At 46.3% G+C, this 144,179-nt stretch overlaps 3 protein-coding genes across 3 annotated transcripts in view; 2 read left to right on the forward strand and 1 right to left on the reverse strand.

The window, feature by feature from the left end:
- Positions 1 to 4,456: 4,456 nt before the first annotated feature.
- LOC148524034 (tubulin alpha-1A chain-like) lies at positions 4,457 to 17,611 on the forward strand. The gene is made up of 4 exons (XM_088472320.1): positions 4,457 to 4,747; positions 14,907 to 15,129; positions 15,242 to 15,390; positions 16,486 to 17,611. The coding sequence occupies exons 1-4, from the start codon at positions 4,745 to 4,747 to the stop codon at positions 17,464 to 17,466; spliced, it is 1,356 nt and encodes a 451-aa protein (XP_088328446.1). The 5' UTR covers positions 4,457 to 4,744; the 3' UTR covers positions 17,467 to 17,611.
- A 3,766-nt stretch (positions 17,612 to 21,377) lies between these two features.
- On the forward strand, positions 21,378 to 60,218 carry DNAJB2 (DnaJ heat shock protein family (Hsp40) member B2). Its single transcript, XM_088472321.1, has 10 exons — positions 21,378 to 21,479; positions 26,217 to 26,415; positions 31,074 to 31,160; positions 38,350 to 38,459; positions 49,732 to 49,785; positions 49,977 to 50,093; positions 54,694 to 54,783; positions 55,317 to 55,428; positions 56,152 to 56,222; positions 58,803 to 60,218. The coding sequence occupies exons 3-10, from the start codon at positions 31,096 to 31,098 to the stop codon at positions 59,300 to 59,302; spliced, it is 1,119 nt and encodes a 372-aa protein (XP_088328447.1). The 5' UTR covers positions 21,378 to 21,479; positions 26,217 to 26,415; positions 31,074 to 31,095; the 3' UTR covers positions 59,303 to 60,218.
- Positions 60,219 to 99,243: 39,025 nt separating this feature from the next.
- Positions 99,244 to 144,179, reverse strand: part of PTPRN (protein tyrosine phosphatase receptor type N) — a 157,695-nt gene continuing 112,759 nt past the window's right edge. Inside the window, exons 13-23 of the mRNA XM_088472322.1 lie at positions 134,287 to 134,499; positions 132,917 to 133,126; positions 129,492 to 129,639; positions 126,863 to 126,936; positions 125,190 to 125,267; positions 122,580 to 122,699; positions 117,923 to 118,089; positions 108,832 to 108,885; positions 101,188 to 101,252; positions 100,923 to 100,996; positions 99,244 to 100,543 (exon numbers count right to left, since the gene is read on the reverse strand). Of these exons, the coding sequence (XP_088328448.1) occupies positions 100,472 to 100,543; positions 100,923 to 100,996; positions 101,188 to 101,252; positions 108,832 to 108,885; positions 117,923 to 118,089; positions 122,580 to 122,699; positions 125,190 to 125,267; positions 126,863 to 126,936; positions 129,492 to 129,639; positions 132,917 to 133,126; positions 134,287 to 134,499 (1,275 nt within the window). The 3' untranslated portion in view covers positions 99,244 to 100,471. The remainder of the gene's footprint in view (positions 100,544 to 100,922; positions 100,997 to 101,187; positions 101,253 to 108,831; positions 108,886 to 117,922; positions 118,090 to 122,579; positions 122,700 to 125,189; positions 125,268 to 126,862; positions 126,937 to 129,491; positions 129,640 to 132,916; positions 133,127 to 134,286; positions 134,500 to 144,179) is intronic.

The raw sequence follows: 144,179 nt of genomic DNA on the forward strand, positions 1-144,179 counted from the left end.
GCTCACTATCCATGGACATTTCTAGGACGAAGAAAAAAAAAGGACATATAAATATTAGTGTCTATAGTTTTGTTACATTTTATGTTGTTATAGTTACATTTTTTAATGTTTTAATATTTTCTTTTTTACACGTTTTTAATGTTTGGTATGGTATTGTAATCGTGTTTTCTTTTACAGGAATGTCATGTGTTTATTTTTTGGTATTTTAATGTTTTTCTTTCTATTACAGCATGGGTCTTCAATCTTTGGCCCTCTGGCTTTTGTGGAACTACAGATCCCAGGATGCCCTGGCACAGTTTCAGCATGCTATTATTCCATACGGTGGCAGGGCATGCTGGCATGTGTAGTTCCACAGCACCTGGAGGGCCAAAGGTTGAAGATCCCTGTTTTATAAGGAATTATGGCCCTGATTCAGACCCACTCGCGAGCGGCTGTCCGCTCGCAAGTGGGTCGATGGTCTGCACTGAGCATGCGCACGACGGAGGGAGCTCCGTCGTGCGCATGCGCGAGACGCGACGAGCGAAGGACTTTCCTTCGCTCGTAGTGTCTGATCAAAGGGGGCGTGCTGTCGATGTTGATTGACAGCATGCCCCCTTTGGTGGGCGTGTCTGCCAGACGGAGGCGTTCCCATGGGAACGCCTACCGTCTGGGTCCGGCCCCACTAACATCACAAGTGATGTCAGTGAGAGTGATTTTGGCTCTGATAGAGCCAAAATCACTCCAGGGCTTGCGGCAGACGGGGCTTGCGGCAGAAGCCGGCCCCACTGACATCACTAGTGATGTCAGTGGGAGTGATTTTGGCTCTGATAGAGCCAAAATCACTCCTGGCCTTGCGGTTGAGAACCGCAAGGCTTCTGCTCGCAGTGGCGATGGTCGCGATGGTCAAGACCATCGCGACCATCATCCTGCACGCTCGTATATGCTGTGGGTGGTGACCCACAGCTATACGAGCGTCCGGGAGGACGCTCCATATTTATGGAGGTGGGCCCTGATTCAGAGCGAGCGCTCTGGTCAGAGCGTCCGGCTCTGAATCAGGGCCTATGTGTTTTTAAATGTAATGTATTGTTTTTTTTAAAACATGTTTTTGCAAATATTTTATGTTATTTAAATATGATTGTTAATCTTGTTGTAATGTATTTGTTTATCTTGTTGTAATGTATTTGTTTATCTTGTTGTAATATACTTGTTTGTTAATTTTTGCTAAATTTTTAAGTGTTTTCTAATTAATTATTAGGTGGCCCCATGACATTGGTGGGCAGTTAGTGGGTAGGTGGGTGGCACACATTGGTGGGCAGTGGGAGCTTAATGCATGACCCAGCCACCGTCCGCATCATTCCAGCGGGCGGTGGCTGGGTCATGCATTTCTACATGGGTGGCACACATTGGTGGGCAGTGGGAGCGACTGTGCTTCCTTCTTTTCCATACACGATGCTGCACAAGATGGCGGAGGGGCATGTCCAGGCTCCTGTCAGTAAAATTCCGCGTTATACGATGAATTGTACGATTCATCGTGAGTAAAAAAAAGCCCTCATGATCGGCACCCATCGTGTCCCGGATTGGCAAATCTGGCCTACAGCATGCCAGATCAGAAGATACGAGGTACGACGAGCGGGGACGCGCATCGGCATCGTGATCGTGAGTAGAAATGCACGATTTGGGCTTTTTTTTGCATGATTCATCTGCACGATTTGTCGAAATCAGTCAAATTGGGTGAAAAATTGCTATGTGTGTGGGCAGTTTAAGAGTGTTATCAGCAAGTGAAGGCAGTATATGGCAATCCCGACGGCCCGTTTCGGAATTCATATAACCTTTTCAAGGGTCAGCCACCATATAATATATATATATATATATATATATATATATATATATACACTTCGTTTTTCAGGACCTGTCTAGTTGCGATGGCACTACAAGTCCCAGCACATCCAGTTGACAAGGTGTGCTGGGACTTGTAGTCTCATCTCACCTGGACAGGCAGTCAGTGGCCTAGTAGTAGGACTCCCGGACTTCTTACCTCCATGTAAGGTCCAGGTGATTCTGGTTACAAGGGGAAGTCGTGAAGGGCATCTAGACACTACCCCAGGGGGAAGTCTCTGGGCATCTGTGTCAGTGGCCACACCCCCTTCCCGGCACCACCGCCGAAACGGGCTGGCCCTGCACGCCGCCACCGGTCAGAATCTCTCTGTGCCTGTGTGTGGCTCTGGACGCCGGCCGCGGTGACGTCATTACGCATGCGGCACGCCGGAGGGAGAAGAAGGAGGTGCGCGCCTGGACATGGTGAAGAGAGGTAAGTAGTATTGCACAGGGGAGGGGGCACAGCATAAGGGGCGTTACTGAGGGCGTTCTGGGGCCACTGTATAGGGGCACTACTGGGGGTACTGTATGGGGGCACAGTGTAAGGGCACTACTGTCTGGGGGCACTGCATAAGGGGAGCTTCTGGGGGTATTGTATTTGGGGCACTACTGGGGGCATTGCATAAGAGCACTACTGGGGGTACTGTATAAGGGCACTACAGGGGGCACTGCATAAGGGGAGCTCCTGGGGGTATTGTAAAAAGGGCACTGCATAAGAGCTCTACTGGGGGTACAGTATAAGGGCACTACTGTCTGGGGGCACTGCATAAGAGGAGCTCCTGGGGGTATTGTATAAGGAGCACTACTGGGGGCACTGCATAAGGGGCTTTAATACAAGAGGCATTGCATAAAGGGCTATAATACAGGGGTATTGCATAAAGGGGCACTACTAAAGGGGGAACTGCATAATGGGCACAGCTACAGGGGGCATTGCATAAGAGTCACTACTACAGGTGGCATTGAATAAGGGGCACTACTACTGTGGGCATAGTATAAGTGGCACTACTGTGGGCATTGTGTATAAGGGTCAATAATGTGGTCATTGTGTATAAGGGTCAATAATGTGGTCAGTGTAAAATGGGCACTACTGTGGGTCAGAACATAAATAAGGGACACTACTTTATGGCGTAATGTGATTCAGGGGCACTATGTGTGGTGTAATGTGGGTAAGATTGTGCTACTGTGTGGCGTAATTTGAATTTGGGATAGTATTGTATGACCATGCCCCTTTCTTTCAAGATCACGCCCCTTTTTTGCACCACACGCCTTTTATTGATAAATCGCAGAGGAAGAGGGGTCGTTCCACCAAGTCTCTAGGACCACTTTAAGTACTGCTACCCAGAATATCGGGCGTGGCATCATCACGCTCGCCGGGTACGCCTGGCATTCTGGGAGGAGCACAATGTGACTGCTAGACTGGGAAGGGGGAAGAGTTCGCTGTGGGGGGGGGTGTCACCGTGCATTACAGCACCGGGTGACACCAACCCTAGTGACGCCTCTGCGCCCTGCCCCCAGCTCTGGCAGCCGGGAGACATGCACAGGATGCTCCCCGGCTGCTTATTGCAAGGGCTTCAGTGTGGCAGACGGCCACGCTGATTATCTTTGCTACACAAACTGAGTGGCCGGGGAACATGCTCTGCATGTCTCCCAGGCGCCAGAAGTGTACATGTAAAAGCGCATAAGGCAACTGATGGCCCCATAACACTAAAATGATTACACCGGCCTGGGGGGCAGATGGCACCCTGCCCTCCGGCCCAGCCCGCCCCTGCCCTTAAACCTGGTACACACTACGATTTCTCAGACGATATACCCGATTCTGACAGATCGAAACGACATATCATCATCGTCTAGTGAGTACCCACTATGTCGGCTGTTGCATGCTCCCGTTTGGTCATCAGCCATATCGTCAGGTCGTCCCTACATGCAGCTCAACCTGACGATGTGACTGAGGACCCCATGCAGCGGGATGCGTGAGGGGCTGACATATTGGGCGGTCGGGCACCTACCGCATGGGGGGTCGCCCGTTCTATCGCTGGGTACGCATATGGAATAGTGTGTTCCCAGCTTTACACTTTGACCAGAGCCGCAGCAGCATTGCGGAACATGTGCTCTGCGGCACTAGTACATTGGTTAATAGCGACCAATCTGCTCTCCATCCTATAATTATTGTACTCTCATATAATTGCTGCAGTGCATAATTGTACCCTGATATAATGGAGGGTACATTCATGCAGCAATTATTTCAGTTTACCTTTATTCTATAACTACTAGCTTGTACCTGTACGTTATACCAGTAAGCCCCCTAAATTACTGGGACAGAATGGATGCAGAATGCCTGAGTGGTACTCACATATTTCATATGTGTGTATGTATGGCAGATATACACATACATATATGCTTCATAATTCCATTCTTTATCTCATTTTCCTCATTTGTTTCCCGCTTTGAATATTCCCTCCCTGTCTCCCTCCAGCTGCATATTTGTATTTCAGTTGTCACTCTTTACCCTCCTTTTTTCCCCCTGTTCCCTCGGTCACTATTTCCCTCTCTGTCTCCCTCCATTCTCTGTATGTCTGACAGCCCCCAGCCCTCGGCTCATCACACTGACTGAAGCCTTTGTTCCTGTAACACTCGGTAACCGTTGTGCAGAGCTTGGTGCAGCCACTCCCAGGCTGGGAGGTTGTGTTACACATATTGGGTGTCTTGGAGACCAGGGGGTGTCACCACCAGCCCAGAAAGGACTCAGGGAATTCCCCCTCATCCCTACTTTGTTACTAGGGACGCGGCAGCCGCTGGCTCTTATATATACAGAGGAGAAAGAGATTGGGCACTAACAGCTCCAAATCCGAGCACCTAACTCATCGGAACCAGGAGATCTACATCCAACAACATGGTGAGTATGCGACTGCACTGTCCTATATTATATACATTGTGTGACCATAATATGTACTATACTATAATATGCTATATGATCTGTGTGTGACTGCTGTAATATGCTATATATATATATATATATATATATATATGCTATATACTCTGTGTGTGACTGCACTGCCGTCTTATATACACTGGGTGTGACTACTCTGTTTGACTGCACTGTCCTATTTTATATACCGTGTGACACTACTGACCTGTATTATATACATTGTGTGACTATAATATGTACTATACTATAATATGCTATATGATCTGTGTGTGACTGCTGCTGTAATATGCTATATATATGCTATATACTCTGTGTGTAACTGTACTGCCGTCTTATATACACTGGGTGTGACTGTGCTCTGTGTGACTGCACTGTCCTATTTTATATACCGTGTGACACTGTACTGTCCTGTATTATATACATTGTGTGACTATAATATGTACTATACTATAATATGCTATATGATCTGTGTGTGACTGCTGCTGTAATATGCTATATATATGCTATATACTCTGTGTGTAACTGTACTGCCGTCTTATATACACTGGGTGTGACTGTGCTCTGTGTGACTGCACTGTCCTATTTTATATACCGTGTGACACTGTACTGTCCTGTATTATATACATTGTGTGACTATAATATGTACTATACTATAATATGCTAGATGATCTGTGTGTGACTGCAGCTGTAATATTCTATATATATGCTATATACTCTGTGTGTAACTGTACAGCCATCTTATATACACTGGGTGTGACTGTACTCTGTGTGACTGCACTGGCCTATTTTATATACCGTGTGTGACACTGTACTGTTCTGTCTGTATTATATACATTGTATGACTATAATATATACTATACTATAATATGCTATGTGATCTGTGTGTGACTGCTGTAATATGCTATATATATATATATATATATATATATATGCTATATACTCTGTGTGTGACTGCACTGCCGTCTTATATACACTGGGTGTGACTACTCTGTTTGACTGCACTGTCCTATTTTATATACCGTGTGACACTACTGTCCTGTATTATATACATTGTGTGACTATAATATGTACTATACTATAATATGCTATATGATCTGTGTGTGACTGCTGCTGTAATATGCTATATATATGCTATATACTGTGTGTGTGACTATACTGCCATCTTACAGTATATACAAAAAGAATAACAGATGCACAACTCCAACATTACTCATTATATATAGTAATACATATTGCAATAGAATTTTGCAAATAATAACATAGAGGTTTGGCATAATCATGGCCATGGTTATGGGCCCACCCACCACGCCCAGGTAACCTCTGAGGGTAGGTCTCTAACATACTGTGGTTGAAATCCAGAGCGCAGGACACCCCCAAATCAGCCCAGCTGAGCCACCCCAGGGCATCACTCTGAGGAAAGGTGTGTGACTGCACTGTCCTATTTTATATACCCTGTGTGACACTGTACTGTCTTGTCCTGTATTATATACACAGTGTGACACTGTACTGTCTTGTCCTGTATTATATACACAGTGTGACTGGACTGGACTATAGTGTTTTCCAGTATATAGTGTGCCTGTACTGTTATATCTTATTTACACTATTTATGATTGTACTGTAAATATATTGTACTCAGTCTCGTTTTTCTGTCCTATCAATGCTATATGTCACCATCAGTCTGTTCTGACCTATTTATTCTGTTTTTTTATTGTCCAATTGTTGTTGGTTTTTTTTAAGTCTATTCTGTCTTTTATGGTATGAATTTTGTATAACAGTATTCGTCAACGTGTACTGTCCTAATATTATGTGTTTGACATATTTTATTCTGTAATATACGTTATTAATTTTGCTTGCAACTCTGTTAATACACTCGAGTGCTTGCATAAGATGGAGAGAATATAAGAACCTGTTTTTTTATGGGAGCAAAACGGACGGTGATTAGTTGATGTGTTTTAGTTGGTGATTGGTTTGCTGGGTTGTCAGGGAGTAGGATAGCCAATAGACAGCTCTTGGTAGGCTGGGTGTTGTAAGTGGTATATATTCGCTAGTCGAGGAGTGATCTTCCTCTTTCCAGTTTGTGATTCCTCCCACCCACCCGGCGAAGTTTGGTATACGTTTTAATTTTCTTTCAATTGATTCGTTGGAATATAATTTATTTTCTCTTCCAACATGGGAGGAACAGCAGGCTGTGCTCCTCGGCAGCTCAATTTTTGCACAATAGGGCTTGACTAGCATTTCCCCTATGGGAACGGCGAGTCGGTCACTACCTTAAAGGGGGTGACCAGGTCACCATCTCATGGAGGGATCAGTACTGGGCCATGTAAGGGGAACTGGTTCTACCCAAGTCGGTTATGCGCAGGCATGAGAATTTCCGCCCCCAGCTGTTATTTAATAATTTAATCCTGGGGCTGTGGCCGAGGTGCACTGCCTTTTGCCAACATTGCTAATAGATCAATCAATAATTCAATTCAATTAATACATTTGGATGAGACCTCCCTTTTTGCAAACGTATTCAGTTGTCCGTGTCGTTTTGTTATCTGGGTTAGGTGAATAGTAAATAAAAAACATTTAGGTCTTGTCTGTGTCGTTATTTATTTAGTTAAGTAACTAAAGTGTTAATAATAAAACCTATAGGTGACTTACTATGTGTGAATATCTGCCAAGTCTGTATTGTTTTATCTAATAATAATAATAATAACAATATTATTATTAATAATAATAATATTCATTATTATTATCCTTTATTTATATAGAGCCACAAGGTGCTTATATGAAACCACAAGTTGTCTGCAGCACCTTACATCATACATAAACTGAAGCAGTGCAAACGATGTAAAAAAAAAGTGCAAAAGACTTAAGGGCTCATTTATCAATAAATATTTGTGGCTTATTCCCCGAAAACACCCATTTTTGAGAGGTAAACACAAATATTTAGTACCCCCCGAATGTATGACAGAGGGTCCGCAGCAGATATCTCTGATACCTGCTGCGATCCCTCCATTCCCGCCGGCAGCAGCAACCCCCATAGGTTTTTGATGCTGCCATATTTACCAACTTCCGGAATGCAATGCATTCTGAAGATTGGCCCCCCACAGCTACCGCCATCTGAAGATGACGGTAGACGGTAGCCCGTTGTAGCTTATGTGCTACACATTGCAAAAACTTCCATAGGAACCCTTCCCCCGGTAGAGGAGTGAAGAGACTGCTGACGTGGTCACTTTATTCCCAGCACATCGCAGCGACTGTCTCCTTTCGGAGCCCCTGTCCCCCTGCGGGTGCTTTTCCAGAAATCCAGGCAGTATGATCGCATCCTACAATGTGATCATGGGCGCTACTATCATGCCCAGATCGCTTTGCAAATACAATCATTGATAAATGGGCCCCTTACAGTTAAAAACATTGCAAAACAGGATAAAAGATATGTAACCATTGTTGCATATACAGTCATAATAACCATAAAAGTTGCGCAGCCTGAACCTAGAGGTTCGGAGCCGCTGATGAATAAGGGGTAGAGATGATGGTATAAGTGATGGAATGAAAAGTACTGTGTGTCAGTCCATACTACCCTGTTTATTCTGTTTTGATTGTACTGTCTGTTATATTTGTGTGTGATTTTACTATCCTGTGTGTGTGATGGTCATCTGTGCTGTCCAATCTGTTCTACAGTATGTGTGATGGTTATTCTGGTCTGTTCTATCTACTTTGAGGGCTCTGGGCCTGATTCAGAGCCGGACACTCTGACAGAGCACTCGCTCTGAATCAGGGCCGGGCATTTTTTTTTCAGAACGGCCTCCTGGCCGCTCGCATAGCTGTGGGTGACCACCCACAGCTATAGCGAGCGGCCATGATGATGGTCGCGATGGTCAAGACCATCGCGACCATAGGGCTTGCGACGAGACCCTTGTAGTAGGGTCTCGTTACCGCTAGCCCCAGAGACCTTTCGGCTCTAACAGAGCCGAAAGCTCTCCCACTGACATCACTTGTGATGTCAGTGGGGCTGGCCCCAGACGATAGGCGTTCCCATGGGAACGCCTCCGTCTGGGCAGCCACGCCCCCGGCCAGCCCACCAAAGGGGGCGTGCTGTCACTCAACATCGACAGCACGCCCCCTTTGGTACGAGACCCGGAGCGACGGAGTGCCTGTCGCTATCCGGGTCTCGCGCATGCGCACGACGGAGCCGACTCCGTCATGCGCACTGGCCTACCACCGACCCGTTTTGCGAGCGCACAGCGCTTGCGACCGGGTCTGAATCAGGCCCTCTATTCACTATGTTAATTATCGGACCCAGATAATTAACATTCGAATTCAACGCGAGCACCAGTGCAATTCATCAATGCTCCTGGCGGGGAGACAGCTGATCCGAAAATCAGCTGTCTCCCCGAGTCTTTTCACTGTTCCTTTCGGAGCAGTGAAACTAGTGTGCCTGCATGCTCTAGAGTTCACGCAGGTGCACAAAAGCCCCAGAGTCCGCCGGAAGGAGCCATACAGGGGTGGAGGGATCCGAGAGATGGCAAATGCTCCTGCAGTTAAGCTCCGAAAATATTGTATTTTCTACTTCAGGGTCCATAGGGTATCCACAGGATACCTTGGGGTATAGGTGTGACGTCAGTCATCGGGCACCATAGAGTTAAGCTTTCAGCCTCCCAGGATGCACTAGGGTCCCCCTCCTATACCCCGCCCCCGAGCCAAGGCACCTCAGTTTCGTTTGGTGCCCGACCGGAGTCGGGTGCACCTGTTGGAGTGGGGGCTAGAAGAGCCCCTGAAGCTTTTCTTCATGCAGCTGTGGCTGCACATCTGGATGAACAGCATGGACAGTCAGTCCTGACGTCCATGCTGTCTTCCCTACACCCCCGCCGGTACCAGAACGCCGGTACCGACCCGGGGATGCTGGTGAGCATCTGGGGTCACAGCTAGCGGTGACCCCAGATGTTCCGGACCATGGCCGGATTCAAGGGGGACAGCAAGGTAAGCAGCGAGGTCCCGCGGTGGGTCCCCGCTGTTACATGGTCCAGAGTCCCCAGGCAGGGGGCTCCCTGGGGACTGGCTGCAGCGTGGAGCCAGGTAAGAACCTGCGCTTCCACTACCCCCCTGGGACAGCGGACCGCAGCAGAGCGGTAGCGCTGCGGCGTCCCGGGGGTTAAATGCATGCCAGGGGAGCGCGCCTTCCCTGTCTCACAGCCGGCGCCTCTCCCGCTGCACACAGCCCTCTCTGCACACTGCCGACTGGTCCTGTAGCAGCGCTCCTCCCCCAGGCCAGCCTCCTCTCTGCTCCTCGGCGGCCATCTTTCCAGAACACATGGTGAACGCTGCTGGAAGCACTGGACGTGCTTATTTATTGATAAATGAGCCCTTAAGTCTTTTGCACTTTTTTTTTACATCGTTTGCACTGCTTCAGTTTATGTATGATGTAAGGTGCTGCAGACAACTTGTGGCTTCATATAAACACCTTGTGGCTCTATATAAATAAAGGATAATAATAATGAATATTATTATTAATAATAATATTGTTATTATTATTATTATTATTATTATTAGATAAAACAATACAGACTTGGCAGATATTCACACATAGTAAGTCACCTATAGGTTTTATTATTAACACTTTAGTTACTTAACTAAATAAATAACGACACAGACAAGACCTAAATGTTTTTTATTTACTATTCACCTAACACAGTCTTTCCTCTTTCGGGTCAGTTAATGGACCATTTAGAGGAGGCGTGGAAACAGCCTGGCAAACGTTACCAGCCGCAAAGGCGCCTGGCGGTGGCTTATCCGTTCGCGGATAATTATTTTGCAAAGTGGGAATCCCATCCACAGGTGGATTCTCACGTGACCCGTCTTGTCCGTAGTGCCACATTGCTGATGCCATCCATGTCCTCCCTTAAGGATGCTACGGACCGCAAGGTGGAGATCTGCCTGAAGTCCGCTTATTCCCTTGCGGGGGGGGGGCAGCACGGCCGGCTATGGCCATTTGCTGGGTTGCCAGAGCGATGCAGCGCTGGGCGGATTCATTAGAGGCGTCTTTTGATTCCGACTGTCCGGCCGATCAGGCGGAGTTGATTGGTAATCTCCGTGATTCGGCCACTTATATCAACGAGGCGGCCTTAGACATTAGTACCCTGGTGTCGAATTTCTTCAGCAGCGGTGGCCGCTCGTCGCACCTTGTGGTTGCGATCCTGGAAGGCGGCCGCTGATTCCAAAAAGGGTTTGGAGGCGTTGCCATTTACCGGAGAAGTTCTCTTCGGTCCGGATCTAGACAAGATTGTGGCCACGCTGGCGGCAGCCAAATCGGCATGTCTCCCGTCGGCCGCTGCTCCTTTTGGTTCTGGACCATCGTCCTTTCGGTCTTATAGGGCCCAGGGCAGGCCCAAACCATAGTCTTTTCCTCGACAGGCTGGTCCTAAGAAATCGGCCAAGCCCCGGAAGCAGGCATGGAGTACCAGACGTCCGGCCCCTAAGCCAGATGACAAGCCTGCGGCCTGACGGTCCGGGCCTCCCTTTGGGGGATCCCAAAGTGGGAGGCCGCCTGCTGCAGTTCGCCCGGTGTTGGTCGGTTACCACGACAGACACTTGGGTTCTCGAGGTGGTCTCCCAAGGGTACGCCCTCTCTTTCCGGCACAGACCCCCGGCACGATTCTTCACCACGGGTCTACCATCAGACCGGAACAAGGCCACGGAGCTGCGGAAGGTCTTGCACACTATGCTCCAGGCTGGAGTTATAGTGCCTGTTCCATTCTCCCAGAGGGGCCAGGGTTTCTATTCAAATCTTTTTTTGGTGCAGAAACCCAATGGGTCGTATCGTCCGATTCTAAACCTCAAAGCTCTCAACAAGTCTTTGCGGGTGCCGAAGTTTCAGATGGAGACCCTACGGTCCATCATTCTGGCGCTGGAACCTGGGGACTACATGGTGTCATTGGACATACAGGACGCTTACCTGCATGTCCCTATTCTTTCGCGCCATCAACAGTTCCTCAGGTTTGCAATCCGCAGCGACCACTTCCAGTTTCGGGCGTTACCTTTTGGCCTGGCAACAGCACCACATGTGTTCACCAAGGTGATGGCGGTCATGGCGGCTTCTCTGCGGCTGCAGGGAGTCCGTATGTTGCCGTACTTGGACGATCTTTTATTAGTGGCAGGATCTCCCGAGCTCCTTCTACGCCACTTGGACCTGACCATTGCACTACTGCAACGGCACGGTTGGTTAATCAACTGGCAGAAGTCCACTCTAATCCCGTCTCGGCGGATTCTGCACCTCGGAGCCTTATTGGACTCAGGACAGCAAAGGATCTTCGTGACGGGGGAAAAGATCTCTGCTTTACAGTCGAGGGTGCGCAGTTGTCTGCACAGCCGCCGGGTGTCTCTACACTCGGCGATGAGGTTACTGGGCTCCATGGTGTCGGTGTTCGACATGGTGGAATATGCCCAGTTTCACTCCAGACCTCTGCAGCACCTGATCCTGTCCAAGTGGAACGGGCTGCCTCAGTCTCTGAAGTCCCAGACGATTGTGCTCACCCCGGAGGTTCGCCTGTCCCTTGCCTGGTGGTTACAGACGACCCATCTCAGCAAGGGACGTCCGTTCTGGGTTCCAAATTGGGTCCTGTTGACAATGGACGCCAGTCTTCGGGGCTGGGGAGCAGTTTCGGGTCCACACTTATTCCAGGGCAGGTGGACCCCGACAGAAGCGGAGCTTCCAATCAATATCTTGGAACTCCGTGCGGTCTTCAATGCTCTCCGGCAGGCACATCGGGTTCTCCAGGGTCGTCCGGTACAGGTCCAGTCAGACAATGCTACCACCGTGGCCTACATAAACAGGCAAGGAGGAACCCGAAGTCGGGCGGCTCTCGTGGAGGTCTCTCGGATCCTGGTATGGGCGGAGCGCAATCTTCCGGCCATATCAGCGGTCTTCATCCCGGGAGTGCTAAATAGGGAGGCGGACTTTATAAGTCGCCAGGACGTTCATCTGGGGGAATGGTCCCTGCAACCGGACGTTTTTTAAATGCTGGTGGACAGATGGGGTCTTCCAGAGATCGACCTTATGGCGTCCCGGCACAACAACAAGTTGCCGGTGTACTGGTCTCGCACAAGAGACGAAGGGGTGTCTCTGGTGGATGCTCTGTCCGTCCGGTGGACGTTCCGGTTCGCATACCTGTTTCCTCCGATTTCCCTTCTTCCACGGGTAATCCGGAAATTCAAACAGGAAGGAGGGACGCTCCTGTTGATAGCTCCCGCGTGGCCCAGACGGCACTGGTTCTCAGACCTTCAAGGTCTGTCCGTGGACAGTCCTCTGCGGTTGCCGCTACGACCGGACCTTCTGTTGCAGCGTCCCTGTCTTCACCCGGACCTGACTCGGCTGTCTTTGATGGCGTGGCTGTTGAGACAGCCATGCTGAGGTCCAGGGGTTTTTCCAGCTCTGTGGTGCGTACCATGTTACGAGCTCGGAAGCCGTCTTCCGTGAGGATATACCATCGCGTGTGGCATACGTTCTTCCAGTGGTGTCGACCGAGAGGTTATGCACCGCGGGAATTTCGTCTGTCTCGGATACTCGCCTTCCTACAAGCGGGACTAGATCATGGGCTTCGCCTTGCTTCTTTGAAGGTACAGGTTTCGGCCCTGTCTGTCTGGTTTCACCGTAGGATTGCTACAATCCCGGATGTGCGCACCTTTATGCAAGGTGTTCTCCGCATTCAGCCGCCCTTTGTTCCACCTGTGGCGCCTTGGGATTTGGCTGTGGTCCTGAGGGCTCTCCAGGGACCGCCGTTTGAACCACTGGGCTCAGTGGATCTTAAATGGCTAACAGCTAAGACTGTTTTCCTTCTGGCCATAGCTTCGGCCAGACGTGTTTCTGATTTAGGGGCTCTCTCTTGTAGACCCCCTTTCTTGATTTTTCATGGGAACAGGGCAGTGCTCCGCACTCGACCTGAATTTCTTCCCAAAGTTGTTTCCCAGTTTCATGTTAACGAGGAAATAGTTGTTCCGGCCTTTAACTCACCTGGTCTTTCAGTGGGTGAGGCCACTTTGGATGTTGTGCAGGCCTTAAGGACTTATGTTGACCGCACTTCTTCCTTTAGGAAGTCGGACGCCTTGTTTGTCCTCTATGGCTTCCGTAAAAAGGGTTGGCCTGCTTCAAAACAAACTTTGGCAGCCTGGATCCGTATGGCTATTTCTGAAGCTTATCTACATGAAGGCCTGCCGGTTCCTCCTTCTGTGAAGGCTCATTCCACTAGGTCTGTGGGTCCTTCGTGGGCAGCTCGACGTGGTGCCTCTGCAGTCCAGATCTGCAAGGCTGCTACGTGGTCCTTTGTCCATACCTTCGTGTGGTATTACAGGTTTGACACCTTCGCCTCTCAGGATGCTTCCTTCGGGCGGCGGATTCTCCTTTCAGCACAGGAGCGTCCCCACCCTTAAAGGATACTGCTTTGGGACATCCCCAAGGTATCCTGTGGATACCCTGTGGACCCTGAAGTAGAAAATATGAGATATGGTAAGAACTTACCTTTGTTATCTCTATTTCTACGAAGTCCATAGGGTTCCACAGGACTCCCGCCCTGTCGCACCTGTGCTGCAGATGGGCTTTGCTCTGGTCACCGGTTTTTCCATCTCCCTCTGGTGAGAATGTGATTCTTGTGTGTGTCCTGATCTTTTTTCTCTCTCTTCCTTCTCCTCCTCCGGCCTATGGCTTGGTAACTAACTGAGGTGCCTCGGCTCGGGGGCGGGGTATAGGAGGGGGACCCTAGTGCATCCTGGGAGGCTGAAAGCTTAACTCTATGGTGCCCGATGACTGACGTCACACCTATACCCCAAGGTATCCTGTGGAACCCTATGGACTTCGTAGAAATAGAGATAACAAAGGTAAGTTCTTACCATATCTCATATTTTCGGAACTTGATGAATTTCTGTCCCCATACTAGTGTATGGGGACAGCCGGCCATTCCGGGAGAGAAAGGTGATATCTCCTGCATTACCTTTTTGATGAATGGCCCGAATACTTAATTGATAATGAATAGAGCCCTGAGTGATGGTCATTCTGTACTACTCCTGTCTGGTGAAGTTGTGATCTTGTGCCACTCTATCCTAACCTACAGTATCTAGTCTAACTGTGTATATCACTATTTAACCCACACAGAGGGAGTGCATCTCAGTCCACGTTGGCCAGGCCGGAGTGCAGATTGGCAATGCATGCTGGGAGCTGTATTGCCTGGAACATGGCATTCAGCCAGATGGACAGATGCCCAGTGACAAAACCATCGGTGGAGGAGACGATTCCTTCAACACCTTCTTCAGTGAGACTGGGGCTGGCAAACATGTCCCCCGTGCTGTGTTTGTGGACCTTGAGCCCACTGTGATTGGTGAGTAGATCAGCTGTTACGTGGGGGTAAAATATGTCAATAAGGTTCTAGGTGTCACAGAAAGTAGACTTCTGGATCTCAGATATTAACCTCTATTGTTTAACTCCTACAGATGAAGTCAGAACAGGAACCTATAGACAACTTTTCCATCCTGAACAACTCATCACTGGCAAGGAAGATGCGGCCAATAACTATGCTCGTGGTCATTACACCATCGGCAAGGAGATCATTGACCTGGTGCTGGATAGAATACGTAAACTGGTGAGTTCACCAAGATATTCCTGGTAAAGAAATACTGCAGGGAATGGGGGCTGTCTGGTCGGCGTCCAATAGTCCCTTACCCCTGCATTTTATCAAGTTATAATCAGGATTGTTGCTATACCCTCTTCCAGCACCGGAGATATTCCTCTTTTTCCATGCTATTCCTGTTCAATAAAGCAGGTTCTGCTTACTGATCTTAGCAATACAACCTTTGATCATTGCTATTCTTATATATTGTAGAGGTTTATGCCAGTCAAGAACTTTGCAATATTATTTTCAATCATACCGTTCATCTTGCAATTTACACCAACTTTTTTAGATGATAACTTCATGTTTACTTTTTTTGACATGTGCTTCCTCTTCTGAACAAAATGAAAACATTTAACACCTTAAATAGATTTTGTATGTAATAACTGAATAATAATATATTTGTTCAGGTCTGCCATAATTTTGATATAAAAATCAGATGTCCGTCTCCAGTGGACCCAAAATTGGTGCAAGCTACAAAATCCTCCTTTTCCTTCTTACTTTTAGGGTGCAAATAAGATAGCTTAGATCCAAGAATCTATTCCCACTTTTTCGATCATTTTGGGTTCATCAGAGGGTTACAATATAAGAAATTAAGTAAGCTTTTTTTTTAATGTTAGAAAAATGGGGACTATTCTGGGATAACTGGGACTCACGAGAGACATAAATGCTTATGCGGGACATACACTCTACAATTATTTGTCAGATATCTGTCCAATCTGGCTGGCTGGAATGAAAATTTGGTAATGTATGGGAGAAAATGACAATCGACCATATGGTCTTAAACACTGGAAAATGGACAAAAATTATTGTTCAAATTGGTTAAATTAATTTGATTTAACCAATTTGTCTGAATGAGAATTTTTGTCTGTTTTTCAGTGTTTGTGAGCAAATAGACGATTGTCATCTGCTCCCATACATTACCAGATTTTTATTGCAACCATCCAGATTGGACAGATGTCTGACAGATAATTGTATAGTGTATGCCCAAGTGTATACAGAAGTTAAAATAGTAGTAGGACATACATATATAATAAATCTAACTTTTCTTTTTATTCTATTTATCAGGCTGATCAGTGCACAGGTCTCCAGGGCTTCCTCATCTTCCACAGTTTTGGTGGTGGCACTGGTTCAGGTTTCACTTCCCTCTTGATGGAACGACTCTCAGTTGACTACGGAAAGAAATCCAAGCTGGAATTCTCCATCTATCCAGCTCCCCAGATTTCCACAGCTGTTGTTGAACCGTACAATGCCATCCTCACCACCCATACCACACTGGAGCACTCAGATTGTGCCTTCATGGTGGATAATGAAGCCATTTATGACATCTGCCGAAGAAACCTGGACATTGAACGCCCAACCTACACTAATCTAAACCGTCTGATTGGCCAGATCGTGTCTTCAATCACAGCCTCCCTCAGGTTTGATGGAGCTCTGAATGTAGACTTGACAGAATTCCAGACCAACCTGGTGCCCTACCCCCGTATTCACTTCCCCCTGGCCACCTATGCTCCTGTTATCTCTGCAGAGAAAGCTTACCATGAGCAGCTCTCTGTGTCTGAGATCACCAATGCTTGCTTTGAGCCAGCTAACCAGATGGTCAAATGTGACCCCAGGCATGGTAAATACATGGCTTGCTGTCTGCTGTACCGAGGTGATGTGGTGCCCAAGGATGTCAATGCTGCTATTGCCACCATTAAGACCAAGCGTACCATCCAATTTGTGGACTGGTGCCCCACAGGTTTTAAGGTTGGTATCAATTACCAACCACCAACTGTGGTTCCTGGTGGGGACCTGGCCAAGGTGCAGCGAGCTGTGTGCATGTTGAGTAACACCACCGCCATTGCCGAGGCCTGGGCTCGCCTGGACCACAAGTTTGACCTGATGTACGCCAAGCGTGCCTTTGTGCACTGGTATGTGGGGGAGGGTATGGAGGAGGGAGAGTTCTCTGAGGCCCGGGAGGACATGGCTGCCCTGGAGAAGGATTATGAAGAGGTCGGCACTGACAGTGTGGAAGGGGAGGGAGAAGAAGAGGGAGAAGAGTATTAAATGAATGCACAATAAACTTGACATAAAAATGTGTTTTTTATGACTAATACTTGCATCATATATGCCCCACAATTGGCTTTTACATCCTGTTAATTTGCACATTATACAATAAAAACAAGGAAATAAACGTTACCACTACAATATACCTTATTTGCCAAATTTTTGCTTTATTTTAAATACTACAAATTCATCCAAGAAGAAGTAAATTTACTTTAAACTATATTTACTTTTTTTTCTACCAAAGTAATGTTCAACTTTTAGCTATGAGTGGCCCTGAGTTATAGTCTCCCTGCTTCCAGTGCATCCTTATAGATAATGCAAGCCTGGTCATCTTGCTTAAAGTGATGTCACTATTTCATAGGGGATTGATAAGATCCAATGTAATGAATGTTTGCACTGTGCCTTTTAAATAATACAAGCTGATGAGATAAGTAAAATGGGCACCATATAGAATATGCCATGTCACACATGTAGACAGAAAAAACAATCTGACACAAGCATTTGTAACTATAGAGCTATATATTAAAGGGGCTTCGGACTATAGACAGACAGTAAGTAGTTAAACAATGTCTAGATAGACACCAGATGTTAGACAGTTAATAGACAAGGATAAAAGTTCGACACAGACAAAAGTGTCTAAAGTTAGACATGTAAAAAGTTCTACAGGTGCAAAAGATTGACAGGGTCAAAAGTTCAACATGAAAAATGGTCGACACATTTTTTTTTTTTTTAGGATTAGGGTTAGGCACTTACCCCCACGGTTAGGGTTAGGCACTTACCCAGAGGGTTAGGCACCAGGAGGGAGGGTTAGGCACCAAGGGGAGGGTTAGGGTGAAGATTAGGGCTAAAAAACAAAAAAATAATAATTTTCGACCATTTTTGTGTTGACCATTTTCATGACGAACTTTTGACCCTGTCGACCTTTTGTACCTGTCGAACGTTTTACATGTCTAACTCTAATGTGTCTGACTTTTGTTTATGTTTAACTTTTTTCCCTGTCTAACTATTGACTGTCTAACATCTGGTGTCTATCTAGACATTGTCTAACTAATTACTCTCTATCTCTTATACCACACCCAGTGCATCCATTACGTTTCCATAGAACATGCAATATATTCATTCGTAATAAGAAGTGCATGAAACCCTGATATTTGTGCATTTAAAATTCTGACACAATTCTGAAATTTAAATAACAATTTAAAGATGCAGTGGTTTGCAGGAGCAAAGTGATAACTTGTGATTTGCACTGCCCAGTTTTCATTGCTCTTATACATTACAATTGTGTGGAGCATGAGACAGCAGAAAGTCACTGGAAGAGGAAGGGTGGTGTCAGACAGGAGCTTTTTACTTCTGTTATTAAGGGGCCTATTCATCATCACTTCATTTTTACAAAAGCAGGTGAAAATGCACATTTTCACCTGCAATTGTAAAAATTAAGTTATCGGGCCATTCATCAAGCAGGTAAAGCAGTAGATATCACAGATATCTCGTACTTACCTTCCTCTTGCAGAATGGCCCGCTGTCCCCATACACTAGTATGGGGACAGAATTTATCAAGCTCCGAAAATATAATATGTTTGGAGCTTGAGTGCGGTAGCATTCGCCATCTTCAGGTGGCAAAATGCTCCTGCTCCAGGCTTGCAACCCGCTCCTTCCCTCCGCCCCTGTCTCCTTCCGGCAGATGTTGGGGCTCTTGTGCGCATACATGACCTGTAGGTCGCGCATGCGCACTCCCATCACTGCTCCGAAAAGGAGCAGTGAAGCCGTTCGCGGGACAGCTGATTTCACATCAGCTGTCACCGCGCCGGAGCAATGATGAATTGCTCCGGATTCCACAGCGAGTTAGAATGTTAATTATCGGGGTCCGTTCGGACCCCGATAATTAACATCATGAATAGGCCCCTAATAGAGCTCAAACTCTCCCTTGCTTAAACATTGCAGTGAATGGAGAAGGCAGCATTTTCAGAGCATAACTGCTGATTATAATTAATTTAGATTAAATGAATCATGGCAGTGAGAGAGCCAAGAAAGCAGGACATATTGGACCTGATTCAGAATTGGATACAATGCGATTGTTTGCGGAGTTGCAGTGGAGGTATGCAAATGCTAGTTTCAGCCTTCCCCTTGTGCACTAATGGTGTGCCAGGCAGTACGAGCCCCGGGACATCCACTTTCAATGCCCGGGGACAGTGCAAATCCACCAGTAGTTCCAAACACCACTGTACATACACCATTGTGTCCACCTTTGATACTTGCACCAGTCTATGGGTGGTGCAGTGTCTCCTTCTCAACTCTGGCTAAACAGGGCCTCTGTGGCTGCAGCCCCTCAGTTGGGTAAGTGGTGCGTTAACTGACTCCCCCCTTGACACTTTCATAACACGCCCATGAGAAGGCCTTCTTTTTGCTCACACTTCTGGCCACCTCCCAGACACACCCATGGTTTTGCCTCGCTGGTCCTAATGACAGCGTTTCTGTACACAACAGCGGACTCTGCGTACACTTGGGGTAACGCATGCGCCATTGGGATTTCAAGGACTTTTCACGCATTCGCAGTAACAAATAATCTCATAACTGCACAAACACTGGCTGTGTATCTACCTCAGAATCAGGCCCCTTGTGTTTGAAACTTTTAATAACATTACTTGGAGTACACCTAGAAATGTATCTCTCTGATCATGTGACAAAGGAAAATGCAGGGTGCGTCCTGCAAAAAGTATAGGATGGGACCCAAATAATGCCTGCTCAGAGCCGATGCAAGATACATTTCCCTTTGTGCAGCAAAAGTAGCTGTGTATCCTTCTGCATAGCAAGAACACAACCTTTTCCTAAGAATGCACCTTCTCCATCCACTTTTCTCAGTTCAGTAATCTCACTCCACCAACTCCTACTGTATGGAATGTTTGCTCCTGGTGCGCCTACTGTATTCTGCAAGGAATATGCACACTCTGGTCAACTGTTTCTTATCACCTGTGTAAAGCACTGCGCCATTGCCATCTTATTCTACACCCAGTGGCGTATCTATAGTGGGTCCAGAAAGGTCCACACTGCGCCCCTCCCTGAAGTATGTGCCTGTCTGGTGGACAGGCGCATGTTTCGGCATGTGTGTGTGGGGAGAGGATCTGCTCGGACACTGCACATGGGCCTCCTGCCTCATAAATGCCCATCTGTACCCATGCATCTTATGCATCTTTGTGTAAATCTATACACACTTGCACACATCTAAGCATATCGTGGGCCCTAATTTGAGTTTGCACTGCCCATCTACCATTTTGTGCTTCATAAATTACCTCTTCTGGTTGAAAAACAGTCAAGGGAACTATTCATGGCACAAGTCAAGTAGAATGATTGTAAACTTCTTTACAAAGGCATCTGCTGTTGGCTGCTTTAAGCTCCACTTCATGCACTGTGGATTATTTGGCGAATCTTGAGTATGGCGTAAATAAAATTTGGCTGCATTTTAGAATTAGTCCAATTTTTATGCCCAATTCTGTTCATAATAAAAGTATATTGAAATGGCAAAATGTACATTATGTAATATAGTACACGTATTACAAAATATTATACCTTACACAAATCTATTAAAATACAATACCCTTTAAAATACATTGCTTTTTATTAAAAATATAAAAAGACAGCACGATTAATAAGGCAATGCATATATAATACGGTTATTAATAGGAAATAATGCACACACGATAGGTATTAGTATATAATTTGCAGCCTGTAGCCGCCACACGGCACAGACCCATTCCCTGCTGCTTACGTCATGTGTCACAGAATTGTTAACCTTACAGCACATTCCCCGCCCACTCTCAGAAGCCGGACCAATAAAGGAACAGATATTGAGATAGTGGGGCTGGTGCAGAGTGCCGATTGGTCAGTGTGAGGAAAGACTCGACTGGTATTTTCTGGACGTTTCTTCTCAGCTGATAGTGACGTCACAGAGAAGCTAGTAACACATCAACAGGACCGTGGCTGGGAGACAGCAGGCAGCAGGAGCAGCAGGAGTAGAAGTGAGTATGACCAGAACACTATCTCCTAACAGGGGGAATGTGACACAGCATAGGGGACGATTCTGTTGGTGCTTTAGCGCCCCCAGTATATGCGTAGCTCGCAGTCATGTATATGCATGTTATTTATATATGAGCACCCTCAAGAATTTAAGTATTTTTAAAAGCTGGCTCCCATGTACACAGAGTGACACCAGGAGTGAGTGTGACACAGGGTTTCGTCAGGACTGAGTGCGACACTGGGTGACATCAGGAGTGAGTGCGACACAGGTTGACACTAGGAGTGAGGGCGACACAGGTTTACGCTAGGAATGAGTGTGACACAGATTAAAGCCAGGAGTGAGTGCGACACATCGAGATACCAAGAGTAAGTGTGACAGGGAGACGCCAGGAGTGAGTGCGACACAGAGAGACACCAGGAGTGAGTGCGACACAGAGAGACGCCATGAGTGAGTGGGACACGGAGACGCCAGGAGTGAGTGCGACACAGGGAGACGCCAGGAGTGAGTGCGACACAGGATGACGCCAGGAGTGAGTGTGACGCCAGGCGTGAATACGACACAGGCAGACGCCAAGAGTGAGTGCGACACAGGGAGAGGCCAGGAGTGAGTGCGACATAGGGAGACACCAGGAGTGAGTGCGACACAGGCAGACGCCAGGAGTGAGTGCGATACGGAGACGCCAGGAGTGAGTGCGACACAGGGTGACACCAGGAGTGAGTGCGACACCAGGAGTGAGTGCGACACAGGGAGACTCCAGGAGTGAGTGCAACACAGGGAGACGCCATGAGTGAGTGCAGCACAGGGGAGACACCAGGTGTGACCCTGGGTGACGACAGGAGTGAGTGCGACACAGGGTGACACCAGGAGTGAATGCAACAGAGGGAGACGCCAGGAGTGAGTGCGACAGAGGGAGACGCCAGGAGTGAGTGCCACACAGGGAGACGCCAGGAGTGAGTGCGACACAGGGAGACGCCAGGAGTGAGTGCGACACAGGGTGACACCAGGAGTGAGTGTGACGCCAGGCGTGAATGCGACACAGGGAGACGCCATGAGTGAGTGTGACACAGGGAGACGCCAGGAGTGAGTGCGACACAGGGTGACACCAGGAGTGAGTGTGACGCCAGGCGTGAATGCGACATAGGGAGACGCCAGGAGTGGGTGCGACACAGGGAGACGCCAGGAGTGAGTGCGACACGGTGACACCAGGAGTGAGTGTGACGCCAGGCGTGAATGCGACACAGGGAGACGCCAGGAGTGAGTGTGACACAGGGAGACGCCAGGAGTGAGTGCGACACAGGGTGACACCAGGAGTGAGTGTGACGCCAGGCGTGAATGCGACACAGGGAGAGGCCAGGAGTGAGTGCGACATAGGGAGACGCCAGGAGTGAGTGCGACACGGAGACGCCAGGCGTGAATGCGACACAGGGAGACGCCAGGCGTGAGTGTGACACAGGGAGACGCCAGGAGTGAGTGCGACACAGGGTGACACCAGGAGTGAGTGTGACGCCAGGCGTGAATGCGACACAAGGAGACGCCAGGAGTGAGTGCAGCACAGGGAGACGCCAGGAGTGAGTGCGACACAGGGAGACACCAGGAGTGAGTGCGACACAGAGAGACGCCATGAGTGAGTGGGACACGGAGACGCCAGGAGTGAGTGCGACACAGGGAGACGCCAGGAGTGAGCACGACACAGGGTGACACCAGGAGTGAGTGTAACGCCAGGTGTGAATGCGACACAGGGAGACGCCAGGAGTGAGTGCGACACAGGGAGACGCCAGGAGTGAGTGCGACACAGGGTGACACCAGGAGTGAGTGCGACACAGGGTGACACCAGGAGTGAGTGTGACGCCAGGCGTGAATGCGACACAGGGAGAGGCCAGGAGTGAGTGCGACACAGGGAGACGCCAGGCGTGAATGCGACACAGGGAGACGCCAGGCGTGAGTGTGACACAGGGAGACGCCAGGAGTGAGTGCGACACAGGGTGACACCAGGAGTGAGTGTGACGCCAGGCGTGAATGCGTCACAAGGAGACGCCAGGCGTGAATGCGACACAGGGAGACGCCAGGCGTGAGTGTGACACAGGGAGACGCCAGGAGTGAGTGCGACACAGGGTGACACCAGGAGTGAGTGTGACGCCAGGCGTGAATGCGACACAAGGAGACGCCAGGAGTGAGTGCAGCACAGGGAGGCGCCAGGAGTGGTGCGACACAGGGAGACACCAGGAGTGAGTGCGACACAGAGAGACGCCATGAGTGAGTGGGACACGGAGACGCCAGGAGTGAGTGCGACACAGGGAGACGCCAGGAGTGAGTGCGACACAGGGTGACGCCAGGAGTGAGTGTAACGCCAGGCGTGAATGCGACACAGGCAGACGCCAAGAGTGAGTGCGACACAGGGAGAGGCCAGGAGTGAGTGCGACATAGGGAGACGCCAGGAGTGAGTGTGACACGGAGACGCCAGGAGTGAGTGCGACACAGGGAGACGCCAGGAGTGAGCACGACACAGGGTGACACCAGGAGTGAGTGTAACGCCAGGTGTGAATGCGACACGGAGTTGCCAGAAATGAGTGTGACCCTGGGCGACGACAGGAGTGAGTGCTAGACAGGAGAAATACAGGGTGATAACAGGAGTGAGTATGATAGCAGTAAGGCTCTGGGGCAGATTCTGAGTGGTACACAAAGTGGCTGTAGTCGTGGGCAGCCATGTTAGCCTGATGCGAGTATCTGCGTGGGTTTGTGTGTGTGCAAGCAAAATCCAGTGTTGTCCACTGATTTTACGCCTGCCGCTGTAACCATCAACATTAGTGTCAATTAGCAGTAATGGATATATTATTACTAAGCGGAGTGAGAATGACACAGATTAGTGTATGAATGCATGTGCGTCCATGCAGATTTATAACATTTTGCCACTTAAACCTATCTCAGCAGCTTATGACCAAATGGGCGGATCAGGTCATATTGTCATAAGCCAAGTACAGTGAACAAGTAATCAGTAATGGGTCTGTTACACTTTGAAACATGGACACATTTTGAGCGTATTGGTCTATGACGTAATTCCTTTTGTAAAGACGCGCATACAGTATGCATCAGCTAGAAACACATCTTGTTCACAGCTGGGACACGGCAACTTTTTATGTGTGATTTTTGTAGGTCTAACTTACCATATTTATTACCTCACCCTATATCATCCTCTGTCCTCGTCACATTATTAGTTACACCTGTTTAGTATGGGTACTGTTTACGTGGCTGCCATATCATCCCTTTAATAAATGACAAATATGAATTTCACAGTTTCTTTGGCTGATTAAAACCTGGTGAAATGGACACTTGTAGTCAGCCAGCCACAGAATCTCTGTAATTCATATGTGTCCCTTAATAAAGGGATGATCTGGAAACCTTTGGGTAGTCTCACCCTTTGCCATTGGAACAGGCTGAAAACTTTATGACATCGTTTTAACTTGGTGCTGGAAATATTCCTTAGAGATTCTGGTTCATGTGGACATTATTGCATCACGCAGTTGCTGCAGATTCGCTCTTCATGCTATGACTCTCCTGTTCCTCCGTGTCCCAGATATTCTCATATTAGATTGAGATCTGCTGACTGTGGATACCATTGGAATATACTGAGCTCAGTGTTATGTTCATGGAACCAGCTTGATATGATGTGTGCTTGTGGAGATGGGTAGGCAGTTGCCATAAAGGGATACATCTGATCAGCAACAATACTCAGGTAGACTGTGGCATTTAAACTATGATTAACTGGTATTACGTTGCCTAATGTGTTCCAAAAAATCACTCTCCACACCTCTACACAACCAGCCTGAATAATTGATAGACATGGATTCATGTTTTCTATGCCAAATTCTGACCGTACAACCTGCATGCTTGCAGGAGAAATCAAGACGCATCAGACCAGGCAACGTTTTTCCAGTCTTCGACTACCCAGTTTTGGTGAACCTGTGTCCACTGTAACTTAAAGTTCCTGTCCTTGACAGGAGTTTAGCCCGGTCTTCTCTTGCTGAATCCAAGCCACAACTGTTGTAATATATGGTTATTTAAAGGACTTACACCTTCCTGCCAACTTGAACTGCTCTGGCCTTTATATTCTGACTTCAATCAATAACAAAGCATTTTCCCCACACAGGTGACGTTCACTGGACGTCTTGTGTTTTGTACACCATTTTCTGTAAGTCCTAGGGGTATATTTACTAAAGGTCAATTTTAATTGATGTTGATCGATTTAAAACTATTTAAAACAATAGATTAACATTGATGTTTTGTTCCAGGGGTAAATCACACATATACTAACAATTTTTTATTTTATTTTTATTTATTTTTTAAAGTATTAGTAAATGTGTGATTTAGCCCCAGAAACACAAAATTGATTTTTATATATTTTAAATTGATTAAAATCAACCTTTATTAAATATATCCCCTAGAGTCTTTTCTTCTTGAAAATTCCACTAGATCACATTTTCTGATATGCATTTGGGAGACCTTGCACCTAATAACTTTATTTTAGTGGTGAAAAATACACTACTTTACCAGCCAGGATTATCAGACTGTCACATAGGGATTGTCTACATAGCCCCTACCACGGGCAAACTGCCACAGGAGATATACTGTCTGGTTGAGTGGAGATAAAGCTGGGGTGTGGGTAAATATTGTAAATTGCCAGCATACAGTCAGCAGCTACCAATTGTCCTTCAATCTAACACTTCTCTTTATTAATGTTTAGGATCTAGGACGTGCTGTAGTTCAGTAAGAAGACATCACCCAGAAGAGCAGCTGCACTATGGCTTGATTCTGGTGTAGAGACCTATTCATCTTTCAGCCACTGGAAGGCGCTCTTATTACAGTGTCAGTTTTTTTCTCATCACAGTTGTTGAAATCCATCCAGGATATATCTTGTATTGTTGAGAGACCTTGACAAAAGGGTAAGTGTTTCCAAACTTCCTGTTCCTTTCCTACTACAATCTCTTCTTCCTAAAATACAAAAACTAATTCTATTGCTGAAATGCTAGGTCGTTTATTTATTTATTATATTGTAAAGGCTATGTGCCATTGGTAATCCAATTTGCCGCAATGCCACTAACTTCTTATAGAAGTGGTGCCCTGACTCTCTACCGTCACCCTAACATGTATTAAATGTACCTGGAATCAGGTCTTTCTGTCTATTTATTCTACTACAAACATTTTTTTTCTGTATTAGCACATCACAGTAAATAACAGAACAAAGGACCTCAGAAATATATTGACTAATTAAATGTTTCTCCTTCATCAGGAATGAAGGGAAACAGTTAATAGCCTGAAAGGCTATTAACTGTTTTCAGACCAAGCTCTAGATTGGAATATTATCTGTTAAGAGTTATTTATATAGTTCATATACATTCTCAAGCGCATTTACATTTGGCCATTCAGATTAATCCCTGCCCCAGTGGAGTTTACAATCTATATTTATACACATACACACTAGAGTTATTTTTTGTCAAGAGCCAATTAACCTACCAGTATATTTTTGGATTGTGGGAGAATATACAAACTCCACACAGTTTGATGCTGTGAGGCAGTAATGCTTACCATTACACCAACCGTGCTGCCCGATATAAAGTTGAGAATGCATGATTTTGTTTATTACAATGTTAATAATAATTGTTGTGTACAAGTTATGTGTTTGTTTTTTTTGTAAATATAACTGTTGGAAAATGTATCATTCTAATATTATTTTGTAAAGTGTTTAAAGAGTCTATTTAAGAACCAAGTCAGTTTTTCTCCTGTAAGTTTTATCTGTTGCTGCTGCTATAAGCAGCTAGAATAGATATATTTTCAAGGCAATTTAACGAGAACCTTTAGCTGGGGCAGTAGCTCTGGTATGCTAAACTTTTCAATGCTTGGTAAATTTTATCACATCACTATTCCAATAGAGGCCTAAGAGAACTGCTGTGTTGGGATGTAGTCAAAGGTCGACATGGTTAGAATGTCAACATGCCAAAATGTTGACTACCATTATATAGACATTACAAAAAACTTAGACAGGTTAAAATGTTGACATCTAAAATATAGACAGATATGTGACATCCAAAATATAGACAGAAAATTTTGGCGTGTCAATTTATTTATTTTTTTTCAACCTATTTAATAGCATAGTATACTCTTTACCGTCTATAGAAGTTAGATCACGGAAAAATGTACATTTAGAAAAATAAAAAAATACAGTAACGTTTTCTATTGACGATTGATTTTCATCTATCACTACTTTTTTAAAGTCTATCATTGTCGATAATCGATGTTATGAAACACAAAGCTAAACACAAAGAAAAGTCCTACAATAATCGACCATCAATAGTCTTATTTTAACAACGTAACAATTTTGATCGTAAATGTTTATCGATGATGGGCTATCAATGTTTAGTGGTGGGACTGCCGACATGCCAAAATATCTGTTGACATTATGACCTGTCTATATTCTGGATGGTAAAATTTTAACCTAAGTTTTGTAATGTGTATATTATGAATTTTGAAATGTCGACATTTTGACTGTCTGCCTTTTGTCCATGTCAATATTTTTAACTGTCTAAATATTTTATATTTATGTATTATATATATAATTATATAAATGTCTAACTTTTGACCCTGTCTAAGTTATGTTCCTGTCAATATTTTGACTGTCAATATATTTGACATAAGGACATATCAACCACCTCGACCTTTTGATTGTCAATGTTTTGGCCATGTTAATGTTTTGGTTTGGATGTTTGACTGTCTATGTTCTGACTGTCTGTTATGTACCCAACCTGATGTGTTCTTCTGATCCTTCATTAATGCTGGAGATACAGTACATGAGATATCTCCTGTGTTACTACTTTCATGCATACAGTTGATACAAAGTTCCCATAATCTTGTTTTAGTGTGATTTTTGGAACAAATCACAAAGATAAATAGGCCACTAATACTTTAGTACACAATAGTTTTGCAGGAGAACCCGCCCTCAACAGTATGGGGATCCATATTTTTGTCTGCTGTAGAAATACTTTTATCTAAATGCAGTATTTGTGAACCAGGTGGGAAATGCAGACAATCATGAAGTTGTGTCTATCTTTTGTGGATCGCTTTTATTACCATAGTTAATTCATTTATTTTATTATTAGGATCATATTTAATATACTTGTATTATGCAATCAAAAAGATATATTATTATAATAAATAAACTAATTGTAATTAGTATCTTCTGTTTGTGCACAGAATTATAATAAATAAGTGTAGTTGAAGGTTAAAACATATAACTGCCCAATGCTGTATATGTGATTCTACTGCATGTAATACATGACCCCCTTCCTTCCCTTTCCTTGCCTTTCCTTCCCTTATCTTGCCTATCTTGCTGCGTCTGTTCCAATTTCACTACCTTTATGGGTCCTATTAGAACTTTTTATTGGGTCCTATTAAATTTCTGTCTGGTGTCCAGTTGCCTCTTCCACCTTCAGTAAACATTACAATACAGTAATACAATACAATACGAATTTTTTGACATCTGCAAACGAGTTTGACAGACGAAATTACATTTGTACAAGACACACAGAAAAAGAACAATGAAGCAGCAGTCCATGGTAAAAATACAACAGAAAATAAATAAAATAAAAATATCACCATTAAATGCTCACTAAGAAGATACATTTCACAATATTCAACATGCGCACCGCAGATGGAAGAAAACTGTCACGCAAGCGTCCTGTGCGTGCCAACAGCGTTCTGAATCTCTTTTGAGACGGAAGTTTGTCTTGTTACTGTCTCCTATTGAGTTGTGCTCTGTGCTTTTAACCCTCTATTGTCTCTCGTAAAATAAAAAACAATAAAGGACAGGTACAATAGCATAGTTGATTGATAGAAAAATGTAGTTGAAAGCCACGTGTCCGAAACCTAGGTGAAACTTGTTTTGTGCCTCATGCCTCAATACCTCAGTCATGTAATAAGCTCCTTATGAAGTTATATGCTGTATATTTATAAATGATGCTTCAGCACAGAATAATTCCAATGAGTGTATGACCGATGGGTACATTTATACTGACAGCTGCATATTCTTCCTGTTTTTCAGCTAAGCTGTATATATAATCTTTGGTCTTATTGTATTTTTTATGTTCTCAATTTGCAGTTGTGTTTAACTACATCAGATTTGCATGTTCTAGGATTACTCGCAGCTTCCAGTTTCATGTATGAATACCTGTACAGTGGGCTCAGGCAGTTTGGTGTGAGCATGGTATAAAGGTACAGGACGAGGAGATACAGGTAGTGAAGGAGACTGGTATAAAGGTACCAGAAGTTTATAACCTAGGTGGTGGGTGAGAATTGTATCAGGGTACAGGAAGAGGAGGGATGCAGGCTGAGAAAGGCACAAAGGTAAGGTAAGTTGAAACAAAAATAGTGAGTGAGAATAGTATAAAGGTACAGGAAGAAGAGACAGGTGGCGAGTGAGACTATAAAGGTGCAGGAAGAGGAGACACAGGTGGCGAGTGAGACTATAAAGGTACAGGAAGAGGAGACACAGGTGGCGAGTGAGACTACAAAGGTACAGGAAGAGGAGACACAGGTGGCGAGTGAGACTATAAAGGTGCAGGAAGAGGAGACACAGGTGGCGAGTGAGACTATAAAGGTGCAGGAAGAGGAGACACAGGTGGCGAGTGAGACTATAAAGGTACAGGAAGAGGAGACACAGGTGGCGAGTGAGACTATAAAGGTACAGGAAGAGGAGACACAGGTGGCGAGTGAGACTGTAAAGGTAACAGGAAGAGGAGACCCAAGCGGCGAGTGAGACTATAAAGGTACAGGAAGAGGAGACACAGGCGGCGAGAGAGACTATAAAGGTACAGGAAGAGGAGACAAGCGGCGAGTGAGACTATAAAGGTGCAGGAATATATATACACATACATACATACAATCTCTTTCAATGCACCTCTACAGTAGGTGCATTATAGATTTCACTAAATGGGAGGTAATCACAGTTAAGTATAGCATGTAGATCAAAGCATTACTGGGAGCTCCTAATAGGGACTAACTGCTGACCTTCAAAGTAAAGAAGAACTACACAAAGGTGACTGGAGCTTGATCAAGAATATCCTTGTGCGTTTATCTGATAATTGCAACAGTGGTTTCATCAGAGGAGCTCCCACTAGTGCACCATGACCTCAACTATTTATCTTTTGCCCTTTTGTATATTATACAATTGCACATGGCTTTAATTTTATTGTTTTAATATTTTTGTTGTTAGTAAACTGATTATTGATAGTTATGGCCTATGTATAAGGATTATTATAGTAAATTGTCTAATAAGGAGAACATTCTTGCCTGTGACTAATACCCAAAAATATCAATGAGTTATAAGTAAATTATTTCTTCGTGTTGTTCAGTTTCTGTTTCTCAAAATAATATGGGTACAGGGTGGGTACTAGGAGCAATAGGGGAATCCGGGAGGCATTGGTTTGGATGCTGCTGTAATCTTCTATTCCTGTACATGTGTCAGCACTGGACAGTTATATATGCTGCACCCTGGTGCCAGACTGGTCACAAAGTAATGTGATAAAATAATCATTATTCTCTTTCCCAGAGAATTTCCAGCACACAAAACCATGGGGGACTACTACGATATACTCGGAGTTTCTCGTAATGCTACACAGGATGACATCAAACGAGCGTAAGTAAACCTCCATTTATTGGAAGGATATATTATACACGGAATAAGCTGCCCCTTAATTGGCATCTAGAACAATACAAAGAGCAGATCCCATAAACATCTATAAGTAGCTAGGATCCCTGACCATCTACACCTGGAACGTCCAAACTTTTTTCTTGATGGCTATATGAAGAAGCTGAATAAAGCGCCACAATTGTTTTCCTTACAGTTACTTTCCCAGCAATTAGGTAAGGGTTCTTTGCTAAGTAAATCTTATTCTAAGAAACACTAAAACTCCTAACATATCATGAAGTAAACATATTTTTTATGGTTTTAGATTGCCACATTGTGTTGACCCCAGTTCACATTATACCCTCAGTTGAAAATAACGATCAGATAACTCCTAGTTGGATAGTACAGTGGGCATTAGGGACAGGAGAGTTGGCAGTATGGATAGGATAGGAGAGTGAGGTGTGGGCTGTGGGGACAGATACCTGGCGCCACACTGATCTCTGTCTCGGGCTGAAAGGTTTTTAGTCCTGTAAGTACAGTAGCTGTAAAATGACAGGCTGTCTGTCTGTCTGTCACCCATGTGGGCCATGGTAGCATCCCCTGCCAGATGCTCACCTATTGGCAGACAGGCCACTCTGATTTCCAAACTATGGCCCAGTCAGTGGGCATTTGGACACCTCTTGTCTACACCTCACTTAAAATAACACTTTTATCATTATCTCATATGGTTTAAACTAAAGATGACTGTTCTCCTTATAGTAAATCCTGGCTTGTATTGTTCTGGATATAAAGCAAAATGATAACTATGATGGCACAAAAAACCACCACAAGCAACTAAACAGCTATTGGGAACTGGTGGGGCTGAGCAGGTCCTTTTACCAGTTTGTGTGTGTATATCTATCTTTCTACTTCAGGGTCCATAGGGTATCCACAGGATACCTTGGGGTATAGGTGTGACGTCAGTCGCCGGGCACCATAGAGTTAAGCTTTTCAGCCTCCCAGGATGCACTAGGGTCCCCCTCCTATACCCCGCCCCCGAGCCAAGGCACCTCAGTTTAGTTTGGTGCCCGGCCGGAGTCGGGTGCACCTGTCGGAGTGAGGGCTAGAAGAGCCCCTGAAGCTTTCTTCTTTGCAGCTGTGGCTGCACATCTGGATGTACAGCATGGACAGTCAGTCCTGACGTCCATGCTGTCTTCCCTACACCCCCGCCGGTACCAGAACGCTGGTACCGATCCGGGGATGCTGGTGAGCATCTGGGGTCACAGCTAGTCACATGGTCCTAAGTCCCCAGGCAGGGGGCTCCCTGGGGACTGGCTGCAGCGTGGAGCCAGGCGACCAACCTGCGCTTCCACTACCCCCTGGGACAGCGGACCGCAGCAGAGCGGTAGCGCTGCGGCGTCCCAGGGGTTAAATGCATGCCAGGGGAGCGCGCCTTCCCTGTCTCACAGCCGGCGCCTCCCCCGCTGCACACAGCCCTCTCTGCATGCTGCCGACTGGCCCTGTGGCAGCGCTCCTCCCCCAGGCCAGCCTCCTCTCTGCTCCTCGGCGACCATCTTCTTCCGAACGCATGGTGAACGCTGCTGGAAGCCTGGAAGGAAGCATCGTGGTCTGGGTCCCCCTGCATACCTCTCCTCCGCTGTGGTCAGGTCTGTGTATGCAGCGCTGTGTCCTACCAGGCCCTGTGTCTGCGTAGTTGAGTGATCAGCGCTGTTAGTGCAGGAATTGATTTTCTTTGCATTGTATGTGACTGTGGTAGCGCTGCTGCCTGTAACTTTTCTTCTAAAACTGTCAGCTTTATTCTGTCCCTGTTCTTTCTGCTAAGCTCTTGCGGTGCGGTGCTGCAGGGTGGTCTCTCGCCTATTTACTATATAATTGGTGAAAGGGGTCACATACCTGGTGCCATCATGTCTGAAAGTGATTTTCCTCTCCGGCTACAGTGTACTACGTGTAAAGTACCGTTAGCGGAGGGGGAGGGTAGCGCGGAGGGCCTTTGCCGGCAGTGTTTGTCCCTGGCGCGGCCGCTTACTGTTACAGCACCGGTACAGGAGCCGCCCTGGGCTTGTTTCGCTCAGGCGCTTACAGCCTTAGTGGGCCAGTTAGCTCCGCAGCCCGCGTTTACACCGATGGGTTTGTCCCAGCAGTCAGTGGTGTCGTCACCCATGCAGGGTTTCCCACGACAATTGGTGGTACCCCACAGTCTCCCTATTTCCCCGCTCCCGGTTTCTCAGGAGCCAGCGTGGGTTAACTCCCTGACGAGTTCTGTACAGCACTTGTCGGATGTGTTGCAAGGGGAGTCTGTGATGTGGCCGCATAAACGGCCGGTGGCGTCTCTGTCGGCTCCTTATGAGGATGACGAGGGGACGTCTGATGATGGGGAGATTCTGGATCCTTACGATCAGGAACCTCTCCACACTAAGGACGCTGATGCTACGTCCAAAGTATATATTCCTGGACTTATTCGGGCAGTCCGCACAGCCTTGGTGATTGAGGACGAAGTTCCCCCAGTGGCTAAATCTAAGTATGCCTTTTTCAAAGATGTGAAGGGCGATGCCACAGTCTTTCCTCTTTCGGGTCAGTTAGTGGATCATTTAGAGGAGGCGTGGAAACAGCCTGGCAAAAGATACCAGCCGCAGAGACGCCTTTCGGTGGCTTATCCGCTCGCGGATAATTATTTTGCAAAGTGGGAATCCCCTCCACAGGTGGATTCTCACGTGACCCGTCTTGTCTGTAGTGCCACATTGCCGATGCCATCCATGTCCTCCCTTAAGGATGCTACGGACCGCAAGGTGGAGATCTGCCTGAAGTCCGCTTATTCCCTTGCAGGGGGGCAGCACGGCCGGCTATGGCCATTTGCTGGGTTGCCAGAGAGATGGAGCGCTGGGCGGATTCATTAGAGGCTTCTTTTGATTCCGACTGTCCAGCCGAACAGGCGGAGTTGATTGATAATCTCCGTGATTCAGCCACTTATATCAACGAGGCGGCCTTAGACATTAGTACTCTGGTGTCTAGAATTTCTTCAGCAGTGGTGGCTGCTCGTCGCACCTTGTGGCTGCGATCCTGGAAGGCGGACGCAGATTCCAAAAAGGGTCTGGAGGCGTTGCCGTTTACCGGAGAAGTTCTCTTCGGTCCGGATCTGGATAAGATTGTGGCCACGCTGGCGGCAGCCAAATCGGCTTGTCTCCCGTCGGCCGCTGCTCCTTCTGGTTCTGGACCATCGTCCTTTCGGTCATCTAGGGCCCAGGGCAGGCCCAAACCACAGTCGTTTCCTCGACAGGCTGGCCCTAAGAAATCGGCCAAGCCCCGGAAGCAGGCATGGAGTACCAGACGTCCGGCCCCCGAGCCAGATGACAAACCTGCGGCCTGACGGTCTGGGCCTCCCTTTGGGGGATCCCAGGGTGGGAGGCCGCCTGCTGCAGTTCACCCAGTGTTGGTCGGCCACTACGACAGACACTTGGGTTCTCAAGGTGGTCTCCCACGGGTACGCCCTTCCTTCCGGCACAGACCCCCGGCTCGATTCTTCACCACGGGTCTACCATCAGACCGGAACAAGGCTACGGAGCTGCGGAAGGTATTGCACACTATGCTCCAGGCTGGAGTTATAGTGCCTGTTCCATTCTCCCAGAGGGGCCAGGGTTTCTATTCAAATCTTTTTTTGGTACAGAAACCCAATGGGTCGTATCGTCCGATTCTCAACCTCAAAGCACTCAACAAGTCTTTGCGGGTTCCGAAGTTTCGGATGGAGACCCTACGGTCCATCATTCTGGCGCTGGAACCTGGGGACTACATGGTGTCATTGGACATACAGGACGCTTACCTGCATGTCCCTATTCTTTTGCGCCATCAACAGTTCCTCAGGTTTGCAATCCGCAGCGACCACTTCCAGTTTCGGGCGTTACCTTTTGGCCTGGCAACAGCACCACGTGTTTTCACCAAGGTGATGGCGGTCATGGCGGCTTCTCTGCGGCTGCAGGGAGTCCGCATGTTGCCGTACTTGGACGACCTGTTATTGGTGGCAGGATCTCCAGAGCTCCTGTTACGCCACTTGGACCTGACCATAGCACTGCTGCAACGGCACGGCTGGCTAATCAACTGGCAGAAGTCTACTCTAATCCCGTCTCGGAGGATTCTGCATCTTGGAGCCTTATTGGACTCTGGACAGCAAAGGATCTTCGTGACGGAGGACAAGATCTCTGCTTTACAGTCAAGGGTGCGCAGTTGTCTGCACAGCCGCCGGGTGTCCCTACACTCGGCGATGAGGTTACTGGGCTCCATGGTGTCGGTGTTCGACATGGTGGAATATGCCCAGTTTCACTCCAGACCTCTGCAGCACCTGATCCTGTCCAAGTGGAACGGGCTGCCTCAGTCTCTGAAGTCCCAGACGATTGTGATCACCCCGGAGGTTCGCCTGTCCCTTGCTTGGTGGTTACAGACGACCCACCTCAACAAGGGACGTCCGTTCTGGGTTCCAAATTGGGTCCTGTTGACAACGGACGCCACTCTTCGGGGCTGGGGAGCAGTTTCGGGTCCACACTTGTTCCAGGGCAGGTGGATGCCGACAGAAGCGGAGCTTCCAATAAATATCTTGGAACTCCGTGCGGTCTTCAATGCTCTCCAGCAGGCGCATCGGTTTCTCCAGGGTCACCCGGTGCAGGTCCAGTCGGACAACGCTAACACCGTGGCCTACATAAACAGGCAAGGAGGAACTCGCAGTCGGGCGGCTCCCGTAGAGGTCTCTCGGATCCTGGTTTGGGCGGAGCGCAATCTTCCAGCCATATCAGCGGTCTTCATCCCGGGAGTGCTAAATTGGGAGGCGGACTTTCTAAGTCGCCAGAACGTTCATCCGGGGGAATGGTCCCTGCACCCGGACGTTTTTCAACTGCTGGTGGACAGGTGGGGTCTTCCAGAGATCGACCTCATGGCGTCCCGGCACAACAACAAGTTGCCGGTGTATGGGTCTCGCACAAGAGACAAAGGGGCGTCTCTGGTGGATGCTCTGTCCGTCCGGTGGACATTCCGGTTCGAATACCTGTTCCCTCCGGTCTCCCTTCTCCCATGGGTAATCCAGAAATTCAAACAGGAAGGAGGGACGCTCCTGTTGATAGCTCCCGCGTGGCCCAGACGGCACTGGTTCTCAGACCTTCAGGGTCTGTCCGTGGACAGTCCTCTGCGGTTGCCGCCACGACTGGACCTTCTGTCTCAGGGTCCTTGCCTTCACCCGGACCTGACTCGGCTGTCTTTGACGGCGTGGCTGTTGAGACGGCCATGCTGAGGTCCCGGGGGTTTTCCAGCTCTGTGGTGCGTACCATGTTGCGAGCTCGGAAACCGTCTTCCGCGAGGATATACCATCGCGTGTGGCATACGTTCTTCCAGTGGTGTCGACCGAGAGGTTATGCACCGCGGGAATTTCGTCTGTCTCGGATTCTCGCCTTCCTGCAAGCGGGACTAGGTCATGGGCTTCGCCTTGCTTCTTTGAAGGTACAGGTTTCGGCCCTATCTGTCTGGTTTCACCGTAGGATTGCTACAATCCCGGATGTGCGCACCTTTATGCAAGGTGTTCTCCGCATTCAGCCGCCCTTTGTTCCACCTGTGGCGCCTTGGGATTTGGCTGTGGTCCTGAGGGCTCTCCAAGGACCGCCGTTTGAACCACTGGGCTCAGTGGATCTTAAATGGCTAACAGCTAAGACTGTTTTCCTTCTGGCTATTGCTTCGGCCAGACGTGTTTCTGATTTAGGGGCTCTTTCTTGTAGACCCCCTTTCTTGGTTTTTCATGGGAACAGGGCAGTGCTCCGCACTCGGCCCGAGTTTCTTCCCAAAGTTGTTTCCCAGTTTCATGTTAACGAGGAAATCGTAGTTCCGGCCTTTAACTCACCGGGTCTTTCCGTGGGTGAGGCCTCTTTGGATGTTGTGCGGGCCTTAAGGACTTATGTTGACCGCACTTCTTCGTTTAGGAAGTCGGACGCTTTGTTTGTCCTCTATGGCTTCCGTAAAAAGGGTTGGCCTGCTTCAAAGCAAACTTTGGCAGCCTGGATCCGTATGGCTATTTCTGAAGCTTATCTTCATGAAGGCCTACCGGTTCCTCCTTCTCTGAAGGCTCATTCCACTAGGTCTGTGGGTCCTTCGTGGGCAGCTCGACGTGGTGCCTCTGCAGTCCAGATCTGCAAGGCTGCTACGTGGTCTTCTGTCCATACCTTCGTGAGGTATTACAGGTTTGACACCTTCGCCTCTCAGGATGCTTCCTTCGGGCGGCGGATTCTCCTTTCTGCACAGGAGCGTCCCCACCCTTAAAGGATACTGCTTTGGGACATCCCCAAGGTATCCTGTGGATACCCTATGGACCCTGAAGTAGAAAATATGAGATATGGTAAGAACTTACCCTTGTTATCTCTATTTCTACGAAGTCCATAGGGTTCCACAGGACTCCCGCCCTGTCGCACCTGTGCTGCAGATGGGCTTTGCTCTGGTCACCGGTTTTCCGTCTCCCTCTGGTGAGAATGTGATTCTTGTATGTGTCCAGATCTTTTTTCTCTCTCTTCCTTCTCCTCCTCCGGCCTATGGCTTGATAACTAACTGAGGTGCCTTGGCTCGGGGGCGGGGTATAGGAGGGGGACCCTAGTGCATCCTGGGAGGCTGAAAAGATTAACTCTATGGTGCCCGGCGACTGACGTCACACCTATACCCCAAGGTATCCTATGGAACCCTATGGACTTCGTAGAAATAGAGATAACAAGGGTAAGTTCTTACCATATCTCATATTATCTATCTATCTATCCACACAATTGTATATATATTTGTGTATATATTTCTGCAAGTGACAAACACCCATCGCACTACCCTAATTATGTCCCTGGCAAATGCATCCAACATAACCATTGGCGGTGATATAACAATTAATTGCATATTATATAGTATTGCACAGATTACACCCATGAAAACAATGTTCGTTCAATATATAAGACACAAACAAAGAATCCAAAGGTACACTGATAATGTCAAATTTAACCTTATTCAGATTGTATCCACAGGTTTATTGATACAAAAGTAACCAGTATTCTATTTAAAAATTGTCCATGGATGTTAGGTGCTGAAGATCTATTCAGACCAGACATGTATAATTACAAGTACTATTACATTTGAGAATCATCACTGTAAATCAGTTTCTCCTGTGAGGACTATATAGTGTCTGCTTCTGGCCCTACAGGTATCGGAAACAGGCTCTCAAGTGGCATCCAGACAAGAACCCAGACAATAAGGAGTTTGCAGAGAAGAAGTTTAAAGACATTGCGGAAGCTTATGAGGTGTTATCAGACGGTAACAAATTTCCTTTGTTTTCCTCTGATATTAAATGCACACTTTTACCAAGATGCACAGTAGCTTTACAGTCACTCGATTCCTTACGCTGTATATTCACATTTATTCACCGAAGATCCTATTTGTTGCAGCAAATCTTTTCTGCAAGAATTATAGCAAGAACCTGGCAAATAAGCTGCTTAGTTCTCTGCACTACATAGGGATCCACTGGGATTTTTCAGGCTTAACTTCAGTAACACATACATGGACATGCAGATTGAATTTACTTTCTATGGGCCTGATTTAGAGATGGACACAGGGCACACTGTCACAGGGGCTGTGCGATAATATGATAATGGCACAGGAGGCGTCTGTGTAAATAAACACACTTTTTTCTATGCATGTAATGCAGCCACACTGGCTATCGATGAACATGCAACTATGAATCAGCTCCATTATGTGTAAGCCTGACATTTGGCTTATCCAATAAGTAGCCATCAGTAATGTTCTAACAGTGTTACAGATAGGAACGTGACACGTCTCTGAAGACTGAGTAAAGAAAAAGAAGACTCTTTGCTGGGGGCACGCTTATCAGAAGGTGAAAGATTCAAAATATATTAAAATTTTACTTTTATTCATATACTGGTAAAAAAGGGGGGGTCACAAAACACATAACATACACACAAACAATATATAAAATGCATAAGTGAGTATGCAGACTTATGAACTGTACATATGTGGGAAAATTCACATGTCAATAAGAATTTTTTTTTCTAAGCTAGTCATTAGAGGGAAAAATTCCCCCTATGTATGTGAGCAAAAATTATTTTGTTGATTAAGTCTCAGCGAATTATTTAGAAAAAAAAAAATAGGATTTTTGGGTACTTATTAATTGAGTGTTATTTATTACATTTTTAAAATTTTACACACAACACATACATACAAAATCCTAATAAGGTGCAGCACTTACAATAGTATAAAATAACATAATATAAAAAAAAAAATATTAGAATAGCAATAAACAGTGATGTTGTCAACATTCATTGAAATGACATGCTACCCAATGTTGGGAGATCTCATGGCTAATACATAGACCAACATGCATCTTGCCAAAAATAATAACATACCAGAATTGAATCCAATAATATAAAATATAAAACAATAATAGTAAAAATATATTTGAAAAAGTGTGCAAGCATGCATGACCCATGGCACTTACAAAGCAGAGAATTAGAAGTAATAAGGCGAGGGCCCGAAGGCGCCATTCTAGCCCACACCACTTAACCTGCGTCCAGGATACATCCAAAAATACTAGTAGCACACAGGAGGGTCACATCAGAACTAGAAATTATACCCCAAAGTACCTTCAGAAACATGTGGGAAAAGTCTAATAATCCACCCCAAGAAGGGAAACAATATTTAAAACAAACCTGCAACCTCAGGGTACACTACATACAGTATACCAACCTAAAACTATACACACCCACTATAAATGCTGTGCCATAAACAAAAAAATATATAAATAAAAAAAATAAAGTCGAATTTAGAAAAAAAATATACATAACAACCGAACTAAATCCACCGCCCACCCTGTATACCTATACTTAACTGTAGCATACCTTAGAATCCCTAAACAGCCATCTTCTCTCCTCTACCTTGGCATATCCATCCCCCACCCCCTTCTCACCCCCCTCTAACAACTATAACATATACACACAGACATGTAAATAACAAAATATAACTAAAAGAAAAAAAAACACATATATACACACATATTCAGACACAAATTAAAGAAAAAGAAGTAAAAAATACACACACACAGTGGGGGGGGGGGGGGAAATTACCTGTAAAACAAGTCAATAGAAATACAGGATATCACAAACCGGCCAATAAACAAGAAGCTCCCCAGCCACCACAAGGCAAGGCAGTGGTCATACAAAATAAGTTGCCAAACTAGCCCAAGGGCATAGCATATAGAACAGTGGTCAGGGAACGGGTAAATTACCCCACATGGGGTAAAAATGAAATTACTGGGGATAATGGACGGACAGCCGGGCATGCATATGAATCATTCTATAATATAGAATGATTCATATGCATGCCCGGCTGTGTCGCAGGGAGGCTCTAAGCCGGACGCCCGCTGAGATGTTATTACCAGCAGGCGCCCGGCTCCTCTCCTGTAGCGCCGCGTTAGCCAGAGGCTGGAGTTCTCTTCTGAACTCCAGCTTCCGGCTCTCTCCATGCGCACTATGGGAGAGACGTCATGATGTCTCTCCCATAGTTCAGAGGAGCAGCCGGGCGGACAGGATGGCGGCGGATGTAGGAGCAGGGCTTAAGGTAAGTGGGTTTTTTTTGTACAAGCGGCACTACAGGGGCATTATATAGCGGCACTACTACAGGGGCACTATATGGTGGCACTACTACAGGGGCATTATATGGGGGCACTACTACAGAGGCATAACTATGGGGGCACTACTACAGGGGCATTATATGGGGGCACTACTACAGGGGCATTATATGGGGGTACTACTACAGTGGCATTATATGGGGCACTACTACAGGGGCATAACTATTGGGGCACTACTATATGATTTCCTTTCTTTCAAATCAAGGGGGTAACGTCGGCGTATCTAAATATATTTTGGGGTCAAAGGTAATAAAGTTCCCTGACCCCTGATATAGAATAACATAATGGCATAGATGTCCAGAATGTAAGATAACCCTAAAAAAAGAAATATATACAAATGACACATTGCTATGCTTTTTCACAGTTTTTGGGCCCACAAACACATTTAAATCAGTACCCACATTACACATAGTAAAGGTATATTACATAGTAAAGAAAGAAAAAAACAATTTGGAAAAGGGCAATACTATTAATGTGCAAGGCATTAACACATTATCAGAAAAATAATAAACAGAAGAAGACGAAAACCATCAGGTGTTCAACTGTATACGACAAGGTCCGCTGTGGTCCAGTCACAGTGCAGCCTGGCTAGATGATACATTAAGCAGTCCCGCCATCAGCCATCATCGGTCCCAGCATAAGGCAGTTGCAACTCTCCCAGACGCCACCTTATAGGAATGAAGTGCACACGACCCTTTCGTACTACATAAGTATAATCAGGAAATTCGAAAATGTTCTGATTGTGTCTATCAATGGGGTCCTTAGGAAAAGGGCATCTCTCACCTGGTAGTGAGGCAATTTTGCAGTATACTTTTGGGAGGGACCCCCAGGAGGGCAGACAGGGACCTTGTGGACATATGTAATCACAGAATGTGCACTGGAGTCATTTCTTCCATAGGCATTGATTGACCAGTGTTCAAAAAAGACCTTGGGAGTGACGTCCTCTTCCATTATTTGCAGCTCAATGAAATGCACAATATTACCAAGTAACCGGCCACCGATATAAGGCAATTGACTCTGCATTGCGGCCCTATGAGTCACTAAGTTGTCAAACTGGAACGGCATCAGGGATTGGGTCTCTCCCAGAATACAGATATTGGTCTCCACATCCCCAAAATGCTCCACCACCTGGCACAAATCGTGTGATAATAAAGACACCTCCACCTGCGCCCCGTCCAGCATAGCAGTAACTCGTTTTTCATATGTTCCCACAGCCTCCAAAATTTGTTGCAGCGATACCTCCAAATTAGTAGCCATGGTCACAGCAACTGTGGATGAGGTAACTTGCCCAGGTAATCTCGGAGGGTCAGAGTTCAGCGTATTATGGGCATAACAATCAAGTGTGCTAGAGGCACTTTCCTGACACCGTGGTGCTAAGAATACAGAAGAGATCAGTCAGAGACAGGCAATTGTATATCAAGGGTATAATAAACGGTCCAAGTTCAGTGACAAGCAAATTAGGGAATCCGACAGGCAAGCACAGGTTGAATTGCACAAGGTCAGGATATAATATCTCCCAGGAGTAGTACCCAGGTACCTGAGTCCAAGGAATGGAGTAGCGAGTCACCAGAGGATCCGGGGAGGTCAGGAGCACTAATGGCGTTCACCCACCAGGAAGCAAGATGGCGTCCAGAAGAACCGCGAGAACAGGAGAAATTTCGTGCAGGCACCCTCACCGAGAGGAAGCGGGAGCTGTAGAAGCTGCCAGACAGGAGAGCACCGTAACCACCGCAAGCCGTAGAGAGGAGACCACAGAAAGTCAGGATCCAAGAGGCAGCACTGCAAGACCTCCACTCAAGACGTCAGGGACAGGATGCATGAGAAGCCAGCAGGCCGTATCCCAGCCGCTGATGCCCTGAACCAGCAGGAAATCACCTGCAGTACATACACCAACCTCTCCAAAAAGGGGAAGTAGCCACCCGACTTCAATGGCTAGCCTCAGGATTTCCAAAACGGCTATTAGGGTCGGAGAGCTTGCAGACCTGCTTGCTACTCCATGCCTGGCTTGGCCACGCCCCTGGATTTTTGGGTACCTACCATTGAATCCTTTTCTCTGAGTCAGGCTGGGGGACACTGGACCATGGGTTGTAGGTGGGAAGGCATGGATTTGGCACTGAAATCTATAACTCCTCCCTTCTGCAACCCCTGACTTCAGTACAACTTCAAAAATGCCTGGTACGGAGAAGCAATAGTCAACTGAAATTGACGGTCATTACGACCCAAAATCATAGCTCATACTCAATACCGCTGAACGTGAGGGAGGGAACGCAGTGTCCCCCAGCCTGACTCAGAGAAAAGGATTCAATGGTAAGTACCCAAAAATCCTATTTTCTCTTTCGCCTGGGCTGGGATGTTCAAAGGCCGCCCCTATGGGAGGGAACGCTCAGATTGTCCGACCGGAGAACTGTACGCCCAAAATGGGCACCCCGGAGACAAAAACAGTAAACCTCTAGAACCACACAAACGTGTGGACAGAGGACCAGGTAGCTGTGCGACAAACCTGTTCAGCCGAGGCCCCGTGATGCGCCGCCCAGGAGGCCGCCACGGCCCTAATGGAATGAACCAACACCCTAGCTGGTGGCGGGCACCCCGCCTCTGAGTAAGCCCTTGAAATCACTGAGCTGAGCCATTTTGCAATGGTCTGCTTTGTGGCTGGCCAGCCCAATTTGTGGGCATCGTAGAGAACCAATAGAGAGTCCGTCTTACATAAGATCGAAGTTCTGTCTAAAGAAATGCGTAGGGCCCGCACAACATCCAACAGTGATAGATCGTCCTGGTCCCTTGAGCACTCTGAAGATGAGAAAACAGGAAAAACAATCTCCTGGTTTAAGTGGAAAGATGAAACCACTTTCGGTTGAAAAGAAGGAACCATCCTGAGCACAGCCCTATCGTCATGGAAAGCAAGAAAAGGTGGTTTGCAGGACAAGGCCCCCCAACTCAGAGACCCACTGAGCCGAGGCAATGGCCATCAGAAAACCACTTTCCATTTTACGAACCGAAGGTCCACGGATTCCAAAGATTGAAGCTGCAGACATGCTAAAAACCTTGGCAGGCGGAACTGGGCAGTATGTACTGCCCGCTGTTCACACCACACAATATAGGTTTTCCAAACCCTGTGGTAGATCTGCGCGGAAACCTGCTTCTGTGCACGGAGCACAGTCCTGATGACTGAAGGCCATTAAAGCCAACTGAGGTAGGCCCTCGTGACAGAATGGCCCCTGTAGCAGAAGATCTGGACGCAGAGGCAGACTCCAACCCGGCCCTGCGGCTAGCCTGAGAACTGTGGAGAACCACGACCGGCGCGGTCAGTTTGGAGCCACTAGGATGACTGAAATCTGCTGCTCCCTGACTCGACGGAGTACTCTTGGTAACATGGGAATTGGAGGAAAAATGAACGCCAGACAGAAGTTCCAGAGAACTGTCATGGCATCCACTGCAAATGCCAAAGAATCTCTGTACCTGGCACTAAATCGAGGGACCTTAAAGGTGTGGCGAGACGGCATCAGGTCCACCTCCGGCAGCCCCCATCTCTGGACCAGCTGCTGGAAAACCTCCGTAGTCCTGCTGAGGTAGTCTGCCTTCCAATTCTCCACCCCCAGTATGAAGACTGCTGAAATTGCCCGGAGGAACGTCTCTGCCCAAGAGAGAATGAGACTTGCCTCTGCCATGGCAAGTGCGCTTTGGTTCTGCCCTGTTGGTTTACATGTGCCACTGCCGTGGCGTTGTCTGATTGGATCCTCACTGGTTGGCCCGCCAAGAGGGCCTGAGCCCCGCACAGTGGGCCTGATTCAGACCCGGTCGCAAGCGCTGTGCGCTCCCAACCGGGTCAATGGTGGGCCAGTGCGCATGAGCACGACGGAGCCGGCTCCGTCGTGCGCATGCGCGAGACCCAGATAGCGACAGGCACTCCGTCGCTCCGGGTCTCGCACCAAAGGGGGCTGGCTGTCGATGTTGAGTGACAGCTCGCCCCCTTTGGTGGGCTGGCCGTGGGGGGTGGCTGCCCAAACGGAGGCATTCCCATGAGAACACCTGTCATTTGGGGGCGGCCCCACTGACCTCTCAAGTGATGTCAGTGGAGAGCTTCCGGCTCTGTTAGAGCTGAAAGCTCTCTGGGCTTGCGGCCACGAGACCCTACCACAAGGGTCTCGTCGCAAGCCCGATGGTCACAATGGTCTTGACCATCGCGACCATCATCATGGCCGCTCGCTATAGCTGTGGGTGGTCACCCACAACTATTAAAGCAGCCAGGAGGCCGTCCGGCTCTGAATCAGGGCCAGTACCCGATAAATGACCCAGAGCTCCAGCATATTTATTGGGAAACCTATCTCTGATGACGACCAGGTCCCCTGGAGACAATAATCCAGTTGGGAGTCACCAGGGACCGACCCTGGAGAAGGTGATCGGTAATCAGCCACCAGCGAAGTGACTGATGAGTGCCGTCTGACAGAACCAGCAACTGAGAAGAAAGGTCATCTGAGCGGCCCATCCAATTCCGGAGAATCTCCCACTGGAGAATCCGTGAATGGAAGCGGCCGTACTGGATGGTCTCGAAGGTAGAGACCATCGTGCCTAGTAACCTCATGCCCAGCCAAACGGATGGCCGATGGGCAGACAGCACTGACTAAGTCCTGAAGGGCCCGGGCTTTGGGCACGGGCAAGAAACCCCTTTCCAGTGCTGTATCGAAGATCATCCCCAAAAACGTCAGACGTTGGCACGGCCTGAGGTGACTCTTCTCGCGATTCAGTATGCACCCATGATGCTGTAACACCTGCACCATGTGATCCAAGTGGAGCTGAAGTTGGCCAGCGGAATCCGCCTTTACTAGCAAATTGTCCAAATAGAGAATCACTGTTATCCCCTCGGAATGCAGTAAGCTTGCCATTGCTGCCATGATCTTTGTGAAGACCCGCGTAGCTGTAGCCAAACCGAACGGCAGAGCCTGGAACTGGTAATGAGCTCTTCCGACCACGAACCTGAGTAGAGAGTACCCAAATCGGTATGTGGAGATATGCATCTCTGATATCGATAGACGCCAGAAACCCGTTTGCCGATATACCCTGGATCACTGATCGGAGCGACTCCATGCAAAACCGATCCACCCACAGGCTGGCATTCAAGGCTCATAGATTCAAAATCAGCCGATAAGTGCCTTTGGGTTTCTGAACTAGGAACAAGTTGGAGTAAAACCCCTGTTTCTGTTGATACTGTAGAACAGAAACTATAACCCCTTCTGAACAGAGGGAACCGGCTCCATGGGTAATGCTGTAGTGAAGAAACGTTGTGGCGGCTGCCCCCTTAGGTCGATCACATAACCTCGGGAAACAATGCCCCTTACTCAGGCATCTACTCCGGATGCTACCCACCTGTCTCGGAAAAGAAGGACACGGCCCCCTACCTTCCCTGAGACCGGATGGGCTGAGATCCTGTCAGGTACTCGGCTTCTCAGATGCCCTAGCACCCGGGCGCCTGAATGTGCCAGGGGGAGGGAGGCAGAACCCCTACTGGGAAAAGAGCGTCCTCGAGCCCCCTGACCTCTAATCGTTCCCCCTCCTCGAAAGGAAGAACGGAAGACTTGGAAAAGTGAGCCGTTTAGCTTCTGGGGCACCACAGTCAGAAAAGTGCTCTTTGCACCTGTCGCCGGGGATATAATAGTATCAGGCTCAGATCCGAACAGGATGCCTCCACAAAAACGCAGAGACTCTAAAGTGCGTTTAGATTCGGTGTCCGCCTCCCAGGCGCGAAGCCAGAGTGCTCTGCATGCTGTGACTGCCGTGGCTGAGACTCTAGAGGTAATCTGCACTCCATCTTGTGCGGCTTCAGACACATAGTCTGCAGCCGCGCGTATCTGTTCTGCCAGTACCAGTAAGTCCTCTCTGGATGAGTCACCGGCAAGGCCTCCCACTAATTTGTCAGCCCACTTCTCCATGGCTCGAAAGACCCATGCAGCGCCCATAAAAATACTCCTAAGGCATCCCTTCAATTTTTTGTCCAGCGGATCCTTAAAGGAGGCTGCCCCTTGGACCGGCAGAGCCGTGTGCTTTGCTAAACGAGCCACAGCTGCATCCACTCTTGGAGGCAGCTCCCACTTAGCGACCTGCTCCTGTGGAAAGGGATAAAGGGCTGCAAAATTACGAGGAGTAGCATACTTTTTATCTGGGGTCTTCCAGGCTTCCTCTACCAGATCTGAAAGATCCTGAGACACTGGGAAACAAACGACCCTCTTATGCCTCCGATTAATGGCCCTTCTGCCCTAGCTGAGGTGTCAAGGTCCAGACAGTCCAAAGACTGTCATACTGCCATAATAAGGTCCTCTACGCCCTGACTTGACACAGAGTCTGAACCTTCCTCATCGGGCAGAACCTCCTCTTGGAGTTCCCTCTCCTCCTCTTCTTCCTCCCCTTTGGGATCTGACTCCAACAAGACACTGGATGGAGGAGGACGCTTATGCATAGTGCGTAGTTTAAACTCCTCAAAGAAGCGTTCCATAAAGGGCGATACTTTCTCGACCCCTATCGCCGAGCGCTCCATGGTACGGCCCCAAGGAGGATCAGGACCCTGGTAACCGCCCCCTGCAACAGTAGGCGGTGAGGGCAAAACAAGCGCTGGCGCTACTTGGGCTAATTCCTCTCTATGGCGGATCAGCGTCACCAGGTCAGAGAGTGAACGGCTCATAGCCTGAGCCCATGCCGGCTCCTCCGTAAGCGGAGTGGCTCCCCCAGCTGGCTGCGCACACATGGGCCCCAGCTGACAGTCCATACACAAAGCCCCTGCATCCAGTTGTCCACACAGCAATTTAGCCTGACACTGGGCACATGTAAAAAAAAATGTAGCCATTGTGGACTTTTTGACCGTCATTAGAGCACCCCCCTTCCTGCGCTGCCCTGCCGCAACAGTCAGCCAGGAAAAGCTTTTTTTTTTTATTTTTATTTTTTTAAACATATAAAAAATATAACAAGTGGCAATGAATATGCAAACACTCCAAGCAGGCACAAGAGCAGATTACAGTAATACTGAAAACTACTTAGCTGTATGCTGCAGAGGGAAAGGAGCTTGCTCTGTCCTCCCTCCATGCTGTTCAGGTTTGTGTCCTTTAAAAAGCTGTGATCAGACTTCCTGGGAGCCTGCATTTTGCCACTGGAGAGCGGGGGGAACCAGCAGCCATGGCTCCTCTCCCCTTCATACTGAAGCGAGCCTCACTGCTCCTTCCTTCAAGTGTTACTCCCCTTAGTGGGGAAAGCACTTGGACTGACCCGCATTTACCTACAGCACCTGGTATTCCCAGATGGTCTCCCATCCAAGCACAAACCAGGCCCAACTCTGCATAGTTTCCAAGAACAGCATGTCCAGTGTGGTGTTGCTGTAGGTCTCACCTGTGGTCAGAGCTCTCCCCACAGGAGCTGGCGAGACGGCGCTCGGCATTCAGTACCATGCTGACTGCCTGCACCTCTACCAGGTAAGAGCAGTGCGCTATCCCCGGGCCCAGACGGTCTCTACAGAGACTGGAGTATGTGGAATGGGGGAAGTGCTCAGCGCCATCCCCCCCTTAGATGCGGCTCTCACCGACGCTTAACACTCCAGCTGTGTGCTGCTATAAGCAGTGCACAGTAGCTATAGTAAAAAATAAACATAACATTACAAATAAAGGAAAAAATCCCTAAGCTAAACAGAGGTCTGCAGAGCAGCCCTGAAAAAACGTGCCTCTCTCCAAAAGCACTAAACTTACACTGAAGTCAGGAGTTGCAGAGGGGAGGAGATATAGATTTGAGTGTTAGTGCCAAATCCACGCCTTCCCACCTAAAACCCACAGTCCAGTGTCCCCCAGCCCAGATGAAAAAGTAATAAAATAATAAAACAGCCCGTATAAAATAACTCTTTTAGATGTGGAGACAATATTCACAAAGATTAGTTATTTTAACTGTTAGGCATCACTAATACTAGACCATCCACACAGTATCATATCTTTTATGAAGTATCAGAACAGGGTCCTGTCTAAGTCCAAGAGTGTTTAAATCAGTTTGGGATGTACTGTACACATTCAACATTGCATAAAAAAATCTTTCACCTTCTGATAAGAGTGCCCCCAGCAAAGAGTCTTCTTTTTCTTACTCAATTTTGCACTTTTTCTGACTCTGGGGAGCACCACCAACCTGCTAAATGTACGCAATATTTTGCGTCAACACCTGACTAAGGCCCTCATTCAGAGCCGTATGCTCTGAGCAGAGAGCACGCTCTGAATGAGGGCCGCCCTCCGTAATTCTGGAGCGTCCTCCTGGACGCTCGTATAGCTGTGGGTCGCCACCCACAGCCTATACGAGCGTGCAGTTTGATGGCCGCGATGGTCGTGACCATCGAAACTGCGAGCCGGAGCCTGCGGTTGAGTTTTTCAACCGCAAGGCCCGGAGTAATTTTGGCTCTATCAGAGCCAAAATTACTCCCACTGACATCACTTGTGACTAGTGACATCACTAGTGACATCACGGCTTCTGACGGTAGGCGTTCCCTTGGGAACGCCCCGTCAGGGAGGCACGCCCACCAAAGGGGGCGTGCTGTCAATCAACATCGACAGCACGCCCCCTTTGATCAGACACAACGAGCGAAGGACTTTCCTTCGCTCGTCGCGTCTGGTGCATGCGCACGACGGAGCTCCCTCCGTCGTGCGCATGCTCAGTGCAGACCATCGACCCACTTGCGAGCGGACAGCCGCTTGCGAGTGGGTCTGAATCAGGGCCTAAGTTGGTCTCTGATCATTTCCACCATCCCCATTCCAGTCATTGCAGACAACTCAGGGATGGTATACCGTCTGTTTATCCTGTGCGAGCTCTAAAACCCTGTGCTTTCTATGTCTGTGAAGACGCAAGTTACTATCTAATTTCTTTCCCCCACAGTGAATAAGCGGCAAACTTATGATCGTTATGGTAAATCTGGATTCTCAGGACCTGGTAAGTTTATTTTTATCTATCTCTATTACTTACTGTGTATCCCTGTGGACTATATTCTAGAGTCAGATTTACATAACATGTAAAATTGTTTCCCAACATAATTCTAAATCATACTAATATTGATATTTAGTTGATCTCACATTCTCTTCCTCACCACTTAAATTTCATTTTCCATTTTCCCACTCGCACAGAACCTGCCAGACCCAACGCAGGCTCCAGATATAATGGTTTTGCCTACACATTCCGGACCCCTGAAGAAGTATTCCGGGAATTTTTTGGTGGCAGAGACCCCTTCTCTGATTTTTTCGGTAAGCTAAAAAAAAAAATCAGTGACATAACAATCCATAGGAAGTGTATGTGTCCTATTTAAACAGACAAGAGGACCTTATGACCTGGCAAGGAAGTAGTGTTGTGAACAATTAACCATTCTAATGATGATTAATTACATAATTGCAAAGCGAATAAAAGCAGGATACAAAAAAATAAAATCAGAACAACTGGATTATCTCCTTAGATTGAACCTAGAGACCTTTAGTAATATTATTATTATCATTTATTTATATGGCGCCACAAGTGTTCCGCAGCACCTTACAAAGTACACTCTATATATTGAGCAAGTTGTACGGGAGCAATTTCATCTCGCCACAGGCCCCTGCATCTCATAACAACCCATGCCATGTCACCACAGTCCCCTGCTTCTCACTACTGCCCCCTTCATCTCACCAGTGTCACCACAACCCCCACTGCTGCTGGCTGGGGCCCGGTCACTGGCATGTGCTGGAAAGGACAGGAGGATAATGGATGAGAGATTTGTATTGCAGCTACCGTAAGCATTATCAGCAGCATGTCACCGGGCCAGGGACACCTGGGCATATTTATGCAGCCTCCATGCGAATCCCCCTCAAGCTGCCAAACATGGTGATGAGTAATGTCCTCTTTGCTCATGTACCCTGTATTTCCTGTGCTTCCTGTTGAGCTTCCTCGCTGTGGTCCCCCTGTCTAAGGACAGCGCTGACTTCCATGGGAGGTGCCTCCTGTTCTCTGAGGGCGTGTGGCTGAGCGGGAACATCATGCTGGAGAGGAAGTACTTCACGATGGAGGAGTGGTGGCCTTTGGGCCTGATTCAGTAAGGATCGCTGTTGCGTATACAGCTGCGAATTAGTATGGGGAACGCAGCTGCGAAAGTATGCTAATGCGGCATAGAGACGCTCACTGGTGCTTTCTCACATCCATACTACCTCGCACTCGCAACATTTACACCTGGTCTGACCAGCCACAGAAACTGCAAGTCTCGTCGCATGCAGTGAGTACTCAGGCTATGTATGCAGTTGCAGTGGATAATTTATACACACCCATGAAATATCGTTCAAACAGACAGGCATGCGTTTTTTCAGTCACTCCCCCATCACCACCCCCAAACGCTCACAGCCTGTCACTCACTTTGTGATGGATTCCTCAGTGGGTCTGTGAGTGCAGTGCGGTGCACACACAGTGGTTAACATTCGCTCAACCTGTGTACGTAATTGCAATTGCGTAAGCTGCTGAATCAGGCCCAGAGTCCTTCTGTAGGTTCAACGTAGGGATGGAGATCAGAATCCGATCATGGTCACTAACCATCAATGTTTTTGTTCCGAAGGTAGTGTTTTACCAATTTATGGTGGTGGTCCGATGTTTGGCACCATTGAATGGAAATCATTCAATGGTGTTCTGTTTTTTGGGTTTTTTTTTCATTCATGTTAGCTATGCCTCCCCTGGCTCTGTCATGGCTACCGTGTCTGCATCAGGGCATCATGAGTTCGTTGAAGGCTGTCTCTCACTCTCTGTCTATCTCAGCCGTGACCCTGCTCAGTCTCTGACTCCTTCCCCTCTCTAGGCTGCTGCTGAGCAACAGGGCACATTGCTATATGATTGGCTCTCTGAGACAGTGAGAGCCAATCAGAACACAGCCCTCAACCCTGCAGCAGCAGTGACTCACACAGCACAACCGTTTTTTCTGTGACTTGCTTCATTCCAAGCCTCAGGTTCAGATGCTCTCTTGTTTTTTTCAGCACCCTGGCCGACTCCTATACAGCAGCTTGGTGCAAGATTTTTTCCTGTGACTTGCTTCACTAAAATCGTCATTGCTCTGCTTCCTTTTGTCACAGATGAATGGTTCATATACCTAAACCTTTCTCAATCAATTCTATATACAGATGCACCTGGTTACATGTGGTTGATCGCACCACAAACGTGCGCATGCATCGCGCCCTGCGATTCCCTGTGCCTGCATACACTATGGTACACTTTGGCGCGGACTTCGATTGCACCATGCATTCCTATGGAGGCATGTACGCAGTGCGCATATTCGCTCACGGGCGCACGTCCCGCGCTATGCGTGGTGTGATTTGCCGCGCTGGCGGCAAGAATATAGCTGGGAATATCTGTAGAATACTGAAAACCCCATCAATATCCGTACAGTGGTTCAAGAGATTAGCCCAAATGAACAGTCAGACCCTTAAACGTTATTTATATATATAAATAGAGAGAGAGAGAGAGAGAGAGAGAGAGAGAGATTATAATATGAAAATAATACATCATGTGATTATGTGGATGAATTTTCATTTCTACAGCCACTCAAAACACAACTTAAAAAGTGCTAATGCTGTGGTACTCTTCCACTGTATACTTTATGTCTAGCACCGTACACTAACTACTGCCCAATGTGACTTTGTTGCTGTATCCATTGGTTGCACTTTCCTGTACCTTACCTCCAGACATGCTCATCCGTCACCCCTAGTTCTTTTACTGCCTTTTATATGTTACATGCTCCCCCCCCCACCACGGATCCCATGAATCCCATCCATCACTATCTTGCTATCAACCTTCCCCCTCTGTCCCCATCTACTACTGTACCTGTTGCCATTTAATCTTGCTGTCCTCTTGCATTGCCCTCTGTTTCATAGCCTATCATGTGTTTTTTTATCTTCTCTACACTGTATTCACTACTCACCCCTGCCGCGTCCTCACAACAAATTCCCTGCCTTTCTCTGGGACTTTGCCACCCCACTTGATTACTATGCCATCATGCCCTCTCATTCACTTCTTTCTCTGCCATCCCATCCTTGCCCCTTCTACACTACTCAAGCATTTTGGTTCTTCTCTCCTTACTCTACTTTATTCTCCCCTCCCCACTACCCCCAGAACTATACCCCTTTCTGCTCTAACTCCTCCTCCATCCCATTCTCCCCTGTCCACTCCCCTTGCATCCCATCTCCTTCCATCACTTCCTCAGACCCCTAACCACCTCCCTGTCCCCTCTGCTTCTCACATTAAGTCTTGTGCTATCTCCACTCTCTTCCTCTCCTGCTCACCTTGCCCCTTCCCTGACTCTCCTCCATTTACTTGTAACCCATCTTTCATCTTCAGTCTTTCCCTCTCTCTTGTGTCTCGTGAAATTCCAGCTCTGTGTGTTACAAACTGGCCACTGATTATGATCACTTTATCTCCAAGTCCCTTTAAACTCATCTCTATTACTGAGACTTGGACCTTCCACTTCTGCTGCTGCTTTGACCCTGCAATTGGCAGGGTCAAAGCGTGGGTATCATCCAGTGCACCTATTGAGTCATTCCCACTAAGCCCTCTTTTTCCTTCTCCTCTTTTGAATTATACTCTTTCCATTTCTCTTCCGTCCTGTTAACCTTCTGGTTGTGGTCATCTGCCATCTACCTGGTCCCTCCACTATCTTCCTTGATAATTTTGCTGCCTGGCTTCTACACTTTCTCTCTTTTGATCTCCCCTTTCATTTTACTGGTAACTTTATTATCTCCAATGATAATACTGCAGATTCTGCTGCTTCTAAATATTTCTCCCTCAACCCCTAATCAGAGGACCTCTGCCCCTTCTAACTCCAATGGTGACATTCTTGGACACATCTTTTCCCACCCCTGTGACATACATGATTTCACTAACTTCCCCATTCATCACCTTTTTCCCACGTTCCACAACCACCTCTCCCAAGACTACCTACACTTAGTGCAACCTTGATGCTCTGGATCTTGACTTTTTCCTCCTCCTTGGACTTGCTTCTTTCCTCAATCTCATCCATTTCCTGCACTGACATGACTGCTTCCCTTTATGACTCCACACTTCTGCCTCCTCATCACCAGCATTTGAAATGGAATTGGGTATAACTCGAGCTAAGAACAGTAAAGTAGGGCCTCATTAGTGGTATGGACCATCTCGAGGATGGAATTGTGGGCTTAGGGCTTGATTCAGACCCGCTCGCGAGCGCTGAACGCTCGCAAGCGGGTCGATGTTGCCCAAGTGCACATGCGCACGACGGAGGCGCCTCCGTCGTGCGCATGCGCTAGACCCGAATAACGATGGCCAAGCCGTCGTTATGGGTCTTGCACCAAAGGGGGCGTGCTGTCGATGGTGATTGACAGCACTCCCCCTTTGCTGGGCATGCCGGGGCCGTGGCTGCCCAGACGGAGGCGTTCCCATGGGAACGCCTACCGTCTGGGGCCGGCCCCACTGACATCACTAGTGATGTCAGTGGGAGTGCTTTTGGCTCTGATAGAGCCAAAAGCAATCCAGGGCTTGCGGCAGCGAGACCCTACCGCAGGGATCGTCACAAGCCCGATGGTCGCGATGGTCTTGACCATCGCGACCATCATTTTGGCCGCACGCTATAGCTGTGGGTGGTCACCCACAGCTATGCGAATGGCCAGGAGGCCGCTCCAAAAAGGAGAAGGGACGGCCCTGATTCAGAGCGAGCGCTCTGTCAGAGCGTCCGGCTCTGAATCAGGGCCTTAGTGTGGTGTAACACAAAAACAAGACGACGTAACAGCCAGCAGCTAGGTTTAAAGTTAACCATCCTTGGAGTGCTGTATTCAAGACCGTCCATTACAACTTTGTCTTTCTATTAAGGTGAAGACATTTTGTTCCCTGGGATGGGCAGTGAAGAAAGGAATCACACACACACTGCACCCTTGTCAGATTTTTTTCCCAGTAGCAGAGGTAAGCCTTTTGACTATTGTCTCTCGTCCTTCCTGTGTTATTTGTATACATATATGTAGTCAAGAAATGCTATAATCAAATGTAAAAAAAATAAATAAAACTCCTCTACAGACATTTACTAACTTCAACACAGTAATACTCCAAATTAACTGCAGATTAAAAGGGCCCATACATCAGAAGTGTATCGAGTCAATTCGCTGTTCTCCCAATACCTGGGTCGGAGGATCGGCAAAATCCAACATGTTGAAAATCCTCAATTAGCCGATTCTGATCCAAAAATTATCGGGATCAGCGAGTCAGGGATTTTTAACATGCTGGATTTTACCGATCGGCATCAGTGACTCGCTCATAGATGTATGGCCCACCTAAGTCTTACTGGTTTGTGTAGTTGCAATAATTGTGAGTAAATAATTCAAATTTTTTAAAACTGCTGGTTGATGTGCTGTGACTTTCCTTATTTTTTACATTTTAATTCTTGTCCCCGTTTGAATCCTGCCATGTTAATAATCACTTTGGTGAATTTCTCTTTACAGTTTTCTCATCCTTTTCTTCTTTTGGAAGTGACGGATTTGGGATGCCTGGAAGTGTTGCCTCGATGTCCACCACAACCACAATTGTTAATGGGAAAAGAATAACAACCAGACGGTGAGTTCAGTATCAGTTCGTTTGGCATCATCTTATATGTAGACGCCTGTACAGATGTGTCCTCATACACTATTGCTGCAGTTGCGCCAAACAGACCCTCTCGGCACGCCAGATCCCATGCGACTCTCCAAGCGCTGAGCGTTTCTTTTGTGTCCTTTTTTGCACAGATTGCATTTTAGTTGCAATGTGATACGACTAAAACACTCCACGAGACTCCACTGATTAATTATTTATATGACACTTGTATATCTGTATGTGACTGAGCCTGAATCTGTATCCGATGCGCTACAATGCAGTGGCCGCAGCTTTTTTTGACTAGCGTTCAGTCCTGCAGGTCGCTGGGTGCGGTGCCCGTGAATTTCATTCAGTGCAGGATCCCGACCTCCGATCGTCGTCAGGTTGACCAGCATGTTCCATAGATAGTCGGGGTGGGCAAGGACCCAACTTGCATGCGCATCGCTGGTCCTTGCCGGCTATCCATTAGATGACATTATGAACAATGCGATCAAAACCTCCTGGTTTTGGTCGGATCGTTCAAACACTCGTGTAATTGATAGGCCCCTTTAGTAGCACAATAGTTCTAGTGAATGAATAGACTGTATTGACATCAGTATTGGCTTGTCACATAAAAATGTCCATCTCCACTATGTGTACTAACTTGGCCTTATAAGGGAGAGAAGACACTTTTTTTGCCTGTACTAACCCCTGTGGTCTCCCTTATAGGAGAGTAGAGAATGGGGTGGAGCGAGTGGAGGTGGAAGAGGATGGCCAGCTGACGTCCATCCGGGTGAACGGTAAGGACATCTTTAAACAGCATAATTCACTTGTGCAGTGAATATGAAGAGCAGAAGAGGTAGCAGTCACAGGAATGGACTGGAATTATATGTGACTAATAAAAAATATGTGGCTGAATAAATATTTGGCTGTGTACATTTATATATAGCTATGAGTGACACAGTCTCTGTTTCATATTATTGTGTGTGTCGCATGCATAGCAACAGTTCTAGAGCATCTAATCAGATTACCGGGTTTTCTTTATAAATAAACACACTCACTCATTTGGAGATAGTAATTAGCATAAGTAAGATGAATTATAAAGCAAAGGGGCTTCCTTGAGCTTTGTGCACTCATTTTGATACACTACATATTGTATAGTGATAGAAATATTAGCATTTATTTTTCAGCAGTGACATGAATACTTTATGAATGTTTTAGGGCCTGATTCAGCAGAGGACGGAATTGCGATTCCGTCCTGCAAAAATGCAACGCAGCAGGAGGTGACTGACACCTACTTGCTGCATCTGCGATCCCAGCGCTGCAACCAAGGTCGCAGCCTGTTATCACCGATGGTTGCCCCTTTGGTCAGGCTGCGGTAATGAAGCTTACTACAGCCTGACCACGTCCTGTCAGCCTTGCGAAGCCAGGATGTCTACATCCATGGACACAGATCCTGGCCTTGCCACTCCCGGAAACGGGGCGACAAGTTCCTGTTTTCGGGAACACAGGTAGTCCCCGCCCCCACACTGCCCCGCAAACGTGATCAATCAGGCAGCACATACGGGACCCTGCATGCAATTTTGCAGGACCTGATCTGCACGTGCGCAGATTCCCGAGAAGTAGGCCCCTAGTCCCATGCTTGCTCTACACTTGTAGAGATGTAGCTTTGTTTGCAGATGGAGCAGAGCTCAATGAAACTAATGGCACTACCCAGCACATAACTGCTTGTGATGCAGAGTCGCACACAAGTTCTGTTTTGCAGACATAATTTGTGTATGTCTGCACTGGGCATGCTTCAGAGCCGAGAATATGGAACTGCAGATGTTTATGAATTGTATGCAACATAGTTCCATCTTCACTTGCGGGTGAAGGGATGTAACTGAGTGGTAATTGGGCGTTCTTATGTTGTCAAAGCAACCAACAAAATTGCAGGCACAGTTTTTGTGGCCGATTAAAGCCAGGTGAAATTAGTTAATGTTTCATATAACAATCTATACTATGCATTGTAATCATCAGGAATAAAATAAATACCGCCATTTCAGACAGACAGAGTAGTTAATAGAAATATGTTAACGTATTGGTAGGTTCATTTTAAAGATAATTTTATTAACATAAATAGCAAAATGGTCAGTAAATGGATCTAGAAATTATATATAAATAGTGTACTAATAAAAATGCTGGTCACTCTATACGATTCAAGCCAATTGCATTTAAAATTGTACCTGTAGAGGCAGCCATTTAGTGGGCTGAACTAGTGTTCTGGAGGTTGCAGACAATCGGTTCACCAAGAAGCAGCAACATCACTAAGGTGCATTCATTTTAGCTTTATTTACCTATTTGCTGTGTATGTAACGCTCTCTGTATAAGGTGGCACTGCTGTTATTGTCTCCAAGTATTATACTCACATTATAACGTTTCTTAATAGAATTGCTTATGTTTTAGTTAATTCTCTAGAATGTCAACTAGAGGTGACAAGATGGGGTGAGTTCTCTAGCCTCCCTGCGGGTCCTGGTGCTGGCGACGATAGCTGGGGTAATACACTTAGGTGGTATTTTGAGCAGGGGAACAATAGATTACTATTGGTCTACATTGTTACATCCCTCCTAAGCTATGTGCACAACACCATTTTTTTTTTACAAAACTGTCTTCACAGCCTACATAGTGGGGGCCAGAAAGGCTGCACCAGCACCCAGGAAAGCTCTTGGTGGCTTTGGCAACAAACAGACAGTGAGTTCAGTATGAACATGTCCCCTCTTTATCATGCTGTAATTTCCTGTCTAATGCCAGCGACTACAGAGTGAGAATTTAAAGGAAGAAGACACCAGTCAATAGGTAAAACTTTCATTGAATTTCAAAGACAGGCGGACAGAGACCAAAATATAAACTAATAACAGTGATATAGGTACACATACCTATCCTTATTCAGTCTGTACCCCAGTGTAATATTACACAATAAAATTCAGCTAGCCAAAGATTTGCTAGATACAGAGCACTCAGGATATCCAGGAGGTCAGCACATGGCAGATATAGGAAATGAGAAGATCCATGACTCAGCGAGGTACATCTGTGAACATAGACGGAGCATTTCAGCGCAGGTTTACAGCGGAAGTTTCTACAGTACTACAAACATAGAACAGCTTATAAATTGAGTCACCTGTGCTCTTACAGAAAACATGCCTGGTAGGTGAATATAATAGGGGATGATGGCAGCGCTGAATCCCATTTTAAGTAACGTATACCTTTCTCTACAGCTATTTTTTATGTTCAGAAATGCACCCTTCCAATAGATTTTAATTTAACCTGTTAGGCAACAAGGAATTTATTGCTTTATGTGCTGTTACCAGACATTTTTCATATTCCTGTTGTCTGTTTTACAGGGGTAGAGGATGAACTTGCCATGGCACTCGAAATGAGCAAAAGGGATCAGAGAGATGCGCCATCCACCAACACCCGGCTCAGAGAGTCCCCATACAACGTACAGCGCTCTCAGAGTTCCCCCACGGCCTATGTGGTGTTGGACAGCGATGATGAAGATGAGGATCTGCAGCTGGCTATGGCTTACAGTCTGTCTGAGATGGAGGCCGCAGGGCAGCAGCAAGCAGGTGTGAGAATTAAGCAGAGAAAAGGGAAAGGACAGCCACAGGAGGCAGTGGGACAGCAGAGAGGGCAGAGACAGGGGGATCAGCCGAGGCACCAGCAGGTGTCAGATAAGCCAAAGCATCAGCAGGCAGAACATCTGCCAAGACACCAGGAGACATTGCATCAGCAAAGGCAAAAGGAGGAAACTAAAGGAAGGAAGAGCAGGGGGGAGCAGGAGAACTTAAATACTGAAGGCAAAGATGACAAAAAGAGTAAGAGTAGATGTTACATCTGTTAGTGACTCTGGGCCTTGACAAAACCCTACAGCTTTTGCAAAGATTTGATGTGAGATTTATTTATTTTTTTAATCTGTAAACCATCCAGACCTCTGCATTGCATTGCTTGTTCCTCAGGCAACTAAAAGTCTAAAGCAGTGGATTACACAGAGTTGACAAGCTTGCCTTTTCTAAAGGCTCTTTATGTATTATAGTGACCTCCTTTCACCTGCCCTATAGTCTTGCTGAGCGCTGTCTCATCTTTCCGGATCTTTGCTTGGCACTTACTGGGGAATGCTTCCTGAAGAGCGCAGTTTCTGGCTATCTGCATGTTGCTTCCACTCTATTACTGTTACTGTACGGTTTTTCAATTCTGGTCAGGGATAAAGTTCCTGGTCAACTAGTAAGTGACTTGGAAAGTTAAAATGTAAATTAGGCATAAATCTTAACTGTACTTAATGGGACAGTGGAACATTGATTTCATCTTGTGACATAATAAAGTGCCAAATAGCTTAGGCAAGTCCTTTCCTGAATGTCAAAAAATCTTGACAATGTTCCTTTTTTCCTTATGTTTAGTTGAGAATAACAATATTTGCAATTTATTATTAATAATATTTCTGCTCACTGGTAGTAGGAAAAATAAGCATTTATCAAAGCTATCTAATTGTGAGCTGGAGATTTCAGATACTATTGTTAATCTAGTTTGAAAATATTGTATTCTGAGCTCTTACATCCTCCTCCTATCCCTATTGATTAGAATACAACTTGACAACTACTGTTCATTTTTTAACATGTTACATCTGTATTTCAGTCTCTGCAGAATAGTTAAGTTGTTACAGCACAGCAGAAAATTTTGATTTTCAACAAAACAGGAGGAAAATGATACTCAGCATTACACGGTCCCATTAACTATTTGCCTACTGAATGTTTTGCTTTTTTTACTAGGTGTGTTCTGAGAATGGAGTCACACAGTACTGTTATCATCGCTGGCTGGGTGGGTGCGAGGGGAGCACAAACAGGCTTTCCTCCAACACAAATCACCTTTCCTCTGCGCAGGTTTGGAATGTGGGCTCTACAATCCTGATGGATTCAGGGGACCCCTGTCTCATATTCTGCTCTGGACTGGAATAAGACTTTTTCTTCTTTTGGAAACTGGGGGAGGGGCTTAAGACTTGGTGGATTTTGAAAGGGCTGGACCTATAGGTTTATATGTGCAGGACTGTGTGGGGAAAAAAGCATGACTGTGTGTGTGCATATATAGTATTATATATACAGTATATATATATATATATAATATGTGGAATGTAATTTGTATACATAGTTCCAATTACAATTGCTTTCAGATATGCTTGAGAACTGTTGTTGAGAAACACTCAATGGACTGAATTCCTGTGACTTGGGAATAAGGTTGTATCACATTAATAAAATATATCTATCGAGAGGGGATGAATGTGTGTATAATGAAAAACATCTTTACTAAAATAAACCAGACTACTTTTAATAAACGTCTTCTCATTGTACTCTTATAATAAAATGCTAATGTATTCATGTACATAACATCAGCCATAATACTAAAGCCAGCTGCCTAAAGTTGTGCAGGTCCCCTCGTGCCACTAAAACAGCTCTGACTTGTCGAGGCATGGACTCCATAAAACCTTTAAAGGTGTCCTGCGATATCTGGCACCAAGATGTTCGCAGCAGATCCTTTAAGTCCTGTAAATTGTGAGGTGGTGCCTCCGTGGCTCGGACTTGTTTTTCTAGCACATCCCACTGATGCTCATTCGGATTGAAATCTGGGAATTTGGAGGCCCTTAATCTCTTTGTCAAGTTCCTGAAAACCATTCCTGAACAATGTTTGCAGTGTGGCAGGGAGCATTAATACTGCTGAAAGAGACCACTGCCATCAGGGAATACTGCTGCCATGGTGTACTTGGTCTGCAAAATGTTTAGGTAGGTGGTACGTGTTAACGTAACATCCACATGAATGCCAGGACCCAAGGTTTCCCAGCAGAACATTGCCAAGAGCATCACACTGCATCTGCTGGCTTGCTTCTTCTCATCTTGGTACCATCTCTTTCCAAGGTCAGTGATGCACATGCACTTGGCAGTCCACATGATATAAAAGAAAACATGATTCATCAGACCTGGCCACCTTCTTCCATTGCTCCATGGTCCAGTTCTGATGCTCACATGCCCATTGTAGGCGCTTTCGGCAGTGGACAATAGTCAGCATGGCACTCTGACCGGTCTGTGGCTACGCAGCCCCATGCACTGTGTATTCTGACACCCTTCTATCATAGCCAGCATTCACTTTTTCAGTAATTTGTAGGTGTTCAGACCCAGTTGTTTAGCCATCACAATTTGCCCCTTGTCAAAGTCACTCAGATCCTTACGTTGCCCATTTTTCCTGCTATCTAGACATCAACTTCAAGAACTAAGTGTTCATTTGCTGCCTTGACAGGTGAGGCGTGGTACCATATGTCGACATGGTCATAATGTAATCTGCCCGGTCTGACATAAGACGCATCAGGCGGGCCATCACATGTGCATTGGGGAAGCAAGGCGCATTTCTGGGTACTGCGCTGGGACAGACCTTTAGCGCAAGGTCTGTCCCAGAATGAAATATCATTAGAAATGCGCTTTCATTGTTTTGAAATATCCCGTGACAACATGCCGTATACTACAAATTATTACTGCATTTCTAACAAAATAGACCCATGAGCTGTCTGTCTAGATCGTGTCTAAGGGGCATATTTATTATTGATCGTGGATGTGCCACGATTTTTTTCAGTGTACATCACAGCAGATATCATTTTTGACATAATTATTCCTGCTATATACTAAGTGTAACACACAGGTAGTAATACCCGCTGTCCCTGCAAGTTACATCCCAGGGTTATCGGATTAGTCTTTCTTCCACCTGAAACAGACACTGCTCATTCGCAAAGTGCCAGTTTTCCTCCAAATATGCCTCCATAGGCATAGAGAGGTTTATGCCATCTGAGGATGGTGTAAACTAATGGGATCAAACTCTGACCAAACTTTGCTTTTCAGGGTTCTATTCATCATTACTTAATTTCTACAAAAGCAGATGAAAATTAACATTTTCACTTCCTTATCACTTTTCACTCTATCTCCTAACACTGCTTAGTAAATAGACCCCTAAGTGTCAGGGTCATTCATGAAACAAGTAACGCACTGATATCTCCTGGTTGCAATTCTCCTCCTTTAGTGTGGGCATGTAGAAATTATGTAATTCATCAAGTTCCGAAAAAGCATTTTTTGGGGGAACTTGGCAGCATATTACTGTATGCCATCCTGAGATGGCATACAGCACCCAATATTCTTCAGGGCTGCGGGGACACTGACACGCAGTACGGGGAAGAGGGCTGTTGGCAGACCTGAAAGCCGCTGCAGGGGGAGCTGACAGTGGTTGCAGGGGGAGGGAGGGCTGCGGGGTTGGCTACTGGAAGTAGAGGGGAGCGGGCTGCAGGCAGAGCTGACAGTAGCTGCAAAGGGAGGGAGGGCTGCAGGGTTGGCTACTGGAAGTACAGGGGAGCGGGCTGAGGGAAGAGCTGACAGCAGCTGTTAGGGTTAGAGAGGGCTGCAGGGTTGTTGGAAGTACAGGGGAGCGAGCGGGAGTGACACTGGCCAGCGGAATCTGACAGGGAGTAGGCACTACAGAGAGGCTGCGTGCAGGGAACGGGCATTGGGCAGATGCTGTGAAGGAGCGGGCACGATACATTGATAAGTAAACTACTAATTTAAGGAGCACTGCAGGGGGAAATTACCCACTCCTTTTGCATAGACAGTTTTTCGGATTATATGAAATTAATGATGAATTACGTTTTTTTAAACAAATAAAACTTGGCGATTTTAAAACGAAATTACCAATGATCATATTCCCCTAATGAATAGACCCCTCAGTCCCCTAAGACCTTAGCCTTTTGCAGGATATTTATGTGAAATCCCCTGCATTAGGCTGTTGATACATAGCGGTGATGCATACAAATTATACAGCAACTGCAGGTTCTCGATAATTTTATGAAAAACTGGCTTTACCTTTCTGTTGCAGTTTCAGTTGAGATAACTGGTCTGTCAGTAGGTGGCGATACAGCAACTTCAGTGATCGAGAACAAATTGATGTATAGTTTACATATTTTCTGTTGAGACTTGTAAATTTAGATTAAAAACAAGCACTTTCATTCAAGTGGCTTTCTTTAGCCCCTTCACTGCTGAGGCTTTTCTCACTCCTGCACTGAGTTTATTTTGGCATCTTTTGGGGACACTGTGGTATAATGTGTGGTGAGAAGAACCTGTACACTTTCAAATCTGCTTTATACCCTCCTTGGTTGCCTCATAATCCATTGGCCTGTGAGTGCCCTATGGAGTCGGGTGCTCTCTTCAGGGGCTTCAAGGGCAGACTTTGTAGTTTTTAGGCATTTGTACTGTATTTGTACTTTCTCTTCTTGGCACCCCTCATCCGTTGCTGGTGGCATCCAGAGAGGGCTGATAAACTGCCCTGCTCCTACACCGACAGCCCACTCCCACCATGGGCAGAGCCTGATTAAGGGTTCCGTACATCCTACCCTAATACACTTGTAGCGATCCCTGTAATGTTGCTAGACACAGACCACAGAGCTCAGGAATCCGCCATTCATACTGTAGGTGTGCAGGTAATGAAGGTTCTTCAACTGACATGTTTGATCTGGCATGTAATGATGTTTGTGCAGTGTAAAGTAGACTTTGGCTTCTGGAGAATGCAAGGAAGACTCTAAAGATAACCAGATGCAGCTCTCCTGGGGTACCCAGATTGCACTGTTGTACACTGTACTAAAGTAAAGGTTTTAGCAGTGAATTACATGGTTGCATAGGCACAGCCATCTGGTAATCAAACTTTCCCCACAACACCACCTGTGTATGGCTGGTTAATAAGCTTATTCAAATAAAGGCCCCCGTACATCAGTAATTGATTGCAGCAATCGTGCAATTTGCAATCGATTGATAAAGGGAAAGATTTCTATACACAATCGATTGTGGCAATTCTGCAATCGATTGAAAAACTGAAAGATTCTTATACACAATCGATTGCAAATTGCACGATTGCTGCAATCAATTGCTGATCTATGGGGGCCTTAAGCTCTTCGCGGTCACTCAGGCTAAGAAACAACCAAGTGACATGGTCAATGACGCTGCTTTGTTAATTATGCACACCCTTAAAATGCCCGTTTTGACCGTTTGGCACGCCTGCGTTCGGATCTCCACTCCCCGTTTTCAAGCACCTTCCCCTGTTACCACCCACAAACGCCTCATCCTGTCACTCAAATTAGCAGGCACTCGCTATTTTGCGAGCGCTCGATTTCCGATCGCACTGACTGGTTGACGCATGCGCATTACGACCCATACGCATGCGCAGATGTGCGAACATCGCTCGGAGCGAACGAGCGGCCATTTACGAGCGGCTCTGAATCAGGCCCTGTGTGTGCACTACAGGTGGCATAATGTGTGGGGTCTTGTGGCATAATGTGTGGGCAATACAGGTGGCATAATGTGTGGCCACTACAGGTGGCACAATGTGTGGGGACTACAGTGTAGCATAATGTGTGGGCACTAGAGGTGGCATAATGTATGGGGACTACATTGTAGCATAATGTGTGGGCACTAGAGGTGGCATAATGTGTGGGGACTACAGTGTGGCATAATGTGTGGGGACTACAGTGTGACACAATGTGGGGGCACTACAGTGTAGCATAATGTGGGCACACTGCAGGTGGCATAATGTGTGGAGACTATAGTGTGGCATAATGTGTGGGGCACTACAGTGTGGTATAATGTGTTGGGCACCCACTGCATCTCCCTGTCACCTCTTCCTATAACCCTCTCCCTGTCACCCACAGCCTCTCCCCTCTCCCTGTCACACACTGCCAGTCACTCTTTCCCTATCACCCACTGTATGACACCCTTCCCTATTACCCTCTCCCTGTCACCCACTGCATGTCACTCTCTCCCTCTCTGTCACCCACTGCTTCTCCCTGTCACCCACTGCCTTTTCCCTCTCTGTCACCTCTCCCTGTCACCCACTGCTTCTCCCTGTCACTTCTCCCTATCACCCTCTCCCTGTCACCCACTGCCTCTACCCTCTATGGATACCTAATTAAAACCTCTATGCAATCCTGTCTATACCGTCTAAAATCCTGCCTATACCTTCTAAAATTGTCGGTATTTAGCGTAACGAGTCGCACAGTAAATAAATGCTTTCAGACTTTGAATGTGGTTCCAAAGCACAAAAAGTTATTATTCAATATAAAAACAGATGGTTACATTCTGTGATCTAAAGACAATTAGCGCATATAATCATACAGATCCAAGGTACAGTTGTTATATACGCATGCGCTTTGGGCCCAGATACCGGCATCAGCATTAGAAACCTCCGTCAACAGCACAGCAAGAAGACTCAAGACTGGGGTCAGAGGCCCTAATTCAGAGCCGGATGCTCTGAAAGAGCGCTCGCTCTGAATCAGGGCATTTTTTTTTTTTGTGTGGCCTCCTGGCCACTTGCATAGCTGTGGGTGACCACCCACAGCTATAGCGAGAGGCCAGGTTGATGGTCACGATGGTCAAGACCATCGCGACCATTGGGCTTGCGACGAGACCCTTGTGGTAGGGTCTCTTGGCCGCAAGCCCCAGAGAGATTTCGGCTCTAACAGAGCCGGAATCTCTCTACTAACATCACTCGTGATGTCAGTGGGGCCGCCCCCAAATGGCAGGTGTTCACATGGCAACGCCTCCGTTTGGGCAGCCACCCCCTGGCCCGCCCACCAAAGGGGGCGAGCGGTCACTCAACATTGACAGCTCGCCCCCTTTGTTGCGAGACCCGGAGCGACGGAGTGCTCATCGCTATCTGGGTCTCGCGCAAGCGCACGACGGAGCCGGCTCCATCGCGCGCATGCGCTCTGGGCCACTCAGCGCTTGCGACCGGGTCTGAATCAGGCCCAGAGAGCGCACATATATACTCTTACAGGGATAAGCAATACAATAGACAAGTTTGACATGATTCCATTGGTTCTTCTTAAAGGTGCTTCTGTTACAAGATAGTTCATAGGTCAATTTGAATGGACACAAACAGCCTCTAAAAACCCTTTGTGTCCTTTTTCCCGCTGCATGCTAATCTAAGCTGCTAACATTACAGAGTACATTTTAATGTTTTAACTCTCTATAGTCCATAGTTTGCAGACGCATGTTGCAATCTTCTCACCGATGATACCGGAAATCTGTGGAGACACAGTGGATCAGTACAACACCAAACACGGTCTGCTTACCATGTACTAAACCTTAGATATCAAATAACCTTTATTACACAACATTAATAATTACTGCATAAACCTTGGATATTACACTTTAATGCTAGGGAACCTTTTATGTAAGTGTGCAGTGTGTAAGTATTAGGGAATTGGGAAAAGATGCTAGTTGGCGCGACTATGTGTGTTGTGGAGTACACCATGGTACGTGTTTTGCATGGATAATCATTTTATATGTTATAATGACTGTCTGTATTTGTATGGTGAGGACCTTTTAACTTCTTTCTATTGCGTGGGAATCGCACGATGCTAAATAATAGCATCGCCATATGTACTTATAATGGCGAGTTCCACTAAAATGGCGCTGGGCGGCCAGTCGCAAAATGGCGTCTCATTGCCATTCGCAAAATGGCGTCGCCCTGATCTAATTTTACACCGTTCGTGTCTCAGCCAATTATCCGGCTTCGACAGTCCACCCTTTGATAGCAAACATGCTATCATACTCTGATTTTAAAATTAATTTAGGCTTACATTATGACATATTATTTAATGTTATATTATAGGATGGCACAAGGTGGTTCTTACACCGTCAATAATGTGTCTCTAGGAGGGGACATAAAACTACCCCTATACACACACTGCAGATCTTGGGAGATCATGGGAAAGATGTGGGGATGCACCAATCCTATAAAGGAAGTCTTGAGGGGGAATAGGGACTTATATTATTTAAGATGTTTTAAAATAACATTTTAATAACACATTTTATGCATGGCTAAATCTTATACATTATACGATGGTACCTTCTAGTTCAGGGTTGTAATGCAGTTCTACATTTACCTCAGTATTCATATTGTTACTACTGACCACCATCATAATTTCATTCTTCCGGTTTACGTTATCTTTACATTTTCCACATTTCAACACAGTAGGAACACACTTGACACATAAGCCAATTACTATGATGACAACCAGTATGAGGATCAGGAGTTTACCTATGCTCGCAATCATTTCCTGGACCCACTATCCTAGACTTGAGAACCATTTCACTGGGTTCAACCATGAAACCCATTCCTCTACCTTCTCCTCTACTTCAGCCACTAAAGCATTATGGTTCTTTCAAAATTCCCATTTTAGCTGCAGAATTTCATCCATCTTCCGGTCTATTACCTCCTTGGGATCGCTGGCATCATTTGTAATGTAAGTGCAACACTTTACTCCAAATTGGGTGGCCAAAGTTACGCAATACCCTCCAGTGACAGCTGTTAAATAATTTAACACTAGTCTGTGTTGCACCAGTTCTTTCTTGTATGCTTGCAACTCCCTACCTGTATACCTGAATGTGTCATCATACATCTCGGTGATATTATCTATTAATTTAGCAAGCTCTGGGATATATCTAAAATTTAGTGTACCCCGAGCGATCTTGGTGGGATCCAATGCTACCAAAACTTGAAAGCCAGTTGTTTCACTAATTAACTGTGTGGCTTCATGCACATCACCAGGTATCATATTTATTTTGCCTCTGTGTTCATACTGTGTGTTAAGATATGGTGATGGTGTGTTTTTATGAATACCAAGCATTTCACCATGTGTGAGGGTCATAACCTCTGGGACTACTCTTCCCAGGTAACACAAACCTTGGGAACTCGGGGAGAGCCACTTATACACTTTCCTTCCACATATAAAATATACATCATCGGGGAGAACATAAGGAATAGTATGCATCATGATTATCAAACACATTTCCCTCACAAATGATCCTATCTCAGGTTCTCCCAACTGGCAAAAACATGTTTCTGGTTGTATAACCTTAGCACAGTACCCTTCTGGTATTCTGCCAACCATTTCTTTAGTGTTACTCAGTGTATATTTATACTGGAAGTGTCTTCCTCCTGATCTAATTTTGCATAACAGTTCATACTTCATAGGCTCACGATCAGCTCTTTGTGAGAAGGTCATCGTCTGATTATTCCCAGTCACCTCCCAACCTCCTGGTTCATTGGAGTTGGTGATGTTTAAACATAAAAGTGTTTTATCTGCTTGGTACTGTTGGAGTTTAAAATGGGGTGGTTTGGTATTAAGAAATTTTCTGTCCAGTGTCTTCTCTTTTTGCAATTCTAAAATTTCAGACATATTTAATGGGAATGTCACTAATCCTACATTGTGCTGTCCTTGGGGCACATGAGAGTACACCCAACAGTCGGTTTGATTGAAAATTTTTCCCACCATGGTGTGATAATCCTTTAAAGGATACCCACCCCAATACTGATTATACTTGGGTTGACACCGTTGGAACCATCTCTCAACAATTACGGACCCACAGAACTCGCACATACAATAATCCTCAGATGATAGACCTTCACACTGTCTCAGAGTATCCAAAATAGCAGATCTCTTAACAATTACTGTACTAAGATTGGTCAAACACTCCCCTGATTGGCATAGCACTCCTCATTTCGACTCCACTCTATCAATACTGCCATCAGCTCCCATCTCCTCTATCAGTCCCCCGACACAGAAACCAGAAATCCCCGAACAAATCAGGATGATGGAAACTCTGGAAGAGAATATATAAATGAACACAGCAGACCAGTCCATTGCCGCAGCAATGACCTGCAAATTTTTTTAGCTCAGATATCTCACTGCAACCTTTTAACCCTCCTGGAACAAGCTCGCGATCGACAGGTCCATGTTATCAGCCTCGTCTCCGCCTTGTTTCTCCACCGGTTGGTTGACCTTCTTGCAGTGAGTGGAATGGACCCAAATATCTCTCTCGGCCACCTTCAAAGATGTGGTACTCGTCAGCAACACCTGATACGGACCTTCCCAATGATCAGTCAAACAACCTGAATGCAAGAAATTTCTGATCATAACATATTCTCCAGGTTCAACATCATGACAGTTTGTTTCAGGCATATCATGGGACAACAATTTCAGTTTCTGCTGTTGCTGTTTTAACTGTTAACTCATTGTTATAAGATACCTTACAGTTACCTTGTTGTTACCTTTCAAATCTTCCTACGGACTTATAATCAAATGGGGTTGTCTACCAAACAGTATTTCAAAGGGGGACAGATTTAGAGGGGGTCTAGGAGTGGTCCTTATGCTATGTAGGACCAACGGTTATGCTTCTGGCCATCCTAGTCTAGTCTCTGCCATGATCTTGCTTAATTTATTTTTAATAGTACCGTTCATCCTCTCCACCTTGGCACTGGCTTGCGATCGGTAGGGGGTATGAAGTCGACTACTAATACCCATCAGTTTACACATATTTTGAAAAACATCACCTGTGAAATAAGTACGCCTATCATTCTCGATAATTTTAGGGATAATGTATCTGCACACAAACTCCTGAACAATTTTCTTGGCAGTAAACGCAGCACTATTAGTGGCAGCTGGGTATGCCTCAACCCAATTGGAAAACACATCAGTGCACACTAATACATACTTGAGATTCCTGCGGGGTGGTAATTGGATGAAATCAATTTGTATTACCTGGAAAGGTCGGTCAATCTGAGGAATGTGGGATGGTTCAGTAGGGATCATTTTCCCAATGTTTTTCCTCAAGCAGGTCACACAGGACATTGCTCTCTTTTCTGCTTGAGAAGAAAAACCCGGTGCGCACCAGTATGCTCTCACCAATTTACACATACCTTGCTTTCCCAGATGAGTCAGACCATGCGCTGCCTCAGCCAGGCTTGGGTAGTATGCCTTGGGAGCCACTGGCTTACCTTGTCCATCTCTCCAGAGTCCAGAGGACTCTTGTCCACATCCCTTGGACCTCCAGACTGACTTTTCCTGGATAGAACACAAATTTTGCATCTCAATTAATTTCAGCATATCAATTGTTTGAAAAGTCATGATTTGTTCAGTTGGTACATTCATTTTTAACCCTGCTGCCCATACTGCAGCTTCATCTGCCCTGTTGTTGCCTAGTGACACTGGATCATCCTCACATGTATGGGATTTACACTTAATTACTGCCACTGCCTTTGGCAATTGGATTGCTGTTAGTAGCCCTTTTATATGTTTGGAATGTGCAATTGGTGTGCCTGCTGCTGTTAGAAATTTTCTCAGACGCCATAAGGCACCGAAATCGTGTACTACCCCAAAGGCGTACCTAGAGTCAGTGTAGATATTAGCAGATTTACCTTCCGCTAATTCACATGCTCTCTTTAGTGCCACCAGTTCCGCCATTTGGGCCGAGTGTGGTGGGCCTAAAGGTTCGGCTTCTATAACGTCCTCGTCATTTACGACAGCATAACCTGTACATAACTCTCCAGTGTTAGTTTGTCTATGACAACTCCCATCGGTGTAAAATGTCACATCTACATTTTCTAAAGGTGTGTCCCGTATGTCAGGTCTTGCAGTAAAGGTTTGATTCGGATATTCCATACAATCATGTGCATCAATATTCCTGCAGAACTCACCTGTTGCCAGCGGCTCACCTCTCTCCACCCTTTGTGCATCATGTTGCACATATGGTAAATACGTAGCTGGATTTAATGTACTGCACCTTTTGATGGTGATGTTTGCAGGTGCTATTAAGGCTAGTTCCCATTTTGTGAACCTAGCTGAGGAGACATGTCTGGTTTGGACCAAGTTTAGCAAAGCAGATACAGCATGGGGAGTATAGACAATCATATCATGGCCTAGTACCACATCTTCACTCTTACTGACCAATAGAGCAGTTGCTGCTACACTTCTTAAACACGTTGGGAGTGATCTTGCCACAGTGTCCAATTGTGCACTGTAGTATGCTATGGGCCTACTGGCATCACCATGTTTTTGTGTGAAGACACCTGCTGCACAACCATCGGCTTCCGTACAATACAAATCGAAAGGTTTTTCATAGTCAGGTATTCCCAATGCAGGTTCTTTTGTCAGACTATCCTTAAGATTAAGAATAGCCTGCTCTGATTCCTCTGTGTGCATGACACGATCGGGCTTTGAGGAAGATACTAAGGGCCTGATTTAGAGCTGCTCGTAAGCGGCCGCTCGTTCGCTCCGAGTGATGTTCGCACATCTGCGCATGCGTATGGGTCGTAATGCGCATGGTCCAACCAGTCATTGCGGTCAGAAATCGAGCGCTCGCAAAATAGCGAGTGCCTGCTAATTTGAGTGACAGGATGAGGCGTTTGTGGGTGGTAACGGGAAGGTGCTTGAAAACGGGGAGTGGTGATCCGAACGTAGGCGTGCCAAACGGTCAAAACGGGCGTTTTAAGAGTGTGCATAATTAACAAAGCAGCGTCATCGACCACGTCACTTGGTTGTTTCTTAGCCTGAACTGTTCGCATGATTGCCGTAGGAAAATCCAACCACAAGCACTGCGAGCAGTTCAGATGCCTTTCGATGTACTCGATTAATCAAATAAATAGCGGAGATGACGTAGGATGCGAGCGGCCAGGGGGCGTCTTTACAAAATAGCGAGCACCTGTTTCGTTCGCTTGCTCAGACATAGAGGCGTCAACAGACCGCAAAGAGCGAGCGCTCAATTTAAATAGCCGGCCCCTTTTTCTGAACGAGTGAGCGCAAATAGCGTCCGGCTCTGAATCATGCCCTAAGTCCTGTAATGGCAAGGCCAAAATAGAAAAACCTGGGATCCACATTCTGCAGTATCCACACATTCCCAAGAAGGTACGAATTTGCTGTTGGTTCTGCGGCAGTGTCATGTTCTGTATGGCCTGGATTCTGTCGTTCGTGAGATGTCAAAACCCCTGAGTTAGGCAGTGTCCCAAATATTTAACCCTGGACTGGCATGGCTGTAGTTTGTCCTTAGCAACCTTGTGTCCTGTTTGCGAGAGATGAAGCAACAAAAGTTTAGTATCATTTAAACATGACATAAACGAATCAGAACATAACAATAAATAACAATAAATTGTCCACATATTGTATTAGAACAGATCCATTGGCAGGTTGAAAAGATTGTAAACAGTCGTGTAAGGCCTAGGAGAAGATACTGGGGCTGTCTATGAAAACCTGGGGCAATCGTGTCCATGTGTATTGTACACCCCTGTATGTAAAGGCGAATAGGTACTGACAGTCAGGATGAAGAGGTACAGAGAAGAAAGCAGAACAGATGTCAATGACAGTGAAATGGGTTGCATTTGGTGGGATCTGCATGAGGATGACAGCTGGATTTGGCACTATGGGAAATTGGCTCTCTACCACCTTATTAACCCCTCTATAACCCCACCAACCACTCTTCTTTACAGGAAAGATGGGAATGTTGGCTACACTATTTGTACGAACTAAAATTCCCTGCTTTAACAATCGCTCAATTATGGGATAAACCCCTAATTCTACCTCCTGTTTTAATGGGTACTGGGGAATTTTAGGAGCTTACCTACCACTTTTTAGATTTACCATTACAGGACTTACGTTTGCCATTACTCCAGTGTCCTGTCCATCCTTGGTCCACAGTGAATCTGGAATTTGGGATATCATTTGATCTACCTGAGATGAATTTTTACTTAAACCAGTAGAGTGATACATTACCCTTTGGGGAGTGTCCAACATATCCCTCACCTAATGCGCAACTCTCTCTGGGATATCTAGAAATATACCATCAGGGGTACATTATATGACACATCCCATCTTACATAACAAATCCCTTCCCAGTAGGTTAGTAGGAGCCGCTGGTGCCAGGAGGAAAGAATGCCTAGTATGCAATGGCCCGATAGTGACCTCTGTGGATTTTGTTAAAGGATAATATTGCACTTTACCCGTTACACCCATTGCTGGTACCGTCTCGCTGGTTACCTGTATGTTAGCGGGAAATTTTATCACTGACCTGGTCGCCCCTGTGTCTACAAGAAAAGGATATTTAGTACCTGCTACATCAACCATCATCGCCGGTTCTTCCCTAGTACTTGTCATTAACCTGACTATCTGTAGACTACAGGTATGACCTGACCCCTAGCGTTGACTCTCACTCTCCAATACAGCATTTACGGCCACAATTGGAGCTGGTGACTGTTGTGGGTTTCGTGTACTCTGTGTATATCCCGTATGGGGATAGCCAGGTACTCCCTGGTTAGGGGTTACTACCTTCTTCACCTTGCAGTTCCTACTTACATGTCCCACTTGGTTGCAGTTAAAGCACCTTCGTGAGTGGGGTGGGTGAGCGGAAGGGAAAGATGGTGAGTGTGGATAAGGCTATTGAGGGACATATGATGGTTGTGGATAGTATGGGCTTTGTGGCTGTGTGTGATAAGTGGGGTAGGGTTGTGTTTGAGGTGGTGCAGGATTGGTGAGGACGTGTAGCTGTGCAGGTGCATGTGTGTCTGTTGGCTGTGATGTTATAATCATTCCTTTCATTCCTTCTAGAGCTTGAATACTAACAGCCATTAGCTTCTCGCTCTGGGTCTCTCTCTTTTTAAGGATGTTCTTATCGTGTTCAATAGCGGATTCTATGAGGGTGTATACAGTGACTCCCCTCCAGCCAGGTTGTGAGGTCTGCACTCGGGTCTTTAGGTTCTCTTTTAGACCATCCATAAGTACAGTGATGATCATTCCCCTGTGATGAGTGCTATCTTTAATATCCTCTAACCCAGTGTACTGGGTGATAGCCTACAGAGCTCGGTTACAATAATCCTCTGCAGATTCACTCTCTTTTTGTTTTATGGTGAAAATTTTGCTCCATTAACTACTACTGGAAAATATACACCCAATAGAGTTATAATGCGGGAAATGTTACCTTGGTTAATTTTGTCTGTTAAGGGAACATCTCCATCCAATACACAATCTGTGATAAACTTTGTCACGTCGGTATTGCGTGAAAGACAAGCCCTTAACACCACTCGCCAATCTTTATTGGTTGGCTCATGAGCACTACCCAAATTTTTCAAAAATGTTTGGTATTTGGCTAATTCCTTTTTGGGATCGGGGAAATCATTCATTATGGAATTTAGCTCCGCTCTTGTCCAAGTACAATGCATTGCTACCTCCCTTGTGGGCACTACATTGTTCGCATCCGCATTCCCATTCGGAACAGTTATTGTCCGGATGGGATGCAGACCGGCCGCACTGCTACTTTTGACCTTGTTACCTGGCTGGGGATTTAGGGCCTGATTCAGAGCCGGACGCTATTTGCGCTCGCTCGTTCAGAAAAAGGGGCCAGATATTTAAATAGAGCGCTCGCTCTTTGCGGTCTGTTGACGCCTCTATTTCTGAGCGAGCGAACGAAATATGCGCTCGCTATTTTGTAAAAACGCTCCCTGGCCGTTCGGATCATACCTCATCTCCACTATTTATTAGATTAATCGAGTACATCGAAAGGCATCTGAACTGCTCGCAGTGCTTGTGGTTGGATTTTCCTACCGCAATCATGCGAACAGTTCAGGCTAAAAGACAACCAAGTGACGTGATCGTTGACACTGCTTTGTTAATTATGCACACCCTTAAAACGCCCGTTTTGACCGTTTGGCATGCCTGCGTTCGGATCTCCACTCCCCGTTTTCAAGCACCTTCCCCTGTTACCACCCACAAACGCCTCATCCTGTCACTCAAATTAGCAGGCACTCGCTATTTTGCGAACACACGATTTCCGACCACAATGACTGGTTGGAGCATGCGCATTACGACCCATACGCATGCGCAGATGTGCAAACATCGCTCAGAGCGAACGAGCGGCCACTTACGAGCGGCTCTGAATCAGGCCCTTAGTCTATTACTGCTACGTATACGGTTAACAACTTCCTCTATGAGTGCAGTGGATGTTAACACTTCCTGTACTATCACTGATGAAGATGGCGGCACCACTTGTGCTTGTTGTGGTGGAGCATCTAACATGTGTACAGCATGGGAAATGGCAGACATAACAATAGGCTCATCATCCGCATCATAAACATTTTCTTTATGATTACTTAAGAGAGGGTACAAGTTACTTGTTAAATTTTTATGGCTTCTTTCAACAACTGTACCTGCACCCCCATCAGGGCCGGACTGGGACTAAAAATAGGCCCTGGCATTTAAAGCACACAGGCCCACCTCGGCATCTGCATCTGGCCCCAGGTGTAGACTCCTCCCCTTACTATTCCTGACTCCTCCTACTTCTTAGTCTATACTCTTACACATATAAGTAATAACATCATTAATAATTAATTACTAACATACAAGTGTACATAATTTTATGTATTAAAATGCACACAATGGAGCTCATCCTGCAGGGGATTCCTCACACTACCTGCCTCACTCTCACCCCCTGTGCCTCACTCTCACCCCCTGCACCTCACGCTACCTGCCTCACTCTCACTACCTGCTTCCCTCCCCAACCCCTGAACCTCACATTACCTGCTTCCCTCTCACCCCATGCGCCTCAAACTACCTGCTTCTCTCCGCCATCCCCTATGCCTCATACTACCTGCCTCCCTCCCCTACCCCCTGCGCCTCACTACCTGCTTCTCTCCCCCACCCCAAACACCTCACATTACCTGTTTCTCCCCCTCATACCCTGCACCTCACACTACCTGCCTCCATCCCCCACCCCCTGCGCCTCACTACCTGCTGCTCTGCCCATCCCCTGCGCCTCACACTACCTGCCTCCCTCACACCCTGCACCTCACACTACCTACCTCCCTCTAACCCAGGGGTTCCCAAACACGGTCCTCAAGGCACACTAACAGTCCAGGTTTTAAGGATAGCCATACTTGAGCATGGTGTCCCAATTAGTACCTCAGTTCTTTTGATTTAACCATCTCTGCTTAAGCATGGATATCACAAAAACCTGGACTGTTAGTGTGCCTTGAGGAGCGGGGTTGGGAAATGCTGCTCTAACCCCCTGCACCTCACATTACCTGCTTCCCTTTCACCCCCTGCACCTCACATTGCCTGCTTCCCTCGCACCCCCTGCACCTCACACTACCTGCTTCCCTGCCAAACCCCTGCGCCTCACACTACCTGCTTCCCTCTCCCCTACCCCCTGCACCTCACACTACCTGCTTCCCTCTCACCTACCCCCTGCGCCTCACACTACCTGCTTCCCTCCCAAACCCCTGCGCCTCACACTACCTGCTTCCCTCTCACCTACCCCTTGCGCCTCACACTACCTGCTTCTCTCACCTACCCCCTGCACCTCACACTACCTGCTTCCCTCCCAAACCCCTGCGCCTCACACTACCTGCTTCCCTCTCACCTACCCCCTGCGCCTCACACTACCTGCTTCCCTCTCACCTACCCCCTGCACCTCACACTACCTGCTTCTCTCACCTACCCCCTGCACCTCACACTACCTGCTTCCCTCTCACCTACCCCCTGCGCCTCACACTACCTGCTTCTCTCTCACCTACCCCCTGCACCTCACACTACCTGCTTCCCTCTCACCTACCCCCTGCACCTCACACTACCTGCTTCTCTCACCTACCCCCTGCACCTCACACTACCTGCTTCTCTCACCTACCCCCTGCACCTCACACTACCTGCTTCTCTCACCTACCCCCTGCACCTCACACTACCTGCTTCTCTCACCTACTCCCTGCACCTCACACTACCTGCTTCCCTCTCACCTACCCCCTGCGCCTCACACTACCTGCTTCTCTCACCTACCCCCTGCACCTCACACTACCTGCTTCTCTCACCTACCCCCTGCACCTCACACTACCTGCTTCCCTCTCCTACTCCCTGCACCTCACAGTGCTCACACTACTTTGCCTACTGTAAGTACCTTTCAGTTCACCAGCGCTGACTGGATGCATCATCTCCTCCCCATCCCCCCGCTCTCCGCGGGCAGCTCAGCACGAAGCAAGGCACTCCTTTGATCAGCACTGCCTGTGACTGGTTAGGTTACTTCTCCTCCTCCCCATCTCCTGGCAGGCGGTGGGCACTCCTCGGCGGCCCAGCACCCAGCAGGGACACACACACATCTTTGATCGGCGCTGGGATAGAGAATTGGGTCCCCAGCACCAGGGCATGAGGGCAGAATGCAGTGGCAGTTTAAAGTTTGAGTCGGCTGTGAACTCAACTAATCACGGCGTATACCGGCAGCCGCTTCTGTTTGGCTATAGGACCTGCAGACAGAGGAAAGACTGCCTCAGCGTTCCCCCCTCCCCGCGCGTGCACACACACACACTGTTTCAGCAGGGAGGCGGAGCTGAGGAGAGCATCAGAAGGAGGCAGGGCTGAGAAGACTGTCGGGTGGAAGGCAGTGCTGAGCACAGCGTCGCAAGGAGGCGGAGCTGCGGACAGTTTGCCGGGAGGGAGGCGGTGCTGCTCGGACTGTGCTGCGGAATCCAAAACGGCCCATCTGGCCATCGGCCCTTCTGGCAAATGCCAGAAGTGCCAGATGGCCAGTCCGGCCCTGACCCCCATCCGCATAGGGCGGCGGTGGTGCGCGTGAACCACTGGCAATACCTTCCGCAATGCTACCCTGCTGCACGTGCTCCAGGGGTATGGGAATGAGCCCCAGGCTTCAGCGTAAGCCTGTGGTGCTCAGGAGAGGGGGGACCCTTCTTCGGGGGGTCCTCGACTCCCCCGAGATCACCAGCTTGCGCTGATCGACTTGGGGTGCTAATGATTTGGACCTGGAGCCCCGGTGATTGGGTCTCCAGGCTGTGGCATTACACCCTGGTCGGTTGGGTCTGGTGCTGATCTTAAATATAGGGGGTACCCCACGTCTTTTTTGCCCCCAATAATTAAAAGCAGCACTAGTCCCTGCAGCCTGGTGTTAGTTTCTAAAATACGGTGGAACCCTATACATTTTGTTCCCCGTATTTTTAGAAACCACCACTGGCTGGCAAACCTGGGGCTGCTTTGGCTTTTGGGGGGGGACCTTATGTCTTTTTTTTTGTAAATTTTTACTACTTTTTTTTACAGGTTAAAAAAAATGGGAATTTTCGGGAAATATTCTAGGGACCCCCCTAAAGATGTGTAGACATGGGGGATCACTATGGGTACCCCCATTTTTAACTACTGAAGGAAGTCGGCGTTTCTAATAGCCGCGGCAGGTGCATAAATGCGACTTGGAATAAGGTGATGCAGTAGAGCATTTAGAAGTGTTTTGGGGGCAAAACAACTATGGGCATCAAATTTGGGGTACTTGAAAATGGGGTTCAGCATATTTTAAAGTTGCTAAAGTGACTAAAAGTTGCTAAAAAAATTGTGAAAAACCCACATGCCACAAACACCTGCAATCAAAAAAACACTTGGGGCATACCTGGGGACCCCCCCCCCCAGAGTAAAGTTCGCTATTTTTTAAGTTTGTACCCCAACTTTTTTTTTTTACTCCTTTTTTCAAAGTCAATTTTTGGGGTGCCCTCAATTTTTTTTATTTATTTTTTACACAGATTACCTTGGGGGGACTGTCTGAAGGCTGCACGGGGGTTCCCAAAATGTTGCACCCCAAAACCCCAATTCTGCACTTTTTAATGCCTGCCATTCATAGGCGATACTTTACCGCCTATTACATTGCATAGGCGGAAAGTCTTTCAAATTGAATACGGAGGAAAACTAAAACAGGCGATAATGACATCATCGGCGGTAAATTACCATGAATCCGGACTTTACACCTCAAATTGAGTACGGCCCTAAGTGTTTTGTGGAGTACACCATGGTACGTGTTTTGCAGGGATAATCATTTTATATGTTTTAATGACTGTCTGTATTTGTATGGTGAGGACCTTTAACTTCTTTCTATTGCGTGGGAATTGCACTATGCTAAATAATAGCATCGCCGTATGTACTTACAATGGCGAGTTCCACTAAAATGGCGCTGGGCGGCCAGTCGTAAAATGGCGTCTCATTGGCATTTCACAAAATGGCGTCGCCCCAATCTAATTTTACACCGATCCTGTCTCAGCCAATTATCCGGCTTCGACACTTCACCGTCACACACTGCCTGTTTTCTCTCCCTGTCACCCACTGCTTCTCCCTGTCACCCTCTCCTTGTCACCTTCTTGCCTCTCCCTGTCACCCTCTATCTTTCACTCACTGCACTTTGAACTTGGAGTAGGGCAGAGGAGGGGGGCCCAAAGCAAATTTTTGCACATGGGCCCACCACTGGCGGCGGCATAGCGATCGCAATGAATTAGCATACTATTGCTGTTGAACTGCGTGCATAATCACAGCTGCGATCGCAATAGCAATCCTTGATGAATCAGGCCAGAGTCTCTAATGTAATTGCATACATTAGAGGCCATACTCTGACAGAGATTCTGCATCTAGAATTAGACTGGTGCAAGTCCCGATGGTGTTTCTGATGGTTGTGACTGCAGCTGCTTAAAGTGGGCATCATAGCCCTTCAGCATTCAGAAGCATGGCCGTACACCAGGCCCAGGACTGATACTAGCATCAGCATAAAGTTGCAGACGGGACTACGGCAACAGACAATAAAGTGGTTGCAGCAGTGTGTGACTCATAACCAGCCTCTTTATCTACTTTTCCCTTGTATTTGGCTGGCGTTTAACTTGTATCTGAATTCTAGCCATGGACGGTTTTGGGGCCACATGGGCCTGGGGCTGAAAATTATCAAGGGTCTATAGTAAGAAGTGGAGGGGTGTGGTCAGTGCTCCTAGTGCCTCTAATACACATAATGCCCACAGCAGTAGTGCCCCTTACACATAATACCCACAGCAGTAGTGTCTTTTATGCAATGCCCATTGTAGTGGTGCCCCTTATGCAGTGCCCCCAGTTGTGCTAGAACCGTCTATGCAGTGCCCTCAGTAGTGGTGCCCATTATGCTGTGCCCCCAGTAGTGGTAGTGTCCCTTATGCAGTGCCCAGTGGTAGTGCCCCTTATGCAGTGGCTACAGTGGTAGTGTCCCTTATGCAGTGCCCACAGTGATAGTGCCTCTTATTCAGTGCCCCCAATAGTGGTGCCCCTTATACAGTGCCCCTAGTAGTGGTAGTGCCCCTTATGCAGTGGACACAGTGGTAGTGTCCCTTATGCAGTGCCCACAGTGATAGTGCCTCTTATTCAGTGCCCCCAGTAGTGGTGCTCCTTATTCAGTGCCCCAGTAGTGGTGCCCCTTTTCCAGTGCCCCCAGTAGTGGTGCCCCTTATGCAGAGCTCACAGTAGTGGTAGTGCCCCTTATGCAGTGCCCCCAGGAGTGTTGCACCTTATGCAGTGCCCCCAGTAGTGTTAGTGCCCCCAGTAGTGTTGCCCCTTATGCAGTTTCCCCAGGAGTGGTGCCCCCTGTAGAAGTAATACCCCCAGTAGTAGTGCCCCCTGTAGTAGTGTCCCCAATAGTAATGCCCCCAGTAGTACCAATAGAAATGCCCCGAGTAATGCCCCTAGTAGTAGTGCCCCCTATAGTGAAGCTGCCTACATAAACCCCCCCAAAAAACATTAATTACCTTAAGCCTGGCTCCTGCGTCCGCTGCCTCCGGTCCACCTGGCTGCTCCTATGAACTATGGGAGAGATGTTATGTGGTCTCTCCCATGGTGCACTGCGGGAGCCGGAAGCCGGAGTTCAGGAGTGAGCTCCTGCCTCCGGCTGCCACTGGCGCTGTGGGGAGGGAGCCGGGCATCCGCTAGTAACAAAATCTCAGTGGGTGCCCGGCAAATGGAGCAGTTCCGCCCCGTTCCGTCCCACTTCAACCCCTGCTTTGGGGTCATTATACCTGTCCGAGTAGACAGGAATATATTCTATTCCAATCTCTTTCTGGTTCAGAAGTCAGATGAGTCATTCAGGCCCATTTTCAACCTAAAAACCATGAATGTAAACCTTCATGTGGACTCAAAATGGATTAATTGAGGACTGTAATCAACAACATTGAGCAGGAGTCTGACATCTTCAGGACCCTAACTGGGAGAGGCATAAGTCCCTCCTCAGATGTACTGTGCAGTTTCAGCATTTTCAGTTCAGTGATCTTCCCTTCAGTCTGTCCACATGGCTGTTCTTCTCAGGTCCAGGGGAGTGGCAATCATCTCTTAATTGGAAACCTCACGATCAAGGCAACTTTCCCAGCCTTGTTGTTAAACTATGTAAGGGAGAAAGAGGGGGGTTAGGAATTGCACGAGTAGATCATAAATTATCTCCAATCCAACTTCATTTGAGTCTAAATGAAGCACTTTCTGGGGATGCTGTTTGGCACTAAGCAATAAAGGGTGGTCCTCCCATAGGGCTAGATCCTTTCCTTACAGAGTCTGGGCAGGTATTTCATGACAATAAGACTGGTGTTGGTGCATTTCTGCATAAGGGTGTTTGGCAAATTGGTTTTCAAAATTTGAGGCAGTTCAGTTTGCCCAGTTCAACCAGTGGGAGTTCTAGATCAAGTGCCTTTCAAAGTTGCACATGTCCCATCTACGACTTTCTTCACTACACATCATGCTGCCATGCAGTGTTTGTTCCTTCTTTGATGTTTCTGGAGCAACATCAAGAGGGGTCATCCCATTTGTGAGTGGACTCTGGAAACCACAGTCATCAGTCTCAAGGATTGGGGTGATCATCTTCTGAACCAGATTTCAAGGCCTGTGAAAACCACAGGATTACCGCCTGAAAATGGATTAGAACTCTTAGCTGTATACAGTACACTGACCACAGCTCAAACCCTCCCAAGCATTGATAACTGATAGAACTGATAATTCATAAGACAAGATCTTTATCCCAGTGAGCCGTCTTTTCTTCCTGAGGTCTTCCAAGAAGCTAGTGGATAGGTGGCTTCAGTCAGATGTCAGTATGATGGCATCGCTGTTGAAACACAAGGTGGAGAACTACTGATCTAGTATCAGATATCATGGGGGGATTGTGTTTGACGCTATGGCAGTTCTCTGGCACTTTGGTCATATTTATCTGTTCCTTCCTATAGCAATGCTACCAAGGCTAGTCAATTAGGTAATAGAGCCTGTATCATCATGTTAGCCTCCTCAGGATTGGGATGCCTTTCCTGCCTATCACCTTTCCTGATTTTCCAGGGTATGACTGTCCTGGGGACTAAATAGTCAATTTAGCCAAATATGGTTTTCAGATTCCATTTGTATCAGGAAATAGTTTTTCTGACTATATGCTGGGATCATCCCCAACAAAGAAGGAGAAAAATAAGAGATATGGTAAGAACTTCCCCTTGTTATCTCTATTTCTACAAAGTCCATAGGGTTCCACAGGATACCTTGGGGTATTGGTGATGACGTCAGGCATTGGACACCACAGAGTTAAATTTTCATCCTCCCTGGGGTCCCTCTCCTATACCCCGCCCTCGAGCCAAGGCATCTCAGTTTCGTAACAAGCCATAGGCCGGAGGAGTGAAACTGGGCAAACTCCACCATGTCGAACATCGACACCATGGAACACAGTAACCTCATCGCCGAGTGAATAGACACCCGGCGACTCTGCAGGCAACTGCATACTTTTGCCTGTAATGCAGAGATCTTTTCCTCCGTCACAAAGATCCTCTGATGTTGGGAGTCCAACAGGGCTCTGAGATGGAGCATCCTCTGTGATGGCACCAGGGATGACTTCTTCCTTTATCAGCCAGCCTTGAGCCTGCAACACAGAGACTGTCAATTGCAGATAGCGCTGAAGGATCTCTAGAGACCGTGCCAACAGCAGAAGGTCGTCCAGATAGGCTAACAAGCGGACCCCTGCATCCACAGGTGGGCTGCCATGACTGCCATGACTTTGGTAAACACTCGAGGCGCTGTGGCCAGACCAAAGGGCAGTGTCTGAAATTGGAAGTGTTGGTCTCCTACTGCAAACCTAAAGAAACGCTGGTGTGCTGAGACAATAGGAATATACAGGTAAGCATACTGAATATCTAGCAACACCATAAAATCCCCCAGCTCCATCGCCAAAATGATGGAACGCAGAGTATCCATCCTGAACCGAGGAACCCTCAAGAATTTGTTGAGTGATTTGAGGTTGAGGATGGGCCTGTAAGACCCATTGGGTTTCTGTACCAGAAAAAGATTGGAGTAATACCCCGATCCTCTCTGGGACAATGAGACTGGCACTATAACTCCAGCCTGGAGCATAGAGTGGATCACTTTCTGGAATTCCCGGGCCTTGTCTTGGTCTGGCTGAAGGCCCTTGGGGAAAAACCATCTGGGAGGCCTCCGCCGGAAGGAGAGTGCGTACCCCTGAGAGACCACTTCTCTTGCCCAAGTGTCTACGGTTATGAGACACCAGCACTGGGCGAACTGAAGAAGCCAGCCTCCCACTTTGGGGTCCCCCCGAGGAGGCCTGTCCCAACAGGCTGAGGGCTTATCGTCTGACTTGGGAGTTGGACGTCTTGTACTCCAAGCCTGCTTCTTTGGCTTGGCAGATTTCTTGGCCCCTGCCTGTCTATGAAAGGACTGCACTTTGAACTTACCCTGGGCCCTATAGGGCCAAAAGGACGAAGTACCAGACCCTGATGGGACTGTCACTGATGGCAGACACGCAGACTTAGCTGCTGCCAGAGTGGCCACAACTTTGTCCAGATCAGGGCCAAACAGGACCTGTCCATTAAAGGGCAAGCATTCCAATCTCTTTTTGGAATCTGCGTCTGCTTTCCAAGAATGCAACCAGAGGGTGCGGCGCGCAGCCACTGCTGCTGAGGAGATTCTGGAAGTGAGGAGCCCTATATCTAAGGTTGTCTCATTAAGGTACGTAGCTGAGTCTCTGAGGTTACACACTAACGCCACCTGCTCAGGTGATGAGTCAGTGTCTAGAGACATCTCCAAGCTATCAGCCCAACGCTCCATGGCTCTGGCAACCCAGCACACGACCATTGCCGGTCTGGGCAGTCAGAAGTGAAAGTACAGGCAGACAGCACTAGCATTAAGTCACATACGATGCAGAAATAAATCCCTGCACTATCAGCACTGAGATCAACTACGCAGACACAGAGCCTGGTAGGAAACAGTGCAGCATACTCTGACCTTACTCTGGAGGAAAGGTATGTGGGGGGACCCGGACCGCGATGCCACCTGTATCAGCTACCGACAGCGTTTGCACACTTCATTAGAAAATGGCAGCTGAGGAGCAGAGAGGAGGCGGGCCCAGGGGAGAAGCACTGACACAGCCCGCTGTGGAGAGGCACTGTGCAGGGGGAATGCGTCAGACAGGGAAGGCGCGCTCCCCTGGCATGCTATTAACCCCTGGGATGCCGCGCTGTACTGCACATGCTGCGGCCCGCTGTCCCTGGTGGTCAAGTGGAAGTGCAGGTTAATACCTGGCTCCATATGCAGCCTGTCCCCAGAGAGCCCCTGCCTGGAGACCTACAGGACTGTTACCGGCGGGTACCCTCCACGGGACCCCGCCGCTTACCTGACCCCTTGAATCCGGCCACAGTCCAGGTAATCTGGGGTCACCGCTAGCTATGACCCCAGATACCTACCAGCATTCCCGGATCAGTACCGGCATTCTGGTCCGACGGGGTGTAGGAGCGACAGCATGGACATCAGTACTGACTGTCCATGCTGTACACTCATTTGTGCAGCCACAGCTGCTTGTAGAAAACTTCAGGGGCCATTATAGCCCCACTCTGCTTGCAAGTGATCCAACTCCTGGCCGGACACCAACGAACTGAGATGCCTTGGCTCGGGGGCGGGGTATAGGAGAGGGACCCCAGTGCATCCTGGGAGGATGAAAATAAAACTGTGGTGTCGGATGCCTGACATCATCACCAATACCCCCAAGGTATCCTGTGGATACCCTGTGGACCCTAATGTAGAAATTAGATTTTTGTACTTACGTTAAATCCTTTTAGCCATTTGGAGACACCTCCCTCATCCTTTGTTTCTATTATGTTCTGGGGCCTGTTTTTTTTTAAATATGTTTTTATTGAAAGATTGTCGTATACAATACAATAAAACATAGTTGCAAAAAAAATCCAGTGAACAGAAAGCAGTATTACACAAATTGTCCGGGGAGAGCAGAAATAACAAAACTGTCCAAAGACATAATGGATAATAAAATATTATATATCCCACTGCTCCATGAACAGTTGAGGTATCACAATATCTCATATATCTATAAAACAAGAAAGGGAGGTGCCCATTATTTAAAAAAAATGGTATTCCATGAGTGAGAACTTCCATGTTATACCAAGAGAACAGTTGAAGGCACTTTTTCAGGGAATCTTTAATTTACATGGAAAGAGTATGGATATATGACAACCATGTAGAAAAAAATATATTTAAGGATCTTTTTAGGATGTTTCTGTCCAATCAATTGTAAAATAAGGAAGGACAATGCATTCGGTATGATTTACCGCCGGCTGCGGCAGCGGCAGCCCAACAGAGGAGGCAATCCCGATCGTCCTAAAGGTAAGTATAAACAACCTAATTTTACGCCCTAACCTTGACCCTCCTTTAGGGTGCCTAAGCCTAACCTCCCCCTCACGTGCCTAACCCTAATCCCCACTTTAAGTGCCTAACCCTAACCCCCCCTTCCCTGCCGCCTAAACCTAAGTCCCCCGGGGGGGTGCCTAACCCTAACTTCCCCCCGGGGGTGCCTAACCCCCCCTTCCTCTAGCCTGACCCTAACCTCCCAGGGGGGTGCCTAACCCTAAGTCCCCCGCGGGAGCCCTAAACCTAACCCCCCCGCGCAGCTGACCGCGGATGGCACTCGGCATCCCTTTGATCGGGATGCCGGGCGCCGGTCTCCCGGAATCGGTAAAATAACAGGCGTCTAGATTTAGATGCCTGTCATTTAACCCTTGCCGGGATTAAGTAGTCTGGAAGCCAGCGGTCGGCATTGCGTCCGCCGGCTTCCTGAACGTATACCAAGACCATGTAGGAAAGTGTTGAAAGAGGAGTGCACTACCACGCAGACTCGAGCCTTCCTTTCCCTCCAGGGAGGCTTCATGCACTGTCCCAACATGACTGACGAGCTCACTACTGAGCATGTACAGGGGCCATCTTGTTTTTACAGTGATAGAGTGACATGGTGGGAAACCTAAGTCTCCTACTTCTAATCCTAAAGAGAACCTGGTTAATACCTGCATTTAGCACTGTTCCAACATCCTCAACCACTACACTTTTGCAGCATACAGTCACCGGATGGTGAGCTGTAGAAGCCCACTCCGTCCAATCTCTGCTCCACCACCAGTGTGCATGCAACAGTGAGTACTGCTGAATGGGATGTAGTCACAATCGCAGCAATTAGAATTTCGTCACCTGTCAGAATCCCTGCGTCGGTATCCCGAAAGTAAGTAATGGGAGCTTACAGTTATGGTTAGGCACTAGGGGGGAGGTTAGGTTCAGGGTGGAGGGAGGGAGGGTTAGGGTTACAGGTAGGGGAAGGGTTAGGATACCTACCGACGGTACCCTAACCCTGTTGGGATGCCTGTATCGGGATTTTGACCGCCGAAATCCAGAGCGCCCGCATCGCATACCCAACCCCTGCTGTACCTACTATCTATCAATAAACCAACACCACCGGTTAAGTAACCGGGCTGTTCATAGCTTGAGTCATCCACTGGTGTGTGCCTGAATAACACTGCACTATCAACACTTGCACACAAATATCCAACTTGGACTGTCATGTTGTGCTTTATACAATATCTACTGTTATAGATAAGAGCTGTATCAATCAATTAACTGGCTAATATTTTTTCCAAAAAACACTCAGAAATGTTATTATTGAATTAGGTCAAGAACATCGATTTAAAACCAACACGATTTTATTTAAAAAAAAATATTTTTGAAACACGTAATATTGATATTTTTAAAAATATCGTCCGGCGCTGTTTCAAAATATCGATCATCGGAACATTGCAACTTTAAATTTTTACATGGGGGAGTTGAGGGCTGTTTATTTACATTACCCTGCACCCAGCTGCTCCTCTCTGCAACCGCTGGGTGTAGGGTACTGCTGGGCTGCCTGATCAGCAGCACGGCAGACACTGGGGGATGGTGCAGGGTTGCAGAAGGGTCCCTCTGCCATTGGCGGCTCCTTGAAGATTATCTTTTGGCAGCCGCCCAATGGGAGTTTCTGACTGGTCGCAGGCTAGTGGTTAAGGCTTTGGGGAGCCTGGGACACTTAAAACTGGGAAATCCCAAAGCATCATTTGGGACAATGGGATTGGGTTCTCGTGTGCAAGTCTTTGGCGTGCTCATGAAAATGGGGCAGGGCCACACATCATGTCCCCATTTCATGTCAAACTGGCGGGGAGAATGGTAAATTGCTTCCCCAGACTCGCACAGCAGGTGAGAGATTTCCCTCTCTACCTTTTTCCTTGAAATGCATGACTGTCTCGGGGGGTATGCATACATACAGTACAGTCACACACATATATACATATAGTCACCCACATGTACACATACATATATAGTCACACATACAGTATACTATATACACATACATGGACACATACAGTCAAGTGCCAAAAGCCAAGGGATAAATGCCTAGTATTGTGTAGGATGCCCTCTAACCCGGCAAAGTGCAGCAACTCGATGGGGCATCGATTTCACAAGTGGACGGAGACCTCAGGAGAGATGTTGACTCATGCCATCTGGATAGCTTCCCACAGCTCCCTGATATTTGTAGGCAGGGGTGTAGCGAGGGTTGTTCCAGTGGAGCATGAGCTCCGGGCGCCAAAATTGACAGTGGGTGCCATTCAGGTTTCCGGAATTCATGGGGCGCTGTATGTAACAGTATGACAGCCGCCTGTTAGTTTTTATCTTGGTTTGTTTGTTTGCTCTATATCCTAAATAAGTTACGGATCTGAGATCCATTTCTATATTTCATGTACCCTCAAGCTGCCCAGATTGCCTCTCCTCCGGCACTCTCTCCTCTGTCATCATCTTCTGTCACCTCCCCTTTCCTGTCAGATTACATTCACTTCTCACCTCTTTAATTCCCTCCCCTATCTACCATGGGATTGGCTCTTTGCCCGTCCACTCCTTTCTTATTGGCTTTTGTCACCACCCCTCTCTGATCAACTCTTTGTCCCTCCCCTCTCCTTTCTTATTGGCTTCTGTCACCACCTCTCTCCTCTCCTTTTCTTATTGGCAGGTATGAGTAAAAAAAAAGTCACTGCTTTTCTTTTTCAAGTAGCGTTTCTAGGCATGACCACAAGGTGTTATTTGAAAGGTCTTTTAAAAAATACTGTATTAGGAGACCTGAAATAACGGTGGTAGACAGAACATGATTAGTAGTACTCACATTAATGTAGGTGCAATGTATATTTGTGAAGTAGGAGCATAACTGAGAAGGGAGCTTCCCATAGGTGTTCCCACTCCAGTGACAGCTGCTCGGGGCATTAATAGCAGTAACAAGCTGTGCACCCTGTGGAATCTCACTCTAGTTCATGTATTCTGTCAATTTAAGTTAAATGATAAGAATATAAAATACAATCTGCTCTATTGATTAATAACAATGCTTCAAATGAGATAACAGTCAGATCCTAGGTGCTATACATAAATAAAGCAGTGCCCAAGGAGCTACCCCTTAATGTCAGATAGTGCATCACCGAAGCATTCTATTCCCCCAATGGAACCTCAATGCCCAGCGTGATACTGCCCGTTTGCTGTTTTTCTCTTCATTTCAGTATTCCCCCGCAGGCTGGCCATACCCCACTGTCACAGTTGAGTGCAGGGAGGGGCGCTATGACATGCACTTTCTCCGGGCACCATGGTTCCACGCTACTCCTCTGTTCGTAGGTGCAGGATCTTGGGTGCAAATGGACCTCTCCACCACGTCCCATAAATGCTTAATTGGGTTCATGTCGGGTGAACATGGTAATCTCCAGAATGCTCCTCGAACCAATTCTGGACAACTTGGGACCAATGACATTATCCTGCTGTACCGGGGGTACATGAAATCCAGGAAGGGCTGCAAATGGTCATCAAGCAATGCAATGTAGCAGTTACCGGTCAGTGTCGTGTTCAGGTGGATCAGCAAAACCAATCCATGCCCCGTACACACTATGCTAATTCACCTTGCCATGAGCAACCTAGCCGGTGTTCAAACTGACTTGCGAGCTATCAGATTACAACTGATACAGGTCTGGGCATTTCCAAGACGTCACAGTATGGTTACGCCACCTACCTTTACCTTTATATACTGCTATCCCATGACTTTTGGCACTTCAGTGTATATACAGTCACACACTGACACACATACATACATACATACATATTCACACACTTATACACACACAGTCGAACATACAGTATATACAATCACACTTCTATACACACACATACATAGTCACACACTTATACACACGTAGCAGGCGATTCAATTGTTTTATTGCTCCCTATCTCCCGTCTAAAGTGACAGGAGTTTGGGGGGCGATATTTAATTGCTTTTGGGCACCCATGCTTTATCGCGCATTTCGTACCCAAATGTTACGGAATCCTGCACAGTTGTGTAAGACCTCTACAGCCAGGGAGAGGATCTTCCACCAATAACAGCCACTTGCTGTTCCCTTAGTGATAGATGTTTACACCGGTACTTAAGTGGACGCCTGGACTTAAGCCTCCAGCAGTAGAGGCTTACACAACTGACGAGAGACTGTGGGACTGCTGGCTGGAGACAAGGTAAAGCTGAGAAGTGGCAGTCCTATCACTACAGGAGCTAACTGGAGTGAAGCTGCAGGCAGAATGTAACTTGCACAGGAACGATGGAAAAGGTACACTAACAGCGGCAAGTGGTGATGGTCTCAGGTGCATCAAGGGACTATGGTGCTTCTGGGTCACCAGGCATGAAGCGACTAAACACCAGATGAATCGTCGCTAGCTATGGAGCAGGACTGACAAGGACTGTGGTACTGCAGGGTCTCAGGCTATGACAGGCTGTAGAGCGGTTGGATCGTGATCTGTAGTGACCAGGCCGCAGGCTGCAGGATGGCTAGGCCGAGAACTATGATGCGGCTATGCCGGGCTTGAGCAACTAGTCAGAGAACGCTGATGCAGCCTATGCGGAACAACAGGAGTAAGCACAATAATAAAAGTTGCAGGCTAAGGTCCAAGGTGTGAATGAAGGCATGATGCAGCATCCCAGTAGCCTAATACGGACGGGACCTGCCACCAAGATGATCTGCTGCCACGGATCATAACACCAAATAGACGTCTAATGTACTGGTTAGGAACCTTTGCATATTTCTGCTCGCCACCTCAGGAGAGTGCAAGCAGATATGCTCCAAATTGAATTGCTCCGTCAGGGGCCCACAAGGCCGGAAAACATTTGAATTCCCTTCATAAAGTCACATAAAGTCACACACTGTAAAATATAGTTGTCGTCCCAATCCTACCTTACATGCTGGATAATCCTTCATTCCTCTGGGCAGACTGTAGCAGCTCCTCCCCTCCTCTATCCCATGCTGCTCTGGCACTGTCTGTGCAGTGGCATGTAGCCCTGCCCCTGCTTTAACTCCACCTCACTTTTAGTCTCCATTTTCCACAATTGGAAGCTTCACAGTGCAGTCCTCCTCTGCACTAGGGATGGCCATTGTTGGAGTGTCCATTGACGGTTACCATCAATGGCACAAAAACCATCTATGATTAACCATCGACGGTTTGCACCCCTCGATGGCCCCACTGCTGGGGCATGCATCAAAAAACAGCAGCCGCCAGGGTGGGGCTATCTCCAGCCTGACAAGAAAAAAGAAAATAACCTTCGGCTCCCACTCATCTATCGATGGCGGAGAACCATTGGCACTCTGCCATCGATGGCAAAACAATTGACCATCAACAGTTAACCATCGATGATTGCTACCTATCGATGGTTATCCCTACTGCCTTCTTACTAATGTGAATAGAATGCTAAATATTTGTAGTAAAAATATGGTAGTCCAACAATGCATACCCTTTTGAAAAGTGGACAACCTGCCGCATCATATGAGAGTACCCCTGTCTACATAAATGACGAGGGAAGAGATCAGGGCATTAGAACCCCCCCCCCCCCCCTCCATTTTTAGCATCTTCCCCAAACTTCTGCTTCTACTAGTGTTTCTGTAGTTCAGGCTGATATTGTCCAATATGAATAATAATAACGTGATCACCTTGCTAAAAAACACAAGCTACATTATTTTAAAGTAGGTACTTCCCTCTGACTGAAGCCAGAAAGGTGGAGAACCTCCCGAATTTAAGACTTCTTAACTATATCTTCAGTGTAGGGGTTATTCTCTGGTGATCATACAGGATTACCAAACAATAATTTCTCAGGATCTAAACGAAGGTATCCCCCCCTGCACAGCCCACCTTTGCGTCTACCCACAACTCCTGGAGGTGTGGGCAGCAAAGTTGGCAAGTATGGGGGCAGGGCTTCATATCACTATGCCCTCTCCTCACAGCACAAGGAGTCATCAATCCCCTCTACTGTAAAATTTATTTTTTGATGTCACAATAATTAAACAGAAAATTATAGACAAAAATCAGGCCCATATGTAATATGATACGATTTGCTGGTCCTGGTGTGATAGCCACTAGATTTAAAATGGCAATTAGTTTTAAAGCAAAATCAGGCTAATTACAGATTTAAATCTAGTGGAAACTACATTGTGACCAGCTAATCACAGCTTATTACATAGGGGCCACATTGATACGATTCACCACAAATCACATCATCAACTTACTTCTCTGGGGAAGTCTGTGGCATAGAGGGCTGGTCTACGTTCTGGAAGAGCAGGCAAGTATGCTGTTACTGTGATGAGTGATGTAAGCCGTTCTATTGTGTGGTTGGGGAGGGTTGACTATTTAATTTTTTGAATGGTGAATTGCCAGCTCTCTATCTCATCTGAGCTCCCAGGATCCGCTCTTGTAGCTGATTTAACAAGGCACCCCGCATGATTGTCTTCAGCAATGATATGGAATTAGATTGAAAAGTAAAAAAGGACAGTATTTCACATTAGTATATACAGTGGTCGAAGTGGGAATTTTGAAGTGGGGGTATAGAAAATTGAAGGTCGTACTTATGTGCGCAATGGAAAAAGGAACGTGGTCACTCAAAAGGGGCGTGACCTTAATATGCCCCCCTTTTAATCAATGTAGTGTACCTCACCGTAGTACCCCTTATACACATTTTGCCACACAATAGTAGTGCCCCTTATAGCACATTATGCCAAGCATTAGTAGTACCCCTTATACATTATGCCACACAACTATGCCCCATACATATTATTCCGCACAGTAATGCCACTTACACAATATGCCACATAGTAATGCCCTTTACAAATTATGCTGCACATTAATGCCCTTTGCGAGTGATGCCATGCAGTAATGCAATCTACATATGCCACGCAGTATCAGTGCCCCTTACACATTATGCCACACAGTAATACCCCTTTGTGATAGGATCATTGGTAAAGTGGTCTGTGGCAGGTACATTTGTCCCAGATTCCTGTCTTATGTGTTTTAAACCCCCAGGAGAAAGTCTGCAGTGTAGCAGGCTTGAGTTTCGGCTTTTTGAAAAGCCGGTTTGGGACCTGGGGGTTGTGGGTGAGAGGAGAGGGAGGGCTCCACCCACGGCCACTCCAGGTTTTGGTTCTCGCAGCCTGGTAACAGGCTTGTTAGGGTTTCCACCTGAGAGTGGCCAATATAAGCCTAGTTTGGATAAGGCTGAGTGTCTCACCTGGGAGAGCAGGCAGGGAGTTTGCTCAGAGACACTTGGAAACCTAACTGTGAGTGTTGTGCTGTGCCTTTGTTGCTGGCGAAGGCATTAGGCCCTGCCAGGTTCTGGTAGTGAGGGAACTACCTGTGAAGTTAGTGCCCCGACAGGGCTAGGATTTATATTTATGTTTTCTTTATATTTCTGACATTGTACAATAAAGACTGGCGCCGACCAGCTTGTACTTGCATCCAGACTGGTGTGCTGCTTCCCTGCTGCTGTGTGTGTGTGTAAGGAAGGAGTCCTCTACCCAGGAGAGGGACCCCCTAACCTAACTGTGTCACAATATGGTGGAGAATGCAGGCAACCACACACACTGAAGTTGCAGCAAGAGGAAAACTTTCCATTTAAAAATTAAAGGGACAGACACCCAATTTGTGAGTGTGGAAATAACACTGTGTCCTTGGAGTCCCATAGAGGAGGCGTCAGCCAATGCTCAGAGAGGCAAGGTTCAGCTTCCAACCTACACGCCAGGACAAAATGGAGGACATTATTAAGGCCTTGCTCCAAGCTACAGCAGCTCAGCAGGAATCTACCAAGGCTCAGCAGAAAGCTACAGCAGCTCAGCAGGAGACTAACAGACTTCAGCAGGTCTCCATTGAGGAAAACAGCCAGGCCATAAGAGAGGTTGTACAGCACCTGGTCGCCCGGCCCAGAGAGGTTACTACTGGTCTTCCCACCCCCACTCACTCCGTACGAGCCAGTCACTTACTCCAAAAGATGACTTCGGGCGATGATGTGGAGGCCTATCTCACCGCGTTTGAAAGAACGGCCAAAAGGGAGAGTTGGCCCAAGGAGCAGTGGGCAAGTCTGGTGGCACCTTTTTTGTCTGGGGAGCCACAAAAGGCCTATTTCGACTTATGCCTGGCTGATGCCAAGGACTATAAAAAACGAAAACAGGAGATCCTAACTCGCTTGGGAGTCACCACCTTTGTTCGTGCCCAACTGGTCCACCGCTGGGAGTTCCATAGGGACAAGCCTCCACATTCACAGATGCATGACCTCGTCCATCTGTCCTCAAAATGGCTACAGCCCGAGACGCTGACGGGACCACAGATCGTGGAAAGGGTCGTAATGGACCAGTACCTGCGATCATTACCTGTGACTCTGCGCAAGTGGGCGAGCCATGCAGACCCTAAGTCCGCGGACCAGTTGGTCAAGCTAGTGGAGAGGTACGTGGCGGCTGAGGAGCTGATGAGTATGCCCCACCGAGCCCCGATGGCGCACCGGCGAACTCCCACAGACACTGGTAAGACTGTTCCAGGGGAGAAGGGTGCTGGGCGGTGGAATGTACCTAAGACTGAGGGTGTAGAACCTGGAGACAGGCCTGCCAGGCCAGGAAGGTTCTTGCCCCGTAAACGACTAGACATTAATATGACTCAGTGTTTCCGATGTGGTGGCTTCGGCCATATTGCCGCTAATTGTTCACTTACAACTGAACCTATGCAATGTGATACTGCTCATGTCTACCGCAGGGGGTCTTTCTTTTCACAGACAGCCTGTACGGCTGACCGGCAGGCTGAGACTGATAAGCACATGTGTGTACTCACTGTAGATGGCAACCGAGTAGAGGCACTGTTAGACTCTGGTAGCTTGGTGACACTTATAAAAGCTGAGCTGGTGAACCCGAGGCATACAGGGAAAACTGTTGGTGTAACCTGCATACATGGGGATACTCGATATTATGTTACGGGGTGAACATCGAGACACCATGTGGCTCTGCTATAGTTTCTGTGGGTTTGGTGCATGGTCTGGTGTACGATGCAATATTGGGGAGAGACTTTGCTCACTTCTGGAAGTTGTGGGAAAGCCATTTTGTTCCAGAGGTGAACAACCCCGATCCATTTGAGAAGGTTGTCGATGTAGTGGAGGAGGGAGTTTCTTCTGAGTCAGAGTTATCCCCTTTTTCTACTATGGTTGGCGAACTAGAGAATGCGGAACGTGACGGTGGCCCGCCAACTGATGTGCCTCCCATTGAGGTGGGAAGTGTTGTTGGGCCAGGTGATCGTCTGCCTGATTTAGAGGTCAGAAGAGAGGTCTTTGCCGTGGAGCAGTTGAATGACCCTACTTTGGTAAAAGCCAGGGAGAATGTAAAAGTAGTTGATGGTAAACCCGTAGACCCCGATAGTCCTTTGTCCTATCCCCACATGGCAATGTGTCAGGATTTGTTATATCAGGTGACTAAGAAGGGGGAAGATATTGTGGAACAACTAATAGTTCCCAAAGCCTACAGAAGAACAGTGTTGGATCCGGCCCATGGTCATATAACGGCAGGCCATCTAGGGGTAGAGAAAACCACTGAGTGAATAATGCAGAGGTTTTTCTGGCCCGGGCTTCATAAAGAGGTGTCTGACTTTTGCGCATCCTGCCCTGAGTGTCAATATCATGCTCCCAGGCCACATTTTAAGGGTCCACTAGTTCCATTGCCTATTATAGGGTGCCATTTGAAAGAATAGCGATGGATTTGGTTGGACCCTTAATGAAGTCTGCCAGGGGACACCAGTATATTCTGGTCATAATGGATTACGCTACCAGGTACCCGGAAGCGATCCCGTTGCGCAATACGTCAACCAAGACCATTGCCAGAGAGCTAGTTCATGTCTTTAGCAGGCTGGGTATACCCAAGGAGATACTAACTGACCAGGGTACACCGTTTATGTCAAAAGTCATGAAAGAGTTATGCCGCCTGTTTAAAATTGAACAGTTAAGAACTTCGGTTTATCACCCCCAAACCGATGGGCTGGTCGAGAGGTTTAACAAGACGTTAAAACACATGCTTAGGAAAGTGGTCGACAAGGATGGTAGGGATTGGGATTACTTATTGCCGTATTTATTGTTGGCCATAAGAGAGGTTCCCCAGTCCTCCACCGGGTTTTCACCCTTCGACTTGTTGTATGGGAGACACCCAAGGGGGTTACTAGACATTGCCAAAGAGACATGGGAGGGGCAGTCTAGTCCTTACAAAATGGTGATTGAGTATGTTTCTCAAATGCAGGAGAGAATTGCTGTGGTAGTGCCGATAGTGAGAGAGCACCTGGAACAGGCTCAACAGGCACAGCAGAGGGTATACAACCGCAATGCCCGGTTACGCAGCTTTGCTCCTGGGGACAGAGTGTTAGTGTTGGTTCCCACTGTGGAAAATAAACTTTTGGCTAAATGGAAAGGGCCCTTTGAAATCTTAGAAAGAGTGGGACAGGTCAATTACAAAGTTTACCAGCCGGGGAAAAGAAAGCCGGAACAGATATACCATATAAATCTATTAAAGCCCTTGAAAGATAGAACGGTACTGTCGGCCGTCCGAGCCCCTCCAGTAAATCCAGGGCCCTTAGTTCCCGAAGTGACAGTGGCAAAAACCCTGTCGGCAATTCAACAACAAGAGGTCAAGGAGTTTCTGATCAGAAATAGGGTGCTGTTCTCTGACGTACCTGGGAAAACCTCGGTCATTAAACATGACATAATCACTGACCCAGGGGTTAAAGTTAATCTAAAGCCCTATAGGTTACCAGAAGCACAAAGAGAATCGGTGTCGAAATAAATTAAAAATATGCTAGAGTTAGGGGTTATTGAAGAATCACATAGTGAATGGTCAAGTCCCATTGTGTTGATTCCAAAGCCCGACGGGAGTGTGCGTTTCTGCAATGACTTCCGAAAGTTGAACAGTTTCAAAATTCGATGCCTACCCGATGCCAAGAGTGGATGAACTGATTGAGAGACTAGGGACGGCAAGGTATTTAACCACTCTTGACCTAACCAAAGGGTATTGGCAAGTACCGTTAACCGAGAGCGCCAAACAAAAGACAGCTTTTTCAGCGCCAGAGGGCTTGTTTCAGTACAAGATGTTGCCCTTCGGGCTACATGGGGCACCTGCTACCTTCCAAAGAATGATGGACAGGATTCTAAGGTATGCGGCTGCTTATCTGGATGACGTGGTCATTCATAGTCCGGATTGGCAGTCTCACTTACCCAGGGTGCAAGCAGTGTTGGACTCCATCTATAAGGCAGGTTTGACAGCCAACACAAAAAAGTGTTGTCTAGGCATGGAGGAAGTAAAATATCTGGGATACACCATTGGCAGAGGCCTGATAAAGCCTCAGCTCAATAAAGTTGATGCCATACAAAACTGGCCACGGCCTCTGAATAAGAAGCAGGTGAGAGGCTTCTTGGGAATTACGGGGGTACTACAGGAGGTTTATACCCAACTTTGCCACCATGGCAGTCCCACTGACTGACCTGACCAAAGGCAAACAAAAAGTCATGGTAGAATGGAGTCCTGAGGCAGAGAAAGCTTTTCAGGAGTTGAAAGTAGCATTGTGTTCCCAACCAGTCCTGATGACTCCTAATTTTGAAAGGGAATTCATAGTACAAACCGATGCATCAGAAGTAGGTATAGGAGCGGTCCTGTCCCAGAACAAGGAGGGTGAGGAACACCCTATTTTCTATCTAAGTAGAAAGTTGAATGTACATGAGAGAAACTATGCCACAGTGGAGAAGGAGGAATTGGCCATAAAGTGGGCATTAGAGGCTCTCAGGTACTACTTGGTTGGAAGAAAGTTCAAATTGATCACTGACCATGCCCCTTTGAAGTGGATGTCCGAAAATAAGGACAGTAATGCGAGAATTACGAGATGGTTCTTGGCGTTTTACATTTTCAGTGGAACACAGGCCAGGAAGAGGGGCTGGCCAATGCTGACGCGTTTTCACGCGTTCATTGTTTGGGGGCTTCAGTTGTTTCCGCCCCACAGGTCGAAACAAAGGGGAGGGATATGTGATAGGATCATTGGTAAAGTGGTCTGTGGCAGGTACATTTGTCCCAGATTCCTGTCTTATGTGTTTTAAACCCCCAGGAGAAAGTCTGCAGTGTAGCAGGCTTGAGTTTCGGCTTTTTGAAAAGCCGGTTTGGGACCTGGGGGTTGTGGGTGAGAGGAGAGGGAGGGCTCCACCCACGGCCACTCCAGGTTTTGGTTCTCGCAGCCTGGTAACAGGCTTGTTAGGGTTTCCACCTGAGAGTGGCCAATATAAGCCTAGTTTGGATAAGGCTGAGTGTCTCACCTGGGAGAGCAGGCAGGGAGTTTGCTCAGAGACACTTGGAAACCTAACTGTGAGTGTTGTGCTGTGCCTTTGTTGCTGGCGAGGGCATTAGGCCCTGCCAGGTTCTGGTAGTGAGGGAACTACCTGTGAAGTTAGTGCCCCGACAGGGCTAGGATTTATATTTATGTTTTCTTTATATTTCTGACATTGTACAATAAAGACTGGCGCCGACCAGCTTGTACTTGCATCCAGACTGGTGTGCTGCTTCCCTGCTGCTGTGTGTGTGTGTAAGGAAGGAGTCCTCTACCCAGGAGAGGGACCCCCTAACCTAACTGTGTCACACCCCTATAACATTATGTCCCACAATAAAGGCCCCCCACAGCCTCCTACCTTTCTGTGTTGCTCCAGCAGCCTTTCAACTACCCCTATTGGGCAATCAGCAGCAGCCTCTGACCGGGCCCGGCAGGTATCCATAGAAAGAAAGCACATAGCGCCGCCATCATTTAGAATCTGGCACTGTCCGCTAGCCAATTGGAGCTCATGGACAGCAGCAAATTAGGAGCCGCCACTGCAGCCGTCCTGATTGGCTGCCGGTCTGCGAGCTCCAATTGGCTCGCAGACAGCGCCAGATTCAAAATGACAATGGCGCTGTGCTACTGTCTCACCATGTATGCCTGCTGGTGCGTCAGCTGTAATCAGCTGGCAGCTCGGCACCAAATTCCCCTCGGCAGTCACATCTTCAAGCAGGCCGCCAGCGGCACAGCAGGGCTCAGTGCTTGAAGGAGGTGCTGGTATATCATATCGTTGTATACAGACACACTTTGAACACTGCAGTATATATCAAAATCTGTGTGCAACTCAGCTGACCTATACCTGAAATAACTGAAAGGTTTATATTTATCTAAATGTGTATGCCATGCTCTCACTACTCTGCAACATGGCCATGCCCCCTCCAAAAAATATTTGTCTTCCTCAGTAACGCTGCAAAGGGGCACAATGTCCTCATCAGCAGCTGACCCAGGCCCCTGCTGGGCTCTTCCAACAAACCCAGGCCCGTTAAATAGTACGATCCCCCCCACCCCGTCTCACGGCACCCCTGGTGATGTCACAGCAGCTCAGATTTCTGCCCTGTAGGTCCCAAGAGGAAATCCAAGATACACAACATCTGTTTGCAGTTGCACAAATCCAACACAAATACTTTATTCACATCAAGATACAAAATTAAAGTCTATTATATTTCTCTAGAAATGATTCTCTTTTTGGCGATGACAAATGTATGTATAATACGGTATGAAAAAGAAAAGAAAACAAGGGATGTAAGGCCGGCAATAAACTGGCTACCTCGTCCCAAACGTGCGTCCCCCCAAGAATCCCCAGTAGAGAATGCAGCATATTAAGAAACAGAGAAGAGAAAACTAGACAAAATAACATGATCAATGGGAAGGACAAGATTTATGACCAATCAATAACGTCACAACCTATAATCAGACAACTCAGGTTCCCGTCTCGTACTTCTCCCTTATCACACAATTTTGTTTGAACAGACTCATTCAATGTAAATGCACTGTTATGGGGAATCTACTGATGAGTATTACATATTTTTAAGAAAAGATACCCTGAAGGCAGGGGATGGGTCTAAGAATATATTTCAAAGACATTTACAATATGAGATCGCAGTATCAAAGTTACGCAGTATAATTCATCTATGCACTATTGAAAGATCAATGGGTTGAAGTGTGTTCAGGTTGTATGTCTTCAATTCTGCTGAGTGGTCCCTATAAAAGTGTATTTAAAGGATTTTCTTGCATGCACTACTAAGATCCATGGAAGACGTCACTTCGTGTAATATACATAATTGTGATCTGCAGGTCTCCTGACTATTGCAGATATAACTGCCCCTCTTCAATTTATATTATTTTGTAGATATTATAAATATACAGTACGGGAAATTAAGTGCTGTTGAAATCGCAATAAAATAGTGGATTAATGCAATAGAACACAGGAAATATCATGAGCTATAGGAAGTTGTTATTATTTTGCTGGAACTGAGATATAATTGTCATGTAGGGATTTAAATTTTGGAGATCGCTGGGGACTGGGAACCTGTTTGCTGCTGGAGAAACATGAACCGACATGACTAGATAACAGTGAGGTACTTTCAGCCAGGAGTAAAGCATGGAGGACGAGGTAGCAACTTTTGGGATAGAAATCAGGCAGTACTGGGGTAAAAGCTTGGAAAGGCAAATAGGCGTTAGGGGCATGGAAGGGCAGCCTGGACTCCCTGGCACGATGAGCAGGGAGAACACTAAAAGAGTATTCGAGGACAGGTGGAGCTGCCATCTCTGTAAGGCAGGCGCGACATCACAACACCGAGCGAGGCAGCTTAGTCACCGCTCTCATTGCGGCAAAGCCTTAAGAATTGCATTGACTTCCTCAGCCACTGCCGTAAGGGCGAACTCAAACTGATCCTGTGTGAGAAAAGCACATGAGATATTACTGGAAAAAATACCAGAACTATTAACACTCTGTCAAAACATTATATAAAAATAAAATACAATTAATGTAGCTATTTATTATATATTTAGTATTATATCCTCATGCTGCTCCTTTTTAATATATTGCTGAATGTGGAACAGTTTTGGTCTCACGCAAATCAAAAAACATTTATAGACAACAATAGCAACGGTGCCACTTGCAGATTATTTGTAAAAGTAAGTGCTTTCTAATAATTCTCAGAAAACAAATACAAAAAAACACATTTGAAGTCTATATATTCCAGATAGACAGACTTTCTACAATGTCTCTCTAGAACTGAACACACATAGTAAGATGAGATAAGGACCATACCTTGGTGCGTACCATCCCCATCCTCTGGTCTCGGACATGTTCTAGCGAGGCAGCTATATCAATCTCCTTGACACCTGCACACAGGAAAGTTTTATACATACATATGAAACCCATAGGGGCTGATTCTGTGATGGACGGATCTCTTTGTGCGGACACAGATAGCATATACAGCGCATGCGCCAAAGTGAATGTATACATTTTTGCGTATCTCCATCCGATTCTGAGTCAGACGGATCTTAGAAGGTTCTGGAAATTGTTCTCTCACCTTTAGCCATACGATTCAGGACCATGTCTATGAGTATATAGGTTCCTGTCCTGCCAGCCCCATCACTGAAAGAAAAGATTGAGGCCCTCATTACTAATGGGTAAAATGCTACGGATTATACATTAAAGGGGGTTATGACAGCAGCATTCCTGCATTGTGTGCACTGGGTTGTAGTATAGTAGGGCAGTGTATCTGCAGTGTGTGCACAGTGCTAGAGATGATCAGTCTAATTATATATGTACACTGGGTAGTAGTATAGTAGGGCAGTGTATCTGCAGTGTATGCACAGTGCTAGAGATGATCAGTCTAATTATATTTGTACACTGGGTTGTAGTATAGTAGGGCAGTGTATGCACAGTTCTAGAGATGATCAGTCTAATTATATATGTGTACACTGGGTTGTAGTATAGTAGGGTAGTGTACCTGCAGTGTATGCACAGTGCTAGAGATGATCAGTCTAATTATATGTATGCACTGGGATGTACTATAGCAGGGCAGTGTACCTGCAGTGTATGCACAGTGCTAGAGATGATCAGTCTAATTATATATGTGCACTGGGCTGTAGTATAGTAGGGCAGTGTATGCACAGTGCTAGAGATGATCAGTCTAATTATATGTTGTAGTATAGTAGGGCAGTGTACCTGCAGTGTATGCACAGTGCTAGAGATGATCAGTTTACTTTAATTATGTGTGCACAGTGGGTTGTAGTATAGTAGGGCAGTGTACCTGCAGTGTATGCACAGTGCTAGAGATGATCAGTCTAATTATATATGTACACTGGGTAGTAGTATAGTAGGGCAGTGTACCTGCAGTGTATGCACAGTGCTAGAGATGATCAGTCTAATTATATATGTACACTGGGTTGTAGTATAGTAGGGCAGTGTACCTGCAGTGTATGCACAGTACTAGAGATGATCAGTCTAATTATATGTGTGCACTGGGTTGTAGTATAGTAGGGCAGTGTACCTGCAGTGTATGCACAGTGCTAGAGATGATCAGTATAATTTTGTATGTGTGCACTGGGTTGTAGTAAAGTAGGGCAGTGTACCTGCAGTGTAGTGCTAGAGATGATTAGTCTAAGGGGTAAATTTACTAAGATGGGAGTTCTATTTAAGAAGTGATGTTGCCCATAGCAATCAATCAGATTACAGGTATTATCTTCTACAAGGTGCTAGATAAATGAGAAGTAGAATCTGATTGGTTGCTATGGGTAACATTATTTCTTAAATAGAACTCCCATCTTAGTAAATTTACCCCTTATTACAGGGCTTGACAAATCCCGGTCGCCATGGCGACCAAGTTTTCAGACCTGGCGACTGGATTTTGCAAAGCCGTGCTGGGATCAAGTGGCTGATCCCAGCATCGGCACAGCTGCAGGGCCAGGCAAAGGAGATGTGTCCCTGCAGGCTGGGATGCTGTTTCTGCTCTCAGCACCGGATAAGCAGAAGCGGCTGGTATCTGGTGAAGGGACCACCTGGTCCCTTCCACCAGCGCCAGCGGTAAAGTGGTGGCGGACAGGACTTGGCTCCGGGTGCAGGCTTCCTGTAGCACGTCACCCGGCAGCCTTGATACAGCGGTGGGTGTTTGGCTCTGGCAGTCCAGCAGCCAATAGGAGGCAGACGCGACGAGCCAATCACGGCTCACTGCGTCATAGCGCTGCCCACTCGCGGCGTCTTGTATTAGACGCCGCTGAGCAGGAAAGAGCAGTTCGGAGGCGGAGGGGGAGGAGACAAGACATCCCGAAGAAGAGAGAAGCGATCCGACGGCCGCAGAAGAGGCCAGAAGATGCTGTGAGCAAAAGAGAAGGCGCTGGCTGAAAGAAGAAAAGAGGCGGCGCCGCTGGCCAGGGTGGGCCAACGGCAGAAGAATGCAGCTGAGGACCGGAGAGGACTGCGGGGGTAGAAAGTGCAAGAGCTAACTAAGCTCCCCCCACAGCCTCTTCCACCGTAGCAGGTAGGCCCTCTGTGAGGCCTACTATTAACCCCTCCCTAGACCACCAGGGTTGTCGGGCAATAGACCCATGGGGTAAATCAGGCAAAAGGCCTGTGTGCATATAGGCGGGCACAAGGCCCAGGCTACATAGGGGGCATTAGGCCCAATATAAGGTATCTGCCCCCAAAATAGGTGTGAGTGACCTGGGCATTAGGTCCAGGTCACTAAAAGGCAAATAGGTGGGTTACCCCAAGCATGTGGGGTAGTGTAAAAGGTTTTGGTTTGGGGCGATGGTCCGGCTCCTATATTGTTAAGTTGGCTACCAGATTTTAGAAATATTTGTCGAGCCGTGAATTATATGTGTACACTGGGTTGTAGTATAGTAGGGCTGTGTACCTGCAGTGTATGCACAGTGCTAGAGATGATCAGTCTAATTATATGTGTGCACTGGGATGTACTATAGTAGGGCAGTGTATCTGCAGTGTATGCACAGTGCTAGAGATGATCAGTCTAATTATATGTGTGCACTGGGATGTACTATAGTAGGGCAGTGTACCTGCAGTGTATGCCAAGTGCTAGAGATGATCAGTCTAATTATATATGTGCACTGGGTTATAGTATAGTAGGGCAGTGTACCTGCAGTGTATGCCAAGTGTTAGAGATGATCAGTCTAATTATATATGTGCACTGGGTTATAGTATAGTAGGGCAGTGTACCTGCAGTGTATGCACAGTGCTAGAGATGATCAGTCTAATTATATATGTACACTGGGTTGTACTATAGTAGGGCAGTGTATCTGCAGTGTATGCACAATGCTAGAGATGATCAGTCTAATTATATATGTACACTGGGTTGTACTATAGTAGGGCAGTGTATCTGCAGTGTATGCACAGTGCTAGAGATGATCAGTCTAATTATATGTGTGCATTGGGTAGTAGTATAGTAGGGCAGTGTACCTGCAGTGTATGCACAGTGCTAGAGATGATCAGTCTAATTATATGTGTGCACTGGGATGTACTATAGTAGGGCAGTGTACCTGCAGTGTATGCCAAGTGCTAGAGATGTTCAGTCTAATTATATATGTGTACTGGGTTATAGTATAGTAGGGCAGTGTACCTGCAGTGTATGCCAAGTGCTAGAGATGATCAGTCTAATTATATATGTGCACTGGGTTATAGTATAGTAGGGCAGTGTACCTGCAGTGTATGCACAGTGCTAGAGGGGATGAGCCTAGTAATATATGCACAGGGTTAAAGTATAGTAGGGCAGTGTACCTGCAGTGTATGCACAGTGATAGAGATGATAATTATATATGTACACTGGGTAGTAGTATAGTAGGGCAGTGTACCTGCAGTGTATGCACAGTGCTAGAGATGATCAGTCTAATTATATATGTGTACACTGGGTTGTAGTATAGTAGGGCAGTGTACCTGCAGTGTATGCACAGTGATAGAGATGATAATTATATATGTACACTGGGTAGTAGTATAGTAGGGCAGTGTACCTGCAGTGTATGCACAGTACTAGAGATGATCAGTCTAATTATATATGTACACTGGGTTGTAGTATAGTAGGGCAGTGTATGCACAGTGATAGAGATGATAATTATATATGTGCACTGGGTTGTAGTATAGTAGGGCAGTGTACCTGCAGTGTATGCACAGTGCTAGAGATGGTCAGTCTAATTATATGTGTGCACTGGGATGTACTATAGTAGGGCAGTGTATCTGCAGTGTATGCCAAGTGCTAGAGATGATCAGTCTAATTATATATGTGCACTGGGTTATAGTATAGTAGGGCAGTGTACCTGCAGTGTATGCCAAGTGCTAGAGATGATCAGTCTAATTATATATGTGCACTGGGTTATAGTATAGTAGGGCAGTGTACCTGCAGTGTATGCACAGTGCTAGAGGGGATGAGCCTAGTAATATATGCACAGGGTTAAAGTATAGTAGGGCAGTGTACCTGCAGTGTATGCACAGTAATAGAGATGATAATTATATATGTACACTGGGTTATAGTATAGTAGGGCAGTGTACCTGCAGTGTATGCACAGTGCTAGAGGGGATGAGCCTAGTAATATATGCACAGGGTTAAAGTATAGTAGGGCAGTGTACCTGCAGTGTATGCACAGTGATAGAGATGATAATTATATATGTACACTGGGTAGTAGTATAGTAGGGCAGTGTACCTGCAGTGTATGCACAGTACTAGAGATGACCAGTCTAATTATATATGTACACTGGGTTGTAGTATAGTAGGGCAGTGTATGCACAGTGATAGAGATGATAATTATATATGTACACTGGGTTGTAGTATAGTAGGGCAGTGTACCTGCAGTGTATGCACAGTGCTAGAGGGGATTAGCCTAGAGGGGGATCCCGCCGTAGGGATAATGACAGGCGTCGGGATTTCAACGCCTGTCATTAGTCACCTGTCGGGATTAGACAGTCGGGAAGCCGGCAGTCGGCATTGCAACCATCGGCTTCCTGACTGCATCCCCTAGAGATACAGTGCCTTGCAAAAGTATTCAACCCCCCCCCCTTGGCTTTTTACCTTTTTTGTTACATTACAACCTGTAATTTATTTTTTTTAATCTGAATTTTATGTGATGGATCTGCACAAAATAGTCTAATTTGGTGAAGTGAAATTATATTAAAAATATATATAAAAAAGAATCTTTATAATTCAAATTCGGAAAATTGGCATGTGCATATGTAATCACCCCCTTTGCTATGAAGCCCCTCAAAAGTTCTGGTGCAACCAATTACCTTCAGAAGTCACATAATTAGTGAAATGAAGTCCACCTGTGTGAAATCTAAGTGTCACATGATTTGTCAGTATAAACACACCTTTTCTGAAAGGCCCCAGAGGCTGCAACACCACTAATACCTCTTTTCCACCAAAAACCCAGGTCCAACCTGGGTTTTTGGACATGGTTCCAACCCTGGTCAGACCCAGGTCAGACCCATTTACACTGCACCTTCAATCTGGGTTACTCCCAGGTCAGCCCTGTTCACACTGAACTCAGGTCTGCCCTGCTAAATCTGTGAGGTCATAAAAAGTGGGAGGTGAATGCTCCACAACCACCAATCAGCTAATTTTAGGCATGACCCAGGTCAGATAACCCGGGTTGCACCGTTTACACTGCACCATTCAGTGGCAAACGGAGGATTTCCAGAGGGGGGTTTCCAAATGCTTAATTTTAGAGCGAGTGTGGCCTGTCAATGAAGAGGGCAGAATTAGTACTTAACCAGCTTTAAAGCGTCATACAAAGTGTATTGTGTGTATTAATTCCAGCATATACAGGACCAGTGATCACAGTAAGCCATTAAATGCACCAGTAGGCCATCCTGCCTGAGCTTAACGTATTTATTTTAGATGTGGGCACCATTACAGACTATTGGAGCAAGTCCAGGAGCCTGGAGGAGCAGCAGAAGAACCTAGCACTGCCCTGGACATATATGTACATATTGGGCTCTATAGCAGTACATCTCTAACAGTGCATGTTTTCCAGATCTTCTAGTTGGTGCACAGGTTATTTATTACTGGCTGATACATGTTAAAAGATCCACAGGTGGTGCTAATTATTTCATTTGTGAAACTAAGAAGAAGAACATGCAGCACTAGTAACAATCTATTATATTACTATTTCTATTGTGGTCATGGTGTGGGCTGGGAAGGGAGGTTTCCAGGCAGACGGAACCCCCCCCTGCGTTTGCCTATGCCATTACCTGGGTCCATCCTGGGTCCAACCCTGGTAGCTACCTGGGTGGGATTGCTGGGTCACTTGACCTGGGTTATTTTTCAGGGACCCTTTTACACTGAGCTGCAACCCGGGTAGACTCAGCAAAAACCCAGGTTTTTGCTCTGGTGTAAAAGGAGTATAAGCAAGAGGCATCACACCATGAAGACCAAGGAGCTCTCCAAACAAGTCAGGGACAAAGTTGTTGAGAAGTACAATTCTGTGTTAGGTTATAAAAAAATATCCAAATCTTTGATGATCCCCCGGAGCACCATCAAATCCATCATCATGAAATGGAAAGAACATGGTACCACAACAAACCTGCCAAGAGAGGGCTGCCCACCAAAACTTACAGATCGGGCAAGGAGGGCATTAATCAGAGAGGCAGCACAGAGACCAAAGGTAACCCTGAAGGAGCTGCAGAGTTCCACAGCAGAGACTGGTGTATCTATGCATGTGACCACAATACGCCGTACACTCCATAGAGCTGGGCTTTATGGAAGAGTGGCCAGAAAAAAGCCATTACTTAGTGATAAAAATAAGAAGACACGATTTGAGTTTGCCAAATGGCATGTGGGTGACTCCTCAAATGTATGGAGGAAGGTGCTCTGGTCAGATGAGACTAAATTTAACTTTTCGGCCACCAAAGAAAAGCTATGTCTGGCGCAAACCCAACACATCCCATCACCCCAAGAACACCATCCCCACAGTGAAACATGGTGGTGACAGCATCATGCTGTGGGGATGTTTTTCAGCAGCATGGACTGGGAAACTGATTCGAGTCGAGGGAAAGATGGTTGGTGCTAAATACAAGGATATTCTTGAGCAAAACCTGTCTCAGTCTGCCTGTGATTTGAGACTGGGACGGAGATTCACCTTCCAGCAGGACAATGACCCGAAGCATACTGCTAAAGCAACACTCGAGTGGTTTAAGGGGAAACATTTAAATGTGTTGGAATGGCCTAGTCAAAGCCCAGATTTAATCCAATTGAGAACCTGTGGTCAGACCTGAAGATTGCTGCTCACAAGCGGAAACCATCCAATATGAAGGAGCTGGAGCAGTTTTGCCTTGAGGAATGGGCAAAAATCCCAGGGGCAAGATGTGGCAAGCTCATAGAGACTTATCCAAAGTGACTTGCAGCTGTAATTGCCGCAAAAAGGTGGATCGACAAAGTACTGACTTTAGGGGGGTGAATAGTTATGCACGCTGAAGTTTTCTGTTATGTTGTCCTAAATGTTGTTTGATTCACAATATGAGAAAAAAAAACACAACTTCACAGTTGTAGGCATGTTCTGTGAATGAAATGATGCACACCTTCACACAATCCATTTTAATTCCAGGTTGTGAGGAAACAAAACATGAAAAATGCAAGGGGGTGAATACTTTTGCAAGGCACTGTATGTGCACGGGCTATAGTATAGCAGAGCAGTGTACCTGCAGTGTATGCGCAATGCTAAAGGGGATCAGCCTAGTAATATATGCACAGGGCTATAGTATAGCAGAGCAGTGTACCTGCAGTGTATGCGCAATGCTAAAGGGGATCAGCCTAGTAATATATGCACAGGGCTATAGTATAGCAAAGCAGTGTACCTGCAGTGTATGCACAATGCTAAAGGGGATCAGCCTAGTAATATATGCACAGGGCTATAGTATAGCAGAGCAGTGTACCTGCAGTGTATACACAATGCTAAAGGGGATCAGCCTAGTAATATATGCACAGGGCTATAGTATAGCAGAGCAGTGTACCTGCAGTGTATGCGCAATGCTAAAGGGGATCAGTCTAGTAATATATGCACAGGGCTATAGTATAGCAGAGCAGTGTACCTGCAGTGTATGCGCAATGCTAAAGGGGATCAGCCTAGTAATATATGCACAGGGCTATAGTATAGCAGAGCAGTGTACCTTCTAGGTATGAATTTAGTTGCCATAGAAGACATACTACACTCCCTACAGGCAATATATTTACCTGCAGTGTACGATAATGGGACAGGATCGGCCTCGGAAAGACTTGTTCACCTTCCTGGAAAGAAAAGAGCAGATGACATCACAGAGATCGCTTTCAGTTCTATTTGTTTGACAAATGTTAGGTGCCTGAAAAGCTTAGGTTCAGCTAAGGTACAGAGAAAACTGGAACCAAGTTCACACATACAAAATGGCATTTAGAAATGTACCGGACCCAATGCAACCTCTGGAGAGAACATTTTATCCCCAAGTCTGTTGGCAGGATATGCACAAATGCTGGGTGTATGAATGTGCCACTGACTAGCAGCCATATAACAGATTTCATTTTCTAAGACAAGATAATTAAATGATATCAGAAGGTGGCATCTAGGCCCTAGATGCCACCTTCTAGGGTTTAAGGGCATCCACATTACAGGAGGTTGTCCTATAATGCTTGTGACTTTTTACCACTCAGACATATTTCATATGGGTACTAGACAAACACCCATGTAATATACATATTCAAACACACCAAAATAGCAAATGCAATAAGTCCCAATGTCCCCCAATCAGAATTTAAGACCTCAGTGAAACCAGACTGAACAGTGAACGGTGTTATTACTAATACGAGGGTGGTTTAAAAACAATGTAACAAGACCTCTGACGTATGTAATGTTCTCTATTACATCTAATCTCCTGCCAGGCCTGAGCGCCTCATATCAGTCATACTGTCCCAACATTAGTTGTAAGATGGCGGGACTGGCGGAAACATGGTCAAACATTGAGGTGCGTAGTGGTCAGTGGCGGCTCTAGACATGGGGCTGCAGCACAGTCCAAAGTTCAAATAGGGGAGCCACAGCCACACCAACTACCCTTCCAAACATTGGCAAACATCACCGGCCGGGACTCACTGGCAGTTGGTGTGGCTCCTCTATTTGAAATTTGGACTGCGCTGCGGCCTCACCTCTAGTGCCGCCACTGGTAGTGCGACCAGATTTCTGCGTTTAAAGGGCACATCAGCTGCTGAAATTCATCACCAACTTGTCGAGGTATACGGTGATCACGTCATGTCACGGAAACAGGTTTGGGTTTGGACAGAGCCGCTCTACAGGATTTTGTATAATAATAAATGTGTATTTTATTTATAAGAAGCCTTGTTGAAATATTTTTATTTTCAGTCGAGTGATAATATTATATAGATAATCTCTATTGAATTCTCCCCTCAAGCGCTATCCTCTTTTTTGTAGTTTTTGTGTATACCCATATTTTTTAATACTTACTTGCATACTTACTTTTAAGACCCGCTGTAGGATGCACAAAACACCTGGAAAATGGCCGCTACATCCATTTTACCGGCGTTTTGCGCATGCGTAGTAGGGAAATCGCTCTACTGTGCACATGCAGTAGACTCTGGGCACAGACTAGTGCCCAGAGTTTACTGCTGCGGTGACGCGGTCTGCCACCAGGGAAAGAGGACAAGGAATACTCTTAATATACCTCTGAATATACTGTACGTATACAGATGTAATCAGCCTGATCTTTGCCACGATGTGCTCGCATCACGGCAAAGCGCAGCAATCCCCAGGCTGCGATTACCCCATTGAAGTTTATAGACACGTGCGCGCTTGTCGGGCCATCCATGCCACGATCCGCTCGCATCGCAGGATAGATGAGCGTGGCTACATCTGTATGTATGAAATTTATGCAATGAGAGGTCTTGTTACCTTACTTATTGAACCACCCTCGTATTATACTACTGGACTCTGGGTCTCATTCAGACCACCTCGCGAGGGCAGGACGCTCTCAAGCGGGTCGATGGTACCCAAATGCGCATGCGCACGACGGAGGTAGCTCCGTCGTGCGCATGTGCGAGACCCGGATAGCGACAGCCAAGCTGTCGCTCCGGGTCTCACACCAAAGGGGGCGTGCTGTCGATGGTGATTGACAGCACGCCCCATTTGGTGGGCGTGCCGGGGGCGTGGCTGCCAGACGGAGGCCTACCGTCTGGGGCCGGCCCCACTGACATCACTAGTGATGTCAGTGGAAGTAATTTTGGCTCTGATAGAGCCAAAATCACTCCAGGGCTTGCGGCAGCGAGACCCTACCGCAGGGTCTCGTCGCAAGCCTGATGGTCGCGATGGTCTATATAGATATATAACGACATGATCATACTGCAATTTAATTAACTATGTTCTAGGATTCTGTTTAGGTCTTGACCATCGCGACCATCATCATGGACGCTCGCATAAGCTGTGGGTGGTAACCCACAGCTATGCGAGCTTCCTAAAGGCCGCTCCAAATTTAAATAGGACGGCCCTGATTCAGAGCGAGCGCTCTGGTCAGAGCGTCCGGCTCTGAATCAGGGCCTCTGTGCCTCCTAATCATTATAAATGATCTGAGCCTACTTGCCCTATATAGATATATAAAGACATGATCATACTGCAATTTAATTAACTAGGTTTAGGATTCTGCAGCTAGTGTAGTCATTTCAGTATCAATAAATAATCCTGAATGTGAGAGTGTATCTGAATAAATAACGTATAACCTGCTATGTAATGTGATTGAGCTGTGCTGCTGTATATTCATAATATATAATTAATGTAGATGAAGTGTCTTATTACAGACAGTAGTCTTGGTTTTGAGTATTTTCTGCCTGTAGTTTCAGCAGTAGGGAACAGTAAGCAGTGTGAACTGGAAAACAGTTATTGGTAGACACAAAGCGATACTTTACGTAGGAGATTGGCAATGTAAGCAACAGAATTACATAGAGAGTAAGAAAATAATCATTCTACAGTACCTGTATTTAGTTGTAGCTTCCTAAGATCATAGCTCTATGAAGATGTTAAAAGCTTCCAGACTCACCCATATGAATCACTTTATGGAAATCATCCTAATACATTCATGTCCCTATGTAGTATTAGACTCCCTAGCGCCACCTTCCTGTAGTGAGATGAGAGGACAACGCACAGTTCTTGCTGGCGGATGAGTACCTCACCTGCTCATGATCACTTTTGTGACTATGCAACTGAGACCAAAATTACAAGCTGCAAATCACAAAAATGACAAGGGCAGACATGAGCTCAGAGAGGAGGGTTTAGGAGGAAAGTTCACAGGTCAAGCACAAGGAATTTAGACCTGACCCCAATGTCTAGAAACTGTGAACTTGGCAGGTCACCAACACACCTTATTGCAATTGGTCTGGGAAGAAAATAGGCTAACAACAACATAGAAAATGACATGCACTCCCTACATTAACATAACATATTCCAAGGCAGGTGAGCTGGGCAGATACGAGTTTGTAAACTGTAAGCCAGTGATGCTAAAACTGGTACACATCATATGATATATATCGTACGATATATAATCCCAATGCTTATCGGAATGATATACCGCACACATTGCACATTGCATAGGCCCGATCCGTCATTCTCGGCCGCTGTTCATTGAACTGTACCATCTGCTGTACTGCACATCAGACGGGACAATTCAATAAATGAAGGCAGTGCTGGTCCATGCTTGCAACCATACATTGCACCGCCATGCGGCGGATCGTGCAGTGTGTATAGCGCGTGCCATATAGCTGGGTCACACCGACATAAGGTGTGTACCTAGCTTAAGAAATACTGTTTTCCAGAGTGCAGCTACTTTGTTTCAAAAGAGTTTGGGGGAGATGTATCAAACCTAAGGGGGACTAATAGAAAAGTTGCACATAGCAACAAATCAGCTGCTAGTATCTGTTATCTTATACATTCTATAAAGATGATAAGTAAATTCTGACTGATTGGCTAGTATGTGCCCAGAGTTTACTGCGCATGTGCAGGTCTCTGGGAAAATGGCACAGCTGCCATTTTCCAGGCTATTGCCCCACTGCGCATGCGCAAAGCGCTAGTAAAATGGCCGTGGCTGCCATTTTCCAGGCATCTTGTGCAGGACTTAGACACCCGACGCGGTACTTCGGTGTGGTAAGTATTAGAAAATATGGGTGCAGGGTGTGCGTTGTGGGCCCCCCTGGACCCTGGACCCCATGTGCACCTTACACCCTGCACCCATTATAGAAACGCCCCTGACATTAGGTGATGTATTCAGGCATTAACATGTGCAGTGGCAGCTTATGTGCAGTGGCAGCTTATTTGCAGCCTATTATAAACTCCTTTCCCCACAAATTCTTCCTCATCTCTCCAATCTATTTAATGCTATCATTAAAGGTGGACCTGCCCCACAGGATTTCAATACTTCACAAATTATTTTAATTCCTAAGCCAAATAAAGATCCCGCACGGGTCTCTTCATATAGACCGATTTCTCTATTAAACCAAGACATAAAAATATTTACTAAATTGTTGGCCATGAGACTACAATTGATTTTTCCAAAAATATTACACCCTGCCCAGACGGGTTTTCTCAAAAATCGCCACTCGGTACATAATATTAGAACTCTTATTGCAGCCATGATCAAAACCGATCAAGGACGAGAGAAGGGCAATATAGTAATCAGTTGTGACGCGGACAAAGCTTTTGGGCACATTTCAATAGAATTTTTTCCCATCAGAACTTTGGCTCAAAATGTATCCATATCTTTAATACTATATATCATGCACCGAGAGCTTTTCTAACTGTCAACACTCTAAATACTAAACCCTTTACGGTTTTCCGTGGTACGAGACAGGGCTGCCCACTCTCGCCGTTGCTATTTGATTTGGCACTGGACCCCCTTATCAGATCCTTTTTCAATGAAACTAGATGGAAAGGTATTAAACTAGCGCAAATGGAAATCAAATGTTCTGCATTTGCAGATGACCTATTGCTATACTTTGCGGACCCACACTTATCAATACCATATTTGATGAGTTTATTTGACTCTTTTAAACTGATATCCGGATTTAAAATCAATTGCACAAAAACTGTAGCTTTGGCTTTTTTTCCGGAGACTAAATTAGGCTGGGGAGATCAACTTCTTTTCAAATGGGCTACCGAGGATGACATCACATATTTGGGAATTAGACCCTACCAAACTATAGATACAAATTTCTCTGCCCTTTTATCGCAGACTATATACTTAATAGATGGTCACATCTTCCTTTGTCCTACCTGGGCAGATGTCATTTGTAGAAAATGATTTGTTTTCCTAGATTTCTCTATGTTTTACAAATGCTCCCGATAATACCATCCAAATCAGACCTAGTAATCTTAAATAGAGCTCTGACAAAATTTATATGGGCAGGTAAACGCCCGATGGTATCGTTGTTCAAATTACAGCAAAGACAGGAACTGGGAGGTATTAATCTGCCATGTCTCCGCACCTATGCTTTGGCAGCAAACTACAGAGTAGCACTTGATTGGATAGGAGGCTCTGATGTTTATACGAAGCGACATATAGAACAGGCCTTTATCCCTGATTGTAACCTGATCTCCTTGTTGCACACCCCCTCAATATCTTTCCCAGTCTCGATAAAGGAAAATATCCTGATACAGTCCACGTGTATGGCGCGGAGATTAACTAGATCTAATTTAAAGGTATCAAAATCTAACTCATTATTTTTACCACTGTGGGGTAATCCAAATTTTATTCCAAATGTAACCTCATCAATTTTTAAGGTGTGGCACACGCAGGCCCGCCAAGAGCCGTGACGGGCCCCAGTAATAGGGGGCATGGCCTAATTGCGGGAGGCGTGGCCACGCCCCTTGGCGAGAAAAAAAAAAGATTTGCAGCGCCGCGCGCTGGGGATGGGGGGCGCTCTGAGCCCCCTCAGCCCGGCGCAAAGCCAGGGGGAGCGCGATCAGTATGATCGCTCCCCCCCACAGGCATAGGAGACTGCTGTGGCTGCTGCTCAGCAGCCACAGCAGTCTCCAACTGCAGCTCAGCACACGCTGTGTGCTGGGCTGCTGTGAGGGAGGGGGGGGCGGCGTCGGACCCGGGCCCCCGCCGGGCCCCTCAGGAAGCCCGGGCCCGGGTAATCTGTACCCGCTCCCCCCCCCTCTCGGCGCCCCTGGGCACACGGCAAGACTATGCTATGCATACCAGTTCCTAAACATTGATGATCTCTCCCCTATTTCTCGCTCACAGCTCAAGATAAATTCCCTCTTCTTCCAATACCACTATTTCCCTTCTTACAAGCCGTGAGTTACGCTCAAAAAGTATCACAAGGCTTAAAGCCAGATCAACTTTGCTCCCTAGACAGAATATTGTTTTTTAAACCTAAAGACCCGTCTCCACCTCATCCATTTATGCACATTCACGTTCTACTCTAAATTTAGAAACTGGTTCTACGGGATTACTAAAATGGGAAGTTAGATTTTCCTGACTTTTCCATGACAGGTATTCTAAAGGCCTATACGAAACTCAATAAAATGTTGTCCTCATCCTCCTACACCGAAATGCACCAGAAAATCTTACACAGAGCATACTTCACCCCAAAATTAAAATGTATTATTGGAGACGCGGTAAACTGTAACTGCTACAAATGTGGTGCTCCAGAGGCAGAAATTATGCACTGCTTTTGGTATTGCCCTCAGGTTCAAGTGTTTTGGAAGTTCCTTCAGGACTATGGACCTCATTCAGAGTCGGTCGAAGCGGCCGCTCGGTCATACAGGAAAAGGGGCCGGATATGCAAATGACTCCCTCGCAAGTTGCGTCCCTAAGTTCGGATCGGTAGCTGGCCGACCAAGGGGAGGAAGCGGCCGGAAGACAAAAATACGCCCCCTTCTTGTACGCATTACACGTCATCTCCGGGCATATAAGGATTAATCGAGACCATCGGGAACCATCGGAAATTGTCGTAGAGCTTAAGGTTGACCATACCCTCTCTTAAGCTCTATGATCATGTCAGTGTAAAAACCTCCCATGTCACATGTGCCATGACGCTACTTTGTTAATTATGCACTCCCATAAACCGTATGCACTCCCATAAAACGCCGTTCGCATAATTAGGCACGCCTGCGTTCGGATCTCCACTTCCCTGTTTTCAAGCATCTTCCCCTGTTACCACCCACAAACGCCTCAATATGTCACTTAAACTACCGACCTGGCTGTGTTCAAGGAGAGAGAAATTTCTAGTTTGCGCACGCGCATTGCGAACTTTACGCATGCGCAGTATAGCGAACATCGCTGGCATACGACCGTGCGGCCGCTTCGACCGACTCTGAATGAGGTCCTATGTCTTTAACTGTTTGAAGATTAGATTTAAAATAACTAAAGAATGGTTCTTTTGGGGTATTTACTCCAATAGAAGTAGTGATGGGGGGCAACCGCATTTTACTTATTAAATTGGCAGCAGCTACCAAAAAGGTTATTTTATCACAATTGATCTCAACTGATCCACTTCCCACAAATTTATTCTACACCATATTTTCCTTTTTATTTTTTATGGATTGGACAGAAGTTTCTTTACATAAGGGAAAACAGACGAAAACCTTTTTTGAAACATGGCTCCCCTATATTCATACAGTTTCGGATATATTAAAAGCATTAAGACGGTGCTTTGGTTCAACGGAATGGTATCAATCGGAAGTTCTAGGTTCAGGAGTACCTTTCTAATTGATGCGGTTGGCCTTATGACCAAATTTCCTATGTGGGACTTAAATCTTTGTTTACACCCCCTTTCTGCTATATATCCTATTTACATTTGGTTGTATGTTATTGGATATTTTACATCAAATATTTGTACCTGACATTGTATCTTGTATTTTGTTCTCTTTGACAATCTGTCAATAAAAATTGTTTGAAAAAAAAACATGTGCAGTGGCAAAGCCTGGAGTCTTCCTGGGGCAGATGTAAGAGTGTTGTAGTGTAGACATTCTGCATCACTCTCTGACTCAATAGTGAGGTGAGCGCAACACACCAGCAGACTACTGATAGAATATACAGTACATCTGATAGCAAGAATACTATCCTCATTCATGTAGCCACTATCATGTGCATGTAGCATTGGTAAAGTGGTTCATATATATATATATATATATATATATATATATATATATATATATACTGGTTCATTTGTCAGGGCCGGAACTAGGATTTTTGTCACCTGGGGCAAGACAGTGATTTGGCGCCCCCCTGGTAATTCCCCCACAGTAATGCCCCCTGCAGCAGTGCCCCTATAGTAATGCCCCTGAGGTAATGCCCCTGTAGTAGTGCCTATATAGTAATGCCCCTGTAGTAGTGCCCCCATAGTAATGCCCCCATAGTAATGCCCCTGTAGTGCCCTTATGGTAATGCCACTGTAGTGCCCTTATGGTAATGCCACTGTAGTGCCCTTATAGTAATGTCCCTGTAGTGCCTATATGGTAATGCCCCTGTAGTGCCCTTATAGTAATGCCCCTGTAGTGCCCTTATAGTAATGCCCCTGTAATGCCCTTATAGTAATGCCCCTGTAGTGCCGCTTTTTACACACACACAAAAAGAAAAAAAAAACAATACTTACCTTAAACCCCGCTCCTGCGTCCGCCGGCGTCACGTCCACCTGGCTGCTCCTCGGAACTACATGACCTCTCCCATAGTGCCCGGGCCTTGGGGAGAGCCGAAAGCTGGAGTTCAGGAGAGAACTCCAGCCTCCGGCTACTGCGACGCTGCAGGGAAGGAGCCGGGCGCCCGCTGGTAACAAAATCTCAGTGGGCATCTGGCTTGGAGCCTCCCTGCGGCACCGGCTGGAGGACACACGTGCATCTCCAGCACCCCCCCCCCCCTAATTGCGGCTCTGCATTTGAACCCAAGCAGTCTGCATGCATAGTTTATAGACATAAATCCAGAAGATTTACTGGGGCTCATTTAGGATCGCTGCAAACGCTTTAGCGTCTTTTGCCACAGTCACCAGTGTGACTTAATGCTAATGCTATAACAGCCGTTCCCCTGGTGTACAAGCGTGTGTCTGACTGTGCAAGGACTGGAACGCCCCTTTGTGTGTCCATAGACACTGTAATAGTGCTTGGTACATCTTTAGTCGCAACCATCGGTCACACCATTGAAGCTTCCACCAGCCCCATGCTAGATTCCCCATCACAGTATAGCTGCCAATGGAAGCAATTAAGCATCTGAGTTCGCAACCAGTTATGTGACATGCCTGCCCATAAGCGTCTGAATGCAATCTTTTTAGTGTTTTCTTTGTGGGTCACCCAACTCACCTGCGGAAGTCTAACAAGGGGCGGGTGCTGCTGGGGACGCCCTCTGCTGGCCAGCTCAGAAAGTGGAACTGTGTGAGGGTTCTGGTCTCTTGGGTCTGGACGTTTTTCAGATAAAAACTGCGAACCAGGAAATCTTCACACCAGATATGTTCAGACACAAGATTAACCTGCGGAGATGAGCAGATGTTACAGAGGAGAAAACATACTGAGACAGGTCTCCTGCACTAGGGCAATCATGCACTTAAACTAAAACACATTCTTGCTGTGCCTCACACAAAGGCTGATGTAGAGTTGGACGCATTTAACATAAACAAAATCCAAATGTAAAATGCATCTGAAAAGGAAGCATTATGTACAGCTGGTAGGGCTTCTGGTATCTCAGGATACACCCAGCTCTACAGGGGTAGAATTTGCACCAGATTTATGCCAAGAGAAAGCAGCAGTAGCAGAGCCATAACTAGACTTTTTGGTGCCCTGTGCCAGAGAGAGCATTGGCGCCACCCCACAATTTTTAAAAAGGGCCATGTCCTCATGGGGAAGGGCCAGGGAAGAGATAGGGGAGGCCAGGAGATGCTGGGGATAAAAGAAGAGGAAGCTACAAGTGAGAATGATAATAAACAGGAAAATTGACAGGCCCAAACAGCGCCCCCTGCCCTGCGGTGCCATGGCACTAGTCGCACTACCCTAGTTACGGCCCTGAGCAGTAGTATACAGTATGTGCCAGACTGATGCTAGGGTAAAACAATAGTACATGCATCTAGCTTTTGCTAGGAAATATGGCTTGGCAGTGTTAGTAGTACAGTAAATGCCAAAGTTACACTACACAATTCATAGACAATATAGTACAGCAATGAAGTATCATATACATTGACTTACCCCCATTCTTTTCTCATATGTGATTCAGTGATTCCTACATCCCCCTTTTTACTCCCCTCTCTTCCTTAAAACTTTTTTCCTTTATTTTCTTAATTGGATGGGTCACAATTAGCCTGCTTGAGATATGTATTGCACAGTGGCTGTGCAATACCGTACAGCTAATATGCTAATGCCTGCTGGAGGCATCTGAGAGAAAAAGGCGCCTCCAGCCGGCATCGCAGATCTGAGTGTTGCGTCCAAAGGCGCAGCATCGGATCAACATTACGACCCATCAGTGGTGATGTTTCCGGCATCGGCCATCTGAGCAAGTTGAAGCTTATTCAGACTGGTCACCTCCTGACAGCTTACGAGGCCAGGAAATCTGTGTCCTCCGACGCAGACCCTGGTCTCGACACTCCCAGGAAATGGGGCGACACGCAGAAATGGGACAACCGCAGAAATCAGATGTGTATTGTATGTAATCCATCAGGTTTATGTACATATCTGAATCAGGCTTATTGTTCGAATATACACTGTTCTTTTTTCAAACTGCATGTATCAAATCGGGATGTATCAAAGTATCAAACTTTAAAAAAAACACAAAGTAGAGAAGTTGTCCATAGCAACCAATCAGCTTGTAGCTATCATTTATCTAGCACAGTCTATAAAGTGACAGTTACAAGCTGTTTGGTTGCTATGGACAACTTCTCCAATATATCTATCTTGATGATTTAATGCATTACCCCACTATTTGCATGCATGCCGATGTTAATTACACAGGTATGCATGACGGAAAACGCAAAGGACAGCTCTCTCGGTAAGAGTGAGGGACTTCTGGGTCTATGACCCAAAAGTCCCCTTGGCCTCCTTCTGGACATGCGCAAAAGGACGCGCGATGTGGGGTGTGCTAGGAGGGATCCAAACGGATCCATCCCAGGGAGGGCATCACGAATAGAAGCCCATAGGCTTCTATTAGGTAATGCCACCTGAACATGGCATTGCCCACCGCATCAAAGCCCTGGAATATATCGCATTCCGGGGCATGATGCATATGAAAAATGCGGTCAGACCCCCGAAAACTGCATTTTCGAGGGTTTGACCCCATTTCTTGCTTTGCTGCGTCCCGCCCCCTGTATGTTTTAACTCATGACTCATTAATGCAATTGTAATCTTTCCCCCTTTATTCCTTTTTGTTCTCCCTTTTATTTTATTTTTTATTTCATTTTTGGAAACCATTGAATATACAGAAAACAGTCTGTTGGTCTCTGAACAATGTTATTAATAAATACTAAAGTCGTATTTATCGGGTTGGGTATGGGATGCTGGCGCTTGGGATCTCGGCGGTCAGAATCCCGATGCCGGCATCCTGACAGGGTTAGGATACCAACACTTGTCGGTAAGTATCCTAACCCTCCCCCTCTCCCTACCCCTAACCCTCTCTCACCGTGCCTAAACCTGACCTCCCTCCTAGTGCCTAAACCTAACATCCCCCTCCCCACACCCTAAACCTAACACTCCCCCTCTCCCTACCCCTAACTCTCTCTCACCGTGCCGAAACCTGACCTCCCTCGTAGTGCCTAAACCTAACATCCGTCTCCCCACACCCTAAACCTAACCCTCCTCCTCTCCCTACCCCTATCCATCCCTCACCGTGCCTAAACCTGACCTCCCTCCTAGTGCCTAAACCTAACATCCCCCTCCCCACACCCTAAACCTAACCCTCCCCCTCTCCCTACCCCTAACTCTCTCTCACCGTACCTAAACCTGACCTCCCTCCTAGTGCCTAAACCTAACATCCCCCTCCCCCACACCCTAAACCTAACCCTCCCCCTCTCCCTACCTCTAACCATCCCTCACCGTGCCTAAACCTGACCTCCCTCCTAGTGCCTAAAAATAACATCCCCCTTCCCACACCCTAAACCTAACCCTCCCCCTCTCCCTAACCATCCCTCACCGTGCCTAAACCTGACCTCCCTCCTAGTGGCCAAAACCTAACATCCCCCTCCCCACACCCTAAACCTAACCCTCTCCCTACCCCTAACTCTCTCTCACCATACTTAAACCTGACCTCCCTCCTAGTGCCTAAAAATAACATCCCCCTCCCCACACCCTAAACCTAACCCTCCCCCTCTCCCTACCCCTAACCATCCCTCACCGTGCCTAAACCTGACCTCCCTCCTAGTGCTTAAACCTAACATCCCCCTTCCCACACCCTGAACCTAACCCTCCCCCTCTCCCTACCCCTAACCATCCCTCACCGTGCCTAAACCTGACCTCCCTCCTAGTGCCTAAACCTAACATCCCCCTCTCCACACCCTAAACCTAACCCACCCCCTCTCCCTTCCCCTAACCCTCTCTCACATGCCTAAACCTGACCTCCCTCCTAGTGCCTAAACCTAACCTCCCCCTCCCCACACCCTAACCCTCCCCCTCTCCCTAACTCTCTCTCACCGTGCCTAAACCTGACCTCCCTCCTATTGCCTAAACCTAACATCCCCCTTCCCACACCCTAAATCTAACCCTCCCACTCTCCCTACCCCTAACCATTCCTCACCGTGCCTAAACCTGACCTCCCTCCTAGTGCCTAAACCTAACCTCCCCCTTCCCACTCCCTAAACCTAACCCTCCCCCTCTCCCTACCCCTAACCATCCCTCACCGTGCCTAAACCTGACCTCCCTCCTAGTGCCTAAACTTAACCTCCCCCTCCCCACACCCTAAACCTAACCCTCCCCCCTTAGTGCCTAACACTCCCCCTAGTGACTATCCCTAACCATAACCCTAACCCCAATACTTACCATCAGGATGCTGGCTGTCGGGATTCTGACAGGTGTTGGGTTTCCGGCGCCAGCATTGTAAGCGGCGGCATCCTGACTGGGTTAGGATACCGACACTTGTCGGTAAGTATCCTAACCCTCCCCCCTAGTGCCTAACCCCTAACCTACCCCCTAATCCCAGTACTTACCGTCATGCTTAGAATGCCGGCGCTGGCATCCCGTCTGTCAGTATTTTGATAAGATCCCTATTTATCATGTAAAATACATATAATACAGACGCAATACAAAATAAAGTACTAATTAAGTTCAAATAAGTACAAACATTGCTAGTCTTCCCCTGTGACGATCAGATTGGAATCTTCTTTCCTGTCCTCGACCGAGTGCAAATATTAACTAAATAATGCGAATAGACAGCCATGTCCACACTAATAATTTATATATAGTGGGAGGGATCAAGAAGCACTCAGCCAATTACAAGTGGCTGTCTAAGGTCATCGTCGGTGCATAGTTTGTACCAGGGTTCAAGCACCCGCAAGTGATCTGCCTCCTGATAGATGCATAGTCTTCGGTGCTGTGGTCTGGATGAGACACATTTGGGTGAGCTTTTACCCTTACTGTAATGCTTGCACGACCCCTCCCTCCCACATTCCGCCTCTCTAGCTGTAAGGAATTGTAAGCACAAAATGCATCTGAATATGGATTGAAGTATAACATACTTTGTGGGCAGTGTAAACTGCGTAATTTAAAAAAAACACACTTACCATCCCAGTCTACATCATGTGCTGATATATTTGTAAAAGATTCGCAGGTGACATATTTTAGTAAAATAATAATTAGATTCATTTTATTTTTATTACCTTCCTCTAAGAGAAGGGGAAACATAAGCGATAACTCTTGGGAACTTGTGTGTCAAATATGTAACACTAGTATTTCATCATGCCATGGATGGGTCACAGGGCTGCACACAGGTAAATGTACTGTAGGATTGTCAAAGCTTATTTAGTAGCTCATCTCTTGCTGCACTAACCTCGTATATGTGGTACAGAGAGGAACCTTCATCAGGCCAATAGCGATCACACTGCTTCATCCTGTCTTCCACCAATGGAGAGAGCATAACTATGACCGTACAGCCATTTTCCCACACCATCTATGGATAGATATAGAAGATCAGTATTTCCACCTAACATTTACTGGGATACCGAGACTTGTGGCCTTCTGGATTTTCCGTACTTTGGAACAATATGTCTAAAATATTCTAAAGTGTCTCAATTTTCCCCTGGTCATTTTGCTACTTAGTAAATTGTTTAGCAGAGCTCCTCACAGTGACTGCAAGAGGAGGCACTTAGTAATGTCTGTATGATGTAACATTCATGCTACTACCAATAACTCACTTACTTTTCTGCTGCTCCAAACATTCTGGCTAACAAGCCTTCTGATAAATCATGCCAACCTCGTAAAGTACCACAAAGTCCAGAACAAGATGTAGTGAATTTACTGATGGCCAGGATGCCAGCCGTCGAAAGCCCAACTTGAAATACAGACGCCTATCTTTAGCCCGGCGGCGAAATCCCGACAGCCGGCATCTCGAACGAAGGCAAGCGGGGACAGGTTAGCAATAGGCACGCAGGGAAGGGGGGGGAGGGTAAAGTTAAGGCACCCCCGGGGGAAATTAGGGCAGGCACCCCCTGGGAGGGTTAGGCTCCGGGGAGGGGGGGTTAGGGTTAGGCACCACCTAGGGGGGGTTAGGCACCCCCCTGGGAGGGTTAGGTTTAGGGTGCGGTCAGGGGGGGTTAGGGTTAGGCACCACCAGGGGGAGGTTAGGGTCAGGCAACACTAAGGGAGGGCTACGGTAGACTTACGAGCCCCTGTCTGGATGTTGAATCTTCGGGATGCCGCTGTCAAGATATGAACCGGCGGCTACTCAGCGCTGGTATTTCATACCCATTCCGTCCAGAACATAAGCATTTTTTGAGAGCTGTACTCAATCCGGTTTCTGATTTCGCCTCAGATGCGTATGAGTATTAATCCGGCCACACATGGTGCAATCTGGTTATTACATTTACTTTGAAAACTAGACAGTTATTAATAACCCAGTACCAGGAAATAGGTAAAAGTAAGTACAATTAGCGTAAAGTTATTTTGTGTTGACACTTGAGCGCTGCTGTCCTAATTACATTAAATTTTTTAAAGGCCTGGTTTGCCTATATTGACAATACAGATCTTACCATATTCTAAAGCACTGTCGAAATTACTAAGGGGCCGAACGGACCCCAATAATTAGCATTCTAATTCGCCGTGGCCACCGGAGCAATTCAGCATTGCTCCGGCGCGGTGGCAGCTGATGTGAAATCAGCTGCCCCCGCGAGCGGCTTCACTGCTCCTTTTCGGAGCAGTGAATCTTTTCACTGCTCCTGTCGGAGCAGTGACGGCAGTGCGCATGCGCGACCTACAGGTCACACATTGCACACAAGAGCCCCGACGTCCGGCGGAAGGAGCCGGACAGGGGCGGAGAGATCCGAAAGGATCCCTTCTCACAACCCGGACCTACTTCCAATAGGGAAGAGCGGGTTGTGAACCCCAAGCGGGGGTATTCACCATCTGAAGATTTGCGAATGCCAGCGCAGTCAAGCTTCGAAAATATAATATTTTTGGAGCTTGATGAATTCTGTCCCCATACTAGTGTATGGGGACAGCGGGCCATTCCGCAAGCAGAAGGTAAGTAGGAGATATCCATGATATCTCCTGCTTCACCTTCTTAATGAATGGCCCGAATACTTAATTGTCACAATTGCAGGTGAAAATTTGCTTTTTCACCTGCTTTTGTGATAATTAAGTGATGATGAATAGGCCCCTAAGTCTTGTATACTGTACGATGCAAATGATACATTTGTACAAAAAGAATAAAATTCAACACTGGTACAGTATATAAAATCAGATGCTCAGTTTATGGAAGAGGGGAGCAGCATAATACCCAGCTACATGAAGCAGAGCTGACCAATGTCACTTTAGCTTTTCAGCGCACGGAGAATGGGAGGGAGAGGTGCACACGCCACATGGTGATAAACTACCTATCACTGCCCCTCCACACCTGCCCCCACGTGCTGGGCCGGATTAACGGCCACATGGGCTAAAAATGATAAAGGGCCTATTGTGAGAAGCAGGGGAGGTGTGACTGGTGCTGTGTGGGAGTGGCCAGTACCATGTTGGCACCCACACCTTTACACAATCAGCCCCCATGTCTCCCTAAATATGTAGACGTATAAAAAATTGCATATATTTTGTGAGGAAGTAGAAATACAATTTTAATACTTATAATTTATGGCTGACCCTATGGGCAGCTGGTCATCATCATGCTGTCATGGTGATGGGCCTATTCTTATGTGGAGGCCTGGAGCTGTAGATCCATTCACCCCATTGTTAATCGGGCCTTGCCCAGGTGGACAGCAACCAAGAGAATATAAATATGGAGGAAGGAGTGGAAATCTGCTGCTTTATTTGCATCATATTTGTATTAGTACAATGACCACTATGTATTGTACCTTCATATGCTGCTGGTGTAACGATGTATGAAATGAATACTATAATACATGATTCATAATTCACATACTGATAACACGGCACAAGCTGGGGGTCTCACCTGCCAGAAGTCAGGAATGGTGTGAGACAGGGGTCCCTGAGTGGCAATGTATGCTGGCATACGAGGATCGTGTTCAATCTAGTACAGAGATAGACAGTAATAAAACATAACTTTCTTCTTCATAAACTCTAAACATGAACATTTAAATTCAAAACTAAATTTTACTTATTACACAGAAATACAGTACACTATATCTCACTAAAGTACCCAAAACATAAATATCTAATATTTAACTTCTAATATTTACTTAATTATCTTAAAATGACAAAAGCTATGAAGACATGCAATTATTTGGCTGAAATTACTTCTAACGTTCAGTTATATTTTAGTTATTTTTTATAAATATCAAGATTTCTCATCCACCCAGTAGCGTATTAACGCCGAGGGTGCCCGTGTTCATTGGGCCCCCTCCTCAGGGCAGTGTGCTCCCCAGGCCCCACATATACTTACCTTGTGCCAGTAAGCAGGTCCCTTCTCCTCCACGGTGCCATCTTTCCAGTGATCTTTGGGAAGATGGCACATGCACACAGGAGAGCAAAGGCTCTGGCACAGTGCCAGAGTGTTTGCTTTCACTGCACAGCGCTATCTTCCAAATGTCACTGGGAAGATGGCGCCATGGAGGAGGGGACCTGCTTACCGGCACAAGTTAAGTAAAACTCTGGGAGCCCCCTCCTCTCTGGCAGCGCAGTAGACTTTGGCTTAGTGCCAGAATCTATTGCACATGGGCAGGTCTATGGGAAAATAGCGCCTGCGCCTTATTCCCGGAGACATCGCTAATGCGGATGTGCAAAACACTGGGAAGATGGCCACCTGCGCCTTACTCCTTTAGACATCTCTACTGCGCATGCGCAAATCCCGCGAGAAAATGGCCACTGCGCCATTTTCCCTGTGATTTTTGCTGCTCTTCAGACAGGACTATAGAGACTGCATAGAGGTAAGTATAACTATATATGGATGCAGGGTGTGGGTGTGTGGTGTGGGCCCTCCTGACCCAGGTGTCCGTGTGCTCTGCACACCCTGCACCCATTATAGATACACCATTGATGCTAGTGTGTGCAGTGGACCAATTGTAAATATGCCTATAATTCAACTGTTAATAAAAATACAGATGTGTCCCCATATACCTAGCCTCAATACGCCAAGTGGCCCGAGATGCCTAGTGTGAGTGAGCAGCCAGGTCCCGTGCAACCATGAGACTACATTGATTCATCTGATATGCGATACTTATATATCTGTGTGCGACCAATTCTTTATACGATGCCCAACGGAACTTGGCGTGAAAAAAAAGCTGTGGTGGCTGCTTCGTAGCACTTTGTTTACAGATTCAGAATCAGTCACACACAGACAAACAAGTGTCGCATATCAAATTAATAACTGCAGTTTCGTGGTGTGTCTTAGTCACATCATGACTTAAATGCATTTTCAGGTGAAAAAGACGATCAGCATTAGCAGAGTCGCACGAGACCTGGTGCGCCGAGAAGGGCTGTTTAGAGAGACTGCAGCAATAGTATATGAGAACACATCATCTGTACTTCACAGCTGGTTTAGAACTTTGACTCAGAATCTATTGTGAAGCATTATCTCGCAATAGGCTGGGGCTTGTAGTTAAACAATATCTTCCCCAGGTGGCTTACCTATGCTTTACAGAAGGACAATAATTGAATTTTACTTACGATAGGGCTGGCATTAATGTAATCGCTCCGGGAAGGGTTGTTATCACTCCTAAGCTTGATACGAGCATGGTCGTCTGCAGAGGAAAGACATAGAGAAATGATAAAGGTTATGAAATGATGGGATTATTTATTGCGGTGTTATTTTATAACAGAAACGGGAGAGAACAAGGACACAAATTCTGCAGGTGTGATCCTCACGCAGCTAGCATATAAATGAGCACAGGATGCGATCGTGAAGTTAGATATCATTATCATATGTGAGAACCCTGTGGGCATAATTAAAATATTTATATAAAAGAAACCAATTAGAGGTGGTTATGGGCTCTGGGGCTCATCCATGAAAAAAATATTGTAAAATATGCGCTGCTGTACTGAATTGAATATTGTGCAAATAAGCCTATTTATCTGCCTCACATATACATAGATGCACACACATGATCTGGTTTCTGGAGCTGCCCCATTGCACATATAACGGCTTATGCAGAGCTGAACATAAGTTTTGCATGTTCCAGAGCCGATTGCAACTATGGATGATGTAGAGTCATGCGCAGCTCACACGCACATCCATCTGTGGCTGAAGGGAAGTGGTGGTAACGGGGCATTTGCACTTAGGCAAAGTGTAGCAAGAGTGTTTGGATGGAATTGCTGATTATATGTATGATATGATACGTATGATATGATATGTACAATATGATGCTTATGATATGATGCATATGATATGATGTGTATGAAATGATGCGTATGATATGATGCATATGATATAATGCATATCATATGATACCTATATGATGCATATGATATGATGCGTACGACATGATGCTTATGATATAATGCATATGATATGATGCGCATGATATAATGCGTAAGACATGATTCGTACGATATGATGCTTATGACATAATGCAGGGATAGGGAACCTCAGGCCCGGGGGCCATATAAGACCCCTGGAATCCTTTGGTGTGGCCCTCTGAGCTTTGCATCAGACTCTGTGTGTACATAAATCATCTATGCACAACAGTTTATCTTAGTATGTGACAGGAAATACTTGTCTGTAAGTACCCATATTAACTTATATAATGTACTTTAACCACTTTAGGAATGTTCAAGGTAAAGTGTCTTGGGGAGGGTGTTTATCTTTACAATATTAATTCTACCCAACCATTACGTTCTGCTTTTACTGAGGGCCTGTTCTTGACTTCATTTAAACAGAACCAAGTTGTATTATAATTCGCAAATAGTGCCAGACAAAAGGGAATGCCAGCTTCAGACTGTCCACTATGGTCGTTGGGGCACTGACGTTCAATGCTGCAGACTAAATGTAATTAATCTTAAAGTTGGAAACCATCCAGAATTTCTGGAATTCACCGTATAGATTGGGTAGTGACACAATAGGGTTAGAGCTTGTGGCCAGGAGTTCATCTGTATAAAGGGCAAATTTGTGTTTCTTAGTCCTAACCATCACTCCACCAATATTTGGGTTCTTCCTAACCATCCTAGCCAAAACTTCCATACAATTATAAATACCGCTTGAGACAAGGGACATGCCTGCCTGGTTCCATTCGTAATCGAAAATTAATGTACCACTGATCTTGATTCTGGCATAGGGTATATTATAAATTATACATAAAGTGCCAAGATGTTGGCAATGCATTGGGGATCGAGACCTAAGTGCTCCAGCGTCTTGGTCATGAAGCACCAATATTTCAAGTCAAATACCTTTACCGCATCGTTGACAGGAGCATTGTCTGGGTGTTAGCTAGAGATTCATAATTATTAAGATTAATTTCCTTGATGGTATTATCTCTAGCTTCCCGGCCAGGAAGAAACCCCACCTGGTCCTAATAGATTACATTTGGCAGGAATATTTTGAGGCAATTAGCAATCATATTTGACAACAGTTTAACATCAATATTTAAAAAACAAATAGGCCTATGATAAAGCTTGAACATAGGTTCAGGTCCTTGCCCTCCTTTGGGATCACCGTGATGTGGGCCTCAAACAATTGCGGTGAGAGTGTATGGGTATCAGAGATTTGATTTAATGCTTGGAGGAATAGTGGGGCCAATTTATCTTTAAACACTTTCTAGTATGAGATAGCACATACATCAGGACCAAAGCTCTTACCTGAAGGGGAAGACACAATGACATCTTCTAGGTCCTTCAATGTGAAAGGGCTGTCAGAGAAAGCCCTGCAGTTTGGGGAAATCTACCTATAAATTATTTTTTATTAGTGGAACTGAGGGCATGTGTGTGCTACCTAGCTGGATCACACATGTGTTGTATATCTACAGAGATTGTGGTAAGTAGCACAGCACATTACTGCCTCACAGCACTGAGGTTGTGGGTTAAATTCCCACTAAGTTTGTATATACTCCCTATGCTTGCATGGGTTTCCTCCAGGTGCTCCGATTTCCTCCTACACTCCAAAAATATACTGGTTGGATTTATTTGGCTTTCAACAAAAATAACCCTAGTGTGTATGTGTGTGTACATGTGGTAGGGAACATAGATTGTAAGCACTTCTGGGGCAGGGACTGATGTGACTGGCTGAATACTCTCTGTAAAGCGCTGCAGAATATTTGTGTGCTATATAAATAAATAAATACAAAGTAGTATTCATTGCACTCACAGGGGACAAAATCCGGATTCCTGTTCTTCTTCAGGTTTGTATCGGTCTTAGCGACAGAGCAAGAATTTGGCTCGGCCTGATCGGCACACAGGGTCTGCCACTCCTTAGCAAGGCGGTCTCTATTTCTCAGGTGATCTTCCATGTATGCCTGCAAAGGGTTATAAACCCATGGGGAATTCAATTAAAACTCAATCTACAAGATTTTTTTCTGTATATGGAAATATGAAAGTTAAACTGTATTCCCACCACAATAAATAAGTTAACTGATCCTTTACACATGTTTTGTTAAGATGTTATACTTCCTTGGGGAGATATCCACATTGCACATGGTACAATAAGGTAACATTAATAATTCTGAAATGCTTCAGTTTCACTGATTCAAACATATGTAGTTTCTTTCATTTTCTTTTTCCTAAAAGAACAATTTAAACAACTGATTTTTAAACAAAAAAACACAAAAACCTTTAAAAGCAGAACCATTGGAAACATTAATTAGGTGATAGAGATGTTACACTCTACCCCTTACCACTTAACCACTTCAGCAACTTTTCAGGCTTTGCACTAATTAATTTTCTCATCTCAGAATAGCGATAACAGATGAAGATGGTGAAAAAATTTTTTTTAGATTTTTTAAAAAAAATGTTTCAAAAGTTTTTATACATTCTTTATTTTTTTAATCGTCTATTTTATTACTTTTATTTTTTATTTGATAGAATTGAGAGCTAAACTATAGCCGGTCAGTTCCGCTTTGCAAGCTGGCTAGCTGCCCCACACATGAACGTATCTGTAGAGAAAGGAATAACAAAGTGGTATGTTAACCCTTCCCACTCCGGACCTGTATCTCTACAGTTCACTACCGATCTGCTGCCAAGACAGTCTTTTTTAGATAAGTTTGGGCAATATGAAATTTTTTTAAGTGCCGATAAAAAATTACAAATTAGCTGCTCATAGGGACAACTTCATGAATAGGCCTTATAAATACCAAGTAAACACACACAAAAGATATATTATTAGGACATTGGACCAACATCTCTGTATCTGTAAAGGTCTCAACAGACGCACTGATGACTTGGCCTGATGATACCCTAGATGCTGGTGAACCACTGCATGGACACCATGGCTGAGGAGAAGGTGCATTTGTCCACAGTTGTTCCTAGTTTCTGATGTCTTTCTCCAAGTCTTCTATAACTTAATCACTGTTACTCATTATTACACAACTGTAATAATGAGTAGCAGTCATCACTCTCAGTCACTTGTCTCTTCCTCTAAACATGATAGATCTATTTATTTATCAACATTTATTTATCAACATTTACTATAAAATAATTTATAGATGATACGTGTTAGTCTCCTTACACATAATCCCAACTTTGTGCTGAGTAAACAAATCTCTCCCTTCCCCTAGTTTCCTATTTCCATGCAGGTTGTTATGTGAAGATGGTGCTCTTGCGTATGGAAAAAAGCTGCCAGCTACATAAGGTATCCTGTAATCAGCCATTGAGGCCATATTTACCTCTATTATTTATGTACATACTAGACTTAAATGCTCTCTCAAATGGTATGCTAAATGGCAGACAGGGGTTGGGTACGGGATGTCGGCGGTCAGAATCCCGACGCTGGCTTCCCGACTGGGTTAGTATACCGACACCTGTTGGTAAGTATCCTAACCCTACCCTAAACCTAGCCCTCCCTCCCCGCTGCCTAAACCTAACCCTCCTCTCTGCAGCCTAACCTAACCTCCCCCTATTGCCTAGCCCTAACCCTCCCCCTAGTGCCTAACCCTAACCCATGACCCTACTATTTACCGTCAGAATGCCGGCGGGCGGGATGCTGGCGCTAAGAATCTGAGTAGTGTCGGGATTCCGGCGTCGGCAGTCTGAGCGCCAGCATCCCGACAGCCAGGACTTAAACTACATTCCTCAGACAGAGGTGTCTTTCGTAAATATTATAGGGGCATGCGTGAGGTTGAACAAATAAGTAATGTCTGCTTCTTATGCCCTAATGAATTATAAACTGCATAAATCCTATTACACTCCGCGGCTCCAGGGTATTACTGGTGCATCTTCTGACAGTTACTTATATAGCACCAGCTTTATAATTAGGAACAAAACAGTAATAAAGCAAGACTGGGTAATAATAACAGACAAAGAGGAGACAATCAGACAAAGAGGCATGATAATCTTTTACTGTATATCAGTGATTCCCAACTTCGGTCCTCAATGCACACTAAGGGGTAAATTTAGAGTGAGAGGTTTTAGAAATGGAGATGTTGCCCATAGCAACCAATCAGATTCTAGCTATTATCTTCTAGAAGGTGCTAATTAAATGTTAAGTAGAATCTGATTGGATGCTATCGGCAACATCTCCACTTCTAGAAAATCTCACTTTAGTAAATATACCCCTAACAGTCCTTGTTTTAGTGATATCCATGCTTGAACACAGGTGGTTAAATGAAAATAACTAAGGTACTAATTAAGTCACCTGTGCTCAAGTGTGGCTATCCTTAAAACTTGGACTGTTATGTGTGCCTTGAGGACCGTGGTTGGGAACCCCTGATTTATACATGTCCTATGCATGATGAAATGCCAGTTGTGTAACTGAAAATTATTCTCTAATACTCTATTAATCTATCAAATGATACTTTCCATCCTGCAACTTATAAAGACATTGGGACTGATTCTGAGATGGACGCAAGGCTGAAATTCACACAAATGGTTGATATATTTCAACTGCGCATGCTTCTAAGTCGCTATTAAGTCACACAGCACAGTCGTACCACGTTTGAGTCGCAGGACCGATTTAGACTTACGGTCTCCGAAATGTATTGGAAATGGGAGGTGGCTATTCAGATGCATGGAGATCCACTGTGTTTTGAGCGTGTTAGGAGAGTGTCACGGGTGTATCACATATAATAACTGGTTGCTAACTCAGTGGCCATACTCTGACAGTAATTATGCACCTAGCATGGGGCTGGTACAAGTATCGTTGGTTGCCTCTAAAGACGTACAAAGTGGGTGTCCTAGTCCTTGCACATTCAGAAACAAGGATTTATACCACGGAGGTTTCCACCAGTTTTTACCATACAGTCGCAGATGCAACTGCGGCAAGAGACACACACACATCCAAATCAAAATGAACCCCATTGTTTCATATTTCATTCTTCCTACTGTTTCTCAGCAATGGCTTTATATAATTTAAGCAGGGCGGTTTATTTTCGTTGCCCTTGGATATGACACAGATCTGCTCTGAGTCACATTAAAGTGTAACAAAAATAAATAATGCTGCCTATACTTTATATGTTTTGTAAAAAGCACAAAGGTTAAAGCATTGATATTCAGAAAGTATGAACGACCAATAAATTAAAGAAATATGAAAGTGGATGAGACCCATAAAAGAACTTCAATAGACAGTTACAATTCACTTACCAGGATCATGTGACCGGTGGAGATGTCCATATTGGACTGAACCGGTTCCTCACACCATGATGGGGTGCTGCTGTGGGAGCTGGGGCTCGGTTGTGGGACATCACTAAATTGGGAAGACACACTGCTAACACGGGAGTTCTCTGCTGCTGCCCCAGTACCCTCTGTGCGACTGAACAGGGATTTTCCTGCCATGTGCTGTCTGCATAGATCCTGCACTCAGAGAAACAGATAAAGAGCACTAAGTACTAGAACAGTTTTTGTGTATGAGGACTACATAGTCCATTAGTGGCATATGGTCCTTCAAGGTGGGATCAAGCAACAGCCTGTTGAGCTGTACCTATTACAATGAAAAGTGTTATCATATCTGAGCATCCTCACTATGGTATGTATTCATGCAACCCAATTATCACATTCATTTTATACGAGTCATTAGTAGGAAATGACCCAAGGGCAGCAGTTTATTCTGGGCAACTTGTTACCCAACATTAGTCTGTGCCATGCACTGTATAAACCATAAAGAGGTAATAAATATTAGTATATCATATATAACTTTATATGCTAAGAATGCACCCTTTAATTTGTGTTCATTAATATCCATTATCATTTACCCAGTTACTACAGCAGCTGTGGACATGAGGGCTATACATGTCTCCAGCTATGTATAAGCAGGTAATCCACTCTAAGTGCCATGTCTTCTGCTGATCTGGATTACTTTGGACATGGGGCCTGATTCAGAGCCGGACGCTATTTGCGGTCGTTCGTTCTGAAAAAAGGGGTGGCTATTCAAATGAACCGTTCGCTCTTTGCGGTCTGTTCACGCCTCTATGTCTGAACGAGCGAACAAAACTTGCAGTCGTTTTTTTGGAAACTACGCCCCTTGGCCGCTCGCATCCTACGTCATGTCCGCTATTTATTAGATTAATCGAGTACATCGACCAGCGTATGAACTGCTCGCTATTCTTGTGGTTGGTTTTTCCTACCGCAATCTTGCGAGCAGTTCTGACTATAAAATAACCCAGTGACGTGGTCAATGACGCTGCTGTATTAATTATGCACACCCATAAAACGCCCGTTTTGACCTTTAAGCACGCCTGCGTTCTGATCTCCACTCCCCGTTTTCAAGCACCTTCCCCTGTTACCACCCACATACGCCTCCTCCTGTCACACAAAATAGCAGGCATTCGCTATTTAGCGAACAAACGATTTTCGCCCGCACTGTCTGGTTCCCGCATGCGTATTACGATCCGTACGCATGCGCAGTTGGGCAAACATCGCTCGGAACGAACGAGCGGCCGCTTACGAGCGGCTCTGAATCAGGCCCATGGAGCCTTAAACCCATAATCATGGGACTAGTGATGATGTAGCTTTACCTGGTATTCAAATGTGGAGTCTCCAGCCCCCTCGGGCCCAAGCCCTGCCAGTCTCTCCTTCTCCCGTTGCTTGGCATGTTGGCGTAGGCAGAAGATTACAACTGAGGCAATGACAATACCAGCTATACAGGCCAAGGCGATGAAGATGAGGAGAACAAATCGGAAAGTGTCCCCAAAGTGTGTGGCATGAGGGTACGTGGTGGCATTGCTCCTCTATAGATGGAGAAAAACACAGATGTACTCCGGAAATTTCCAGGGCGTATATAAATAAAACTACTAATAAAGTGCTGTACATAATACATAGTATATATACAGAAAGCAGAGACAGTACAAAATTATATATCATTAACGTACACCATAGGATGGATAAAGGATACATAACCTAGACATAGGATCCTTGAAACATATCCCTTATACAGACATGGGATCTCTCAAGTATGGTTACATGTAATTTAACATGGTCTAATGCACTTTTCCAACATCACAAACCGTTAGTGTTGTATGTTATAAATACAACCCAGCATAGCATTCACTGTAAAAGTTGTTATTGTAGGAGCATTTGCAAGGCAATATCTACACCTGCAAAGTGTACAATGTACCAGGCTGCATTATAATTAGGGGTGTGCACCGGCCACTTTTCGTGTTTTGTGTTTTGGTTTTGGATCTGGATCTTTCTTCGTGTTTTGGATCTGGATTGGTTTTGCCAAAACCACCCTTCCGTGTTTTGGGTTCTGAGTTTTGTGTTTTGGATCTGTATTTTTTTGAAAAAAAGCATAAAAACAGCTAAAATCACAGAATTTGTAGGTTTTTCTGCTCCTATGCTATTATTAACCTCAATAACCTTAATTTCCACTAATTTCCAGTCTATTCTGAATACCTCACACCTCACAATAGTGTTTTTATGTCCAAAAGGTTGCACCGAGGTAGCTGGATGACTATGCTAAGCGACACGAGTGGGCGGCACAAACACGTGACCCATCTAGGCGTGAAACTGCAGTGGCAGACAGGATGGCATTGAAAAACTAGGCCCCAAACTGTACATAATGCAAAGAAAAAAAAGAGGTGCAAGATGGAATTGTCCTTGGGCCCTCCCACCCACCCTTATGTTGTATAAACAGGACATGCACACTTTAACAAACCAATCATTTCAGCGCCAGGGTCTGCCACACAACTGTGGCTGAAATGATTGGTTCGTTTGGGCCCCCACAAAACAAGCTGGCAATTAATCTGTCCCTGCACAAACTGGCTCTACGGAGGCAAGAAGTCGTCCTCATCCTCCTCATCCACAGATTCCTCACCCTCTTCAGTGTTATGTACATCCTCATCCTCACAGAGTATTAATTCGTCCCTGCTGGAACCACAGGTCCCTCTGTACGTTCTGGAGGCTGGTCTCCCTGGAAGAGTTGATCATTCATTTTATGAACATCATCTTCTCCACATTTTGTGGAAGCAACCTCCTACGCCTTTCGCTAACAAGGTTCCCGGCTGCACTAAACACTCTTTCGGAGTACACACTGGAGGGGGGGCAACTCAGGTAAAATAGAGCCAGTTTGTACAGGGACCTCCAAATTGCTTCTTTTTCCTGCCAGTACAGGTACGGACTGTCTGACATGCCTACTTGGATGCTGTCACCGATGTAATCCTTTAACAGACAGACGCACGCTTGTCCCTGCTGCTTTGAGGATTCAAGTGCGGCTACAGCCCACACAATTCACAAAGACAGAAAAAAAAAAAAGAATATTTTTATTGTTTGTGGAGCACACTTTGAGGGTTACACCACCCTCTAACAGACAGACGCACGCTTGTCGCTGCTGCTTTGAGGATGCAAGTGCGGCTACAGCCCACACAATTCACAAAGACAGAAAAAAGAAGAATATTTTTATTCTTTGTGTAGCACACTTTGAGGGTGTCACCACCCTTTAACAGACAGACGCACGCTTGTCGCTGCTGCTTTAAGGATGCAGGTGCGGCTACAGCCCACACATTTCACAAAGACCGAAAAAAAAAGAACAATATTTTAATTGTTTGTGTAGCACACTTTGAGGGTGTCACCACCCTTTAACAGACAGACGCACGCTTGTCGCTGCTGCTTTAAGGATGCAGGTGCGGCTACAGCCCACACAATTCACAAAGACAGAAAAAAGAAGAATATTTTTATTGTTTGTGTAGCACACTTTGAGGGTGTCACCACCCTTTAACAGACAGACGCACGCTTGTCGCTGCTGCTTTGAGGATGCAAGTGCGGCTACATCGCACACAAGTCACAAACACATTAAAAAAATAGTTTTTTATTTTTTGGAGCACTTCGTGAGTTACACCACCCTTTAACAGACAGACGCACGCTTGTCGCTGCTGCTTTAAGGATGCAGGTGCGGCTACAGCCCACACAATTCACAAAGACAGAAAAAAGAAGAAGAATATTTTTATTGTTTGTGTAGCACACTTTGAGGGTGTCACCACCCTTTAACAGACAGACGCACGCTTGTCGCTGCTGCTTTGAGGATGCAAGTGCGGCTACAGCCCACACAATTCACAAAGACAGAAAAAAAAGAACAATATTTTAATTGTTTGTGTAGCACACTTTGAGGGTGTCACCACCCTTTAACAGACAGACGCACGCTTGTCGCTGCTGCTTTAAGGATGCAGGTGCGGCTACAGCCCACACATTTCACAAAGACAGAAAAAAAAAGAACAATATTTTAATTGTTTGTGTAGCACACTTTGAGGGTGTCACCACCCTTTAACAGACAGACGCACGCTTGTCGCTGCTGCTTTGAGGATGCAGGTGGAATCTAGACGGGATTTGGAACCGAGGACACACTACCTCCATCAATTGTCTAAATCCCACTGCACTAATGTCGGATACCGGACGCACGTCTAACACCAACATAGCAGTCAAGGCCTCAGTTATACGTTTTGCTTCAGGATGACTGCTGTCGTACTTCATCCTCATCGCTAGGGACTGTTGGAGGGTCAATTGTTTAGTAAAAGTAGTGATGTTCCTACTTCCTCTCTGGGATGATGAACAACTCCCAGCAGCAGCAACAGCACTAGTAGGAAGTGGTTCTTGATCTTTCCCTATTTTATTTTTATCAGAGAAAGTTTGGTCCTCCATTTATGTTATATTGATATATATACGTGCGGCTAAAGCGCACACAAACACAGAAAATATTTTTTTATTTTTGCTGGTGAGTAGTGCACTTTGTGGGTTACACCACCCTTTAAGAAATGAGCCAGCCGGCTCTTTACTTATGGGACACAGGCGCACGCTTGGCGCTGCTCCTTTGTTGATGCACGTGCAGCCACAGTGCACACAAGTCACAAACACAGAAAATATATATTTTTTTGGTTTGGAGTGTACTTTGGGGGTTACAGAACCCTTTAACGGTCAAGCCAGCCGGCCCTTTACTTATGACACAGGCGCACGCTTGGCACTACTTTGTTGATGCACGTGCGGCTACTGCGCACACAATTCACAAACACAGAAAATAATTTTTTTTTGGTTTGGACTGGAGTGTACTTTCGGGGGTTACAGCACCCTTTAACGGTCAAGCCAGCCGGCCCTTTACTTATGACACAGGCGCACACTTGGCACTACTTTGTTGATGCACGTGCGGCTACTGCGCACACAATTCACAAACACAGAAAATAATTTTTTTTTTGGTTTGGACTGGAGTGTACTTTCGGGGGTTACAGCACCCTTAACGGTCAAGCCAGCCGGCCCTTTACTTATGACACAGGCGCACGCTTGGCACTACTTTGTTGATGCACGTGCGGCTACTGCGCACACAATTCACAAACACAGAAAATAATTTTTTTTTTGGTTTGGACTGGAGTGTACTTTCGGGGGTTACAGCACCCTTAACGGTCAAGCCAGCCGGCCCTTTACTTATGACACAGGCGCACGCTTGGCACTACTTTGTTGATGCACGTGCGGCTACTGCGCACACAATTCACAAACACAGAAAATAATTTTTTTTTGGTTTGGACTGGAGTGTACTTTCGGGGGTTACAGCACCCTTAACGGTCAAGCCAGCCGGCCCTTTACTTATGACACAGGCGCACGCTTGGCACTACTTTGTTGATGCACGTGCGGCTACTGCGCACACAATTCACAAACACAGAAAATAATTTTTTTTTTGGTTTGGACTGGAGTGTACTTTCGGGGGTTACAGCACCCTTAACGGTCAAGCCAGCCGGCCCTTTACTTATGACACAGGCGCACGCTTGGCACTACTTTGTTGATGCACGTGCGGCTACTGCGCACACAATTCACAAACACAGAAAATAATTTTTTTTTTGGTTTGGACTGGAGTGTACTTTCGGGGGTTACAGCACCCTTAACGGTCAAGCCAGCCGGCCCTTTACTTATGACACAGGCGCACGCTTGGCACTACTTTGTTGATGCACGTGCGGCTACTGCGCACACAATTCACAAACACAGAAAATAATTTTTTTTTGGTTTGGACTGGAGTGTACTTTCGGGGGTTACAGCACCCTTTAACGGTCAAGCCAGCCGGCCCTTTACTTATGACACAGGCGCACGCTTGGCACTACTTTGTTGATGCACGTGCGGCTACTGCGCACACAATTCACAAACACAGAAAATATATTATATTTTTAGCACTTGGGGGGAGCACCCCTGATGGACAGAGCACCCCCTGGACAACACTACAGCACCTCTTTAGGACTGGGACACTGCACAGGACTTTGGAGTGGACACAGCCCCTATGGAGAACTGACTGCACAACACAGTCCAGCCAGCCCCTATGGACTTTGAAGTAGTGGACACAGCCCCTATTAACAACAGCAGCACAGCACAACACAGCCAGCCCCTATGGACTTTGAAGTAGTGGACAACAGCAGCACTACACTACACTACACTACACAGCCCTAACTCCCACCCTCCCTCTTCACTGTCCACAGCCGAGTGAGAAAATGGCGCCGACGTGGGTACCTTATATAGGATCCAAAACCCGCGAGACTCGGAAGGCGGGAAGATGACGTTTTGCCTCGATTTCAGAATCCGAGTCAGGCGGGAAAAGTCGAGCCTGACTCGGATCGGACTCGGATCGGGGGGGCTCGGGGGGGTTCGGATTTCAGAAATCCGAACCCGCTCACCCCTAATTATAATACATGGTTTTAAGATCACTATTCATTCCAGCTTCCACCATCAAAATTATTATTCATCTTCATGAGAAAAAGGAGAATTCAATTTGTCAGGTATCAGTCCATCACTGAGATCACCTACAAGGGTGAATATAAGACGTTACTTATTTACTGGATAATGACCCCATGACTTTACCAAATTTAGTCTAAAGGGTAAATTTACTAAAATTTTAGAAGTGGAGATGTTTCCCATAGCAACCAATCAGATTCTAGCTATTATCTTCTAGAAGGTGCTAGTTAAATGTTAAGTAGAATCTGATTGGTTGCCATGGGCAACATCTCCACTTCTAAAAACCCGCACTTTAGTAAATATACCCCCTAAGGGGGTAGTCACTATATAAGCACTAGTGGGCCTGATTCATTATGGATCACAATTGCAACCGTGTACGCAGTGCGCATGCCAGTATTGATATTGCACTGCGATCACGTACGCAGATACAAAGCCATCGCAGAGTGAGTGACGGGTTGTTAGTGTTTGGGGGTGGGGATGGGGGAGTGGTTGAAGAAACACAGGCATGTCTGTCCGTGTGAACGCAGTTTCCTGGGCGTGCATAAATTAGCCATTGCGATGGCGTACGCAGCTTAAGTACTCACTGCGTGCGATTTCTGAGACAGGTCAGACATGCTGTAATTCTGCATGAGGGGCCGATGTTACTCGCTGTTACCGACGTATACGGTCTTACGCATGTGAAAAAGCAGTAGTGGCGTCTCTATGCTGGCTGAGCAGTTTTCGCAGCAGAACTGCGTGCGTAATCGCACTGCGATCCGTAATGAATCAGGCTGTGATGTCACTGTATATTCACTAATGTAACTTTATACCTCTCTCCTTAAAATCCCAAACTAGATACCAGACTGATCAGATGGCTCCTATCTACTACTGTACTTATTGATGTCAAGTCCTGAAATAGTTGAAAACAAGCTTTTATGATGGAGTATTCAAGGAATTATTCCACAACAGAACTGTTACAGTGTAACTGCACTCTCACTGTATGCATCTGTACATTCAGAGAATGGATATCTATTGGAGTTCTATGTAACAGTCCTATGGGCAGTAGTTCTGCCAATATACAGTATAATACCATGAATAAAGCTGAGTGATCCTGAAGTAACGTAACTATACACTTATTAAATTGCCCATTGCAAGGACCTGATTATACAAATATGACCCCTTGCAAACGGTCATGAGAGTGAGTGTGTGTGCGTATATATATATATATATATATATATATATATATATATATATGATATAGCATTATAGAATAAACTGTATGAGTTATACATTTAAGCACTTGATGCTAATCTGGTGTGTTTAAATTAAATTATTAATGTCTGAGTAATATTATAGTCCATCTTCCCAACATCCATTGTGGTCTTGCCACAGGTTTCCTTTTACATTATTCACTGCTTTGACCACAGAGCTTGCAATCTACCCGTCAAATGTATCGGAAGTTCATCAATCTTTTCAAGGTCAAAGTAAACAGAGAACATCAGATTCATCTTTACTAATCCCGCTCAGATAAAAGGGCCAGGCTTTGCTGCTCTGTACTGGTAAATGTCACAGTCAGTAGAACAGGGTACAGATGGCTGCTATACAGAAATGTGAATTAATGCTAAAATGCTTTTCTCCATTTTGAGCCACCACCCTAGTGCCCAGAAAGCCGGAGCAGAGGTGTTATTCCCACAGAACTTACCTAATGGGAGCTGTGGATTTTGCAGCAGGTCAGTCTGAGCTCCTTCCACAGTTCTCCAAGGGGAGGAGGGGGACACAGTGACAATACAGTGATCTCAGGCCCCGTACCTTATTCATGTCACACACATGCAAAGCTGAGGCCCATAAGAGAGTGACATAGGAGGACAGATAAAAGGAGAGCAAAATAAGATAGGATGAGAAATGAGGAGGGAGAAGAGGAAAATACTAGGGCTCCGGAAAGCGGGAGAGGATGGATGGAGGCTTCCAGGGGATCTGTGGAATGAATGAGAAGGTTTCAGATGCAGAAGAGGCACAAAGAGAAAGAACACAAAAGATGGGAACGATGAAGTGATTTGTACAGAGGATAGAGCACTGATGGAGACTGAGAGAGGTGGGAGCGGCAGGCAGGGTGTGTGTGGGTTGGGGTCTCTGATACCCTCTCCCTGCCACGGTTAGCTCCCTGGAATATCAGCTTCTCCGTCACAATCACAGCACTTGTCACATCAAAAGAGGTTACCATGACAACAGCTCCATGTTGCTGAGGAAAGGCGTCTCCACTCATACACGTCCTCCCTCCCTCCCCCAACCTAAAGACCGACACCTCCCATATTTACCCCATTCCTGCAGCTGGACGACACCTCCCCCACACCCCTCACCGAGAGCCCTTCCCCCACATTAACCTGTTATCAATAAGATGAAGATGAGACAGGGAACATGTCACAACAGCAAACATTAAAACACCACAGACTCAAAGCATCCAGGACTGTCACATACAGAATCACAGACACACAGCATCCAGGACTGTCACATACAGAATCACAGACACACAGCATCCAGGACTGTCACATACAGAATCACAGACATACAGCATCCAGGACTGTCACATACAGACACACAGAATCCAGGACTGTCACATACAGAATCACAGACACACAGCATCCAGGACTGTCACATACAAAATCACAGACATACAGCATCAAGGACTGTCACATACAGAATCACAGACACACAGCATCCAGGACTGTCACATACAGAATCACAGACACACAGCATCCAGGACTGTCACATAAAGAATCACAGATAAACAGCATCCAGGACTGTCACATAAAGAATCACAGATAAACAGCATCCAGGACTGTCACATAAAGAATCACAGATAAACAGCATCCAGGACTGTCACATACAGAATCACAGACGCACAGCATCCAGGACTGTTACATACAGAATCACAGACACACAGCATCCAGGACTGTCACATACAGAATCACAGATAAACAGCATCCAGGACTGTCACATACAGGCACACAGCATCCAGGACTGTCACATACAGAATCACAGACACACAGCATCCAGGACTGTCACATACAAAATCAGACACACAGCATCCAGGACTGTCACATACAGAATCACAGACACACAGCATCCAGGACTGTCACATACAGAATCACAGACACACAGCATCCAGGACTGTCACATACAGAATCACAGACACACAGCATCCAGGACTGTCACATACAGAACCACAGACACACAGCATCCAGGACTGTCACATACAGAATCACAGACACACAGCATCCAGGACTGTCACATACAGAATCACAGATATACAGCATCCAGGACTGTCACATACAAACACACAGCATCCAGGACTGTCACATACAGAATCACAGACACACAGCATCCAGGACTGTCACATACAAAATCACAGACACACAGCATCCAGGACTGTCACATACAAACACACAGCATCCAGGACTGTCACATACAGAATCACAGACACACAGCATCCAGGATTGTCACATACAAAATCACAGACATGCAGCATCCAGGACTGTCACATACAGAATCACAGACACACAGCATCCAGGACTGTCACATACAGAATCACAGACACACAGCATCCAGGATTGTCACATACAGAATCAAGATAAACAGCATCCAGAACTGTCACCTCCAGAATCACAGACACACAGCATCCAGGACTGTCACATACAGAATCACAGACACACGGCATCCAGGACTGTCACATACAGAATCACAGACACACAGCATCCAGGACTGTCACATACAGAATCACAGACACACAGCATCCATGACTGTCACATACAGAATCACAGACACACAGCATCCAGGACTGTCACATAAAGAATCACAGATAAACAGCATCCAGGACTGTCACATACAGACACACAGCATCCAGGACTGTCACATACAGACACACAGTATCCAGGGCTGTCACATACAGAATCACAGACACACAGCATCCAGGACTGTTACATACAGAATCACAGACACACAGCATCCAGGACTGTCACATACAGAATCACAGACACACAGCATCCACGACTGTCACATACAGACACACAGCATCCAGGGCTGACACATACAGACACACAGCATCCAGGGCTGTCACATACAGAATCACAGACACACAGCATCCAGGACTGTCACATACAGAATCACAGACACACTGCATCCAGGACTGTCACATACAGAATCACAGACATACAGCATCCAGGACTGTCACATACAGAATCACAGACACACAGCATCCAGGACTGTCACCTCCAGAATCACAGACACACAGCATCCAGGACTGTCAAATACAGAATCACAGACACACAGCATCCAGGACTGTCACATACAGAATCACAGACACACAGCATCCAGGACTGTCACATACAGAATCACAGACACAAAGCATCCAGGACTGTCGCATACAGAATCACAAACACAAAACATCCAGGACTGTCACATAAAGAAACACAGACACACAGCATCCAGGACTGTCACATCCACTATCACAGCATCAATGACTGTCACATAAAGAATCACAGACACACAGCATCCAGGACTGTCACATCCAGAATCACAGACACACAGCATCTAGGACTGTGACATCCAGAATCACAGACACACAGCATCCAGGACTGTCACATACAGACACACAGCATCCAGGACTGTCACATCCAGAATCACAGACACACAGCATCCAGGACTGTCACATACAGAATCACAGACACAAAACATCCAG

Source organism: Taudactylus pleione, unplaced genomic scaffold (genome assembly GCF_031769625.1).
Source record: "Taudactylus pleione unplaced genomic scaffold, aTauple2 ptg000122l, whole genome shotgun sequence".
Taxonomy (NCBI): Eukaryota; Metazoa; Chordata; class Amphibia; order Anura; family Myobatrachidae; genus Taudactylus; species Taudactylus pleione.

What these genes read in the sequence shown, in the direction of transcription:
- LOC148524034 (XM_088472320.1), top strand. An exon ending in CCTTGAGCCCACTGTGATTG is followed by an intron (nt 15,130 to 15,241) that starts GTGAGTAGATCA and finishes TAACTCCTACAG; the next exon opens with ATGAAGTCAGAACAGGAACC. An exon ending in TGGATAGAATACGTAAACTG is followed by an intron (nt 15,391 to 16,485) that starts GTGAGTTCACCA and finishes TCTATTTATCAG; the next exon opens with GCTGATCAGTGCACAGGTCT.
- DNAJB2 (XM_088472321.1), top strand. Translation starts at nt 31,096, where the DNA reads ATGGGGGACTACTACGATATACTCGGAGTTTCTCGTAATGCTACACAG. An exon ending in TTATGAGGTGTTATCAGACG is followed by an intron (nt 38,460 to 49,731) that starts GTAACAAATTTC and finishes TTTCCCCCACAG; the next exon opens with TGAATAAGCGGCAAACTTAT. An exon ending in GACGTCCATCCGGGTGAACG is followed by an intron (nt 56,223 to 58,802) that starts GTAAGGACATCT and finishes TCTGTTTTACAG; the next exon opens with GGGTAGAGGATGAACTTGCC.